The sequence below is a fragment of the Myotis daubentonii genome, chromosome 1 (assembly GCF_963259705.1).
Source record: "Myotis daubentonii chromosome 1, mMyoDau2.1, whole genome shotgun sequence".
Taxonomy (NCBI): Eukaryota; Metazoa; Chordata; class Mammalia; order Chiroptera; family Vespertilionidae; genus Myotis; species Myotis daubentonii.
Window position 1 is genome coordinate 165,214,110 of NC_081840.1, and position 144,179 is coordinate 165,358,288.

Genomic DNA, 144,179 nt, shown 5'->3' on the forward strand with positions numbered 1-144,179 from the left:
CACATTATGTGCCCATCATCCAAAATCAAATCTTCTTCCATCACCATATATTTGACCCCCTGTACCCTTTACTATAACCTATCCCTTAACCCCTTCCCTTTTTTGCTTGTTTGTTCATTTGGTGCTTTTAGTTTTGTGTCCCACATATGAGTGAAATCATATGGTTCTTAACTTTTTCTGTCTGACTTAGCATGATATTCTCAAGATCCATCAAACTAAAAAGTTTCTGCACAGCAAAAGAAACCGCCAACAAAACAGAGAGGCAGCCAACCGAATGGGGGAAGATATTTGCAAGCAACAGTTCTGACAAGAGGTTAATATGCAATATATATAAGTAATATATACAACTCAACACCAAACAAATAATGCAATTAAGAATGGGCAAAGGACCGGAACAGACACTTTTTCCAAGAAGACATAAAAATGATCTGACATATTTTAACAGGATCCTTCTGTCTGTTGGCTGAGAATGGAGAGCACATGGGAGTGTAAGAAATGAATTAGGAAACTTAAAACACATGAGAGTTGGAGACTGTGACAATTCTGATGCCAATTTTGTGGAAACTCTGAGAGAGGAGAAACAAATGTTAATTGGAATCTTCAAAGAGAAGCAGCTGGAGGGGTTGTGAAGAAACAGGGAGCTCTAGCTCTGTAGAAAGGAAAGGGAGGAGAGATGAGGAGCCAGCAGAGAGGAGGGCAGCACAAGTACTACTTCGACAGGTTGTGACAATCTCTGCCACACAAGAAGTACCTGCTTTGTGACAGGCCCTCTGCTCAGCACTTTGCACTCATAATCTTTAATAGCCCACAAGGTATTATTAACATTTCAAAAATGAGTGAATTCAGACTCAGTATGGTTAGCTAGTTATTGGAAAAAATACAAAATAGAAGGACCTATTCAGTTCCCTTATAGCTAGGAAATCATTATAATGCTTTATGAAAAAAATTTAAACCTATAATAAATTAAAATTGCATAATATTTTGCTTATTTCTAGATGCATATTCATTTGAAACAGCAGGAGGCCTCACAGGACATGGTCTTTGCTAGACCCCAAAGGCAGTGCTGGGATGTTTTGCTGTCTTTGCAACTTCTCGGCTTGGTCAGAGTGAAGAAATCGTTGATGAAATTGGGCCATTTACTCTGGACAGGAAGAGATTGGGATGAAAGTGAGGAGATAGTTTACTCTCTGAAGAAGGGCAGGCACATGGAAAAAAGATCAGACCCATTTTCTAGGGGCTCTGCGGCAGGAGTGAGAGAGAGGCAGTTCAGCTGGACTGATGAGCAACTTCCCTAGGCTGGCTGGCGAGCAGTGGAACACACTTGGGTAGCCTTGGGCTGCAGATTGTATAATTCCAGCGGAAATTAAATCACAGTCAAGAGAGAAGTTCAACACCAGATGGGAGGGGTGGTCCCAGGAGTTGACTTCTACAGCTTTTCCAATTGGCATTTAGAACCTTCTGGCTGTTGGTGGAGGCACATAGTTCCCTGACCTTTTCACCGCAAGCAGCAGAGAACAGATCCTTCTGTTCTAAAGCTCAATAATGGAAACACCAGCTGCTGGAAAGGAGGTCTCCTACGGAAAGGAGAAGAAGAAACAGCACTAGGAAGGAAGAGCTCGTGGTTCCTCTCTCTGTTCCTATTTTTGAATCAACCAGCTGTGCATCTTTATTCTCCACACTCCTCACCTATAAAATCAGGAGGTTCAATTTGAAGAAATTTAAGGCCATTTCTAGCTTTCACGACCTATCGTTCTCTCATGTTTGTTTTTTTTTTAAGTAGCTGCCTTCTGCTCACTATATAGTATCACTTCAGCTTTCCTTCTCATAAAAAAACTGTGCATTCCAGTGTTGCGGGGTTTGGTTTATTGTCTGTTGGTTGGGTAATCCCTCAGCCTTTGTATGTAAAAACCGAAGAGCTCCATGTTTTGCATGCAAAAGATGCCACAGAGGAGGCTTGGGATTAGTGGGATGTGATTTGGGAGTGTCAGGGGACATAGTAATGAGAGAATAAGAGTGACAGATTTTTTAAAAACATAAATGAAGTTCACAAAGAGACTTTCATGTGCACAGCAATAGTGAGAACTGACTACGTGCAGACATGCAGTCCTGTCAGGATCGATTTCTGTTTTTCCTCTCACACAGCACCTGGGAAGGCTTTGATTAAGCTCACAGGTGAAAGGGCGAGGACTACGCCCTCCATCTTACCCTGGGTTCTCCATTTTTGGGCAGAGCCATGTGCTCGGCAAGGATTCTTCCCGGAAGAAGCCTCTGCTAGCCACACCCAGGATTTCTCTGGACTAACCAATGATAATCAAGGGAAGTACACACCATCAATATGACCACATCCTGTGTAATGAGACACCGACTTGCGCCTGGCCAATCGGCGGGGCCCACAGTCCCCTCTCCTGCCCTTACTCCACCCCCCTATAAAACTCCTCGTCCCATCGGGCTAAGCCTCTCTCTGCCACCTGCTGCTGTGTCAGTAAGGAGGGTAGGGGAGCCAGACTCGAGTTTGAAATAAAGGACTCTTTGCTTTTGTATCGGACATGGCTGGCTCCCTCGCGTGGTCTGTTGGGGATCTTGAAATCTGGGCATAACAACAGGATGTGCATGAGAACAATTTTACTACTGGTGACTCAACCTGGAGTCGAGCCTGGAGTTCAAACCACAATTTTATTCAAGAGGCTATGAAACCACACGCTGTGTAGGTGAAGAGCTAAAGATGAAAGTACCTTCTGTGGTTGGCAGTTAGACAGACATGAACAAAGCAATGACCATAGGCCAGGTGCAGAAGGTCACCAGGGTGAATGCCCTGGGTGCCTAGCAACGAAAACAGGCAAAACTGGGAAAACAAGGACCTTGCCCCCAAGGTAACCTTTTCTCCCCTAGTATCTTGTGGCCCCTGATCTTTCATATCACTGCTCATGAGGTTCGGACCTTCCCCTTACCTTTCCTCCCCTGGAATGTCTCTAGTCATGCGATAGACACCCTTCACGGAGGAACAAGGGGCCAAAGAGTGGCCTCATGAGACTTCTATTTGGCCCTTTGCCTGACCACTCCCTTAAGCATTAATCCTTAGGGATAACATCTAGGCCTCAGTTGCATTTCAACTCTAGTCCCAGAAAAGCAGCAAAGCCAGACCAGCGATGCAATGGCTGACATCAGGACCAACCAACCGCATTGACTAATGACCCTCTGCCCAGTGGAGACCATGACTCTGAAAGGACACACCTGGAAATCTGATGACTATTCTATTGAGATCCTCCCCTGGGACCTCTCCTAAGATCCTTGCCCTTAAAAGCCCTGAGGAGGAAGGACTCAGCATACTCTTCCTTTGGGAGTTATGTTTGTGCATTTTCTCATCCCTCATTTCTTCCCACCCTAGGCTTGTTACCTTTATCATTCTCTCTCCTAAGCTCCAAGGGCCCTTCTTTTGCCTCTGTAACTTGTTTTCTGAGCCCATGTGTTTTACCACTCACTTCTTCTACCTCAGTGACTTTCTAAATAAACTTTCTTTTATAGTTTGAGTCTTGGCTCTGAATTCTTTCCTATCCAGAACTCAAGTACTGACATTGCTGAACCAAGATGCAATCTGACCCCACTGGTCTAACACCTCCATCCTACCCTCCTCCTTCTCAGAGCTCCTCATGATGTCTCTGTGGTTCTCTTTAGTCTCGTGGTGGAACCACTGTCTGACTCCGACCATAAGGATCCAGAGTCCACTGATGCCTGATTGTCCTCTCTAACTTTATTGTGTCCCACCATCATCCTGGCAGAGAGATGGGACATCGGGTTATGCCCATTTTATAAACAGGACACTTATTGTCACCCTTAAGGAAAATGATCACTTGGACCTTTCCTCTTTTCTTTTTGGACCCTTCAAAGGGTAGGCACAAGTGGGTTTCTAGTGTCCTTTCTGATCCATCCATCCCCCCAAATTCTGTGCACAGAAACCTCAGTGTTGCTAATGACAGAAGCTCAAATCTAGGCTGATGGGATTTCAGACAAGACTACACTCCAGACCACACTTATGAAATAACCCCAGGCAAATCCTGAGGACTCTTACTGGCAGGTGAAATGAGAACTGTACTAACCTGCCAGGCCAGCTTCTCATTCTGGTGTTCCCAGGCCTTTTGTCAGGTAGCCTCTAGGATCACAAGTGAGGGGATAATGGGTCACCCCATGGGCCTGGCAGCCAAGAGCAAGGTATTATGAGGACTCCTTGTACAAATTTTTATGATTTGGAAGATTCTAAATCCCTCTACTTCATGACTCCAGGGAGAAACTTGTGGGGGTGGGAGGAGATGACCTGTCATATCTAAAAACCTTTTCCCCTTGCTGTATATTCTCCAGCCATATAGTGTGACATGTGTGGGATGGGACAAGGAATAACTCACAGATGACTAGGGCAGAGACACTTTGAAATGTTTATTCACCCAAAAAGGTTTCTTTAGGGCTGTGTACTGCATGGGTTATATCCCAAGCGTAAAAATAAACAAGACAGCCATGTGACCTCTAGGACTTGACCTACCATTACTGTTAGTGCAACTGGACATCTGGTAGGCAGTGAATGGGTAAAATAAGCTGGAGTGATGAATATATTGCACCAGGCTCATGCGCTAAAATGAGGAATCACTCTCATTTAACTCCCTAGAGATTGAAAGCCCCATGTTCTCCCACCTTCCCCTGCATCAATTCCCAGGGCTGCATAGGTCAACACTCACTTCATTCACTTGACATTGCAGAAATACTGAGACACTCTCCAGCACACACCCCCAGTAGGTAGTCATCCTCTTTCCCCATTGTTACACAAGGACATCAAAGTCAGAGCACCAAAAACTCAAAGGACAATAGAAAGGGTCCTTCTCCCTGACAGGAAGTTGTATGCATATTGCATGCCAACCCCTCTGTTTTCAGAAGGACCTACCCACAATCACACCCAATCACCACCTTATCCCCAAGAAACTCCTTACTTAGCCAAGCCCATGTTCCCAGCTAGGAAAAAGAGATCAGCTCTTTCATTTTACACAAGTCCATACAAAAAAGAAAAACCAAAAGGTCCAATTTAGATTTCTATCATCCCCTTTTTGCCATGTGGTCGGTGCTGATGCCAGAAAGGGCCTGAGGCACCTACATTCAGGTACAATGAGCAGGTACTGCTTTCCCACCGTGACCAAGACAAAGGCACCTCTCTGGCTCTCCTGAAACCAGTGCCAAGTCCACTACAGCCACTTTGAGATACTCCTTTCACTACCCCCTATATTCAGCATGACTCCTGTTCTGCACAAGGTTTTCTTAAATTACTGCCCAGCCCACACTCAGCCTCAGGGAAGGCCTTTCTTCCAAAGGATCTCCAGTGGCAGGCTTTGTTCCTCGCTTGGGGAATGCTTGTTAAAATTGAACAACGTGTGATTTCAAGATTTCTACCATATTTCTGAACTTTGAGTCAATGGAAGCTGAGCTAATTATACACAGATTGACCACTAATAGTATGAGGCTAGTAATGAAAATACTTATGTTCTTAATTCTCCCTAAAACTGGATTGTTGATGCAAAGTTCAACAGAAAAACCAGCCAATAGTAGATCTGAAACAGATTATAAACTCAATATGTCACCTAACATTGAACCTGTAATAGCTGCAGCACTCTGATAACTGAATGTGGTTTTTACATCTTCCCAGGATCTGAAAAGTGCCTTCCATAAAAGAGTTATCCTGAAGCAGGTACTCAAAGTATTGCCATGAGCACATAAAATTCCAACCTTTGTTTTTTAACGAGCAAGGTTTTTTCATTCTCATCTCTCAGAGAGAAAAATTTGCATGAAACGAGAAGACAGATCCAGCTATCTAACCAAAAGTGGGTGACTTGAGAAGTTGGGTATCCAGATGTTTAGAGGCCCATGTGTTTTCAGAGATTAGTGGGTCACTATGATAGAGAAAATGGATCTTCTTGTCCCAGGACAAAACACCAATCTCCTTTGAAGCAGTGCATTATTTTATAGATCTGAAAAAATCAATTTATATGTGAATACATAGCACATTCATATAAAAGGAGACCTGGTGGTCACAAGCCAATTATAAGTTTCATATTGGTTTTAACTCTGCTACAGAATATCGGTCTATCAAATTTCAAGACGTGCTCCACTGGTTCTTGATCCCAGAGGTCCTGAAGCTCTGAAAAGTAAGTAACAAAGAAAAAGACAGAGTTGGATAGCAAACAAGCATGAGTCTTTTTCTTGATAAGACTGCAGAGGAGAGTTAAATGGTCAAATTACTTTTTCTTTTGATTGGGCTATATACAAATTCCATGTGGTAACCACAGAATTTTATGCTGTCATCAGAAGCTGGGTGACAATGTGTGAATTTGATTAATAATAATTTATTTGAAAATATGTTTGGTAGACACATTTTCTCAAAACCTGAAGTCCATGTCAGGGTTGTAATAATGAAAGGGGAATTGGTAAAGATACATAGGTAATAAAAAGGAGACTTATGGTCAACCAGTCTTTGGTTAGTGAATACTTTTAAGGACAATTCTGAGTCACTTTTGGATTAGCCTGTTATCTCTAAACTAGAGGCCTGTTGCATGAAAAGATTCGTGCAATAGGCCTTCCCTTCTCCTGGCTGCCTGCACCAGTTTTCCTTCGGCACCAGGGACCCAGGCCTTCACTCCGGCCAGAGCCACCTTCAAAGCCTTCGCTGCTCTGGCCGGAGCCGCCCTCAGTCTTCACTCTGCCGCTTCGGCCTACATCTGCAAATTAACCGCCATCTTTGTTGGCGGTTAATTTGCATATCTTGCTGATTAGCCTATGGGAAGCGTAGCGAAGGTATAGTCAATTACTCTGTTAGTCTATTATTAGATAGGATAGAGTTGATCCTGCTTTGTCCATTCCTGTATTGATGGAGACTTAGATTACTTCCATATCTTGGCTATGATGAATAATGCTGCGATGAACCTAGTGGGCATATGTCTTGAATGTGTCAGGGGTGAGGAGTGATGACATTTTGCACAAAAGAAAATTCAAATATAACTACAGTCGGCCCGCAGCATACAGGAATTCACAAAGGTGGAGTGACTCTTAAAGAATGAAGTTTCACCTGCTTAAGTAAATTCAAGAAATGTGTGTGTATGTGGACCTGTGTAGTTCAGACTAGTGTTGGGCTGTATTTCAAAGGGAAACTTTTGTTTACTAATATTATGGAAAGCCAGGCAAAAGCACTGTGCTAGGTACTGGGGAGAATGAGGCAGGTCCTGTGCTTGTGACACTCTGCCTGCCCTCAGACCCATTCTCTGCCCTGCTCTTGCCCTCGGGGGCTGATTCCCCAGCAAACACTTGGCCTCCATGGTTTCTGGATTCTGACTCGGGGGAGTCAATGAGTCACCAACAGAAGGTCAGAGGGCAGCAGAAGAGAGAGGTCAGGGTGTTTCTCCCGTCTTCCTCATCGCCTGCCCTGATGTGGCAGTCACTGTTTCTTCTGCCCGTGGCCACGGCTCCTGTCAGGCAGCCCCTCTGCTATGGCTCCAGCTCCTGCTACATTCTGGTAACTCTCTCTTGCCCTTGACCTTGAGACCTAGGGGCAATCACAGTTTCCCACTGCAGTGAGACCTCAGATACTTTCTCACTGCATGTTGGAGTGACTAACTGCTGACACCTCTAAAAAGCCCTTAATTAAACTTTCCTCAACTAAACTCTTGTTTGACGAAGTCTACTGTTCTCTCCTAGGATCCTGCCTCATGTAGGTCCTGCCCTCATTTTGTTCACCAGGCAAGTCAAGAAGCTGTGAGCACTCGGGGTGAGATGAACTGTGATGAAAATCCTAGGTTCTGGCCTACTGGGTTAGAAGTTCACCAACATAAGGAACAATGGGAAGAATATAAAGTGGAAGTTATAACAACCACCAAAGCAAACACTTAGGGGTCACTGAACCAAACCATTCTTTCGGCTTACGTTTATTTATTTAGAACTATTACAGGTAAAGACTGGTGTAGGGGAATTGGAGAATTTAACCTGGGAGAATGAGATCAATTCAGTGGGATTGAAAACTAATAAAAGTAAATTAAGAATTAGCAGGAGTCAGTGTAGGGTTGTAAATACTCTCCAATAATCCCTCAGTCCATGAAGTGGGTTGTCAGCTAGAGGCTGATTTACATACTGAGTAACAGAGCATTTTCTTTCCTTCCTAAAGCATTTCTGGGTTGAGCAGGACAAAAGTGGGGGGGGGGGGGTGCGCCCTGAGTAGGGTGCACAGCTGGCTCCGCACTGCAGGGTTAGGTGTCTCCTTCAACCACAAAACTTTCAGCGGTGGCTTCATTTTCCTCAACTCTACTGGGAACAGGAAACAAACAAGGCAGCAGGAAAAGTGCCCCAAGGCGCATGCTGCAGGGAGCAGGTATTACTGACTCTCCTGCTGCCTTAACTATGAACTGGCTCATGACACTTTGGCCTAGCTAGATACTGCCACCTGCCGTCCTTTCTAAGTCCTGAAGAGGAACCCAGTCCTCCTGGATCAAGAGCCTTTCATTTATGCATTTACTTCAGAAACACTATTGGACATCTACTCTTGGTAGCCTCTCTGCCAGCAGCTGGAGATAGAGGACCTGACTCATGAAGGAACAATCATGTATGCAGAATACTACAGTGTACCCTGCCCCACACAATGGCAGCATGATGCCAGGGTACTGAGAGAGCAGAGGGCACTGAGGTCAGATGAGTAATCTTCTGGGGAGTAAGACTAAAGTAAATCCTAATGGATAGGCAGGGATTTGCTAAGACAAGGGGACATGACAGGAGAATATTCTAGGAAGAGGAATAACAAAAGAGAAAGCAAGGAAGAGAATGAGACCCCAGAATGGTGGGTGCAGGGAGAAGGCAAAACAATAGTGTTACCTGGCCAGTGTGCCTTTGAATGGTTTTTCAGTAGATTGGCATGGTCAGTTTTGCTTTCAAGATGCCTCAGCTGCCGGTCTGTGATGGGGTAAGTTTGAGGGGAATAGAACAAGAGTGGGGGACATGGAATTTCCCAAAATTCTCTTGCAATTTCCTTGGATGAAGTTAATAGGATAACAAAACTTCTCTTTAAGTACTGGAAATTTTCCCCCAAAAGAAGAGAAAACAAAGTTAGTCACACATACTGTTTTTGGTGAGTAAACTTAAATTTAAAAACTCAGGCCCCTGGTTGATTTGCTCAGTGGTTAGGGCCTCGGCCTGAAGACCAAAAGGGCACGGGTTTGATTCCTGGCCAAGGGCACATATCCTGGTTTCAGGTGCAATTCCTGGCCCTGGTTAGAGCGTGTGCCAGAAGTAACCAGTTGATGTTTCTTCTCTCTCTCTCTCTCTCTCTCTCTCTCTCTCTCTCTCTCTCTCTCTCTCTTCCACTCTCCCTAAAAATCAATGGAAAAAAATATCCTTGGGTGAGGATTAAAATTTTTTTTTCACTTAGCAAATCTAAATAAGAAGAATGTCATGAGCCTCAAAGTGTTACGAAGCTTGTCTCCAATGAATGTTGAAGTAGTTAAGTTCATGGTATTTAGTTCCTGAATCCTGTCTGGGTTTTCAGGGCAAACAAGGCAGTGAAAGACAAATCCCCTTCTTCTGAAGAGAAAGGGGACAATAAGGAAGATTCTTGCTCTGATGGAAAGGAGGAGACCGCAGCAACAAGCCTGACCCCTGAGCACAGAGTGCACCTGTGCTTGGCAGGAATCCATCCTTTCAGGGGGGGGCCATGTCTCTCACTCCCACATGAGCAGGGGCCCAGGCAGAGCTGGTCCACAGTGCACAGGGCATGCCCTGTCCACACTACACACCCTGTCCATGCTGGCATAGTGAGTTGTCCGGCTCTGAGGCCTGAGGTGAGAGAATGGGATACCAGGAAGTTGGTGCTGCTTTCTACTTTGCTCTCAAAGGGCTTTACTGCATTTTAAATAACAGAAATAAAGAGCAGTGAATTGGGGCATTCTTGTGGATGGGCTTTGAGGATTTGGATGAGCCAGTCCAAGACATGCTACAATAGGCAGGGACATGTACTAGATGGTTTTCGCAGAATTGGGGCAGGAGAAGGGGGAACAGGCCAGGGGAGAACATGCTAGCAGGGAAGAGGGAGAGGGAATTGACCGATTCATATTTAGGAGGGAAAACCAAGAGGCCTTGATGACTCACTAGATGTGGAGGTTGGTGCAGAGGAAGGAATCCAGTGTGATGCTCAGCTTTCCAGTTTGAGTAGATGGTGAGGCCACAAACTAAAATGGAGAACCCAGGAGGCAGACCAGCTCTGGAGGCAATGAAGGGTTCAGTTCGGTCATGTTAGTGTGAGTCACCTATGGAGCCTCCAAGGGTTATATTCCCAGTAGTTGGAGAGTTCACCTGTATGTGTAAGGTCAAAATGCCGAACTATTCTTAGGGCAAAGTAGTAGAGCAGGACTTTGGTGGAAATTTTGAAAATGCAAAAATGTGCTTGGTTGAAGATAGACTTCACATTAGCAGTCTCCTGAGAAGGTGAGGAGATATCAGGCAATGATTAGCTGTTTCCCTTTTAGGGACTATTTCTACAAGCATTGCCTGACCTCCTCCATGCATGTCCTCAGTCTGGTAGCCATGGGCTAACTGAGCCTCTGATATAAACCTAGGAAGTTGCCCAGTTTCCCCATTTTACCCTTTCTACAATTAGAGGCAATAATTTGGGTAAAATGTGAGGTTTCCCATGGTTTAATCACTTAATAAAGCAACTGTAGGAAATAGGTGAGAATATTCTTTTCAGAATATGGAATATTTGACCTTTTTTAAAATCACAGATGTTATAATGGTATGTATGGGGTTTGGGGGTTTTTTTTAGATTTCAGACTGACAACAGTGCAAATTAGATTAGAATTCCACCATATCAAGCATTCTAGAAGCAGCTAAGGCAGGGTTGAGGTCCTAAAACCCAGGCCTCTCTCTCTTTTTCTCTCTTTCTCTCTTATTTGGTCCTCAATCAAGCTGACTCATGTGAGAGTTTCTCTTGATTTCAGCCAACCACTTCCTCGGACCTCGGTGGCTTCCTCTTGAGAGTATATTTCTATGATTCTCATTTGCCAGAATGAAAACTCTAGCAAAGGTCTCCAATTTTGCAAAACTAAGCACCTTTTATTCCTATGGAGACACTCCTCAGTTTTCTTTCCCAAAGTAAAGAGAAACCAAGCTTATGAATATCTCAAGATCCTCCATTCTAATTAGAACCTTTGAAAGTTAGAGCTAGCTGGGACCTCAGGAAATAGGTACTGAGAGTTTTAAACAGAAGCTTGCCAAATCAGGGCACCACATCATGCTTTTGACTAAAGTTGTAATCCATAATCAGAACCCAATGTTTGCACTTTATGGGGGATTTTTTGTAGAAAACGTTGTTTAACAAAAGGCTTTGTTGAATGAATAGTACTACATTTGGGGCATGCCAAGTACTTATGTAAGCAAGTGATTCTTTGCCAAAACTTGCACTGAAATTGATAAAATGCTAGCAAAGTTAGAACACTGTTTTTTTCCACATGTGCAATTGCAAACTCAAGTAAACATTATTTCTGATTAAAATGTTGACTAGAATTTTAAGTGACAGTATTATTCATTCACAGTAGAAAAATTAAATCTGAAATTAAATGTTGGACTAGCAAGAAGAGCAGTTTCCAAGAACATGTCATGCTGCATCAGTCAATCCTTTGGCTAACATGATGATGTATCTCATGTGCTGGACACCTAACATAGCCAGGAATGTTCAATCCTCTTAATTCAATTATGAAATCAACCAAGAATACATTCATCGTGTCCATTGGGCACACTGTGTTCTACTTGGTACTGTTTTTAAGAGAGAACTTGGAGCAGAGTCCCTATCTTCTGAAACGTCACATGTAGAATGGGTTGAACTCTCTGGGAAGCATCGGTCACTTCTCTGTAGCCTGTGGGGCGACTGACAATGTCAGAGAGAAGCAAAAAGAACCATGGAACCTAGGCTGGTTGCCTGAGGTAACAGGGATTTTCACTTTCCTCCATGAAGGGAATCCAACTCTATGAGGAACAAAAAGATGGACAAGTATATGTGCACAAAGGAGGTAAATTCTATAAACAAGTCTATGAGGCCGCAGTTAGCTAGTTGTTATCAAGGAGTACACAGAATCTTAGTAAAGAGGAGTGAGAAACAAGAAAGGAAATGCTGGTGGAAGGAACTTCTGCAGACTGGAGTTGAGGTCGCAGGGAAGGAGCCTTCCTGGGAAAACTCTACAGTGTTTTTCTTCCTCTGGGTGGCAATCATCTCATATCGGTCTTGGTGATAACCAAGCATGTTCTTTTCTGGACGAGTGTCTGAGCATTGAGCTGACCATTGAGAGAAATAAACATACAAAAATGTCCATAAGAAAGTAGCACTCTTCAGTTTCATGAAACTAAACAATTGTATTAGCATTTTGAGGCAAATATGCTGGCCTTTTTACAATTCCCAGTAGGAGATGGTCAGCTTTTCCAAATTACTGGCCTTTGGGCATGTGGTTCCTTCAACTGGGAGGATCTTGCCCCTCTCTTCACGGGTCTGCTCCAGCTCACGCTTCCGACGTGAGCTTGAATTGACCTCCGCATGGCCTTCCAAGGCACCTTAGAGAAAGATGAAACTCCTTCCCTTTCTTCTTTCTTCTCTGACAATATTAGGACCCTGGGCCTTTCCCCATATAACACATCACACATTTAAGTGATATATATTTATTTACTTTCTTATAAATGGCTCTCTTACAACATGGTGTGCTGCATTAAGGCAGAGACCACGTCAGTTTGATTCACTGTGAGCTACGTGTTTACCTAACTCAGAGCCTGGTACAAGGTAGAAGCGGGGAGAGAATGTGGAATGAATAACCTTCAAACATCATTTAAGAGATTAAATTCTAGATTATTTTTCAACGAGGTGAATATTTCATTTAACATTCCTCTAGCTTTTTCTTGCTCATTTATCCTTTGACTTAACATCCAAAAACTCAGTTTGGCATTGCTTCATGGCTTCATTGACTAGGAATGAAAAATACACAAAAAGCATCAATTTCTTGATCTTTCCTTAGAATTAGTGTTTGCAGATGATTTGAAAAACTGTTTGTAGGCAGGTTTCCCTGGCAAGATGCGTGAAGTTCTTTCTGTTCACTATTTGACCATGACAAGCTCAGAGATGAGAAATGATTCCACAAAGTTTCACAATAAATATTAAATATATAAAATTGTGACATGTGTAACATTTATAAAAACAAGATTTATAGGAAGCTCTAGAATTAAAGTGAAGTTCATTTCAAAAACTGTGATCTCAGAATATTAATGATAATTCCTTCTTAGATTTGTTTCTTTTCATGTAATTTTATGTAATGCTATCTAATGAAAGGCTAATATGCAAATTGTCCCCTCGACCGGGAGTTCCACCGGAGGAGTTCAACCAGGGGGCGGGGCCAGCTGGCCAACCACCTGCAGCCCCTCCCCTCGGTCAGCTTCACCCCCAATCAGCCACCCCACCCTGATTGGCGGCGGGGCAAGCCTGCCAATCCCCCATGTCCCCTCCCCCAGCCAGCCTGGACCAATTGGCCATGATTGGGGCAGGCCGGCCAGACCCCATCGGTGCACAAATTCATGCACCAGGCCTCTAGTATTTATATATAGCTTTAGTTATCCTTAATATTTTTTGAAATTTGAGATAAAAAAGTAAACATTAAGCCGAAAACCGGTTTGGCTCAGTGGATAGAGCGTCGGCCTGCGGACTGAAGGGTCCCAGGTTCGATTCCGGTCAAGGGCATGTACCTGGGTTGCGGGCATATCCCCAGTGGGAGATGTGCAGGAGGCAGCTGATCGATGTTTCTCTCTCATCGATGTTTCTAACTCTCTATCTCTCTCCCTTCCTCTCTGTAAAATCAATAAAATATATTTTTTAAAAAAAAGTAAACATTAAATTGTCTTTCACATTTTTCCAGTTAAAAATGCTTTGGATGGGAGGATGGGGAAGGCACAGTTTTTTCCTTCATTAATTAGTTCCTAGGCTCCTTCAATAGACATTGCTAATGAATGAGAGAAATGTCTTGAAATGGTTCTGAGGTAAAGATTGTATATATGTTATATATTTTATATATATACTAGAGGTCTGGTATATGAAATTCGTGCACTGGAGAGGGGGGGGTCCCTCAGCCAGGCCTGGGCCCTCTCACAGTCTGGGAGCCCCATGATGGATTGCCCCACAGAGGGAAGTCCTGCCCACCCGCTGCAGCCTGCGAGTCGGTGGCCTGAGCCTCCCTCTTTGAGGTGATCCTGGGGCAATGGCTGGGCCCCCAACCAATCACATCACATCTGCTTTGGCTGGCCTGGCACCATTGGATGACCATGCTTGACCTGTCATTCCACTGTTTGGTCATTCAGTCAATTTGCATATTATTCTTTTATTATTATAGATAATGCCATACATTTTTATAAACTGTGACTATAAGTGCTTTGAAGGTTACCATAGTTAAACTTAGCTGATGATAAAGTTATTTCATAAAGGAATTCCATATACTTTCCAAGTATTTCAGCTTCTTTTCTTTCTTTTCTCCTCCCCCAAACCTAGATCAAGCCTAGATCAACAAGCTGATGAAAGGAAAACTTTTACCCCTGGGTTCAAGCCACCTTTCATTGGGAAATATTTATTGTGCAAAATGGCTCACAATTACCTGGATATTTTGCAATCTACCCAGGCAGGACTGCCCACGCTATATTGCATCCTTATATTGAAACCCCGTTTCTGCTATGCTTAGCTTGCTTGTTTTTCTTATAAAGTATTTTATTTTTTCAGGTACTTAAATACTTTATCCATGGCCAATAAACGTTCAATAACAAAATGAAATTGACTCTTCAAACAAAAGATATCGCCACAAAACATTTTGTAAAATATTCAAACTTCATTAAGAATTTTTAGTATATTATATATAGATAAAGATAGATAGTAATGCTAGTGCCGTTGTAGCAAATTAAAAACATTTTTTTGTTAAAGGAAGTCATTATTAAGTAAACAGGGACTTAAAGACTTACAATTCTACTTTATTGAACTGAACATTAGGATACATATTGCAATGTGATTCTAGCTGCAATTTATATGTATCTTTAAGTAGTATTATTATAAGGCATCTTTTCTGCAGTATTAATATGCTGGGCAATAGCCTCCTGCACCCTGATAGTGTGTTGCTCCAGGTCCACCTAATTATATAATGATGATTCTAAAAGTTAATCATTGGAATGGGCCCTTCAAGTTCCCCTCTTTCCTAATCTAATCAGCCTGCACATGCAATTAGCCAATTTTTAAACCGAATTCAAGTTAATTTATAACAAGGATTTTAAAAAAATATTTACAATTAAATCCAAAAAAGAATGTTTACAAAGTGCTAAAGACCATTCTCAATTCATGTTACTGAATGTATAATATTCAGTAAAGTGAATATTTCTTTAGGAAATACACATGGCATCTTTCCATGCTAAATCTGCTCTGAGAGGTAGCAGCTGGTTAAAATTCTTTTTTAAAAATCTCTATTCCAACTTAAAAATACAAGCATGTTTTTTTCAAAATATATCATTACAGCCTTGGAAAATGTAAATTTTAAATGTTAATATTGTTGACCCCTCCCCCTGCTAATTCCCATGTGCTCATCAGACGCTTAATATGTATTTCGTAAGGACTGCATGTCTTCACCAAGTCCTCGGCTGCTTGTCTGTCTGCAGCAGACCCACGACTCACAGAGGAGAGAGTAGAAGGGAAGCAGGTCTCCATCACACAGCACAGACTCCCGCCACTTAGAACGTCAGGACAGTTCAGATGCTGAAATGTAACATGATCATCTTTTAGTGATTTGTGCCCATACCTTCCAAACAAGAACAGTTTAAGCAATTACCCTTCCTATCTGTTATAGGAAACGTAGGTAAACTCTGTTGTTGGAAATCCTTCCACACTAGTGAATTTCCTCTGAAATCAACTCTGTGTAGAAAAACCAAGGCCCAGATGATTTTTAAAAATTGGTTAATATAAACAATGATATACTAAGTCTATGAAGAAGAAATCAGTTATATCAATCTTGCTAGGTTAATTACAGTCATGCACTGCAAAAAATGATGTTTTGGTCAATGAGAGACCACATAGCCACAGTGGTCCCATAAAATTGTAATGGACCTGAATTTTCTGAAGAAATGAAAGAGTGTGGTTCCGGAGGAATTTTTTGCTTCTCTGACAGGAGCAATGTCTGTGGGACTTGGCAATGGGTTCTCTCTCACTCACAGCACCTCAATTTTTTAAATTTATTGATTTGAGAGAGAGATCAATTTGCTGTTCCACTTATTTATGCATTCATTGGTTGATTCTCATATGTGTGGGGATCGAGCCCACAACCTTGGCATATCAGGATGACACTCTAACCAACTGAGCTACCTGGTGAGGGCACAGTACCTCAATTCTGAGTGCACAAATGAAATCCGAATGAGCCACTGACCTGTTTCAGCACAGAGGAGCCTGCCTCTCTAGCGCTATGTATTCAGATCTCGCCTGATGGTCGTCAGGATACACTGCTGTAGATTCTTTGTTGAGGACCTAAGATCCTGTAGAAGGACACAGGTCCATGGAGATACCGTAACAAGAATTAAGTGCCACTTTAGTAAAAGCTTTCTGTGCTAGTGTGGAGCCAACCTGTCCCGGTACTTGGGAAATATTTTCAAGTTGTAATGATGTGAAGCATATATAAATGTCATTTCTTCTATCAATTCAATGCAGAGAGAGCCCTTTGTGGGGTCAATGGAACCAAAAACAAATTTCCAAAGTCAAAATATTGAGTTCTCAGTTGTATACCCCTTCCATGTTAAACAGCCTCTTTTTTAATGAATGCCACAAAGTTCCTTAGTCTGACCACTGCTTCACCATGCAATAGCCAGAATCACATTGCCATGACTCCCTTATGTCCCTTTATCTCTCCATGTCGATTTCTTATTCCACCATTCACCCCCTCCTGACAGGCACTGTTACAGTGACCTACGCCTGACCTAGTTTCTCCTGGGTAATTCCTACCACTCCGGCCCACATCCCTGTGCATGGAGCAGCGTTGACAGCTTCCATGTGCTATTGCTCACCCTGTCAGAGAAGCAGGGGGAGGGCAGTGGGGCAGTGTTTGTAAAGCCCCCAGGAGTAGACAGTGATGCCCTGGGCCTTCACAGTCACTCACCATCACTCACTGATTCACCCAGAGCAACTGCCAGTCCTGCAAGTTACATTCATGATGAGGGCCCTAGGCAGGTGAACCATTTAGTATCCTTTATACTATACTTTTACTGCACCTTTTCTAAGTTTAGATACATAACTACTTACCATTGTGTTACCACAGCCTGCAGTATTCAGGACAGTGACATGCTGTAGAGGTTGGCTATACCATCCAGGTTTGTGTAAGTGCACTCTATAATGTCAGAACAAGGACACATTGTTAAGTAACACATGAGTGTAGTTAGAAATAAATTATGGGGATAATTTGTGACAACAAAAACATGAAAGGGGGAAAGGGAGAGGTCGGAACTGGCAAAGGAAGATCAGACGCACTCAAAAGAAAAAAACTACAGTATATAACGCAACTTCATTTTTTATAAACCTATTGGTAACCACACAGAGAAATCCCCAAACCAGGACATATAACTTTTAAAAAAGAGGAAACAGAGGAAAGGTATGGAATACCACCAAACAAACACAACAGACAGAAACATAAAGGCAAAGAATGAATGGAGGTACAGAGCTACCAGAAAACAAAAGATAAAATGGCTACAGGAAATGCTCAGACATCAGTAATTACCCTCAATGTAAATTGTCTGAATTCACCAATAAAGAGGCACAGAGTAGCAGAGTGGATCAAAAAACAAGACTCAACTATATGCTGCCTACAAGACACACATCTAAGCTGCAAAGACAAAGGTAGATATAAAGTAAAAGGGTAGAAAATGATTCTCCGAGCAAATAACATCCACAGAAAAAGAGGTGTAACCATACTTATATCTGACAACATAGATTTCAAGCTAACAAAGATAACAAGAGACAAAGATGGACATTTGATAATGATAAAGGGAACACTACATCAAGAGAACATAACACTTCTTAATATATATGCGCCCAAACAGGGAGCGCCGAAATACATAAAACGACTACTCACAGAACTAAAGGGAGAAACAGATCAAAACACAATCATAGTTGGGGACTTTAATACTCCACTGGCAGCTCTAGACAGATCAACCAAGCAGAAAATCAATAAGGAACTATCACCTTAAATGAAACACTAGACCAAATAGACATTATTGACATTTACAGAACCTTTCATCCCAGAACATCAGATTATACATTCTCCTCCAGTGCATATGGAATATTCTCAACGATAAGCCATATGTTGGGTCATAACATTAGCATCAACAAATTCAAGAAGATTGAAATTATACCAAGCATATTCTCTAACGACAATGCCTTGAAATTAAAAATCAACTGCAAAAAGGAATTAAAGAAACCTACAACTACATGGAGAATAAACAACATACTACTAGAAAATGACAATGTCAAAGAAGAAATAAAAGATGAGATCAAAAGATATATAGAGCCTGGCTGGCGTGGCTCAGTGGTTGAGTATTGACCTCTGAACCATGAGGTCACTGTTTGATTCCCGGTCAGGGCACATGCACCGGTTACAGGCTTGATCCCCGGTGTGAGGCGTGCAGGAGGCAGCCGATCAATGATTCTCTCTCATCATTGATGTTTCTATCTCTCTCTCCCTCTCCCTTCCTCTCTGAAATGAATAAAAATATGTTTTAAAAGATATAGAGAGACAAATGAGAATGACAATACAACATATTAAAACTTCTAGGGTCGCCCTAACCGGTTTGGCTCAGTGGATAGGGCATTGGCCTGCAGACTGAAGGGTCCCAGGTTCGATTCCGGTCAAGGGCATGTACCTTGGTTGCAGGCACATCCCAAATAGGGAGTGTGCAGGAGGCCGCTGATCAATGTTTCTCTCTCATCAATATTTCTAACTCTCTATCCCTCTCCCTTCCTCTCTGTTAAAAAATCAATAAAATATATATTTTTAAAAAACTTCTAGGGTGCAGCAAAAGTGGTAATAAGAGGGAAATTTACCACTGGGGGTCAGTGGTGAGGATGGTAAAACACTTCCTATACTGCTTGGATCATAATCAGTAGCAAACAGCATTATTATTAACTAAGTTCCCATTGGCAACCAAAGGTTCAGATTTTTAAATATTTAAAATGTAGCCACTTGGGACAAAATGACCTGGAGTCCAGGCTCAAAAATAAACTGTTTTGCAGAAATCAACTATGCAGTCCCAGAACCTCCCCTAAACGCTTGGGGCTAAGACTCCCCTGCCCTGCAGGTGCCTCCAGAAATTCAGGTGGAGCCAAGGGGCACAGTATGATCCACCCGTGTGTTTGCCCGGGACCAAGGGGGTCCCAGGACGCAGGAAGTCGGTGCTTAACCCAGGAGAGTCCCAGGCAATGGGGACTGTCACCCTGTGCACACTCGGCACCACCCCGCGTCTCTGAGTGTGTGCGCTCCACGGGGTCCTGTCCGACTCGGAGCGTCAGCCCTCCTCTCACAGCCCTGACCCTTCACCCTCAGTGACCGCTTCTGTCATGGACCCCGACCAGGACTCTGCTCACCCCCGGCCCAGAGGACAGCAGGGAGGACAGGGTCACTGCAGCCAGGAGAACTGGGTGAAATATCTGCTCCAGCCGCGACTGCTAAGTGCCGTGGCAACACACTCAATGCTCTGAGCGTCCGGGGCGAGGAAACCACACCTGCTCCGAGGCCTGTGGAGCCTCAGTGCGGCCCTGTGTGTGGAAGCGCTCATCACGCCGTCAGACACTCAGAAATGACAATAAGGATAACGCTGGGACCGAGCCAGTAAGAAAAGGGCCTTGGCGTGCACAGGGAAAGGACCCTGGTTTATTGCTGAATCAGCTTAATAGCAGAAACAGCCAAGCAACTGTAACACTGAGCAGCACGCAACGGCTAGCCACCTGGAATCACCATGAGCGCAAACAACGTTTGCTCAGCCAACGCCAAGCATTCAGGGTGCGGCTTCATCCAGGCCTTTGTTCCTCAGGTTTCCCTCCAGCAGGCAGCGCAGGCGGAGGCAGGCTGGGGCCCGCTTTGACCCTTGACTCTGCCAAGCCCTGTGAGGGGCCTGGCTGGAAAGAGGGGCGGGTGGGGTTCCCGCAGCTCTGCCCTCCCAGGAGAGGATTTGGCTAATCCTTCCAGGACGCTATGCCAGCTCGCAGAACTGCTGTGTGGGATGGTGCTGGGCAGCCTCAGAAAACGCTCTTCTGCGACACCTGCCCGGAAAGATGCACAGATTTCATAAGGGGGGGCTCCGCCTCTGCTCCCCTGAACTCCCATCCGCTCAGCTCTCCCACTGAGTGCGGCTGGGGCGCTCCCATCAAGGAGACCAGGAATCCTGGGCAAATATGAACCCCAGTTGTCAGTTCCCCTCATGACCTCCTCCCTTAAAAAGAAGCCCACGGAGGAATCCGTGTGCCAGGAATCTGGCTGAGAATGAGAGGAAAACGGGTCAGGACACCAGGGCCCGGCCACTCTTCACCACAGGGAGGGGCAGGGGCTGGTCCTGGCAGAGAAGCTCAGCCACAGACATCCCAGCAGCCGGAGGGCAGCCTGGCAAGAGCTGGAGGCAGAGGCCTGGGAGGCAGGCAGGCTCCGGAGGGCACTGCGTGCGCAGCTAGTTCAGCGATGTGTCCTCTGTTGGCATCCATTTCCAGGGCTCCCGCAGGCTTCTCCGTAAACATGGAGCAGGACTCCAGAACGCCAGCTCCAGAAGTGGCTGCAGACGAGTCCCCCGCAGAGTCCCCCGCGGAGTCAGCGGGAACCGGGAACCCGCAGAGGTCCCAGGTCTGCAGAGCAGGGACCTGTGAGGGGCAGGGCAGGCCTGTGAGGCAGGCCTGTGAGGGGCCCACCGCCCCCACACCATCCCAGCTCCCGGGGCCTGGCCGCCACCTGTTCTGTATAAGCCTCTGGGAAGAAGGGCCCCTGTGGGAGGGGGAACTGCCGTGTGTTTTCCACAGAAGTAGAAATATGAGTGAACTCTTAAGGCTATTTGGTCTCAGTCTAAAGAAGAATTTTCCAGTGTTAAATGGGTTAACTTACAAAGTTTTTGAGCTGCTTATCACTAAAAGGGCAGAACCACCCGCAGGTAAGAGTGCAGGGCGAACTCCTGCCTTGCTGGGGAGGTGAGAACAGCCTTAGCATCATCTCAGACGGGAGCATGAGAACTGATCATGGGAAATGTGGGCGCCAGCAAAGACAGCACATGCCTGGGCTTGAGCCCGGGGAGGGCACTGTGAATGCCTTCCTTTGCTCCATGCACTGCTGTGTCTGCTCTAAAATGGGAAGCCAAGCTGGGCCCACATATCTCAGCAGGTAAAGTGCAGAGTCCTTGGGCCTGTCTTCTAGAACAATCATGTAACGTTAACCTTGAAACGTAGGCATGTTTGCAAGGAGAGGCGAGGAAAGTGAAAGAGGGGAAGATGAGAAAGAAACAAACTTCACTGTATAAGAACCACAACACTAACTTCCCAGCCGTTTCTTCCACCTTCCTGAGCCTTGAAAGCGTCTCCGGGTGCAATGGGAATGCTGCTGTCACAGTGAGTCAGCTGTTTCTGTGGGTGCTGCCCCACCAGCGCTCCTGGTGTGTTACATTACCTTGAGGTGGGTAGGGAGCAGATCCAGGAGAACGCTGAGTCCCAGCTACATGGGATTCTGAAATATGATGAGGTGTCTTGGGTCTAGAAATGTCTCTGCTTTGCAAGTTCAAGAACTTAATTTTATGAGTATGCCCAAGTTTGCATGGATCCTGAAGGCTGATTCACGTGAATAACACTCATGAAAATATGATAAACTAGATACCAATTTATTAATTTAAAATTTATTAATTTTTAATGTCTGGCACTATAACTGAACAGATTCTACACAGGGAACATGATGTACAGATGTACTATTCAAAATATTTACCAGCCTGAAAGTCATGGGCACCAGCTGATGAGATGGACCCACAATCCATTACAACAGATGCCAGCTGATTCACCATTTCAGGTCCTGTTAGGAGGATGTTAGCCCTGGAAAGGGGAGCAAGAGTTAATATTTGAGTAACCCCACTACCTTCCAGACACTAACATAGTATTCTAAAACTAACTGTAGTGAATGTTCAAAAAAAAAAATTGAATTACCATTCAATTTAAATGGGTGACTTGCACAGTAGGTGAATTATACCACAATAAAGCTGTTTTAAAAAAGACAGAGATTGGCAGAGTGTATTTAAAAGCCTGACTCAGTGTATGTTGTCTTTGAGAAATTCACTGTATATATAGGCAAGTTGAAAGAAAAGAGATGAAAAATATATCATACAAACATTAGTCAAAAGAAAGCAGGAGTGGCTATATTACAGAAAAAAAGTGTACTGCAGAGAAAATAAAGTTATCAGAGACAAAGGGGAACATTATACAGGGTGGGGCAATGGTAGGTTTATAGTCGTGAGTATGCAAAACACAGAGCTTATTCTTGTATTATTACTTATTAATTGTATTATTTTCCATATGAACAACTGTAAACCTACTTTTGCACTACCCTGTATAATGTTAAAAGGGCAATCTACCTAAAAGAGATGACAATCCTAAATGTGTATGCACCAGGGCTGCAAACTTCTGGGGAAAAATCTGATGGGACTAAAAGAAAAAAATAGGCAAATGCACAGTTTTAGTTAAAGGCTTTAATATTCCTTTTGAAAAATCGAAAGAGGAATTAGAAAGAAAGAAGGTCAAAGAATAGAAGAACTCACAACACTGTCAACCAAAGGGACCTAAGGGATATTTCTGAGCACTCCACCCAAAGGCAGCAGAATACACATTCATTTCCAGCACCCACGATACATATCCCAAGATATCCTGAGCCATGAAACAAATCTCAGCATCTGTGAAAGAACCTAAATCATACAGAGTGTCATCTGACCACAACGGAATCGAACAAGAAATCAATAACAGAAATTGAACTAGAAATCAGTAACAAAAGGAAAAGCTCTAAACACTTGGAAAATGAACAACACACAAATCATCTATAGTTCAAAGAAGAAGACTCAAGAAAAATTTTTAAAAATACGTTGAACTGAATGAAAGTGAAAAAAACATCTTGACATTTGTGTGACGCAGCTTAAAGCTGCACTGAATCCAGTATTTGTAGCACTAGACGTTTACATCAGGATAGAGGGAAAGTTGCAAATCAATAAACCATGCTCAAACTGCATGATCTCAGAAATAAGAGTCAAAAGAACCAGAAGGAAGAAAAGAAAATAATAGCAGAAATCAAAGGAATTAAAAAGAGAGAAAAAAATCAATGAAATAGAACTGGTTCTTTGAAAAGATCAATAAGATTAACAAATCTCTGGCAAAACAAAGAAAAACAGAAAGAAGAGAAAAATCACCACTATCAGGAGTAAAACAGGGAGTAGCACTACTACACTGCAGACATAAAAGAATAATAAGGGAATACTATTAACATCCCTACACACATAAGTGTGGCAACAGGGATGAAATGGACTAATTCCTCAAAACTCACAAACTACCACAACTTACCAAATGAGAATTGATCATTTATATAGCCCTATAAATATTAAGATAATAGATTCATATTTTAAAACATCCCCCACCCCCAAAAAAAGAAAACCTGTAGATCCAGATGGTTTTACTGGAGAATTTAAAGAATTAACACCAATTCTGCACCATATCTTCCAGAAAATAGAAGACGAGGGACCAATTTTATGAAATTAGTATAAATGTGACACCAAAATCAAAGACAGTGCAAAGAACGAAAAATAACACCAACAACTCTCAAGAATACAGACACAGAAATCATTAGCTAAACATTAGCCAAATGAATCTGGCAAAATATAAAAGGAACTATACACCAAGTGGGATTTGTTCCAGGTGTGTAAGGCTGGTTTAACATTTGGAAATTAATCAGTATGAATCACCATATCAACACCCTAAGAAGAAAAATCATATGACCCAGAAAAAGCAGTTGACCCAGAAAGAGCATTTATTCTTCTCTTTCCTTTTAGCTAAAACCTGCCCACTGGTGTTGCCTTTCGTTGGAAATATATTTCCTTGTCCTCATTGTTCACCGGGATCCGGTCTTGGTCAGGACTCTCTTAGTTCATTCACACAAAGAGATTTTCTCAAATCCCAATCCTGATTGTGAGGCTCCTTAAGCAAACCGGTTTCACTTTATCTGAGTAACCAGCTGGGCATAAGACATGAGGAGCTTATGCTAAACTACTAGATAAAATGGTCTAGTAGCATCCTACTTCCTCAGCAATGGGACACACATTTGGAAAAAGAAAGAATTACTCAAGGTTAGAGACACAAATGGTCATATCCATGTTTGAGAAATAAGATAAAAATAAGATATACACTCTATTAGAAATTTTAAACTTGTACATTTAAAAGACCAAATTTAAAACTCAACAGAGTACATATTAACACTAATGATTATTAGAAGGTTTAGTCCAAATTTTTTTTAAAAATCATTGCTTAAATATATGTTGTATGAAGCCTCTCAAACCCCAACCCAATTATTCTTGTATTATCAGTCTTTGTGTTCAAATTAGTTTTGCAATACTAATTATATATTATTGAAAGAGAAAATACTTTGCACAATTCCACTTTTCACTTTCACTGAGCTAAGCCTGTTTCTGATAAGAACTAGGACAATCTGAGTTTCAGGCATATCAATGACAAGATTATACAAAAAACGCAGGACCCAGCCTCTTGATCAACCAGTGACCTGTGTACTCTTGGACTTTCCACAGCGGAAGTTGTAACCAGAATCTCCCTTTCCCAATATACTCATTTGTGGCAAGAAGACCACGAAGAAGATCAGCATGAGCACTACAGGGAAAGTAAGTACAGCTTTCTTTATGTCATGTCACAATTGCGTCCATTTGTGTGCTTGTCTATTTAACACCTCATCCCCCAACTAGTCTCTGTACTCCTACAGGTGAGACACTGTCTTAATCTTAGTTCCTCTCCTCCTTTCCCTTTGCTTTCACTCCCTGTATGTGTTTTGCCTTTCCTTGGTGTTTTCAGTCCTTCCATAAGCAATATATCAAGCCCCATATGAACTTTCCAGAGTTGAAGACACATCCCCTCCTTCAAAGATCTCATGGAGAGACAGAGTATTATAAAAGAATAATTATAAGAGTGCACAAGTGTTTTCTACAGCAACACCCTGGAGAACTTGTTGCTGGTGCCTCACCTTCCCCTCCGCGCCCCCCCCCCCCGCCCCCGGTCCCTACCCCTGGCGCCCCCGCCCCAGAGTAACTCAGTCAGTAAGTTTGGGGGTAGGACCCAATAATTTGCAAATATTGCTGCTGCTGGTCTGGGACTACACCTTCAGTACCACTACCTTACAATAATACCCTGCTTTGTTAAAACAGCAGGGGGAGACAGGTAAAAAACTTATCCTCTAAAAATGAACTGCCTTATACTACTAAAAACAAACAGAGTGTGCAAGGGTAGCAAAAGAGAGATAGGAAGTGCTCCTAAGCTGGCTAGACTTTCCACAGGAGGGGACACTTAGCATCAAAGTGAAACATAGGAGAAAGAAAAATAACCCCTTTGAGAATCTCCAAAATATTTTTTGTGCCAGGAGGGTAACGTCAGAGGCAGGAAGTGACCAGAAATAAGGCAGGAGCGATGGATAGGGAGAAGCTCATGGAGAGTCTGACAGACCATGTCAACAGATCCTGATAAACTATTGGCAGCCATGACATTTTTAGGTAGGGGATTAGCATGGTCAGGATTATATTTCAAATGGCAATGATATAAAGGGTGGATTTGAAGGTGATGAACCCAAGTCAGGTAAAAGGCAAAGTAAAGACCTGGACCACACAGTATCAGGAGAAATGGAAAAGAGCTGACAGATTCCAGAAAGTTTCAGATTTAGATAAAAATTAAGGCTACTTCCCAGGTTTCTTTCTTGGGTGAGTGAATAGGTTACATGGCCACACATTGGAATAGAGAGTGCCGAGGGAGGAGCAGATTATGGGTAATGTCCGCCACTGGCAGCAAGGGGTGGGGACAAGAGAAAGAAATAATGATGTGTTCATATTTTAACATGTTGAGTTTAAGATACCTGAGGACATTCAAATAGCAGATGAATAAATGAGTCTGGAGCTTAAAGATGTCTGTCCATAAATACAAGCTGTCAAAGTGGTCTACATAAAGGTGGTGGTAGAATCTACAAAAATAGATGAGACCACATAGGGAGAGAATTTATAGTGAGAACAGTGGTGAGCTGAAATCAGAAAAAGAACTACCTTGCCACCAACAACCTCTCCAACCTCAATTTGCCTGTGACCATCACCATTTGATGAAGTGCCACAACTAGATGTTCTCCGTTCCCTGCTCCATAACGCACCCCTCCACCCCAAAACTGTCTCTCCCACACCTAGGATCACAAATAGCTCCCACACTGCATGCCATTCCCACCCTGAGATAGCCACTGGGCAGCTTCAAGATCAAAAGTATGGCATCTATCCTCTTGATTGTGCAGCACTGTATAAATATAGTTAGTATTGCAAAACTAATTTGGATGAAGAGGCTGATAGTACAAGAAAAGTTGAACTGAGGTCCAAGAGGCTACACACAGAATATATTTAAGCAATGACTTTTTTTTTTTACTTGAGTGTGGAAGACCTAAGTGTATTAAACCTTCTAATAATCATTACTATAGAGTCCATCTCCCAAGCCTAAAGCGTTTCCCTTTCTACCCCATGTTCCCTTCCCCAGGTGATCAAGTGCAGAGCAGCCGTACTCTGGAAGGCTGGTGCACCATTTTCCATTGAGGAGGTAGAAGTGGCCCCACCAAAGGCAAAGGAAGTTCGCATAAAGGTAAAAAGAAAAAATACACATTTCCACACCAAAAATCAGACCTATTCACTGCAAGTTATACATTATTTTCACAATGTTAAATTCAGAAAGAAAACTACAAAATCTTCTATTTCTTTTTCATTAAACATTTCCATCTGTCTTTAAGTCCAGCCAGAGAAAAGGTTAGGGAGGTATGGCATAGGCTAACTGCCCAAAGGATATTTATTCACAGCTGCAGTACTAAATACTACTTAAAAGAAGTTTCTACCACTGACCATATTTTAATCTGTACTTTCATATTTGTTTATGACATTCTTCATGATATTTAAGTTATCTTGAAATCTGATATATGAAAAAATGTGTTTGATTATAGATAAATCAAGTCTAAACCCTGGGAGGTCAGGTTAGGAATACCTGTTATTTTATAGATGAAAAGATTTTAATCCACTGAGGTGTAATGACTGGTTACAGAGCTGAGTAGAGTAAAAACACAGATGTCAACAACTTTCCTCAACATTGGTTACACATTTGGAAGCACTTGGGAGCTTTGAAAAATGCTGATAACTGGGTCCCACCCCCGGACATTCAGATTTTGTGATTTAATCAGTTTGGGGTGCAGTCTGGTCATGAGAGTCTTTACATTTCCACCAGGAGCCACCAGACCAGAACATTGTCCACCTGACTTCATTGTTATTATTTAACTTTAATTTGATGAAGAAGTACTGTTTGTAATGGACTACAAAGAGGCAGTCCTTTTCTTTGTCACCTGTGCAATCCATGCCCCTTCTCAGAGTCTTCTCAGGCCTGCGTCTATGCAGAGTGCACAGGAGGCCACATGGCCCACTCACTCCTACCCACAGGGTCACCACTTACACAGCCAGATTTAGACCCGGACTCAAAGGTATACAACCATTATTTGACAAGCTACAAATATGAATCTCTCACCCATGAATTTGAACAAGATACAGAGACTGAGTAAAGCAGGAGATAGTAGGCACTGAAGAGGCTAGAAGGACTCAGGACTGATTGCCCTCTTTTACCATATACATAAGCGTGAGAAATAAGAAATAAGAAAAAGCCTGTCTTCAGGAAGTAGTATGCCCATGTTGAATCAGAGTGTAGATCTGAAGACAAAGTCTGCTTGATGGATTCTAGATCCGTGAGGCCTAACTGCACTTCCACAGTTGGATTGTAAGCAATTTTACAGTATTCTTCCAGTAATCGCCCTTTTACATGAGCAAATTTCAATAGATTTCAATTCTTGATGAGTGTGTGTGTGTGTGTGTGTGTGTGTGTGCATGTAACCAACCTCACACCAATTTAAAGGTGAAGAAACTAACACTCATTAAGAATAATTTATCCCAGGTCACACAGCTAAGAAGGGCATAGCCAGGATTTCAGCCTTTCTGGACCACTGCTCCGGAGTGCCTCCATTTTAAACTGTCTGGCTGATTTAAACCAAGAAAGTGGGATTATGACTTGTACCAATAACACAACTATAATAGAAGATAGTATCTTTTTCCTTCCTGTGTTCCAATTCCTTCATTTTGATCATTGCTCTTTTTCCTCCACACTCGCACCCCGACACTCCAATGAAGGACAAAGTAAGATATTTGATGTCACACTGTGGTTTTACAACTGTCTCTTACTGAACCCACACTGACCTCCCCAGTAAGTTTTAAAAACATCATTTTGATTCTGAAATTACCTAATAAAAAATATTGCATTGCTTTAAACGAATTAACACAATAAAATTATTAGAAATAAAACTAAGAAATATGCAGCATATCAACCTAGAAAAAAAAGATTTAAAACATTAACAAGTCTAAAACACCTTTATCTGAGACAGAAAAAATTATATTACTCTTTGCCTTCCATACAGATCACGGCCACAGGGCTCTGTGGTACAGAGATTAAAATGTTGGAGAATCAAATGCAGTATCCCATCATTTTGGGCCATGAAGGGGCTGGAATCGTTGAGAGTGTGGGAGAAGGAGTGAGCACTGTGAAAACAGGTATGAACTGGCTTGGTACCTGGAGTTAGGAAATAGCAGCAACTTGGAACTTACATCAGGGAAATATGAGATCAAGTGACATAAAAGGAGAAATGTTGACCATCTGTTAGAAAAATAATAATTATGTTATAGAAAAATACTAAATGTATATATCCTTTGCATTTATATTTTGATACTAATAAGGACAAGAACTAAAATGCACTGAAACAGAACCTGAAAGTATAAATTAGACAAAATTGTACAAAAAGAAGTGAAGTGTTAAGTAATTTATTCAACTGAAGCATATGATAAATAGTCAAACAGTGGAACCAAATAGAGAAAGAACTCAGAACTGGATCAAATATATACATAGGAGTAAAATGCGGAATTAGGTCTGGCTTTTAAATTTAAGGAGGAAAACATGATTATTCAATAAATGACATTGAAACAACTTGATAGTCTTCGGGGGAGGCAGAAAATTGCATTGCTATTGCATTTTTATATTAAAAAAATAATGCTATATGAATCCTAGAATTAAATGTGGGAAAAAAAACTAAAAGAACATTGTATTATTTCAGAGAAGAGGAGGAAAGTTTAATTAGGAAAAAAAACAGATGATGTAAATAATATATAAAGTTGACAACATAAAAAGCTTTTTAAATTCCATTTATAAAAATTACTCTCCCAGCCCTGGCTGGGTGGCTCAGTTGGTTGGAACATCATCCCATACATCAAAAGGTTTCAGGTTCAGTTTCCAGTTAGGGCACATACCTAGGTTTCAGGTTCAATCCCTGGTCAAGGTGTGTGCAGGAAGAAACCGATCAATGTTTTTCTCCCATATCCATGTTTCACTCTCTCTTCCTCCCTCTCTCTCTAAAAATCAATAAAAACATATCCACTGGTAAGGATTAAAAAATAAAAATACCCTCGCCAAATCAGTAAACAAATTTAAAAATGGGCAAATTTCTTTATTATATAAAGAATTATTTTAGAGCAGGGGTCCTCAAACTTTTTAAACAGGGGGCCAGTTCACTGGCCCTCAGACCGTTGGAGGGCCGGACTATAGTTTAAAAAAAAAACTATGAACAAATTCAGCAACAGGCAGCGGCGGCAAAAACACCTGGCGGGCCGGATAAATGTTTTCAGTGGGCCGCATGTGGCCCCCGGGCCATAGTTTGAGGACCCCTGTATTTAGAGGAAGAACCAAGATGGTGGCATAGGTTAACACCTATACTTGCTGCCTCTCACGACCACATCAAAATTATAACTAAAAGGCAGAACAACTACCACCCAGAACCACAGGAAGGCTGGCTGAGTGGAAGTTCCACAACTAGAGAGGTGAAGAAGGAGCATTGAGACTGGTAGGAGGTGCCGAGGTGTAGAAAGTGCTGGCACCTGGATGTGCTGCTCTTTTAATTGGGAGGGAGATACAAGCTCCCACTTGCTCTGAACTCCAGTTCCGGATGAGACTCTGGGGACCCAGACACATACGGGGAGAAACTGGACTGTCTGGCATCGGGACAGGAACGAGAGGGTGGCTTTCTCTCAGAGGAGCTTGCAGCGATCATTGTTCCTGCACGAGGGGCACAGGATGTGGAGACCCAGGGACCTCTCCAGTGCAGGCTGACTGGCAGCCATTGCTGTTTGCTCTGCCCTGGTGAATCCCAGAGACCCTGCCCCACCCAAGCTGAGCACTTCAGCTTTTGCATATGAATGGCCTGTCTTTTCTCAGCCTAAAACTGTCAAACTGCAGCTGGATCAGAGAGCCCCAGAGCTTCCAAAAGAAGGCCCAAGACCCGACAGCAGCAGCCTGCCTTGCTTCACAGCTGGGCCTCATCTGGGCACTTCCAAACCCAAAACAAAGAGGAGAAATCTGCAGATGTCTCTGTAGCTTCTGCTGGGTGGCCCCAGACAGTGGCTGACCTTGCACTTCCTTGGAGATCCAAGAGCCAGTGTACCCAGTGGTCAGAGTGAGACCATCCCAGATTACAACTCTTCACATCCATAAGAGACATACTCAAGTGGCAGACTCAGTGAGCACCAAAGCCCCACTGAAGCAAGTCCTGCCCCATAAGGGAGTCTTCTGCACAATAGATCTTCCAGTGTAGACACAGCTGGTCATCACAGCCAATTGGCCTGGAGGTCAATTCCTCCCACTGATACCAACAGCAATCAAGGGTTAACTATGGCAAGACTGTGCAAACAACCCACAAAGGAGTGCACCAAGAGCATCCACCTCAGGTGACTGGGGAGGCTGAGCCACTGGGCCCTATAGGACACCAACCATACAAGGCCACTCTATCAACTCAAGAAGACTTAGAAGCTACCCAGTACATAGAAACAAACACAGGGAAGCAGCGGAGACAAAGAAATAAATCACAAATGAAAGAAATGGATGAAAGCAAACTACTGGATATAGAGTTCAAAACCATGGTTATAAGATTACTCAAGAATCTTCTAGAAACCTCCGAGAAATTTAGTGAGACCCTCAAGGATATGAAAAAGGACCAATCAGAAATTAAGCATACACTGACTGAAATAAAGAATAATATACAGAGATCCAACAGCAGACTAGAGGATCCCAAGAATCAAGTCAAAGATTTGAAATACAAAGAAACAAAAAACACCCAACTGGAAAAGCAAAAAGAAAAAAGAATCCAAAAATATGAAGATAGTGTAAGGAGCCTCTCGGACAACTTCAAGCATACCAACATCCGAATTATGGGGGTGTCAGAAGAAGAGAGAGAGCAAGATACTGAAAACCTATTTGAAGAAATAATGACAGAAAACTTCCCCTACCTGGTGAAAGAAATAGACTTCCAAGTCCAGGAAGTGCAGAGAACCCCAAACAAGAGGAATCTAAAGAGGGCCACACCAAGACACATCATAATTAAAATGCCAAGAGCAAAAGACAAAGAGAGAATCTTAAAAGCAGCAAGAGAAAAACAGTTAGTTAACCTACAAGGGAGTACCCATATGACTATCAGCTGATTTCTCAACAGAAACTATGCAGGCCAGAGGGAGTGGCAAGAAATATTCAAAGTGATGAATAGCAAGAACCTACAACCAAGATTACTTTACCCAGCAAAGCTATCATTTAGAATTGAAGGTCAGATAAAGAGCTTTACAAATAAGAAAAAGCTAAAGGAGTTCATCACCACCAAACCAGTATTATATGAAATGCTGAAGGGTATTCTCCAAGAAGAGGAAGAAGAAAAAGATAAAGATAAAAAATTATGAACAACAAAGTGACAACAAATACATATCTATCAACAAGTGAGCCTAAAAATCAAATGAATAAAAAACCTGCCGAAACCGGTTTGGCTCAGTGGATAGAGCGTCGGCCTGCGGACTGAAAGGTCCCAGGTTCGATTCCGGTCAAGGGCATGTACCTTGGTTGCGGGCACATCCCCAGTGGGAGATGTGCAGGAGGCAGCTGATCGATGTTTCTCTCTCACCAATGTTTCTAACTATCTCTCTCCCTTCCTCTCTGTAAAAAATCAATAAAATATATTTAAAAAAAAAAAAACCTGATGAACAGAACAGTCTAAGAATGTAATAGAATCAGGGGCGTGGAAAGGGAGCAGACTGACAATCCTCGGGGGGAAGGGGTTGTGGGGGGTGCGGGAAGAGTTTGGACAAAGAGCTTATACCTATGAACAAGGTCAGTGGCGGGGGGTAGGTGGTGGGGGAGGAAGGCCTGGAGTGGGGTGGGAACCGGGTGGAGAGGAGCTATGGGGGGAAAAAAGAGGAACATCTGTAATAATCTGAACAATAAAGATTTTAAAAAATAAAATAAAATAAAATGCAAATTAATTTAACCTGGTGAGCCACTTTATTAATAAGGAGGACATATGAAAAATTTACTCATTTAATCCAATTTTCACATGGTGTTAAAAATTAAAAAAAAAAATCCAATTGTAAGTTAGAAAACTCTGATTAGCAGCCACTCCTGGCTAAGTCTTCAAAGACATTTTCTCTTGTGCCTTGTTGGTTTAGTTTATAGATCTCATGGCAGATGTATGGTTAGGAAAGGTATTTCTGGCAGAAACTTAGTGAAGTCTCACAATGAAAATAGAAAGCCATCAACATTTTTTTAAAAAAACTAGCAACATGACCAGAGCTACCAATAGCAATAGATGAGAGGGTATGGAAAGAGAGGAGGTTAGAAACAAGACCCCTTAGGAGTTCAATATAATTGTCCAGACAAAAAATAGTGACAGCCTCCATAAAGAAATGATTTCCTGCTATGGTTTTCATCTGACCCACTCAAAGCACCAATCATAAAAGGGAAAGCAGATATCAAACACTAAACAGTCAACATTTATAAAGTTCTTTATTTATCAAACCCTTAGCATTTATTAAGAAGCAGATGCTGTTCCAAGCACTTTGCAAATATTAGCTCATGTAGTTCTCATCACAAATATATGAAGTAAGTACTATTAACCTCCCCTATTGTACAGATGGAGGTACAGAGGCAAAGGGAGGAAAAAAAAAAAAGAATTCTTTTAAAGCAATTAAAAAAAAAAAAAAAAAAAAAGCACAGCCCAGCAGTATAATGGGCAAAGGAAATACACGATCTAGTATGGAGGGGAAAATATATACATATTAAATAAATATAATTTTTAAATACAATGGTAAAACATTGTTTACCTAACAGATTAGGAAAGATTTAAAAGTTTGATAATATGTAAGGTTGACAAGAGTGTAGGCAACCAACTTCTTTGTAGCTTATTATTTGAAAAGTAATTTTACACAACTTTAAATTTGGCAATATGTAACATCATTTATATCAGCATTTCTCAACCTGTGGGTCGCCAACCTGTGGGTCGTGACCCCTTTGGGGGTCGAATGACCCTTTCACAGGGGTCGCCTAAGACCATCGGAAAACACATATATAATTGCATATTGTTTTTGTGATTAATCACTATGCTTTAATTATGTTCAGTTTGTAACAATGAAAATACATCCTGCATATCAGATATTTACATTACGTTTCATAACAGTAGCAAAATTACAGTTATGAAGTAGCAAGGAAAATAATTTTATGGTTGGGGGTCACCACAACATGAGGAACTGTATTAAAGGGTCGCAGCATTAGGAAGGTTGAGAACCACTGATTTATATGCACCTAATTTGGACCCAATACTTCCAATTCTAGAAAGTTGTTCCATAGATATATACCCATGTCGTAGCTTTCTATTGCTGATGTAAAAAAAAAAATCGCTGCAAAGTTAGCAGCTTAAAACAAAACAAATTTACCATCTTCGTTTCTGTATGTCAGAAGTCTGAGTTCTCTGCTTAGGGTCTCACAAGGTAGAAATCAAGATTTTGGCCAGCGGGGTTCTTGTCTGGAGACTCTGGAGAATCCAGTTCCTTGAAGTTGTAGGATTGACAGATCACCCTCGGCTTTTGAAGCTGCTCACATTCCTTCCTATGTGGCCCCTTCACCCACTTGCCTCAAAGCAACAATAGCACATTGAATCCTTCCGGTGCTTTGGATTGCTTTGTCTTTCTCTCCTGCTTTCCTCTGGCGTCCTTTAAAGGGCTCATATGATCACAGGGTCTGCCTAAAGATTCCAGGGTACTCCCCATTTTCCTGTCAATAGATTAGTACCCTTAAATACATCTGCAAAGCTGCTCTTTCTATACAACATATTCACAGTCACGGTAACAACGCGTTCAGTTTCGGGGGATTAGGACAGGATGTCTTTGGAGGACCATTTTAGAAATTCTGCCTACCATTGCCCAGATGTGCACAAAATATTTATTGCATTGCTTTTTATCATGTCGGGAAAACACGAAACAAAACAAAAATTTTAAGGCAGGAAATAACCTAAATGTCCAGGAGACCAGTTAAATCAATTAAGATATATCTATACAACAAAGTTCCATGTAACTATTAAACAAAATGATAGAGTGCTATATGTACTAAAATGAGAAATCTCCAAGTTATATTGTTAAGTAAAAGACCAAGACCTAGCCCTGGCTGGTGTTGCTCAGTATTAGGGCATCAGCCTGTGCACCAAAAGACTGAGGGTTCGATTCCTGGTCAAGGGCACATACCTGGGTTGCACATTTCCTGGCCCTGGTTGGGAATGTGCAGGAGGCAACCAATCAATGGGTCTCTCTCACATCAATGTCTCCCCCCCCCCCCACCGCTCCCCCCCTCCCCGCCCCCAGCTCGCTTGCTCCCTTCCATTCTCTCTATAAATCAATGGAAAAAATATCCTCAGATGAAAATTAACAAAGAAATACAAAAACCAAGGCCTACCACAGGGTAAATAATATGCTAGACTTTGCATTTTTAAAAGGGTTATATCTCTAAAAATACCATGGGCCCTGAGAAGAGTACTTGTCTCTAGGGTGGGGGAAAGAGAACTGGAGACTGGGGCTAATCTTCACATTTGTGCAGTTTAAATTCTTACCATATGTATGTCTGTGTTACTTTTTAAAAACTAAAAAATAAATAAAAGAACCTACATCCTACATCCTATAACTAAAAATACGAAATAACTTACTCTAGTTTACAGTGATATACACTGGGGCAGTCAGAAAGTCCATCTTAGGCAAGTTATTCTGATCTTCTCCTTACTAGTATATGTTGAATATAACTCAATAAATCTACTTACCTTTGTTTCCATGCCCAAGAAGAAAGAAGAAAGAACCGATGTAAAATATATAACACAGCATATAGGCAATTTTTTTTTTTCCTGGGTCCAGAAGCTTATATTGTGAACATGAGGTATCCATGTTTACACACCCAATTCCTGACACCAGAAGTTAGTGTGGAAAATTAAAGATAAGATTTGGCTTAATGGCTATCATTTGAAGCTTCAGAATAAATTACAAAGGAGGCAAATCTGGGCTCAGCTCCTAGGGATTTAGCACTGAGCCCAGGAAGACCCAGATGCCAACGACATCCCTTCTTTCTGTAAGTACTTCATAGTCTCCACAGTATCAACACAGTTGAATGTGGAAATTGCTCTCAGGAGTCATATTTTTCCTGGGTGCCTTGCTGTTTACATTTTGAGAAACAGCTACCTCTTTACTTTAAAAGATAACATCGTATTAAATGATTTTGTTCTCTTAGGTGATAAAGTTATCACACTCTTTCTACCACAGTGTGGAGAGTGTGCCTCATGCCTTAATTCTGAAGACAACTATTGTCTACAACTCAAGTAAGTTTTCACTAAATATTTTCTTTTTGAAAAATTAATTGAATGTCCTTGGAAGGAATATAAGCTTGCTAATTCAAACTTAAAAAAACTTTTTGTTTGTTTTTTGGTCTATAAAAGACAGTCATATACCAGCCTGATGACTGATGGTACCAGTAGATTTACCTGCAAGGGAAAACCAATATATCACTTTGCCAATACGAGCACCTTCTCTGAATACACAGTGATAAGAGAAATCTCAGTTGCCAAGATCGATGCAGTGGCTCCTCTGGAGAAAGTATGCCTCATTAGCTGTGGTTTTTCCACTGGGTACGGTGCTGCAATCAATACTGCCAAGGTGAGAAGCGTTTATACCCATTGTGATTGGAACTCTTGGTACATGGTGTTGATAGGCCTCATGCATAGGCCATATCTGATCATTCAACCTGAGGAAGAATCACAAACCTGCCTTGAAACATCCCTGAGTTCTTTACAATCTAGTCATCCCATACCCTCGTCATCCCATACCCTCATCCACATCTGTCCCATTCCCTCTTAGTCAGTAGTAAATGCCAAATTATGTCTGGATGCCATTCACAAGTGGAGACATGAGGAATTATTGGAGTTAAACATAACACAGTCACAAAATGGCTATGTGTCTTCCATATTCCAGTTCATTCTTTTTTTTTCATTCAACAAATATTTATGGAGTCATTCACTGTTGCAGGTGTAGGGATTTAGCAGCTATCAAAACTCATCAAGCTTCTATTCTGTTGTATAATACATCAGGTGGTGATCCATGCTTATGAAAAGAAAAGGAGAATAGAAAGATCAACTCATGAAAGGGGTGTTGCTATATAAAACAGATTGGTCAGGCAACCCCACTCTGACTGAGTGGGTTACTGTTATACTTCTGTTTTGGAACATCACCCAATCCTGCCCGGCTCCACTGTTTAATTGGCTGTTGAATTTTAGTTCTCCCCCCCCCCCCAATTTTCATTAGTCCCAATACCATACAAAGCGATAGGATAGAAGGGATTCAATTTAAATTAGTCTCATTTGGGACCCAATAAGAAATAAGCCTTTGCCTTCGTAAGGCATTGACAATGTAAGTAATGGAAAGATTACAGATATTCCCAAGGAAAGAGAAAGGAAGGGTTGCAGGAATTTGGAGATTGTTTTTAAAGAACTCAAAATATCCTAAATTAAGTAAATACTGAGCCAAATAAGTCTTAAGGTTCAAAGAAAGGGTCATTAAACTGCTCCTACCCATGCTAATTCCTCGGTTGAAATGTTCTATTTGCAGGTAATTTTTTTGCTCCTCTGGCAAAAAAGTATTCCACGTTTAGAAATACCTTGAGAAATTACAACTTTAGTTATAATATGTTTTAATTGAAAATATCCTTTGCTTACATCTCAAAAAAGTATATACAGACTTGGTCTTTCCAACTGAGTGAATGTGCGTGTTCTCTTTGCTTTGTTTTGTTTTATGCTTTTATGGGCTCAGGTGACGCCAGGCTCCACCTGTGCGGTGTTTGGCCTTGGAGGGGTCGGCCTGTCGGTTGTCATGGGCTGTAAAGCGGCTGGAGCGGCCAGGATCATTGGGGTGGACATCAACAAAGACAAATTTGAGAAGGCAAAGCAAGTGGGCGCCACCGAGTGCATCAGCCCACAGGACTTCAAGAAACCCATCCAAGATGTTTTAGTTGAAATGACAGGCGCTGGTGTGGAATTTTGCTTTGAGGTCATTGGAAATCCAGAAATGGTGGTATGTAATCCTCTGGAATGAAAATTACCAAATTTCTACCAATCATCACTTTAGATTTTACTTGAATAAAAATTGTAAAACTTCTTCCACATTCCTCTATTTGATTTTCCTGTGCTCATGACATCCCACCTGATATCCTCTGTCCACTCCTACAAATCTATTCATTCCCCTAGAACTCCCATACTGTGTTTTTCTTCTCTCTCCCCTCAGTGACATAAGGGAATCATGCCAGTCCCTTCAAATAAGCAGACAACATCCAAGAAGCAGGACAGAAAGGCCTTGTTAAGAATTATCAACAGATTATTTCGTAACAAGCAGAAGCCCAGTAACTTAATTTCTAAGCCAGAAGATTTAGGCAGGATAAGGACAATATTGGATGAATGATCCTATAAAGCAATGTGAGCTTTGCACTCACAGCAGTCTTTCAGGTTGGATCTGAGAGAAGCTTCCAAGGAAAATATTTACCAATCTTAACTAAATAGACTCATTTCAAAAGAAAGAAGAAAGATGTTGTTTTTCTGGCTAAATGTGGTTGATGTAAGAGACTATGAATGGAGAAGAAATTATTTTGCAGCTTGATACTTGCTTTCCTGGGAAATTTGTAGAAGCAATGTAAAGATCAGGTTGTACGGCTCCACCAGAAGAATGGACACACAAGAACTGCTTCCTCCAGCCGAGGTCCTTTCTTCAGCTTACAAAATCGTTTCACTCCTCACTACCCACAAATCTCCTCTTCTGCTAAAAGATACAGGAAAACCTTTCTCACAATCTTTCCCACAGACAGTCAGGCTCTGAGAAATAGCCTTTCAAAATAACTAATGCGAACATTAGTTGATCGCTTTGCTAATACATGATGTAAGGCAAATATCCAATTGTACTCTTTTATGTTGAAAAGATGTCAACTCTAACCATCAGTATCAGTAACGGTTCTTATTAAAATTAGTAGTAGCAGTAGTGATAGTAGTATTACTACCATAGATATTAGTATTTTAATTATTAAATTTCTGTTTAATCTAAAATGCCAAATACTATACATACTTGGCAGTACACAATATCTTATTTCAGCATATCCTTGTAAGAAAAATGTTATTTCAAATGAGGACAGAGAGAGCCATAAACAAAGGTCACAGACCACTCAGCAGTCAAGCTGAGGTTTAGACTAAGGCCCTACCTCTGAGGCACATCTTTTAACCCCTGCATTGTCTTGCATTGCTTTCCAACAGGCAGCTGCCCTCGCCTCCTGCCATGAGAGCCATGGAGTCTGCGTGATTGTTGGGCTCTTGGATTATGGTGTCCAGCTCAACATCAATGGCTACTTGTTCTTCTCGGGACGTTCTTTGAAGGGATCTGTTTTTGGAGGTATGGATGAAGCAAGGAAGAGTGGAAATGTGTGGGGGTTTGGAGATGGCATAATAGATAAACGTATCATAAATGCTTGAGAAGGCACATAAAACAAGAGCTTTAGACTACAGTTTTTGTTTCAACACAAATATCCAATACAGGGAGATGGGTATTGGATAGCTACAGTTGCCTCTTGGTAAGCTTTTTCTCTCAAAGAGAGAGAAGAGACTTTAAAAAATTGATTGGGGAAGAAGCCAATGTCCAAAGTTTAATGCAAATTCTAAATTGAAAAGGAAAGGCAATTTTGTGATCAATAACTATACTTCAATTGAGTTATATACCTGCCAACTGGCATTCTTTGGAGAATATATTGAACCATTAGTGGTCATTGTTCAACAATGTAAATCTTAACATGAAACAACTGTGTTGTCATTATACCAACTTAAATTATATAAAACATAATAGATTTGTGACTAAAAAGAAATACTACTGATAACAAGCAAATGAGATTTATTTTTTTTGAGAAAGAAAAAAATCATAAAGTACTTTGATTTTTACATTATTTTAAAATTTTATATATTTTAGAAGTCTTTTATGAAAAAGAATAAAGAAGCTAAATTAAATAAATCTGTTTAGGATCCTGTGCTTATAAACAAGTAATCTAATATTTAAGCAAAAATATATTTAGCCAGAGATTTTTGGGCAATCTGAATTCTTGGGCAAAAAAGATGAGAATTAGGAGCCATCTGCATTATTTGGACTAGTGAGCTAGCTGTGGCCTCCAAATTAGCTATGGTAGGGTTTTCTTACAGGTATTTTACAAAAAGTAGATAAATGACAGAGCCAGGGAAAAAGGCAAAAATCCAGTTTAGACTGCACTTCCAGTTCCTCCATTTGGGATCATTGGACAAACACACTGTTGTTCCCCTCTATTGTGTTTACAGACAATAACTGCTGATTACAAATACATATACTCAGCTAACTCTTGTAAAATAAGGTCACCAATATTTTAAATAATCCTCATATAGAAACTGTGTCACTGGCCACTTAAACATTCACATAATGATCATGAAGTTAATTCCTTTCTCTGGTTCAATAGTTTTTGATTAAAGGTAGCATTAAATGGGTGTTGAACAGGCCTGCTAAACTTCCTGCAATATACACTAGGAAGACTTTTCCCACCCAAAAGCCATTAATGCTATTGTTAAGAAGCACTGCCTGGCCTAGTCTGTGTTCCTGGGGCCTTCCTTTTTGGATTGTTTGGTTGAAAGAAGAAACAAAAAAAAAAACAAAAAAACAAGTGAAAGTGTTCCTTATATAGATATGAAAATGCTTTATCATATCACCAAGCAAAACATAAAAACAAAGACAGTAGATCTTAAAAACTGTCATCACAAGAAAAAAAATTGTAACTATGTGTGGTGATGAGTGTTAACTAAACTTAGTTTAATAGTAATCATTTCACAATATATGCATACATCAAGTCATTATAGTGTACGCTGAAAACTAATACAATGTTATATGTCAGTGATATCTCAATTTTTGAAAAAAACATTAAGACAAATAGAAAAATACACTAGCCCTTCATGCCATGACATATAGCACATTAGAATTCTTGATTATATATATCAGAGACAAACTTACATGCAAAATACATTCCTTGGAATAGTTTTAGGTAATTTTGGGAATAGGTGGGAAGACTGAAGAACGTGGCCCAGGCTGGAACCAAGAAAAGCACATAACTGCCAAGATCCCGTCAAAGGATGAGCTGCTTAGGACACTTGCCTCCTTGCACAGTTACACCACACTCACCCCTTCCAGAAACAAGCAGACCACCACTTCTGTGTGGTGACTTGCTGGCATGTCTCTTAGCACAGTCCTAAATGTAAAAATGGTATTTCTTAAAAATTATGAAAACAGAGAAAATACAACGCTAAGTTTCTGTTCCCTTGGCTGACCCCACCTTTCCCTGTGCAATTCTTGCTTCCAGAAAAAAAAAAACATTTTATTCTTATCTTGCTGTGTACACATTCTTTTTTCCAAAAACTGTCACTGAGATCACTGCCATGCAGAAATCTTCTCTTCCCTTAAGATTTTTGGCTCGTTCATGAAACTGCAGACCAAAACAATACACAAAATGTCCTGTTCCTGACCTTTGAATTGCTTTCTTTCATAGTTCCCAAGACTTTGGCCTTGTTTTTTTGTTTTTGTTGTGTTTTGTTTGTTTGTTTTTTTGTATAGGATATCCTCCAAAAAAATGTATTCACACACTCTGAATAATTATAAAGGCAGTGTTTATTAAAATACATTTCCTTTTCAAAATCGAGCTATCAGCTCTTAAAGTGTGAATACACTTTTTGGGGACACCCTGTACATTAGAGGTGGGCTCCCAGCTCCCAGGCAGTGCAACCTGACACCAAAACATCTGAGATAAGGTCCACAGTCCACTTGCTTTCAGTAAATTCTCTATAGTACCAGAGGTCTCAAGACTTTCAGGAGAACAGCCTTCTACACAGGGTATATGTTTGGGACAGGCATTCTCCTGATGACAGAGACAAGTTAATGGGAAATCCTTAGATTTCCTCAGTCAAAGCCAACACCTCCAGCAGTTCACCTGGTCCTTCGTGTAGAGTGAGTCTCATGAATAAAATCTCTTGTTAATCTGTTGTATTTCCAGGCTGGAAAAGCAGAGAGAGCGTCTCTAGACTGGTTTCAGATTATATGGCAAAGAAGTTTAATCTAGATCCACTGATTACCCATACTATGAAGCTTGATAAAGTCAATGAAGCCGTTGAATTCATGAAAACCGGAAAATGGCAAGTTCTTCCGCTAACCTTTATGTCTGAGTGTTTGGGGCAAGGGAAAGGGGTGTGGGAGTCGGAGGCAGGGAAGGGAAGTCGTGGCTGGTGAACCACATGCAGACAACAAAGAAGGTTTCAGGAGTCTGTAAAGCATCTCCTCCCCCTCTTTAATTTATTCCCAGCCTATCAATGTAATCTTTAAAATATTTAAGTGCTCATCTACCCTTACCATTCGTATTTTATTTCCAAGTTGGCATTTTTTATTTGACACATTAACCAATGAGTTTAGCTCGCAAAATTTTAGATCAAGTTTGAGTTCATAGGTTATGAAGAGGCCATAGTTGTTCTATTTTCAAGGGGGGAATTATCCCTAGAATTCTAAATTCTGACACCTATCTTTGGCCCACAAACAGAACTCCAGCCATCAACTGGACACTGGCCTTCCCCACAGGGTACAGACCTGCTTACATGTTCCTCACCTTTGGTGTCATTTTGAAAAAAAATCTCACACTGATTTAATCTCTCCATTTTTCACATAACATGAACAGAAGGAATCTAACTTACTTACTGGTCTACAAAGTGAAAATGTGAAATCCCAAACACAAATGTTGCTTTGGAAATGTTTCAACTTATTTTTTTCTTTCTTTTTTTTTCTTTTTCAGTATTCGCTGTGTCCTATTACTTTAAGTACAATGTAATGAACGCAAGACCTGCGGCATATTTCACCAACTAAATTGCATCCTGTATAACTTCCATGACTTAGAATTATCCACACAGCGCTGTTTCTATGTTCTTGCCTCTGATTCATTCAGTATTGGGCTCATATCTGACTTCAGCTCTCAACACCTCATCAAAATTGGTCTTATGTCACCCAGTCCCACCCAGGAACGTCTCCCTGTTAGAGCTAGTTTAGGGTTGATTTGAATCACCCAATTCCAAACCCTTCAAACCAACAGTCACCCCAAGATACTCCCATTTTCATAGTTGCCCCTACCTCTGGGCCCCTGTTTCTTTGCACACTATGTCTCTCATCCCCATGAAACTCCACTCATTTCACACCAAAGAAACAAAACTCACCACTTATGAGTTTATTGAACATTCAGGTTAAAGCAAGCTGATGGGGGAAGAGGACTTTATTACATCAACTTAAATAAATCCTAGTTAAACACTAAGTACTTCATTCTCAGTAGTACTCACCCCAGAGAAACTCCTACTGGTGTTTCATCTTATATAACCCAGCCTCAAACAATCACTTAAAATACTTCTATGGCACTCACCTCTTCTCTCGTGGATTGCCAAAGGAACTTTAAGTTCTTCTTTAATTGGCCAGGACAGTTTAGCTCGCAGCAGTTTGTGTCACGTGGCTTCATAGCCAAGCCATCTAAAAATCAGCAGGAAGAAAAAGGGGCTTGAAAGAAAAGGGGCGTTATTAATTACCAGGATCCATGCGCCCTAGGAGGCCGCTGTGGTATTAAACAATAAAACTGGCTTTTATTCCACTCTCCAAGGAAAGAGGGGATAGTGTGTAGTTACTACTAATGTGTATCATAGTTTCTTTCCTTCAAGAAGTAGATGAGATAAAGACAAGATCCAGCAGTGATTTGTGGCATCCAATCCCTCTCTACCCCTGCCCCCACTTCTCTGCCCTACTCCTTCGTAATGCTCCTAGAACCTGGGTTAAGATTGAGCCCTCGTGGGATATGACTTCTTCCCTATTCCCTAGATAGAGAGTCTCTTTCAAACCCTCTTCTCCAGCACACACACCAGAGCTCCCTTCCTAGTTAAGGTCACTTCTGCTGCAGTTTGGGCTCCCCTAGATCTGAAGCCACTAGATCAGACAGGGTTCCCGTGGGTCAGCAGACCTCAACAGACCTCGGGAAACCAGGAGATGAGATGTCATGTCTTACCTAGTCCAGTCGCTTCCTGATTTCAGATCAGCCAGAAAGGTGAGCTACATCCCTAGCCTATCTCTGCAGTCACGGCTACCACAGGTGTCAAAAGGCTCTCATGAGACTCTGATTCCCACACTGAGAAGAAGCATCATGAGGTGGGCACCCAGCCTTTCCTTCAGGGTACCTGCCTCCTACAAATAGAGGGGATAGGTGCTCTCAAACCTATTCTTTCTCTTCCAAACTGTGTCTCCTTCAGCAGGTTCAGCCCTTAGCCTCCAGCAGAACTCTTCGAGTCCTAATGAGAGAACGGACAACTAAGCAAGGAAAAATGATTAGCTTCAATGCCAACTAGTAATTTGTGTTTGCATCTGACGTGCTGTTTATTCACAACGCTTTGTGCAAGCACAGTTGTGTCTAGGGCCTTTCCCCCTCCCACCTAGGAATACAAAATGGCTTGTATGTTGGTTTTATTCAACCTGCTGTCTGCATTAGAATCAGAGAAGGGCCTGGGTCCCAGTGGACTGACCCCTCTCTGATCATCACAAGGAGTATTTTAACAAAGACAGAGGGTTCAGAATAGGGCATGCCCTACCAGGGATGCCTCTGCCGACAAGGACATGGCACTCTCCTTCTCCATCTCACCAAGTCTGACAGGATGCCCAACTCTGCTCTGCTCTGTGCCTCTATTCCCTGAGGGCAGCTCAGCATTCCCCTGCCCTGCTGTGGGAAGTAACATTACTAACACTGAGAACTTGGAGAAGCCTTCAGGTCTTGGGGGGTCTGAGTCTGCCCAAAAACGTTTTGCTGTCAACAGCACCTACATTCTACCCAATAAAGCCCACTTCTTTAAGCTGCTTCGAATGTTTCTTTAAGTTGTAGCACACTGCAAAACTCCGTATCCAGTCACAAATGCAGACTTTTTCTCCTTTCTATTGATACATGGCTAGAAATATTACACGAGTTCAGGTGACGACCCACATCATTGTATACCCATCCACTGTCGCTGTTGGCCACAAAGGGAAAGAATTCATGAAAATATTAAAAAGGCTAGAAAAATTAAATGTTACAGAGAAATTTTTTTTAAATTATTTGTTACAAATAAAACCACTAACAACTTGCAAAAAAACAGTTTTAATTAAAAGATAGAAATGATGAAAAAAAAAAAAGATAGAAATGAAAAAGAAGTTAAGAAGTGAAACGTGGGAGTGAGAAAGTAGAAGCAAAGAGTATAAATTATACTTCCAAACAGTATACTAGAAAAATTTAATTCTTCTGCAATAAAATATCACGTCAAGTCTGGAAGAGATAGTGGAATACTATGGGATTAAAAAGAAATGGTATAAAGAAAACCACACTGTCAGAGATGGCAAAATACATTGTCAAACTTTTAAAAATACGTACAACAAAGAACACTTGCAAATACTAGTATCAAGCCTCAAAGTATGTAAAGCAAAAAGTAGGAAAAGGCCCTGGCTGGTGTGGCTCCGTGGTTAGAGCTTTGACCAGCACACAAAGGGGTCATGAGTTTGATTCACAGTCAAGGGCACAGACCTCGGTTGCAGGTTTGATCCCTGGACTCAGACAGAGTGAATTAAGGAGGCAACCAATCGATGTGTCTCTCTCACATTGATGTCCCTCCCTTCCTTCTTCCACTCTTTCTAAAAATCAATGGAAAAAATAGCTTCAGTGACTGTAAGAAATGAACAAATTCATAATAATTATTTTTAAATATCTCTCGTAGTTAATAGAACAAGCAGACCAAAAATCAATATGAGCTGGCTCCAGTACACCACTGGTGCTTATTCTCATTAATGATCACAGAACTACAAATTAAAAACAATTACTTATCAATCCACTCCCACAGATTATCAAAAATTATAAAGTCCAGCAATTCCAAGCATAGGCAAGGTTGTGGCCCAGTGAAAACTCTGATACATCCTTGCTGGTAAGGAAAGCCATATTGTAAAAACACTTCAGCCTTCTCTATCAAAGTTGAAGACGCAGTAATTCCACACCTACTCAAAATACTTAACAACCACTATGGGACACTCCATTTCCCACAAACAGCCAAGCAAGTGTGATTCCAGGGGAGCTCTGGCCCACTGCATCGGTGGTCACAGCTCCATAAGGTCAGATGGGGCACCAGGTACTGCCTACAGGCATCCAGGACTACTCTGTACTGAGCACAGACAGAGTCCCAGAGACCCAAAACCATCAGGTTGGCATCACCATAATAGTGTGTACTGTTTGCATATTAGTCCTGAATTTTCCTTAAGGAAACTTTTTTATGCAATCATTAATTCATCACAAGAAAGAAAATGGAAAGGAAAATAAATGATAATGAAAATAAACAGCTACAAGCAATGTGGGGGGTTTCTCAAAAACATGGAATTGAGAGAAGACATGAAAGAATACAAACACTAAGATTTCATTCATATAAAGTTTTTCATAAGTAAAACTAAACAACACTTACAGAGAAGCATAAATCAAAAAGAAATGCAAGGAAATAATTATTAGGGTGGTGAAGGAAAAGGGTGAGTACAGGAAGGATTCTGGAGCAATGGAAATGCCCTTTATAATTTGTGTTAACTCATCTGTACATGTAATAAACTTTTATCTATTATTTTATATTTTGCAATAAAAGGGAAAAAAACAAATAAACAAAATCTCCTCCAAATAATGGCTGGGAGCAAAGGCTGTTTGCAGCTGAAATACGATAGCACAAATGACGTGATAAAATATGGGCTGAGATGTGGATCACAGCAACAAAAAGGGAAAGTGATTGGAGAATTAAAAAGCAGGGATGGTATTTATTCAATGGCAGTTCAATCCAGGTTACAGGGAAAGCATCCTGGACAGAAGTGGAATTTCTTAAATCAGAGAGAAGCTTCCAAGACGAGTTTCCCAAAGAAAAATGGGCACCAAGGGCAAAGTAAGCTAATGTATCGTTTCTTTGTTCAATTCTTCTTTTTTGTATACTAGTACTTTTGCTAAAAAGCTTCCATTTAAGTTAACCTCTGAATGCATTCATTTAAAGTTGATCAAAAGCACCCCGTCATGCTAGAAAATTATGCTAATAAAATTACTGTAGACTGGCCATAAAGCTTACAACAGGCTGTCAAATTAAATATTTTTATTTGTCAAAAGAAGAGAGAGATTTGGGTAACTATAACCATAAGATTGAATTTGCATTTGTTAAAAGTAGTGTTTAAGAAGAATATGGAAAACATTCATAGTATATTAATAAGTAGAAAAAGTAGATTAAAAATATCACATACAATAAGATCCCATTTGGGGATAATTCAAAGGATTTACCTCACAAAATTACAGGTGGATTTTATTCCTTTTCTTCTTGTTTGTATTTTGAAACTTTCCATAATTAACATCTATTGCACCTGTAAATAACATTAATTATATTTTAAAAAATAATTCAAAATTACATAACTGTCAAAAATAACTGTCATGTTGTCAAAGACTAGGAAAATCACATCAAAAGCAAAAATACTGTAGTAGTATTAGAATGGAGAATTATAGATTTGTTTCTTTCTACTTTCTTTCAATGTTACTTATATTTAAAACTAAAAATACAATATTAAGAGGCAAGCCCAGCTGGTGTGGCTCACTGGTTGAGTGTTGACCTATGAACCAAGACGTCACAGTTCCATTCCTGGTCAGGTCACATGCCCAGTAGCAGGCTCAGTCCCCAGTAGGAGGAGTGCAGGAGGCATCCAATTAATTGTTCTCTCTCATCATTGATGTTTCTATGTCTCTCTACGCTCCTATCCTCTCTGAAATCAACAAAAATATTTTAAGAGGCTAAATAAAATTTTAATTATAGAATCCTGCTTAATTTATAAAATACGTTTATATAATACTATTTAATTTCTTTTATACATTTTTACCCAAAATTCTTTCAGTGACCAAATTTTTATTTAATTTTTATTTATTCTACTGATAAATTTACTAATTATTTAAGCCTCACTTCTCAAACTTTTATGTGCATATGAATCACCTGGATCTTGTTGAAATGCAGATTTTGATTCAGGGGATTGGGACAGGTCTTGTTGTTCTAACAAGTTCCCTGGTATTGTCAATAACTTCTGGTCCAAGAGCGGATCATACAATGAGTAGCAAACATGTAAAATCACATCTATGTTCTAGCAATAAGAACTCAGGTAATTCAGAGCTGATAACAAATTGTTCAGTCAACAAATACTTACTGGCCAAACCCTATGAATTTATCCCCTCTGCTACTGAAGGGGGGGAAGATCAAGGCATTATATTAAGGTAAACTTTAATGCACCTGTTTTTCTCAAAAATTAAAAGGGTGTCCAGGCCAGTGTGGCTCAGGGGCTTGAGCATTATCCCTTCCTCCAAAGGGTTGCCTGTTCAATTCCTGAAGAAAGGCCTGTGGGAGGCAGTTGATCACTCTCAGATCGATGGTTCTCTCCCTTCCTCTCTCTAAATAATCAATAAACTAGTCTTTTAAAAGGAATACAAGTGCAATGACTATAATGTAGATCACGATTTCTTATTTTCAATAATCTACTTTTCTACAAAATAACATAATTATATAAAACATCCAGCCACAAGTTATGGTGTATTATGCTTTTTATTTTTCCCCCCATAATATTCTCTATTACCTTCTCCCTCCCAATCCTCCACCTCAACTTCTCCCTCTCTTCCCTCCCTCCCTATGTCCCTCTCTCTCTCCCAGGTTATTAAATGCAAAGCAGCCATCGCCTGGGAAGCAAACAAGCCCCTTTGCATAGAAGAGGTTGAGGTAGCTCCCCCCAAGGCACATGAAGTTCGAATTCAGGTGAGTGGGGACTCGCCCTGGGCAGGACAAACTAGGCACTAACTAGGGGCAGACTTGGCTCTGTCAGCTCACGCCTATGTGATGTGACTGGGAAGCCCTGCAGTTCTCAGTGTGGGCGATTGTATCTTTAGGTTCAATTACAAACAGGCCTTATCGCCAGGAGGAGTAAATCATTAGTTATTTATCAGTAGTCCTTGATAATAGGCTTAAAATTTAACTAAAGCACCTTAACAGTAATCATTAACCTTAAGAATCATATTAAGGAATTCGCATTGGATTACAATTAGTTATATCTTCTTTTAGTTTTCCACTTGCCAATTATTAAAAGGGAGATAGAGAATTTGGTTCAAAACAAGGAAAAAAAAAACAAGGGAGAGTGCTGGGGTCCAACCCCAGCAGGTCCAGGGGTCCCCATAGGTGTGGACAGAGTTGGCAAAGAAGGAATGACACGGAGATAGCGTTCAGTTGATCAGGATCTCTAGCCAGGATCTCCAGCCAAGTTCTGGTCTAGATCTCCAGCGAAGTTCTGGTTAGGATCTCCAGCCAGGTTCTGTCCAGGTTCTCCAGCCAGGTTCTGTCCAGGTTCTCCAGCCAGGTTCAGTCACCAGGTTCTAGTCAGGTTCTCTTGCCATGTTCTATCCAGGTTCTGTAGCCAGGTTCTGTCTCTAGGTTCTTTCTCCAGTTTCTGTCCAGGATCTTTTGCCATGTTCTCTCCAGCGAAGTTCTTCTGTCTCTAGGTTCTGTGTAGGTTCTATGTCTAGGTTCTGTGTAGGTTCTGTCTTCTGTTGTCTTGTTACATCTGTATTTATACCAGTTGATTCCAATCCTATCAATCTCTATTCCAAAGGTTAGGGCGTTTCTTATCTCCATTCCAGGGAGTAAAGATTATGTAGCTTAAGCATGATTGTTCGTAGTTAAAGTGATTAATTACCCGCCTGGCACTTAGTTAAGGGGTTTTATTCCCTCCCTAACTTCAGGGGAAAATCCCTACCTGGGGAAACAACCTTTCTCAGAGAGGTGACCTTGGTTAAAACACATAGTGCCAAGAAGGTGAGCAAACATATTAAGGACAGTATGCCATATATGCCAGGTCCCTTGAAACAACAAGGATGGACTGGCTCCCGGCAGGAGAGGAAAACCTGAAGAGCTGCCGTAGGCAGCACAGAGTCTTGGGTGCAGATGAAGGGAAGGCAGTGAGTGAGCAGGGAGAAGAGCCCAGGCTGAGTGGGCAGATCATCAACGGCAAGTTGGGGTCATGTCTCCATTTCCCCAGAGCTGGCTGCCCAGGCTATGTTTTCCCGCCAACCACCACAGGAAGGGCTTATACATGAGGATGAATGGGATACCCTTATGAGCAGAATCTTGAAAAAGAATATAGAGATACAGCAGTAATTAATTTAGACAATCTTTTACTTGATCTCTCACTTTTAACTATAAAATTTTTATTACCTATATTTCACATCATTTCAACAAAATTTGAACAAGGCCTAGAAACCTGTGTTCTCTCCATTCCCCTGTCTGTTAGACTTGGTTTAAATTTTCCCTATAGCCTTTGATTTCTTCTCTCCTGGAGACAGTAACTGCCAATTTTATCTCTTTTTATGATTTTCCAATGACAGTAAAAGGCAGAAAAGTAAGGTATAAAAGGAAAAGAATATATGCTAATATATCTTAATTTGTGTGTGTGTGTTTTTAAGTATTATGTTTTTATTGAGCTCTAAGAGTGTTGTAAAGTCTCAGGGTGAAAATGAAATTATCCTAAAATTACCCACTTAACAACCCCAATAATGTAATTACAGAAATAACTCCAGTATGCGGTTGCTTTGTAGATAATCGCCACTGCCTTGTGCCATTCCGATGCCCATATTCTCCATCCTAAATTTACGGAGGCTCTGTTCCCAGTGATCCTTGGCCATGAGGGAGCAGGAATTGTGGAAAGTGTTGGGCCAGGAGTGACCAACTGCAAACCAGGTATTTTATTTTCTCATTCCAATAAGTGGGAATGTCAGGATATTTCAGGGATAATCCTGACAGATTCCTGGCTTTGCATGCTATATTGATCTCTGTTTACATAAGGGACCATCTTTTCCAAAGCAAAAGTGAGAAACACAATCTATCACAGTCTAACAATGAGAGAGAATACTTGAATCAGAAATGTGTGGTAAAATCTGAGGGAGATGGTCACTTTATTTACCTACTAGTAGAGCACTGAGAAACTGTGCTATGAAGCTAAGCTACAAAGTCAGATTAAACTGAAGCTTCCATGGACACATAAATGACAACTTATAACAACCTCCTCTAAATAAACCAAAAAACTAATTTAATATTATAAAGAATTTAAAGAATGAGGTACCTCATTCTGTAAGTAGCTTAAGTGAGAAATATTACACATATGCCAATGTTAGCCTAAGTTAGTCTTTCTGGAAGTTTGAAAAAATAAAAACGACATGTAAATGAAACATGCCAATGACTGAAATTATTTACTGCATATTTCATAACAGATCCACCAAATACTGGAATAAGGGCTCTGTAATCCTCACTTGTCAGACAGGATGACCATTTCACTCTTCCTTCCTTTAATAAGGATGCTACAAACCTTGAGGTATATGTAATTAGTATCTTTCCATTCCAAACAAGATCATAAAAACCAACTGCTCCTCAAAGTTTTGCATCCATGAAGGAGTCTGATCAATGTAGTCCCAGCTCTGCCACCTACTGGCTCTGTGACCTTAGCCAGTTAAGTCACTCTTCTGTGACTCAGATTTCTGTTTCTAAAGTGGGGACAATAATACTACCCTTCTCAGAGGGTTGTTCTGAGATTAGCTGAGACAATATAAGTAAGCAGTTAGAATGGTGTCCGGCACCTACTAAATGTTAGTTATTATTGGACCTTGGTCATCAGAGGATAGAAGCCATTTTTAAATCAAAATTGAATAAAAAGTAGAAGATGTGGAACTTGACATTAAAACAAATGGTGAAACACAGTGGTGATGGTTTAACGTATACTCTCCATATCTAGTCTGTCACTGTCCACCTCTCCTGTTATATGAGGATGTCCTATTCCACCTGGGGGTTTAGAAATATAATAAATAATAGTTATGATGTAGAGAGCTTCAAGGACAGCAGAGTCTCAGGTAGGACTCTTCACCTGATGGTATCAATACAGATTTGTTGCTTGAGTGCCCAGCAAGGGGGGAGGAAGGGAGAATATAGGTAATACTTGGGGAAGTCAGCAATCTTTTAGAGTAACAAAATGTTTTGCCACTTATACTCTGCTGAACATAAAATGTATGCCATAAGGAATGATGTTTTCCACTGATTCATCTGGTAGAAATTATTTATAGGTAACATTTACAAGTAACGTTTATAGGCACCAACCAACATATGGCCTTTCTTTCTAGGTGACAAAGTGATTCCTCTCTACATGCCTCAATGTAAAAAATGCAAGTTCTGTTTGAGTCCACTCACAAATTTCTGTGCAAAGCTCAGGTAAGCTCTACACACTGTTAGTGAGAGTATACATTGGTACCAATATTTTGGGCAGAACATTGGCAAAACATAAATGGAGTTGAAGGTGTGCATATTTCTACCCACCAATTCTACTCAGGTGAGTCCAAGGAACTGTTGCAAAATCACTTAGGGAGAAATGTGCTAGAATGTTCACTGCAACATTGTTTATTACAGCAAACTATTGAAAAGAGCACAAATGTCCTTCGATAAGAGAATAGGTTAACACAGCGATTTTCAACCTTTTTCATCTCATGGCAATAATCAAAAAACTCCCAGCAAGCAAAAGCCCTGGCCCAGATGACCTCACAGGGAAATTTTACCAAATATTCAAGGAAGAACTAATGTCTATCCTCCTCAAATTATCAAAGAGGAATGAACACTTTCAAGCTCTCTTCACAAGGCCAGCATTATCCTAATTTCAAAAACAGATACAAAGAAAGAGAATTATAGGCCAATATCTCTGATGAACATAGATGCTAAAATCTTCAACAAAATAATAGCAAATAGGATCCAGCAATATATTAAAAAGATATACATCGTGACCAATTGGGATTTTTTCAAACATGCAAAGCTGGTAAAATATTCACAAATCAATAAATGTGATGCCTCACATAAACAAATTGAAAGACAAAAAAAATCACATGATTTATCAATAATTGCAGAAAAAGCAGTCAACAAAATTCAACCTCCATTTTTTATAAAAATTCTCAGCAAAAGGGAATAGAGCAGCCGTGGGCAAACTACGGCCCGTGGGCTGGATTCGGCCCATTTGAAATGAATAAAACTAAAAAAAAAAAAAGACCGTACCCTTTTATGTAATGATGTTTACTTTGAATTTATATTAGTTCACACAAACACTCCATCCATGCTTTTGTTCTGGCCCTCCGGTCCAGTTTAAGAACCCATTGTGGCCCTCGAGTCAAAAAGTTTGCCCACCCTTAGAATAGAGGGATCATATCTCAACATAATAGAGGCCATATATAACAAACCTACAGCAAACATCATACTCAATCTGCAAAAATTAAAAGCATTTTTCCCAAAACAGGAACAAGACAGAAACATTCTTATTCAACACAGTACTGGAAGTCCAAGAAGGAAAAATAAAAGGCATCCAAATAAAAAGAAGTAAAACTATCATTATTTGCAGACTAGAGGCCCAGTGCACAAAATTTGTACACTGGAGGTGGGGGGGAGTAGGGGGTTCCCTCAGCCTGGCCTGCACGCAACCTCTCCCAATCCGGGAGCCCTCGGGGGATGTCCGACTAAAGGCTTAGGCCTGCTTCCCGGTGAGCTGGCCTAAACTGTCAGTTGGATATCCTTAGCACTACCACGGAGGCAGGAGAGACTCACACCAGCACAGCTGTGCTTGCCAGCTGTGAGCCCGGCTTTTGGCTGAGCACACTGACCACATGGGGGGTGGGGGTGGGGGCAGCTTCTGCATTGAGCATCTGCCCCCTAGTGGTCAGCGCCATTTGGTTGATTTGCATATTAGCCTTTTATCATATAGGATGACATGAGGTTGTACATAGACAACCCTAAAGACTCCACTATGAAATTACTAGATTTTATAAATGAATTCAGCAATGTAGCAGGATACAAAATTAACACCCAGAAATCAATGGTATTTTTATACACAAATAATGAACTCTCAGGAAAAGAAACTAAAAAAAAATCCCATTTACTTTTGCAACAAAAAAATTAAGATACTTAGGTGTAAACTTAACCAAGGAGGTAAAAGATCTGTACTCAAAAAACTACAGGATGTTGACGGAAGATATAAACAAGTGGAAGTACATACCATGTTCATCAATTGGTAGAACTGACATCATTAAAATGCCCATAGTACCCAAAGTAACCTATAAATTCAATGCAATCCTTATTAAAATACCATTGGCATATTTCACAGATCTAAAAAAAAATAATTCAAAAATTTATATGGAACCAAAAAGGACCCCGAGTAGCCACAGCAATCTCGAGAAAGAAAAACAAAGTTGGAGGGATCACAATACCAGCTATCAACTTATACTACAAAGCCATCGTAATAAAAACAACCTGGTTCTGGCACAAGAACATACAGATCAATGGAACAGAATGGAAAACCCAGAAATTGACCCAAGCTATCATGTTCAATTAATGTTTGACAAAGGAGGCAAGAGCATACAATGCAGTAAAGACAGTCTCTTTAATAAATGGTGTTAGGAAAACTGGACAGGTACATGCAAAGAAATGAAACTAGACCACCAACTTACACCACACACAAAAATAAACTCAAAATGGATAAAGGACTTAAATGTAAGACGGGAAGCCATAAAAATCTTAGAAGAAAACATAGGCAGCAAAATCTCAGACATCTCATGGAGCAGGATTTTCACTGGTACATTGCCAAGGGCCAGAGAAACAAAGGAAAAAATAAACAAATGGGACTATATCAAACTAAAAAGCTTCTGCACAGCAGAAGAAATGAGATTCAAAATGCAAAGGGAACCCACTGTATGGGAGAACATATTTGCCAATGACACATCGGATAGGGGTTGCTTCCCGAAATATATAATGTGCTCCTTCCTATAACTCAACAAAACACAAGCAGTCCAACTAAAAAATGGGCAGAGGATCCAAATAGACACTTCTCCAAACAGGGCATACAAATGGCCAAAAGACATCTGAAAAAATGCTCAGCATCACTAATCTTAGAGAGATGCAAATTAAAACGACAATGAGGTAGAACCTCACACCTGCCAGAATGGCTATCATCAACAAATCAACAAATAAGTGCTGTCGAGGATGCGGAGAAAAGGAAGCCCTCATGCACTGCTGGTGGGAATGCAGACTGGTGCAGCCACTGTGGAGAACAGTGTGGAGTTTCCTCAAAAAATTAAAAATAGAATTGCCATTTGACCCAGGGATCCCACTTCTAGGAATATATCCTAAGAAACTAGAAACACCTATCAGAGAGGATATAGGCACCCCTATATTCATAGCAGCATTATTTACAATAGCTAAGTTCTGGAAATAGCCCAAGTGCCCATCAGTAGATGAGTGGATAAAAAAGCTGTGGTACATTTACAAAATGAAATACTATGCAGAAGAGAAAAAAAAAGGATCTCTTACCCTTTGAGACAGCATCCAGGAACCTGGAGAGTATTATGCTAAGTGAAATAAGCCAGACAGAGAAAAGCAAGTATCACAGCATCTCACTTACATGTGGAATCTAATGAACACAATAAACTGGTGAATAAAATAGAACCAGAGGCATGGAAACAGAACAGATTGATGAATCTCAGAGGGAATGGGGTTGGGGGGAGATAAGAAATTAATCAAAGAATTTATATGCATATATGCATTGTCCATGAACCCAGATAATAGTGTGGTAAAAGCCTGGAGGTGGGTTGGGAACCCAGTGGTAGGGGGCAAAGGGGATAAAAGGGCGGACATTTGTAATACTCTCAACAATAAAGATTAAAAAATAAATAAAATTTTTAAGTTTATTGTTATCATTACTATCTTTAGATGACCCCTGACTATTATATCATATTATATTATGTATTATAATATACATATTATTTATATTATATTTGATATATTATTTACACTCAGTGGCTAGATTATTATTACCACCTGAAGTTTGTAGGCAAATTAGCTATAATTTCCCGCTGAAGTTGCTAGAGGGCCAGATCATTATAAATGTCTGAATAGCACAACATACCTAAGTATCATTGCTGATCAACTTCATCCTATCATGTTGATGGCGTATCCCAATGGAGATGGCTTCTTCCAACAAGACAATGTGCATGCCACGGTGCTCGTATTGTGCAGGAGTGGTTTCAAGAACATGAGAGAGACTTTACCTTGCTTAGGTGGCCCCCACAATCACCAGATCTCAATCCAATTGAGCATTTGTGGGACAAAGTTAAAAGAGCCATCATGCCCTAGCCGGTTTGGCTCACTGGATAGAGCGTCAGCCTGCGGACTGGTCAAGGGCTTGGTTGTGGGCACATCCCCAGTAAGGGGTGTGCAGGAGGCAGCTGGTGGATGTTTCTCTCTCACTGATGTTTCTAAGTCTCTATCCCTCTCCTTTCCTCTCTGTAAAATATCAATAAAATAAATATTTTTTTAAAAAAATAAAAGAGCCATCAGGCAGCTGGTTCTACAACCATCAGATCTCACAGAACTGGACAGTGCTATTCATCAGGCATGGTGTCAGATTCCTCACATCACCTTTCAACATCTCGTGGAGTCAATGCCAAGAAGAATCACCGCAGTATTGAAGGCAAAAGGTGGCCCAACGAAGTACTGATGGGGTGGTCATAATAATCTGGCCACTCAGTGTATATTATATATTTACTGTATATCATCATATATTATATACAATAAATAAATTATGTTTTTAAATGATATATAATGACAAAACTTATTACATATATTCAATATATACTACATATTGAATATACAGGGTATCCCCAAAAAATGTATACACACTTTGAATGGTGATAAAGTCAGTGTTTATTAATGTACAGTTCATTTTCAAAATTTAAAAGAATATACAGAGATGAATAATTTTTTGACAATGCCTGTTTTCAAACTGATGACCATACTGGTCCAGATACTGCTGATAATGCAAAGCAATGGAATCGCAAACATCCAGAATCATTTTGTCGGTATTTGTATGCCCTCAATTCATTTACTGTTGCTGGTTTTGTACCCTAAACTTTATCTTTTATATATCCCCATTAAAAAAGTCTAGTGGCACTTTAGAATAAGTTTTCTTTGCTCAAAGCTTAGTCTGGCTTCACCCATTATTTCAAATTAGTTAAACCTGAAAAGGAGTGAAAAATTAAGCGAGTTATCAATTGTTAAAGTGTGTAAACATTTTTGGGGACTATATATATATATGTATATATATATACACATATACACATATATATGTAAAATATATATATGTATGTATATATATACATATGTGTGTGTGTGTATGCAAAAAGTCCCAAGTAATTTTCTCAATTTTTTCATATCTTAAAATTGTCATAACTAATACATAATGCCTAACTTTTTTTTTTAGGAAAGTAATCAGTGACCCATTTACTTTATCTTTTTTGTATCTTTTTTAAAATTCTCTAGTCAATTCAAAGATCCTATTATTCAGCAAGAAGTAATGGAAGACAAAACCAGCAGGTTTACCTGCAAAGGAAAACCAGTTTACCATTTCATGGGGACCAGTACCTTCTCTCAGTACACTGTCGTATCAGATACTAATCTGGCCAAAATAGATGATGATGCAAATTTAGAGAGAGTCTGTCTGCTTGGATGTGGGTTTTCAACTGGCTATGGAGCTGCAATCAACACTGCCAAGGTAAAATGGTTAATCACCACGTTCTATAAAACAGAAGTTATTAGGAGTCAGCGTGATAAAGCAGCTAGGATTATCTTCAAACCCTGGTTCTGTATTTATCATCTCTGTGATTTTAGGCAAGTTATCTAACCTCTTCTACTTCTGTATAATAATATCTATTACAAATTACTGTGGGAAAACTAAATCATATTGCATATGTAAGACATGTGGCCCGGTGGGTGACATATAGTTGGCACCCAATTCATGTCAATTTCTTCTCCTTTACCAGTACGTTATATTATAGGTCAGCCCTAATTTAAATAACAGCCTGCTCAAATATGTCCTCTAAGTATGAATCCTCATCCTGAGACAGCAGACCCAGTCAGGAAAGGATACAAACTGCAGAGACCCCACCTACCTCCACATGGCCACACCTACTTTCTCCCTGAGGGTACAGATTCCTCCCTAAACTGTAGTAATTCATCTCGGCTTCTCTCCCTATCCTTTTGTGGCTCCAGTGCAGGGACTCAGATGGCAGCCCTAATGGTGGAAAGGTATGTCCCTGAGTCCCATGTTAGAATTTATAAGCTTTTCAAAGCTGTTTAACTCAGAGACTAGAGAGATGTCTGTATCCCTCAAATAATCTCCCTATTTAAATCTCCTTAACATCAGTCTTCATCCCTTGACTCCAAATTGCAACTAAAATTGGCCTTTCTAAACAACACATATGACTATTTCACCCCCTTCCATTATTCCTCTTTTCCTTAAGGATGCTTCGGTGGTTCTCCCTACTTTTCCCTGTCCAGCCTTGCCTCCAGTCACTACGGCCTCTGGGCTTTGCACACCTTGCTCCCATCAACATTGCCTGGAGAGCTCCCCGACTGCTTCTGGCTGGCTTTTCGTATTTTCCACTTCCTGTTGGAAAACTGCTCCAGTCCTTTGGGCATGAATTAGGTGCCCCTCGTAGTTTTCCCCAAAGTACCCATGTTTATTCTTGTCTACCTTATCACACTATGGAGGAATTTCCCATTTCTCCTTCCTATGAAACTGTTTGCTCCTTGAAGGCAAGAACTCTCTCTTATTCATTGTGGTGTTTCTGGAGCCTAAGCCTGTGCCTGTCACATAGTAGGGATGTGACAATCTTTCAGTGAATGAATGAACAAAACTAGGTTCATATGCAACCCTTAAAACATCTTGGTGAAGTTCCACCCTCAGTTTTAGAACAAAAATTTCTTTTTGTCAGATTGCCTAGAGTTGTTGGGTTTCAAGGAAGCAAAGTCATCCTCATGAAAACAAGAAGCTGATTTAGTAACCGGAATATCAAAGGTCTGACTTTTCATTGAGAATTATATTGGCCAAGCACACAGGGATGCGAATCTTGGCCATCAGCGTATTACCCCCCTCTAAAATATCATTTGTTCATTCATTCATTCACTTATTCACTCATTAATAAAAATTAAAAGTTGTATGGGAAGGGTCCTGGAGGAAGTGTGTTAGTTGGGTAAAGTTAACAGCTTGGCAATCAAAGCATATTCTCCTGTAGATGGCACTGACCTCTCAGGGAGGAATTATTGCTCTTGGGGTTAGACACGTCCCCTTTTCTGGACTCCATGCAGATGCTCACCTTCTACTACTGTAATCTTTTTTCAGGAATATTAACACTAGAGATTCAGCTACAGTTTACTTTTAAATCTAGTCAAAGCTTATCTAAATTCCCATGTTGTTCCCATTGTTGAGGAACAATAAACCACCTCAGGAGATGCTCAAAGAAGAAAAATAAATCTGATATAGGACCAAGTAAAGGAAAGGGAAGTATCTGTAATCCTATATAATAAAAGGCTAATATGCAAATTGATCAAACAGCAGAATGACCAGTCACTATGATGCACACTGACCACTAAGGGGCAGACACTCAACACAGGAGCTGCCCCCTGGTGGTCAGTGCACACCCACAGGAGGAGCACCGCTCTGCCAGAAGCCAGGCTCACAGCTGGCGAGTGCAGCAGCAGTGGTGGGAGCTTCTCCTTCCTCTGCGGCAGCTCTAGGGATGTCTGACTGACGGCTTTGGGGAGCGGGCCTAAGCCATCAGTCAGACATCCCCCAAGGGCTCCCAGACTGCAAGAGGATACAGGTCGGGCTGAGAGACCACCACCCCACCCTCCCCCACCGCCCTGCCGAGTGCACAAATTTCATACACTGGGTCTCTAGTCTATCCTATATAATAAAAGGCTAATATGCAAATTGACTGAATGGCAGAATGACCAGTTGCGATGACACACACTGACTACCAGGGGGCAGTTCCTGGTAGTCAGTGTGCTCCCACAGGGGGAGTGCAACCCAGACAGAAGCCGGGCTCATGGCTGTCAGTCAGACATCCCCCGAGGGCTCCTGGACTGCGAGAGGGTGCATGCCGGGCTGAGGGATGGGCCCCTCCGAGTGCACGAATTTCGTGCACTGGGCCTCTAGTATATATATAAAAGGCTAAGTGTCATCCTTCCCTCCGATCGGTAGTTATGACACGCACTGACCACCAGGAGACAGACACTCGATGCAGGAGCAGCCATGATGTGCACTGGCCATTTAAAAATAAACAGCACCATGGACCTGGTACCAACAAACCAATACTCGGCTTCCCCCAGGGGAACACAGGCCCTGCCACAAACCCAGAGCGACACCCACCAAATCACAACCAGTGATGCCACTTCTCCTAGTAATTTTGTTCCCAATACGTCTCATGGACAGATTTTGTTTATGCTTTAATTTTAAAACTTTCCCATCATCATGAGAAAACAGTAATAGTAAGCATCTCTCTATGCAGTTTTGTTGTTTTTGCCACTACCTCACTCTCCAGAGTAACATATTCCAGTTGGTACTACTTTCTGATTGAATTATAAAGAAAAGATTTGTGGGGAGGGTGTTACCTTAAGCCAAAAACATAGGTTACTACTTTCATTATAGAAAATAAGGTGAAAAGTACAGCAGGCTGAAGGAACAGCATGAACAAAGACATGAGGAAAAGAAAGTGAGACAGTTTGTTGAAGCCGCAGTACTGAGAATATCATGGAGATAAAAATGAAAGGAAATAGGGGTCAGATAATAAAAATCCTCCAATTCCATGCAAGGAAATTTGGATCTATTCAAATTAAATAAATTGATCATTGAGATCACTGAGTTATTTCACCTTTAGAGAAATATTAGAGGTCATCGAAACTATAACATTATGCCAAACCGGCATGGCTCAGTGGTTGAGCCTCAACTTATAAACTAGGAGGTCATGGTTTGATTCCTGATCAGGGCACTGGCCAAGGTGAGGGCTCAATCCCCAGTGTGGGGCATGCAGGCGGCAGCCAATCAGTGATTCTCTCTCATCATTGATGTTTCCATCTCTCTCTTCATCTCAATAAAAATATACGTTTTTAAAAAATATAACATTAACACAACCAAATAAGGCCTATTAGAAATATAGACATCAAATTACTTGTGATCCACTTAAAAAGGCAAACAATAAACCCTTTACAGTGTGTGAGCTTTCAGATTTTGTTCTGATACCACTAATTGGGAAATGAAAACAAGGAAATGGTTTCCTTATAAACTGATGATCTGAATGGCCCTCAAATGATTCTCCAAGTTTAGTCAGTGATTCATTCATTTTTACATTGGTAAATTTCCCCAAGTGGCTAAATCCCTTAGTCTTATGACAGGCAGTCCTTTATATGTTCCTGCCCCCACCTCACTCTGTACCTTTAAAAAGGGGGGACCAGCTAATTTAACTTATGATTTTCCTGCCTGCAGGTTACCCCAGGTTCTACTTGTGCCATCTTTGGCCTGGGAGGTGTCGGCCTTTCTGCTTTAATCGGTTGTAAAGTAGCAGGAGCTTCCAGAATCATAGCTGTTGATATCAACAGTGAGAAGTTTGCAAAGGCCAAAGCCCTTGGAGCCACTGACTGCCTCAATCCTAGAGACCTACAGAAACCTGTCCAGGAGGTCATCATTGAAATGACCGGTGGGGGTGTGGATTTTGCACTTGACTGTGCAGGTGGATCTGAAGCCATGGTATGTATGTTTTTTATATTGGTACATAGTAAGTAATATTTATCAACATTAATAAACATTGACAGTATGTATATGTTAATATATTTATTCACTTCATAGTCAATATTAACGTATTTGTATATACATTAATTATGTTTATATAATAAGAAATGTTTATTAATAATGTATTGGATATTATATAGTGTTTTATAATTGATATTTATCTATTAATAAATATTACAGATGACTACTTAATATTAATGTTATTATTACTTGTTTATTCTTCCACATGAAATTCAGAGAAAATTTAGAAGTAAAAATTTTTAAGGAATTGTGCCTGCAAGAAATGAGCAAAACAATGAGAACAGAAAAGGCAGACTTAAAGAAGGAGGAAGAGAATGTGGCTGGAGTCACCTTAACAGCCCAAGGTACCCACTCCCATCAAAAAGCAAAGCAGGGAGAGGCCAGCAACCTACACACAATCCATTCTGCCTGCCAGACCTCATAAGGGGCTGCAAAATTAGGTCCAAAGTACATATTGACATTTTTAATATATTAAATACACACATGCTGCAAAATTAAAAGTAAATATTTTCTTCGCAAACACTACCATTTTGTATCATTCAGGTTTCCTCTCCTCTCAGGTCAGCTCCCTGACTTGCAGGGCCTGAGAAGCTACCTCTGTCTAGTCTATTCTTTTTAGAGTGGGCAGAGCCACCCCCACAGGCAACAGATGGACCAGTTGACTTGCCAGAGAGCCCAGCATCTTGTTAAACCTTCACTCAGCCTGGCCCCTAACACCCTCCTCTAGGGAAGGTTTCATAATAAAAGTCTATGCCTCCACCAGGAGCTGGCTTTGCAGGCTCTTCCCCCTGGTGCTCACCTGACTGGTGAGTGCCCCAGAAGCGTGGAGACCAGCAAGAGCTGCTGAGAGGAGCAGGCTGCCCCTCCCAGAATAGTTCCATTGTATAACAACTGTGTGAAAGAGGATCTGGGAGGTAAATGTTAGCTCTTCCTGAAAACTCACTCAGCAGCAGCTCCTTGTCCTGCAGTGCTTCTGTGCCAGGCCCTGCTTTTCACATTGTCCTTCCCACCTGCAGTTTGCAATGTGCCTCACCCATTCATTCCTACTCTTTCCACAGCTCAACCTTTTTACAAACATTGAAATTCCGCCTCTTTACCTTATTTCCAGAGTACAGATATTCTCAACACTCGCTACCTTATAAGTGCCTGGGGCGTTGTTGTTTGTTAATACCAGTTGGGGGCTTATGTACCAATATTTTTTACAAGTTTCTCAAGCTGAGAAACACTGACCTGCAACTTGCAGGTTCTTTTATTAACTGATTTATTATACCAAGACATGTATTTTAAATTATGGAATAGAATTACACTAAAGAACCTAAATTTTAAAAGATGCCATTTTTTTTTTTAATCACAAAAAGATGAGCTAGCTACCTACCCTTTCACCAAAAGTTTCCATAAGTAGGGAAAGTTAATTTTCTAGGCTGTAAAGGAGATTCCACTAATGGCTATGAAACTGATTTCAATGATTTCTCATGTTCTAGGGCAGCCTAAAGAACCGAACAGAACAATTAGAAAGTTACAATAATTGACAATTATATAAGATATTGAGAATTCAAAATAATTCTGATCAAAAGTTATCAAAGGATACTAAATAAAACCCTGAACTTGCACATAATACCCATTGAACTAAGTCATCATTATGGAGGTTAAATCCTTGCTTGGAGCAAAGCTCAGAAATGTAGAAAAAGCAATAGGAAAAACATAAAAATAAAAAACAGAAATCATTGTAAGCAGCTACCTCAAGGTGACCAGTAGTACCTGTGCTCTTTTCCCCTCAACATGGATCTATGTTGTAGATAAAAACAATAATAATTCTGCCATATAAAAATTGCAAAAAGCAGAAGTTTCTATTTAGAAATGTTACAAATTCTCAAAACAATAAGCAAGCATATAGTCAAATAAAAATTTGAAAACATATTCCTAAAGTTCTAGGTCATTGTGTCTTCTGTCACTAGTAAGACACAGATGGAGAGAGAGAGAAGATGGAGAGAATTTACTATACTTCAAATTCCTTTTTTCATATAATGATCAGGGATGAAAAGGAACTGTTCCTCCTATTGGAACTTCTGTAAAAGTAAAAACTGCTCCAACAGGTTAAAATCAAGTTGCCCCCTGACTATGGCAAGGGATATGGCAAAAAGTTTACATTTATCTTCTACTAGAGGCCTGGTACACGAAATTCATGCACTCAGGGTGGAGAGGGCCCTCAGCCTGGATTGTGAGAGGGCGCAGGCCAGGCCAAGGGACCCCACCAGGATCAGGGCCAGGGTGGGACTGCAGGAGGGCTTCAGGGCATGTCCAGTCCATCTTGTTCAGTCCTGATCGGCCAGACCCCATCAGCAAGCTAACCTACCGGTCGGAGCATCTGTCCACTGGTGGTCAGTGTACACCATAGCGACTGTCTGCCCCCTAATGGTCAGGGCACATCATAGCAAGTGCTTGAGAAGCCTTAGCATGTCATTAGCATATTACTCTTTCATTGGCCAACCAGACGACTGGACACTTAGCATATTAGGCTTTTATTATATAGAATAATACTTGTCTCAAAACATTTTAGCTGTTTATCTATTTACCATTGAGCTTCTAAGTGGAATGGCCATCCACAGTTTATATCTTTCTTAAACTTAGTTACATTATTAATCCTTGGGAATTTAATCTTCATCCCAAACTTGCAGTAGGCTAAAATAACAATGTTCTCTCTTTCTCTCATGCAAACGTCAATGCAACTCCCCTCCACCCCCGCTGCCACTGTTTCCTATGTTGTGAGTCACCCGTCAAGGAAGTTCAAATCTGTGGCTTCACAATCTCAACATGGGGTCCTTTTGGTTGTTACAGCGGAGAAGAGACAGCTGGCAGGCTGCACACTGGCTTTTCTGTTCAGGCCAAGAAAGGACACATCACTTCTGCCCAAAGCCCACTGGCCAGAACTGGTCACATAAGTCCTGCAGAGAGCTTTAAAAAATGTAGGGAAGCAAATGAAATGTTTCATGAGCAGCAGCCAGCGTCATTTTAACTGTTTTGCCCTCTATTTTAAATGGTTTTTCTTTTCATTTATCCTACATAGCGATCCACTAACTTTACAGTATATGCCTCATCCCAGGCTCTAGTGAATAATCACCCTCATCTTGTGACTTTAAAGATTTTTATTCTATGCCCCCGAAATTGCAAGCTTTTTACAATACACACCTGGTAAATAGTCAAAAACTTGTTGATTTGAGTTTACGATATCTTCTATAGATCTTTCCTAACTTTATGTGTGTGTATTTTTTATGTACAATGATATACATTCTAGGTTCAGCATAATTATGATATTAAACAAGATGAAATAATATATTGTTTCTTTCTACTGCCTTTTTTTATGAAGCTCAACCTTTTATTGAATGTTCTATCTGAAACAAATCCTCCAGCGTCGGGCTACAACACAATGACCTCATATGCTTGACTCCCTTTATTTCATATTAGAGGCCCGGTGCACGAAATTCCTGCACTCGGGGGAGGGGTCCCTCAGCCCAGCCTGCACCCTCTCGCAGTCCAGGAGCCCTCAGGGATGTCCGACTGATGGCTTAGGCCTGCTCCCCTGTAAGCCGTCAGTCGGACATCCTTAGTGCTGCCGCAAAAGTGAGAGAGGCTACTGCCACCGCCGCTACACTCACCAGCTGTGAGTCCAGCTTCTGGCTAAGCGGCACTCCCCCTATGGAAGTGCACTGACCACCAGGAGACAGCTCCTGCATTGACCCCCTTGTGGTCAATGTGCATCATAGCAACAGGCTGTTCCACCGTCTGGCCAAAAGCGGCTCTCCGACATCCCCCAAGGGGTCCGGGATTGCAAGAGGGCGCAGGCCAGGCCGAGGGACCCCACTGGTGCACAATCGGGGATGGGGAGGGACACAGGAGGTTGGCCAGCTGGGGAGGGGCCATGGAGGGCTCCAGGCCATGTTCGGTCCATCTCACTCAGTCCCGATCGGCCGGATCCCAGCAGCAAGCTAACTTCCTGGTTAGAGCATCATCCCCTTGGTGGTCAGTGCACGACATAGCGAGCAGTTGAGTAGCCTTAGCATTTCATTAGCATATTATGCATTGATTGGTTGAATGGCCGACTGGACACTTAGCATATTAGGCTTTTAGTGTATAGGATGCAGAATGTATAAATTTTCCCTGAAATCTAGTACAGAGGCACACTGAAGACATGGTCTACCTTTCTACCTACTCAACTGATCTTTTTTATTTAACCTTCCAGAAAGCAGCCCTGGACTGCACAACAGTAGGTTGGGGATCATGTACGCTCATTGGAGTGGCCATTGGTGACAAAGGATTGACTGTTTCTCCAATAGAGATACTAATGGGCCGTACTATCAATGGAACATTATTTGGAGGTCAGTGTTGTCATTTTTTTCTGCTAATTTTCTCCATATTAGGACTCAAATTGTTACAGTGAAAATTATTAAAAGGGAAGGAAAATAACTTGTTTAAATATTGAGTGCCTAGAAAACATCTAAAGACTACATAAAAGCTATTCTATTAATTACTTCAAAGTAAACAGTTTGTATAGTAAGAATACTACAACTTGCAAATAGAAGTTCAATTTGCATTAAAATAAACCAACAAAAACAAAAGTCAAACTTGGACCAAACAAAGATCATTTCTTAGGCAGAAATAAAAATAATCTTGAATTTCTCCTATGAAGAAAAATTTAAGGTAAATAAAAGTATAGGAAAATTAAATATGGGGGTTAATCTATTTGGAGGAAGCCAATCTGACAAAATAATTTCATTCACTCAATGGACAATGATGAAACTACTTCTTCATGTCAAGTACCACATCTTTATTAGGACTTTTGGCCAAATTACAGGTTGCAAAGGTAGAGATTCAATCCCAAAGCTGGTTACTGATTACAAGAATAAGAAATTCAACCTGGATGCACTGGTGACCCATACCCTGCCTTTTGACAAAATCAATGAGGCATTTGACCTAATGCACCAAGGAAAAAGGTAAATTACCAAACAGATGGGTACATGGTTTGAAAAACCTTTATGATGACTCTATTTTTATTTGATGGTTAAATCTAATCAGTTTCTTTCCTGACATTTTTCACATCATCAGACACACTAGAGGTGCTTAAAAGATGAAATAGTGGCCATTTGGGGGGGGGACCCCAACATTACCTACCTTCCTACTCTGTTTCCATAATGCACACTGCCATACACTGTTCCAACATAGAGGGTGGCATAAATTGACATACTTTCTTTCACAGACAATCATTAACTTAGTTGGGGCTGCTCCCTACGAGAGAGGTTTCTATCCTATAACATCAGGTCCCTCTGGTACAACATAGCCCGGCTCTGGAATCACTATGTTTGACAGAGTGCACCCTGCAGGCCCTTCCTTATCAGAATCAGGTGAAAATCACAGAGATGTGAGCAGGGAGTGGCAGGTATCAGATACTTAAAGGATGTCCCAACTCTCTCATCCTCTTGCTTTGTCAGAGGTCTCCTGTAAGAGACATCCGACCTACAATTTTAGCTGTAGTTGCTCCCTTGCCATCAACCCTGAGAGCCGATTTATAGAACTGTCCCAACTGGGGGATCCCTAGCAATGGGGAGTGGATAAGACTGGGATCAGTGACTTTTGTTAAAATGATCAAGCATAGCCCTGATCAATAGCAACAAAGGAACAATGTTGCACAGAGGAGACACATGACAAAAAAGCAAAGAAAAGAGAACACATTACAAAAGGGGGGTGGGGGACCTAGAGTTAGTTGGCAGGGGTTTGACGCAGAGAAGCAATGTCACAAAAGAAGAAAATAGGTCCATGGTGTGAGGACACAGAATACTTCACAGGATAGAAACCTGAGAAAATGTGCTTACTGCTTGACATGAACTCCCTAATTTGAAACATGTTAGCTACAACATATCAAAAAGGAGTTCAACAAAAATCAAAGAAATAGCCCTTGCAGTTTGGCTCAGTGGATAGAGCATCAGCCTGAGGACTGAAGGTCCTCGGTTCAATTCTGATCAGAGCATATGCCTGGGTTGAGGGCTCGATCCCCAGTAGGGGGCATGCAGGAGGCAGCCTATCAATGATTCTCTCTCATCATTGATGTTTCTATCTCTCTCTCCCTCCTTTTAAATATAAAAATATATTTTTTAAATAAATAAATAAAAGAAATAAACACTATTTTTTAAACTATGCTAAATAACTTAGTGTAAAAGCCCTGAAATATCTTGCACAGTGTCTAAATCTCTGTACTCCTCAAATGAGGAATTGGTTGGGTTTGGGGCCTTAGAACCTGGTGCTCATAACTCCTCCACCACTACCCCTTTGTCCCTGGGTTCTCAGTCATAGAATATACCCAACCAGCAATGCTAACTGGCAGCCAAATGCAAAATGTTGCATTGCTTTAGTAATAACTGGTCAAGTCTCCCATATTCTAAAAACAGGCCTGGTAATCACTGGTAGAATGGAGGGCTACGGGAAACACCTACATGAGGCCTCCTACTCCCTCTTGCCCACTGAGAAGACCACCTGACTGCCCACACAGATGGAAAGGTGGCAGCAGAGCAGGCAGGGGATGGGCCCTCCCAGGTGTGCTTACCACATGGGTACAGGGAACACAATGGAGGACAGGCCCTGTTGGCATGCTAACTGCATAGAAGCAAGGAAGTGGGGGAGAGGAGATGGGACACGCCAATTGGCCTGTTAAGGTGCAGTGACCCCGACTCCTGGTGAGGAGAGGACACAGAGCCTCTCCCCCCACAGGGAGGTGGCTCTTCCAGGCCCCGAGTGAAGAAAGCATTTATGCATGGCAGCCAACAGCTCCAGCAGTGAGATCCAAGATAAGGAATTCTCTGTCCTTAAGGCTTACCCCCCATCTTGCTAGTACATATGGAAGGACTTATTCAAGAATTGGAATATTTTGATTCTCAGAAAGTAGCATCCCAACACACCAACCACCTCCTTTTGATGCCCAATTTGCCCTCGGCTGCAGGAGAGCCAAGAGCAAGGGCTGTTCCAAGACGAAAACATCACTACAGCATGTCATGCTCTACTTCTCACAGCACCACGAGGCAGCCAAGTCCTCACCCAGGGCAAGCGAGGTCCCCAATGCTCTCCCAGCTTATTGGCATCATATATAAAGTTTTATTAGTGCCAGGAATAAAGGAGGATAACAAGATAAAAGAAATTAGGCTTACCAAATTGTGTGTCTATAAAGAAAGATTAAATCAAATCCCAAAAGGATAAAACAAAAATTACTTGTGAGTTTTTGTTAAATTTATCATAAAAGTTGTACTGATTTTTTAATATAATTATCAACAGCATTCGAACAGTCTTGACCTTCTGAAGAAGCCAGGAACAATTTGGAAGACTATCTGCCTGAATCTGAACCTGATAATCTGGTTAATTTATAATCTGATATGATGAACCAAAGATCACCATGAATTTAAACAAATATTTACAGTTAACATCTCAACATCAAATAGCTATAAAGATTACAGTATTTCTACTAAAACACATTAATATTTCCAGTGTTAAATAACTATGATAACTAAGGTGTTTATGAATAAAATCATACAATGTTTGGGAATTATTTAAAACTAAATAATTTTAGAGAAGTGGGAATGAGGAATAAAGGGGTAATAAAAAAACTAAATTGGTTATATGTCCACAATATTTAGTTTGGGTAATAGATATATGGGGTTTAAATACACTGCTCTACTTTAATATATGCTTAAAATTTTCCATAATAAAAAATTTTACTAGAGCCCTAGCTGGTTTGGCTCAGTGGATAGAGTGTCCAGCCTGTGGACAAAAGGGTCCCGGGTTCAATTCTGGTCAAGGGCACATGCCCAGGTTGCAGGCTTGCTCCCCAGTGGGGGGCATTCAGCAGACAAGCAATCAATGATTCTCTTTCCTCATTGATGTTTCTATCTCCTTCTCCCTTCCTCTTTATTTTACTAGAAATAAAGCACATACATATGTACAAAAGATAAATATATCTTTAAAATATACATATGTAGTGCTATTATATAATTTCTGAGTTCCAATAAACTACAAGCTACACTTCTTTAATAAGCTGCTGAAAACTTCCTTTTTAGCATCTGTTCATTTCTTTTCATTCAGCCCCACTTTACCTCTGTGAACTATAATCGCAAGTAGTAGGCTATCAGAAGCTATATAAGTAAATAATGTGATATTGAAGATAAAATAAAAACACACCTATACTCTCAAATTTCCATCTTTATTAGATAGTAGCCCTTTCCATCTTTGATAATTATTACAACTTATAATGTTTAGATTACAAAGTTGAATGATCTATAATTTGCACTAAGTAATCTATTCTCTGTAGTCAACTAAAAGTGAAAAAAAGCAATGTACTTACAATAAAGTAATGTAACCAAATTTTTTATAGCTGCAAGATTTAACAGACACTAAGACTCATATGAAAAACAAAATGAGAGCTTTCAAACTATGACACTCAGAGATGAGGCATGAACAGTTTAAGGATAAGACAGATAATAATTTGGATCAGAGTAACAAAGACTAGTACTTAGCATAATTTCTGAAACCCATCACTTTAAAAAAAAAATGTTTACCATATATTGACCCCTGAGAGAATATAAACTTCCCTGAAGCTTTGGCTGAGGAGGGAGGTGATACACCAGGCAGCTAGAAGAACATGAGCAGAGCAGAATAGGCCAAGTATCTGTCACCAGGGCAGATAGCCCCAGTTGCCTAGCAATGGGTAAAACTGGGTTGGGACCTCCCCCCATGTTGACCTTTCCTCTCCTAGCACATCCCTGGTCTTGTGGCTAGATCCCCTGACCTTTCATATCACTGGACATTCGGTTCAGATCCTCCCCTGACCTTTCCTCTCCTTACCTTTCATATCACTGGTCATGTGGTTCAGATCCTCCCCTGATCTTTCCTCCCCTGACATATCACTAGTCATGTAGTAGACTCCCTTAGAAGAACAGGGGAGCCCTGGCCGGTTTGGCTCAGTGGATAGAGCGTCGGCCTGTGGACTCAAGGGTCCCAGGTTCGATTCCAGTCAAGGGCATGTACCTTGGTTGCGGGCACATCCCCAGTGGGGAGTGTGCAGGAGGCGGCTGATCGATGTTTCTCTCTCATCGATGTTTCTAACTCTCTATCCCTCTCCCTTCCTCTCTGTAAAAAATCAATAAAATATATTTTTTAAAAAAAAGAACAGGGTAGAGAATAGCCTCATAGGACTTCCATACAAGCCCTTACAAAACCACTGCCTTAAGCATTAAGCCCTAAGGACAATCAGGTTCTGGCCCACATCAAATAACCTTAGAAACAAAGCCTCCAGCCTGTTGATCACAGAGACAGAGAGTTGGTCCAACTAGAGATAAAATCTAGGCCTCAGCTGTGTTTCAGCTCTAGGCCCAGAAAAGCAGCAAGGCCAGGCAGGGCTAAGCATTGACTAATGACCTCCTGCCCTGACACCACCAATCAGTGGAGAACAGGACCTGAGAGGAATGCCTGGAAAGCTGATGAATATTCTAATGAATCCTCCCCTGAAGCCTCCAGAAAAAAGCCCTTCAGAGGAAGGACCTGCATGGTTCTCTCACTCTGGAGCACACCCATGCCTTTCTGACTCCCTTCTTTGATAGTTTTCTCTCTCTCTCTCTTTCTCTCTCTCTCTCTCTCTCTCTCTCTCTCTCTCTCTCTCTCTCTCGTCATTATTCTCAGATGGCATGATATTATACCTAGACAACCTTAAAAATTCCACCAAAAAATTACTAGAGTTATTAAATTAATTCAGCAAAATAGCAGAATACAAATTTGATATCCAGAAATCAATGACATTTTTATACACTAATAATGATCTGAGAGAGAAACTAAAAACAATCCCATTTACCATTGTAACAAAAAAATTTAAGATACTTAGGAATAAACTTAACCAAAGAGGTAAAAGACCTGTACTCAGAAAACTAGGGGACATTGGAAAAATGTAGTACTATTATGTAATTTCTGAGTTCCAATAAACTCAAACAAAAAAATGGAAGACACAAACAAATGGAAGCATATTCCATGTTTATGGATTGGAAGAATTAATATTATTAAAATGTCTATAGTAGCCAAAGCAATCTACAGATTAAATGCAATCTGTATTGAAATACCATTGGTATATTTCACAGATCTAGAAAAAATAATCCAAAAATGTATATGGAACCAAAAAGACCCCGAGTCACAATACCAGCTGTCAAGTTATACTACAAAGCCACTATATGCAAAACAGCCCGGTACTGGCACAAGAACAGGTATAGGTAGATCAGTGGAACAGAACAGAGAACCCAGAAATCAACCCAATCCATGATGCTCAATTAATATTTGACAGAGACAAGAGCATGCTATGGAATCAAGACAGTCTCTTCAATCAATGGTGTTGGGAAAATTGGACGGGTACCCGGAAAAAAAAAATGAAATTATACCACCAACTTACACTGTACATAAGAATAAACTCAAAATGGATAAAACACTTAATTGTAAATCATGAAACCATAAAAGTCTTAGACGAAAACATAGGCAGCAAAATCTTAGATATCTCTCATAGTAGAATTTTCACAGATACATTGACTAGAACAAGAGAAACAAAGGAAAAAATAAACAAATGGAACCACATCAAACTAAAAAGCTTCTGCACAGCAAAAGAAACCAGATTTAAAAAGCAAATGAAACCAACTGCATCAGGTAAGAGGTTAGTTCCCAAAATGTATAAAGAACTCATACAACTCAACAAAAGGAAGACAAGTAACCTTATTTAAAAATGGGCAAAGTGGTGGGAATGCAGACTGGTGCAGCCACTATGGAAGACAGTATGGAGTTTCCTTAAAAAACTGAAAATGGAACTCCCATTTGACCCTGTGATCCCACTTCTAGGAATATATCCCAAGAAACCAGAAACACCAATCAGAAAGGATATATGCACCCCTATGTTCATAGCAGCACAATTCACCATAGCTAAGATCTGGAAACAGCCTAAGTGCCCATCAGTAGATGAATGGATTAGAAAACGGTGGTACATCTACACGATGGAATACTATGCTGCTCTAAAAAGGAAGGAACTCTTACCATTTGCAACGTCATGGATGGGACTGGAGAGCATTATGCTAAGTGAAATAAGCCAGTCAATAAAGGAAAAATACCACATGATCTCACTCATTCATGGACAATAGAGACCATTATAAACTTTTGAACAATAATAGATACAGAGGCAGAGCTGCCTCAAACAGATTGTCAAACTGCAGCGGGAAGGCCGGGGAGGGTTGGGGGGCAGGAGGTAGGGGGGTAAGAGATCAACTAAAGGACTTGTATGCATGCATATAAGCATAACCAATGGACATAAGACACGGGGTGATAGGGGAGGCTAGGGGACTGTCTAGGGCGGGGGGATAAAATGGATACATATGTAATACCCTTTGTAATACTTTAAGCAAGAAAAAAAAAAAAAATTGAACTGCTATTTGACTCAATGACCCCACTTATAGGAATATATTCTAAGAATCCCAAAACACCAACCAGAGAGAATATCTGCACCCCTATGTTTATAGCAGTGTTATTTACAATAGCTAAGCTCTGGAAACAGCCCAACTGCCCATCAGTAGGTTAAGGGATAAAAAAAGAACTATGGTACATTACACAATGAAATACTATGCAATTGTAAAAAAGGAGGCTATCTTACCCTTTGAGACAGCATAAAGGGCCTGGAGAGTATTAGGCCAAGCCAAATAAGCCAGTCAAATATCTCATGAGCTCACTTATATGTAGAATCTAATGAACAAATAAAATAGGCCCAGAGGCATGGAAGCATGGCACAGACTGAATAATATCAGAGGGAAGGGTAGAAGGGGGAGGGTAGGCAGAGACTAGCCAAAAAACTTATATGCATACTAGAGGCCCAGTGCACTCAGGGGGGTCTCTCAGCTGCACACCTGCCATAGCATTGCGGGTCAGTGACCTGGGCCTCCCTCTTTCTTTCTTTCTTTTTTTTTTTTTAAGTAAGAGTAATGTTTACTGAGCAATACAGAACTGAGTACTATGAAGGGTTTACCAAAATGGAAATGCACTGCACCTCACCCCTGCCACCCCCAACACCACAAGACTACAGTACTTAGAAGTTACACGCAACAGCCATAACTGCTGAATATTTGTTCATAACAAATAAACCATAGCATATTTATACTGTATCACATTGAGTAATTATAGAAATCCCCTTATATATTGCTTGTATAAAATCTTTTTTTTTTGTAAAAAATGTTTTTTAAAAAAGTATAAAAAACATGTGCAGTTGAAAGCCCTGCCAGGACAGCCAGTCTGTAGACATTCAGTGAGTATGTGCTTTGAAAGGGCGCCCGCGCCTCGTGCCCTCAGCAACTCCAGCAGGACCAGCGAGGGTGTGCCCTGGCTGGCACTCCAGGCAGGACTGAGCTGGACCATGGTGGTTGGGTACAGCAGGGCCTGGCACTGTGCCCTTCTCCAGCCTTGCACCAGGATCAGGATCAGGGTCAGGATCAGGGTCAGGGTCAGAGCTCGGGGCAGGCAGATTGCAGTTTCACTCTGAGTCCCAAACTCAGCCTAATTTTGGTTGCAACTCATGGCTTTTCCTGGCTGCTCGGAGGTCCTTTGGGTGGGTGCCTGGCGGAGAGGCCTGGGAAGCGCCCATAGCTGCCTGGTTGGGTGTCTCTCCGGCCCAGAGCCTCTGTCCTGCCTCCCGCAAGCCTGGCCCCAGGCAGAACAGGCCCCCCTCAGGACTACTTTGGTCTCAGCTCTTGGTCCTGGGTTTCTTCCCCTGGTGTGGCTGATCTGAGTTTCACAAAATAGCCTGGCGGATGCTGGCTGTGCTGAGCCTCATTGAAGAGTTTTTCATGCAGCAAGAAAGCGCCCTCTGGGACCCTCCTCCTCCTCCTTCTCCTCATCTCCTCCTCATCATCATCTCCTCCTCCTCCTCCTCCTCGCAGCCCATGGCCACTTCTTCTCCAGCTGCTCCAGCAGTGGGTTGCCTTCTAAGTCAGGGGTCTTAACGCTGTCGGTCCTAACGATGCAGGTGGGGCGATGCCGGCTGAGCATCAGGATGAGCTGCTGCTGCTGCCACTCCTGCTTCAGCTCCTCCATCCGGGTTTTCAGCTCCGCATTCATGTGCTCCAGCCACTCAGGTTCCCGCTGCAGAAGCTCCTTCCGCTCCTTCTTCTTGTTTTGGCACGGGGCTGCCGCCACTTTGTTCTTTTCCCGGCCCCTTTTCCACCGCACTATTTGTAAAATGCCAATCACATAAAATTTTCATGATGATTCAATGTTATAGCAAATATATATCCAGGGATTTAAGTCTTTATATTTAGTGCCCATCCACTCCTTCTCAGCTCATTATAATATGATTTTAATTCTCTATTCATTAAAGAAAACTATAATTACCATTCAATATATGCAAAGCTTTTTTAAAATTGATTTTTAGATAGCAGAAAGAAGAAAGAAAGTGAAACATTGATTTGCTGTTCCACTTATTTATACATTCATTGGTTCCCCGGAGCCTGCAGGCTGGGGGAAAAGACCCAGAGGCCTGCGGGCCAGGAGGAGGAACTCAGAGACCAGTCTGACGGTGGCATGGCTCCGGTTCCCCAGAGCCTGCGGCGGGGGGGCACCGAGAGGTGCTCCATGCATCTCATGGTGACCAGTCATTTGGTCATTTTGGTTGTGACACCTCTGGCCTTTTATTATTATGATACCCCGGACACAGGTAATAGAAGGCCTAGGGTGGGGTGGGAATTGGGTAGAGGGTGCAAAGGAGGGGAATGAGTGACATATGTAATAACCTCAACAATAAACAGAAATATTTTTTTAAAGTTATATGAAAGAAAAGTACCACAAGGGTCCCTAACCCCATCTAAGAGACTTAGAGAGGGCTACCTTGAATCAGAGATGTCTACACTAAAATCTAAAAATTAAGAGTTATATATGCCTAGTGTCCCAATGTTAAAATAATTATACATTATTATGAATTATCTTAAACACTCATGTAAAGATGAAAAATTATTTTTTCTATCTAACACTTAGAGTAGCAATTCCATGTAGTACCTATTACCTTTACATCAATAAAAAGAAAATTAACAGTATCCTAGAAGTCAAATTCAGTTTACATGTAATGGTAAGAGAAGGGAAGCTACAAAGCCCAAATTTTATCAAACAACCTAAAATGTTTCAGACCAACAGCTGAACTGGAAAAAACATGAATTTATAATCAAACAAACTTCCAATTACATCCCTGCTCCCCTAACTAAGAAGTGAATAATATCAAATAAGGCAGCTCTATACCTTATCTGTTAATAGGAAACATGATATCTACCTCATGGGTTGTAGTGAGGACTGAGCCAATAAGTGTACAAAGTCCCTGATATTCACTAGGCACTCCATATGGGTTAGTTTCTTCCTACTAAATGGGGAAACCAGTTTTATCTTAATCCTATATAACAAAGAGCTAATATGCAAATGGTCATCATGCCCTCATTCCCTTGTGCCAGGGCCGGGGGCCTGAGGCAGCGCCCCCCGCATGGTGTATGATCTTTCTAATGTAATGGTGGATCCAATTTGCTAGAATTTTGTTAGGATTTTAGCATCTATGCTCATCAGGGATATTGGCCTGTAATTCTCTTTCATTATGTTGTCTTTATTGGCTTTGGAATTAGGGTAATGCTGGCTTCATAGAAAGAGCTTGGAAGTGTGCCTTCCTCTTGAATTTTTTGGAATAGTCTGAGAAGGATAGGTTTATTTCTTCTTTTGAATGTTTGGTAAAACTCCCCTATGAAGCCGTCTGGCCCCGGGCTTTTGTTTCCTGGAAGTTTTTTGATGACTGCTTCAATTTCCTCCTTAGTTATTGGCTTGTTGAGATTTTTTTATTCTTCTTGGTTGAGTTTTGGAAAGTCATATTCTTCTAGGAATATGTCCATTTCCTCTAGTTTGTTGTCTAATTTGTTGCAGTAGAGTTGTTCATAGTATTTTTTAACAATCCTTTGTATTTCTGTGGGGTCTGTTGTTATTTCACCTCTTTCATTTCTGATTTTGTTTATTTGGGTCCTCTCTCTTTGCTTCTTGGTGAGCCTGGCGAGAGGTTCATCAATCTTGTCTATCCCTTCAAAGAACCAGCTCTTGGTTTCATTGATCTTTTGTATTGTTTTTTGTGGTTGTTTTTTGTTTGTTTGTTTGGGTGTTTTTGTTTGTTTGTTTGTTTGTTTGTTTGGTCTCTATGTCATTTATTTCTGCCCTGATCTTTATTATCTCCTTCCTTCTGCTCACTCTGGGCTTTTCTTGTTTCTCTCTTTCTAATTCTTTAAGTTCTAGAGTTAGATAATTTATTACTATTTTTCTTGTTTTTTGAGGTGGCCTGTAGAGCTATCAACTTTCCTTTCAGGACGGTTTCCACTGTGTCCCATAGGTTTTGGATTGTTGTGTTTTCATTGTCATTCATTTCCAGGATGTTTTTAATTTCTTCTTTGATCTCTTTGGTAACCCAATCATTGTTTAATAACATGCTACTGAGCCTCCAAGTGTTTGAATGTTTTTGATTGTTTTTATTGTAGTTTATTTCTAATATTATGCCATTGTGGTTTGAGAAGATGCTTGATATGATTTGATTCTTCTTGAATTTGGAGAGACTTTACCTGTGCTCCAATATGTGGTCTATCTTTGAAAATGTCCCATGTGCACTTCAGAAGAATGTATATTCTGTAGATTTGGGGTGAAATGTTCTGAAGGTATCGATTAAGTCTGTCTGATCTAGTGAGTCATTTAGGATTGCTGTTTCTTTGATGATTATTTTGTCTAGAGGATTTATCCAGTGGTGTCAGTGGGGTATTAAAGTCCCCTACTATGGTTATATTGCTGTCGATCTCTCCCTTGATTTCTTCTAGTTTTTTTTATGTATTTTCGTGCTCCTGAATTGGGTGCATAAATATTTACAAGAGTTACATCCTCTTGTTGTATCGATCCCTTTAGTATTATGAAGTGGCCTTCCTTATCTCTTGTTATGGCCTTCACTTATATTTTATCAGATATAAGTATTGCTACCCCAGCATATTTTTTTATTATTTCTGTCTGTCTGAAAGATATTTTTCTAGCCCTTCACTTTCAGTCTGTGTGAGTCTCTTGTTCTGAGGTGGGTCTCTTGCATATATAGGATCATGTTTTCTTATCCATTAAGCCACTCGATGTCTTTTGTTTGGAGCATTTAGTCCATTTACATTTAAAGTTATTATTGATAGGTAATTGTTTGTAGCCATTTTTATTTTTTGTGCCTGTGTTCCTTCTTCCCCCTTTTGTTTTCCTTCTTTTTACAACAGTCCCTTTAGCATTTCTTGCATTGCTGGCTTGGTATTGATAAATTCCCTTAGCCGTTTTTTGCCTGTGAAGTTCCTGATTTCCCCTTCAATTTTGAATGATGGCCTTGCTGGATAGAGTATTCTTGGATTCAGTTCCTTGCTTTGCATTATTTTGTATATTTCATTCCATTCCCTTCTGACCTGAAGTGTTTCTGTTGAGAAATCATTTGATAATCTAATGGGAGATCCTTTGTAGGTAACTCTCTGTCTCTCTCTTGCAGCCCTTAAGATTCTTTGTCATAAACGTTTGCCATTGTAATTACGACATATCTTGGGGTGGGTCTTTTGGGATTCAACTTATTTGGGACTCTCTGTGCTTGTGTCACTTTTTTCTTCCCCATATCAGGGAAGTTTTCTGTCGTTACTTCTTCAAATAGGTTCTCTAATCCTTGCTGCTCTTCTTGTCCTTTTGGCACCCCAGTTACAAGTATATTACTTTGTTTCATGTTGTCCCAAAGCTCCTTTGGGCTCTCCTCCTGCTTTCTAATTTTTTTCTCCACTTGCTGTTCAGATTTGGCTTGTTTCTCTACCCTATCTTCTAGCTCACTAATTCAGTCCTTTGCTTCTCTTACTCTACCGTTGAAACCTTCCATCATGTGTTTTATTGTAGCTGTATCACTTTTGATTTCCTGATTCTTACATAGGTTGTTGATTTTCTTGTCCATCTAGTTTATGAACTGTATGACCATTATTCTGAATTCTTTTTCTGACATATTGCATGCCTCTGTTTCATTTAGTTCCTTTGGGAGGGGGATTCCTCCTTTTCTTTCCTTTGGGGGTTGCTTTTTGTCTCCCCATTTTTGCTGCCCCTGAAGGGTCCAGTAGCTAAGTTGCATGACACCTGAGCTGTGGGGCAGGCTTGGTGGGAGTGTAGCGCACCCTTACAGTCAAGGGCAGGCTCAGGGTATTGGGAGACCTGGCGGCACAGGTCAGCAGAAACCCCGTGAGCACTGCGAGTCAGGGGCCAGCTCAGGTGTCCAGGAGACATGGCCACTGATAGTTAGGGGCCAGCTGGGGTGTTTGTGACATGTGGCCAGTGGGAGCCATGGATGCCAATAGTCTGGGCCAGCTCGGGTGCCTGGGAGGTGCAGCCAGCGAGAGCCATGGACAGGCATGTGCGCAGAAACTCAGTGCTGGCTCCGGTGTCCGGGAGGTGCGGCTGGTGGTACAAAGAAAATTTTTATTGATTTTTAGAGAGAGAAAGGGAGGGAGGAAAGCATTGATGTGAGAAAGAAACATCAATTGGTTGCCTCACACACATGGCCAGGATAGGGATAAAACCTACAACCTGGATATGTGTCTTGACTGGGAATTGAGCCCACCAACTTTTGGTGTACTGGATGACACGCCAACCAACTGAGCCACATGGGCCAGGGCTACAAAGGAATTTCAAAGGGTCATTTTTCTTAACACATTGTATGCGGGAAATGTATTTATACGTTTTACATTGACTGGTAGTAGAGCGCTGGACACGTATTAATACGTTTTTTATAGACTAGCAGTAGAATGCAGGTAACGTATAAATACATAAACTAAAGTTATCATAATTTTACTGAACGTTGCCTTTTGCGCAAAAAAAATAGCAAAAATGGCCCGCGCCACCTGTTAGCACGCGATAAAAACTACCTGCAAACAATGTGTTAAATGAGGCCACTAACAACTTTCAAGAAAACAGTTTTAATTAAAAGATAGAGTTGAAAATGAGTAAGAATGTGAGAGTGAGAAAGTGGAAGCAGAGTATAACTATACTTCCAAAAAGTATAATAAAACAACTTAATTATTCTACAATGAAATATTACTTAAAGTCTGGAAGATATAGTAGAATACTATAGGGCCATTAAAAGAAATGATAAAAAGAAAACATGCTGACAGAAAAAGATGCCAAATACACTTTTAAGCGTTTTTTTAAAAACATACAACAAAGAACACTTGCATGCACTAATATCAAGCCTCAAAGTATGTAAAGCAAAAAGTAAGAAAAGAACTATAAGAAATGAATAAATTTATAATAATGATTAAGCATATCTTCCAGACTTTCACTAATATTTTATTGTAGAATATTTAATAAATTTCCTGGGACACTCCATTTCCCACAAACAGCCAAGCAAGTGTGATTCCAGAGGACCTCTGGCCCACAGCACCAGTGGTCACAGCCACATAAGGTCATATGGGGCACCAGGTACTTGCCTACCAGCATCCAAGGACTACTCTACTGAGCACAGCCAGAGACCCAGAGACCCAGAGATCCAGAACCATCAGGAGGTGGATGATGAGCTCACACATCCAGAGAGTCATAAGAGTAGCTCCTCAACAGTGATGAAAAGGGCTCCCCAGGCTGCAACACAGTTGAAAGGGACTGGCTTTTTTCCAAAAGGAATAAAAGTATTTCTATTTTAACTGTTGGCTTCACCTTAATAGTGGGTACTGGTTGCATATTAGTCCTGAATTTTCCTTAAGGAAACTTTTCAATGCCACAATTGATTCATCACAAGGAAAAAAAAAAACAGAAAGGAAAATAAATGATAGTGAAAATAAACAGCTACAAGCAATGTGAGTGAGAAAAACATATAGTTGAGAGAAAAGTCATGAAAGAATACATACACTAAGATTTCATTCATATAAAGTTTTTAAGTAAAACTATACAATACTTATAGAGGAGCATAAGTCATAAAAATGCAAAGAAATAATTATTAGGGTTGTGAAGGAAAAGGATGGGCACAGGAAGGATTCTAAAGCAGTGGGAATGTCCTTTATAATTTTGTGTTAACTCATATGTAAATGTAATAAACTTTTACCTATCAAATTATATCCTATACTAGGGGCCTGGTGCACGAAATTCGTGCACTGGGTGTGTGGGGGGGGGGGAGTGTCCCTCAGCCCAGCGTGCCCCCTCTCACATACTGGGAGCCCTCAGGCGTTGACCCCCATCACCCTCCAATCTCAGGATCGGCCCCTTGCCCAGGCCTGACGCCTCCGCCAGAGGTGTCAGGCTTGGACAGGGGACCCCCATCTCCCCACGATCACTGGCTCTGGCCCCCACCCAGGCCTGAGGCCTCTGGCCCAGGAATCATGCCTGGGCAGGGGACCCCCATCTCCCTCTGATCGCTGGCTCCACCCCCCGCCCAAGCCTGACGCCTCTGACCCAGGCTTCAGGCCTGGGCAAGGGGACCATCATATCCCCCCAATCCCTGGCTCCGCCCCCCACCCAGGCCTGATGTCTCGGCCAGAGGAGTTGACCCTCATCACCCTCCGATCACCAATCACCGGATCGGCCCCTTGACCAGGCCTGAGGCCTCTGGCAGGGGTGTCAGGCCTGGGCAGGGGACCCCCAGCTCCCCGTGGTTGCATCCGGCCCGGGCAGTGGGGACCCGCAGCGGCAGCAGCCCCGCGATCGTGGGCTTCGCTTTAGGCCCAGGCAAGGGACCCCTAGCTCCCGGGACTGCCAGCTTCGACCGTGCCCAGCTCCCATCGCTGGCTCCACCCCTACTTCCTGCTATCACTGGCCAGGGCGGAAAAGGCGCCTGATTCTCCGATCATGGCTGGGGGGCAGGGCAAAGGTGGCCCCAGGGCCGCCTTTGCCCTGCCCCCCAGCTCTTAGCTCCCCCCTGGGTTTCCGATCACTGTCAGTGGCAGGGGGCTTCTTCCTGCTTTCCCTTTCGCCTCCCTGCATTGTGCCTACATATGCAAATTAACCGCCATCTTGTTGGCAGTTAACTGCCAATTTTAGTTGGCAGTTAATTTGCATATAGCCCTGATTAGCCAATGAAAAGGGTATCGTCGTACGCCAATTACCATTTTTTCTTTTATTAGATAGGATAACAAAAGCCTAATATGCTAAGTGTCCAGTCATCCAATTGGCTGTTCAACCAATCAAAGCATAATATGCTAAGGCCACTCAACTACTCGCTATGATGTGCACTGACCACCAGGGGGCAGATGCTCCAACTGGTAGGTTAGCTTGCTGCTGGGGTCCGGCTGATCGGGACTGAGCAAGATGGGCCAGACAAACCCTGGAGCCCTCCTGTGGTCCCTTCCTGGCTGGACAATCTCCTGTGTCCTTTCCCTGAACTGATTGTGCACCAGTGGGGTACCTCAGCCTGGCCTGCATCTTCTTGCAATCCCGGACCTTTCGGGGGATGTGAGAGAGCCGATTTCGGCCCGACAGTGGAACGATGGGTCGCTATGATGCACACTACCACCAGGGGGCAGACGCTCAATGCAGGAGCTCCACAGGGAGAGCATCACTCAGCCAGAAGCCAGGCTCATGGCTGGCGAGTGCAGCGGCGGTGGCGAGAGCCTCTCCCACCCCCATGGCAGTGCTAAGGATGTCCGACTGACAGCTGAGGACTGTTCCCCCCACAGACCTAAGCCGTCAGTTGGGCATCCCCCATGCCTCCTGGACTGCGAGCGGGTACAGGCCAGGCTGAGGGGACCCCGCTGCCCCAAATGCAGGAATTTCATGCACCAGGCCTTTAATTTTCCAGTAAAAGGAAAAAAGTAAACAAAGATCTCCTCCAAATAATGGCTGGGAGCAAAGGCTGTTTACAACTGAAATACGATAGCACAAATGACATGATGAAATATCACAGAGATGCATACCAACAAAAAAGGAAAGTGATTGGAGAATAAAAGAGCAGGGATAGTATTTATTCAATGGCAGCTCAATCCCAGATACAGAGAAAGCATCCTGGACAGAAGTGAAAGAACTTCTTAAATCAGAGACAAGCTTCCAAGGCGAGTTTCCTAAAGAAAAATGGGCACCAAGGGCAAAGTAAGCAAATGTACTGTTTCTTTGTTCAATTCTTCTCTATTTGTATATTTTTGCTAAAAAGCTTCCATTTAAGCTAATCTCAGAAAGGAATCCATTTAAAGTTCATCAAAAGCACCCCCTTCATGCTAGAAATTTACTCTAAGAAAATGATTGTGGATTTGCCATAATGCTTACTACAAGGGTGTTAAATTAAATATTATTTATAATGGCTAAAAAAGAGAGAGAGATTTGGTTAACTATGCTCTAACCATAAAATAGCATTTGCACTTGTTAAAAGTAGTGTTAGAGGACAATATGTAAAATATTCATAGTATATTAATAAGTAGATTAAAAATATCATATCCCATAAGGTCCCATTTGGGGTTCACTCAATGGATTTACCTCATAAAATTACAAGTGGATTTTATTTCTTTTCTTCTTATTTGTATTTTGAAACTTCCCATAGTTACTATATATTGCATCTGTAAATAAGATTAATGATATTTTAAAATATAATTCAAAATTACATAATGGTAAAAAATATATGTATTCATGTTGTCAGAGACTGGGAAAATCACATCAAAAGCAGAAATTAAAATACTACTTAATTTATTTTTATACATTTTTGCCCAAACTCTTGCAGAGAGACCAATTTTTTATTTAATTTATATTCTACTGATAATTTTGCTAATTATTTAAACCTCTCTTCTCAAACTTTTATGTGCATATGAGTCACCTAGATCTTGTTCAAATGATGATTCTGGGGTGGAGGATGGGAGGAAGGGAGACAGAAAGAGAATATTAATTAGGGGATTTGGGACAGGGCTTGTAGGTCTAACAAGTTCCCTGGTGATATCAATAACTTCTGATCCAAGGGAGGATCATACTATGAGTAGCAAACATGTAAAACCACATTTATGTTCTAGCAATGAGGACTCAGGTAATTCAGAGCTGATAACAAATCATTCAGTCAATAAATACTTATTGGCCAAACCCTATGAATTTATCCTCTCTTTTACTGAAGGGGGAAAAGATCAAAGCACTATATTAAGGTAAGCTTTAATGCTAAAGATTCTTTTCAAAAATTAAAAGGGCACCCAGGCCAGTGTGGCTCAGGTGGTTGGGCGTCACCCGTGCACAAAGGGTTGCCTGTTCGATTCCTGAAGAGGGGCCTGCGGAAGGCAGCCAATCACTCTCAGATCATGATTCTCTCCCTTCCTCTTTCTGAAAATCAATAAACTACTCTTTTTTAAGAAAAGTGCAATGACTATAATGTAGATCATGATCTCTTATTTTCAATGAACATTCCTTTTCTTTAATTTAATGTAATTATATAAAACATCCAACCACAAGTTATGGTATCAACATGCTTTTTAATTTTTCCCCATAATATTCTCTTTCTGTCTCCCTTCCTCCCATCCTCCACCCCAACCTCTCCCTTCTCTCTCCACTTCTCTCACTCTGTCCCTCTCTCTCTCCCAGGTTATTAAATGCAAAGCAGCCATCGCCTGGGAAGCAAACAAGCCCCTTTGCATAGAAGAGGTTGAGGTAGCTCCCCCCAAGGCACATGAAGTTCGAATTCAGGTGAGTGGGGACTCTCTCTGGGCAGGACACACTAGGCCATGGGTGGGCAACCTTTTGTGAGTGCCTGCCAAAATCTCTGACTCAAAATTCTTCTGCGTGCCAACCCTAATTTTTTGAGAACATGTTATGCCTACTTGATATCTCTTAAGGTGTAAGTATGTGAAGAACCTTGAAGAAATAATAAAATTCATTCGAGCGACAAAAACACAGTATATGATGATGAAAAATACATTTATTTTTTAATGTATACATGTGCACTGATAGTCCGACAGAAAACTTTATGACTCCGTTTGGTATTATCAGTGGGACTTTTGCTGCTGCATCACTGATGACAGAGATTTTACATCAGGTTTATATTTCGTGGCCTTCAGAAATATGCACAAGCTGTTACTTTCATCCGTCAGGCTACTCCTATTATGAGACTTAACAAAATTCATCACTGAGAACAAAGATTCACAAGCGTATGTGGATGAAACCAAAACACTGGTCGGATCTAGGAAGGCAGGGAGAGTTAAGGCAGAGGCATAGAAATTGCTCTTCCCCTCTCTCATCAATCCATGTCTATGGTCTTTAAGATAACTTGTTATGTAAAATTATTTATTTATCTAAGATGCACCTACACTGAATTTATCTGAAAAATTAAAAAATCGATATTAAGAAAAAAATTGTAAATGGAAGATTATAAGAGATGGTTTCTCGTGCCAGCAAAAGTTACTGGCGTGCCATGTTTGGCACGCATGCCAGGGGTTGCCCACCCCTGCACTAGGCACTAACTAGATGCAGACTTGGCTCTGTCAGATCATGTCTATGTGATGTGACTGGGAAGCCCTGCAGTTCTCAGTGTGGGCGATTGTATCTTTAGGTTCAGATACAAACAGGCCTTATCTCCAGAGGGGTAACTCATTAGTTATTTATCAGTAGTCCTTGATAATGGGCTTAAAATTTAACTAAAGCACCTTAACATTAATCATTAACCTTAAAAAATCAGATTAAGGAATTTCCATTGGATTACAATTAGTTATGTTTTCTTTTTGTTTTCCTCTTGCCAGTTATTGGAAAGTGTTATTAAAAGGAAGATAGAGAATTTGGTTCAAAATAATGGAAAAGAAAAACTGAAGAGCTGTCCTAGGCAGCACAGGGTCTTGGGTGCAGATGAAGGAAAGGCAGTGGGTGAGCAGGGAGAAGAGCCCACGCAGAGTGGGCAGATCATCAACGGCAAGTTGGGGTCATGTCTCCATTTTCCCCAGAGCTGGCTGCCCAGGCTGTTTTCCCTCCAACCACCACAGGAAGGGCTTATACGTGAGGATGAATGGGATACCCTCATGAGCAGAATCTTGAAGAATATAGAGATTCAGCAGTAATTAATTTAGACCATCTTTTATTTGATTTTTAACTATAAAATTTTTATTACCTCTATTTCATTTCATCTCATTTCAACAAAATTTGAACAAGGCCTAGAAACCTGTGTTCTCTCCATTCCTCTGCCTGTTAGACTTTGTTTAAATTTTCCCTATTGCCTTTGATTTCCCCTCTCCTGGAGACAGTAACTGCCAATTTTATCTCTTTTTATAATTTTCTAATAAAAGTAAAAGGCAGAAAAGTGAGGTATAAAAGGAAAAGAATACATCCTAATATATATTATTGATTTCAGAGAGAGAAAGGGAGAGGGAGAGAGATAGAAACATCAATGATGAGAGAGAATCATGGATTGGCTGCCTCCTGCACGCCCCCTATTGGGGAACTCCAGCCTGCAACCAGGGCACGCACCCTCACTGGGAGCTGAACCTGACCTCCTGGTTTGCAGATTGCCACTCAACCACTGAGCCACAGTGGACGGGCTACCCTAATATGTTTTTGTTTGATTTTTTTTTTCCAAAGTGTTATTTCTTTTTTGAGCTCTAAGAGTGTTGTAAAGTCTCTTGGTGACATTAAAATTGGCCTAAAATTATCCACTTTACAACTCCAATGATATAATTACAGAAATAACTCCAGCATGCGGTTGCTTTGTAGATAATCGCCACTGCCTTGTGCCATACCGAAGCCCATATTCTCCATCCTAAATTTACGGAGGCTCTGTTCCCAGTGATCCTTGGCCATGAGGGAGCAGGAATTGTGGAAAGTGTTGGACCAGGAGTGACCAACTGCAAACCAGGTATTTTATTTTCTCATTCCAACAAGTGGGAATGTCAGGATATTTCAGGGATAATCCTGATAGATTCCTGGCTTTGCATACTATATTGATCTCTGTTTACATAAGGGACTGACCATCTTTTCCAAAGCAAAAGTGAGAAACACAATCTATCACAGTCTAACAATGAGACAGAATACTTGAATTGGAATTGTCTGGTAAAATCTGGGGGAGATGGTCACTTTATTTACATACTAGAGGCCCAATGCACGAAATTCATGCAAGAGTAGGCCTTCCTTCCCCCAGCTGCCAGCACCAGCTTCCCTCTGGCACCCAGGACCTGAGCTTCCTTCCAGCTGCCGGCAGGTACTTGGGCTTCCCTTGCAGCCCCGGCTTCGTCCATAAGGTAGTCCGGAAGGACCTCTGGTCTAATTAGCATATTATGCTTTTATTATTATAGATTATTATAGACTAGAGGCCCAGTGCACAAAATTTGTGCGGGGGGGGGCGGGGTCCCCTCAGCCCAGCCTGCAACCTCTCCAATCTGGGACCCCTCAGGGAATGTCCGACTGCCTCTCGAAATCCAGGACCTCTGGCTCTTAACCACTCGCCTACCTGCTTGCCTGATTGCCCCTAACCACCTCTGCCTGCCTGCCTGATTGCCCCTAACAGCTCCCCTGCTGGCCTGATTGCCCCTAACTGCTCCCCTGCTGACCTGATCGCCCCTAACTGCCTCTGCCTCACCCAGCACCCGGGACCCAGGATTCCCTCCCTCTAGCCAGCTGCAGGCACCCAGGACCGGGCCAGCTTCGCCCAGGCCAACCACAGCTGCAGGGGACTGTGGCAGGTGGCTTCACACAGGCCACAGCCACAGGTGCCCAGGACCATGGGGCAGGCAGCTTGTCCCTCTCCCAGCCACAGGTGCAGGCACTGGCACCCGGGACCATGGGGTGGGCAGCTTGTTCCTCTCCTAGGCTGCAGGCGCGGCTGTTGGCACCTGGGACCGTGGGGCAGGCGGCTTGTCCCTCTCCTGGGTCACAGCCTGGCTGGTCCCCATTCCTCTCTCGAGAGCTCATTTGTGCCTGGCTGGTCCCCATTCCACTCTCCCAAGTGTTGAGTGTCTGAGCAGTTACGCCGTGATGGCATGAGGGCATGACGATGTGAGTGTGTGATGACCATTTGCATATTAGCTCTTTATTATATAGGATGGCACTGAGAAACTGTGCTATGAAGCTAAGCTACAAAGTTAGATTAAGCTGACCCTTCCATGGACACACAAATGTCAATTTATAACAACCTCCTCTAAATAAACCAAAAAACTAATTTAATATTATAAAGAATTTAAAGAATGAGGTACCTCATTCTGTAAGTAGCTTAAGTGAGAAATATTACACATATGCCAATGTTAGCCTAAGTTAGTCTTTCTGGAAGTTTGAAAGATAAAAATGACATGTAAATGAAACATGCCAATGACTGAAATTATTTACTGCATATTTCATAACAGATCCACCAAATACTGGAATAAGGGCTCTGTAATCCTCACTTGTCAGACAGGATGACCATTTCACTCTTTCTTCCTTTAATAAGGAGGCTACAAACCTTGAGGTATACGTATTAGTATCTTTCCATTCCAAACAAGATCATAAAAACCAACTGCTCCTCAAAGTTTTGCATCCATGAAGGAGTCTCATTAATGTAGTCTCAGCTCTGCCACCTACTGGCTCTGTGACCTTAGCCAGTTAAGTCACTCTTCTGTGACTCAGATTTCTGTTTCTAAAGTGGGGACAATAATACTACCCTTCTCAAAGGGTTGTTCTGAGATTAGCTGAGACAATATAAGTAAGCAGTTAGAATGGTGTCCGGCACCTACTAAATGTTAGTTATTATTGGATCTTGGTCATCAAAGGATAGAAGCCATTTTTAAATTAAAATTGAATAAAAAGTAGAAGATGTGGAACTTGAGTTCTTTATAATATTAGTTTTCTGCTTTATTTGGAGTAAAACAAATAGTGAAACATGATGATTGTGTGACGTTGACTCTCTATGTCTGACCTATCACTGTCCACCTCTCCTTTTATATGAGGATGTCCTATTCCTCATATAAAATGTAATAAATAATAGATAGTCATGATGTAGAGAGCTACAAGGAGCAGTCTTAGGTAGGACTCTTCACCTGATGGTATCAGTACAGACTTGTTGCTTGACTGCCCAGCAGGGAAAAATGAAAAAGTATAGGTAATACAAGGGGAAGTCAGCAATCTTACAGAGTAATAAAATGTTTTGCCACCTATACTCTGCTGAACATAAAATGTATACCCTAAGGCAGTGGTCGGCAAACTCATTAGTCAACAAAGCCAAATATCAACAGTACAACGATTGAAATTTCTTTTGAGAGCCAAATTTTTTAAACTTAAACTATATAGGTAGGTACATTGTTATTAACTTAATTAGGGTACTCCTAAGGCTTAGGAAGAGCCACACTCAAGGGGCCAAAGAGCCGCATGTGGCTCGCGAGCTGCAGTTTGCCGACCACGGCCCTAAGGTATGGTGTTTTCCACTGATTCATCTGGTAGAAATTATTTATAGGTAACATTTACAAGTAACGTTTATAGGCATCCAACATATGACCTTTCTTTCTAGGTGACAAAGTAATTCCTCTCTACATGCCTCAATGTAAAAAATGCAAGTTCTGTTTGAGTCCACTCACAAATTTCTGTGCAAAGCTCAGGTAAGCTCTCACTGTTAGTGAGAGTATACATTGGTACCAATATTTTGGGCAGTACATTGGCAAAACATAAATGGAGTTGAAGGTGTGCATATTTCTACCCACCAATTCTACTCAGGTGAGTGCAAGGAACTGTTGCAAAATCACCCAGGGAGATGTGTGCTAGAATGTTCATTGCAACATTGTTTATTACAGCAAACTATTGAAAAGAGCACAAATGTCCTTCGATAAGAGAATAGGTTAACACAGCGATTTTCAACCTTTTCTATCTCATGGCACACATAAACTAATAACAAATTCTGCGGCACACCAAAAATATATATTTGTGCCAACCTGACAAAAAAATGTATAGGTATACTTTTCAGCGTGGGGGGGAACATATGTAATACTTTCAATAATAAAGAATTATTATATTATAAGTATATATAATTTTGATTCAGTCGCACCAGTCAGCTATTGTTGTACTGGCTGTTGCCATTTATTTATTCAACAATCTAAGGGAAAAAAGGTCAGTGCCCCTGACTAAATAGTCAGGTGTTGCAGGTTTTAAAAACTTTTGCAGCACACCAATGTACCGCAGCATAATGGTTTAAAATCACTGGATTAACAAATTGCTATGTAATAACACAATAGAACTCTATTTAACTACACAAACGGCTAAACTTGATCTATATGTATCAGCATAGAATACAGTATTCCCCCTTACCTATGGTCTCATTTTCCAAGGTTTCTGTTTCCCATGGTAAACTGTGATCTGAAAATATTAAATGGAAGAATCCCAAAATAAACAATTCATAGTTTTAAAGTGTATGCCATTCTCAGTAGTGGGATTTCATCCCACCCCATCCCATCCCTAAAGTGAATCATCTCTTTGTCCACCTTATATGCCCCCAGCTCATTAGTCACTTAGTAATCATTTTGGTTATTAGGTCCACCACCATAATATCTCTGTGCCTCTGTTCAGGTAACCCTTATTTTACTTAATAATGGCCCCAAAGTATAACAGTAGTAATGCTGGTGATTCATATATGCCAAAGGGATTTGGTGAAGTACTTCCTTTAACTGAAAAGGTATGTACATTTGGGGGTGAAACTATATATATAGGGTTCAGTACTATCCAGGGTTTCAGGCATCCACTGGAGGTCTTGGAACATATCCCACAGGGATAAGGGGAGACCACTGTGATCTCACACAAATAACGTTGAGAGAAAGAAGCAAGTCGCTGACAGATATATTTAGTAAGGTATCACACACAAAAACAATATCATATGTTGTTTATGGTTACATGTGTATTAGTAAAGCTATAAATACATCACTGGAATGATAAATGCCAGATTCAATATAGCAGCTACCACTATGGAAGAGGAGAGAGGAATCCTGGTTCTATCCAGGATCTCCAGCCAGGTTCTGTGTTTATTGTCTTGTTACATCTGTATTTATACCAGTTGATTTTAATCCTATAAATTCTATTCCAAAGGTTAGGGTGTTTCTTATTTCCATTCCACAGTTACTCTATTGTTCTATTAAGCTACAAGGAAGTAACTGAAGGAGATTATCCTAAGTAAAGCTCATGTAGCTTCAGTGTGATTGTTCGTAGTTAAAATGATTAATTACCCGCCTGGCACTTAGTTAAGGGGTTTCATTCCCTCCCTAACTCCAGGGGAAAATCCCCACCTGGGGAAACAACCTTTCTCAGAGAGGTGACCTTGGTTAAAACACATAGCGCTAAGAAAGGGAGCAAACATATTAAGAACAGTATGCCATATACGCCAGGTCCCTTGAAACATATGCTGTGCAGATGATTCTTCCCTGCAGTGACTGTGTCAAGCAGCAAGGATGGACCGGCTTCCGGCAATGAACAAGAATAGATCCAGAGACAAATGGCAGGGGGGTCTGGGGGATAGAGAGCAACCAAAGGACTTGTACACATGCGTATTAGCATAATCAATGGACACAGACACTGGGGCGGTGGGGGTTTGCCCAGGGTGAGAATGGCTGGGGGGAGAGGGTCAATTGGGGAAAAAAGAGACTTATGTAAAACTTTAGCCAATAAAAAAATTTTTAAAAGAATCAATATATGGTGCTCGCTTCAGCAGCACATATACTAAAATTGGAACAATACAGAGAAGATTAGCATGGCCCCTGCGCAAGGATGACACACAAATTCATGAAGCGTTCCATATTTAAAATTTTTTTAAAAATAAATAAAAAAGAATCAATACATGTAAAGCTCTTAAAAGAGTTTCTGGCACATGAAAAAGTATTCAATAAAGAGTTTACTGGAGAACCAAGATGGCGGCATAGGTTAACGCCGGAGTTTGCTGCTTTGAACAACTACTTCAAAAGTGAAACCAAAAAACGGAAGGGACATCACCCAGAACCACAGGAACGCTGGCTGAGTGGAAGTCCTACAACTAGGAGGAAAGAGAAACGCACACGGACACTCAGAGGAGGCGCAGTGCTGAAGTCAAATTCTGAGGTGCGGAGTGCGAGGAGCGGGCTGGTGGCGGAGGGTGCGGTTGTTGTTTTCAATCGGGAGGGAGTCGCAGACTCTGAGCACCAGATCCAGGCGAGTCTTTAGGGACCCAGACTCAAACGGGAGAAGCGGGACTGTCTGGCTTCGGTCAGAGCGAGTGCAGCTTTCTCTCCGAGCTTTGCAGCGGGTGCTGGGACTCAGAGAGGCAGAGCCCCTGGGGACAGGACTGAGAGCCGCCATAACTGCTCTCTCCCGCCCACCCTGTTGATCCTGTGCGACCCGCCCCGCCCAAGCCCTGCACACAGGCATTTGCCGGATAGCCTCAGGCAAAGGCTAGATTAGCACCTCCCTAGAGGACAGAAGTTCTCTCACTGCTGACACAGCTGATCCTCATAGCCACTTGGCCTGGAGGTCAAACCCTCCCTGGAATTAGCTACAACAATCGAGATTTATCTATAAGACTGCGAACAAAGACCACTAGGGGGTGCACCAAGGAAGCATAACAAAATGCGGAGACAAAGAAACAGGACAAAATTGTCAATGGAAGATATAGAGTTCAGAACCACACTTTTAAGGTCTCTCAAGAACTGTTTAGAAGCTGCCGATAAACTTAATGAGATCTACACGAAAACTAATAAGACCCTCGATCTTATATTGGGGAACCAACTAGAAATTAAGCATACACGGACTGAAATAACGAATATTATACAGACGCCCGACAGCAGACCAGAGGAGCGCAAGAATCAAGTCAATGATTTGAAATGCGAGGAAGCAAAAAACATCCAACCGGAAAAGCAAAATGAAAAAAGAATCCAAAAATGCGAGGATAGTGTAAGGAGCCTCTGGGACAGCTTCAAGCGTACCAACATCAGAATTATAGGGGTGCCAGAAGATGAGAGAGAGCAAGATATTGAAAACCTATTTGAAGAAATAATGACAGAAAACTTCCCCCACCTGGTGAAAGAAATGGACTTACAGGTCCAAGAAGCGCGGAGAACCCCAAACAAAAGGAATCCAAAGAGGACCACACCAAGACACATCATCATTAAAATGCCAAGAGCAAAAGATAAAGAGAGAATCTTAAAAACAGCAAGAGAAAGAAACTCAGTTACCTACAAGGGAGTACCCATACGACTGTCAGCTGATTTCTCAACAGAAACTTTGCAGGCCAGAAGGGAGTGGCAAGAAATATTCAAAGTGATGAATACCAAGAACCTACAACCAAGATTACTTTATCCAGCAAAGCTATCATTCAGAATTGAAGGTCAGATAAAGAGCTTCACAGATAAGGAAAAGCTAAAGGAGTTCATCACCACCAAACCAGGATTATATGAAATGCTGAAAGGTATCCTTTAAGAAGAGGAAGAGGAAGAAAAAGGTAAAGATACAAATTATGAACAACAAATATGCATCTATCAACAAGTGAATCTAAGAATCAAGTGAATAAATAATCTGATGAACAGAATGAACTGGTGATTATAATAGAATCAGGGACATAGAAAGGGAATGGACTGACTATTCTTGGGGGGGAAAGGGGTGTGGGAGATGTGGGAAGAGACTGGACAAAAATCGTGCACCTATGGATGAGGACAGTGGGTGGGGAGTGAGGGCGGAGGGTGGGGCGGGAACTGGGAGGAGGGGAGTTATGGGGGGAAAAAAAAGAGGAACAAATGTAATAATCTGAACAATAAAGATTTAATTTAAAAAAAAATAAATTAATTAAAAAAAAGAGTTTACTGTTACATTGTTATTATCTTTAGATGACTCCTATTATGTCTATTTTATTATATCCTATATTATAGATGTTATTTATGTAATAGTTTATATATCATTTATATTATATATTTACTATGTATTATGGTATATTATGTATAATAAGTATATAAAAATTATGTGTTACTTACATGATATATAAATACAAAATTTATTTTATATTTAAGCAAAATGTCCAAGTCATTTTCTCAATTTCTTCATATCATAAAAGTATGTCATAACTAATACACAATGTCTAACTTTAATTTCAGGAGAGTAATCAGAGATACATTTATTTTCTCTTTTTCATATTTTTTTTAAAATTCTCTAGTCCATCCAAAAGTCCTCTTGTTCAGCAAGAAGTAATGGAAGATAAAACCAGCAGGTTTACCTGCAAAGGAAAACCAGTTTACCATTTCATGGGGACCAGTACCTTCTCTCAGTACACTGTCGTATCAGATACTAATCTGGCCAAAATAGATGATGATGCAAATTTAGAGAGAGTCTGTCTGCTTGGATGTGGGTTTTCAACTGGCTATGGAGCTGCAATCAACACTGCCAAGGTAAAATGGTTAATCACCACGTTCTATAAAACAGAAGTTATTAGGAGTCAGCGTGATAAAGCAGCTAGGATTATCTTCAAACCCTGGTTCTGTATTTATCATCTCTGTGATTTTAGGCAAGTTATCTAAACTCTTTACTTCTACTTCTGTATAATAATATCTATTACAAATTACTGTGGGAAAACTAAATCGTATTGCATATGTAAGACATCTGGCCCTGTGGGTGACATATTGTTGGCACCAAATTCATGTCCATTTCTTTTCCTATACTAGTACGTTTTATTATAAGTCAGCCCTAATTAAATAACAGCCTGCTCAAATATGTCCTCTAAATATGAATCCTCATCCTGAGACAGCAGACCCAGTCAGGAGATGAAACAAACTACAGAGACCCCACCCACCTCCACATGGCCACGCCTACTTTCTCCCTGATGCACACAGGGATGCTACTCTTGGCCTCCCTCTGAAACATCACTTTTTCATTCATTCACTCACTCATTAAAAAAAAATTAAAAGTTGTATGGGAAGCCAAACTATAATATGCAAGCTCCTGGAGGAGAAAGGTGATAGTTGGGTGGAGTTAACAGCCCAGGTGACCTTGGCAGTCAAGGCATATTCTCCTATAGATGGCATTGGATTCTCAGAAGGAATTATTGCTCTTTGGGCTACACACATCCCCTTTTCTTGACACCATGCAGACTCTCACCTTCTACTAATGTAATCTTTCTTCAGGAATATTAACACTAGAGATTCAGCTCCAGTTTACTTTTTTATATATTTATATATTTCTTTATTGATTTCAGAGAGGAAGGAAGAGGGAGAGGAGATAGAAACATCAATGATAAGAGAGAAGTATTGATCAGCTGCCTCCTGCACGCCCCCTACTGGGGATTGAGCCCGCAACCCAGGTACAGTGGGGCCTTGACTTACGAGTTTAATTCGTTCCGTGATGGAGCTCGTAACTCAAATGACTCGTATGTCAAATCTTAAAGTGAACGAGTGAGACACGTGATGCTGGGCTGATGTTGTGGCATTCACTGTGACATTCGCTGTGCCAACTAGCGGTGGGTATCTGAAGCTGGCTCGTAACCCAAATTTTAGCTTGCAACTCAAAGCAAAAAATCGGCCGAGAGATGGCTCGTATCTCGAAAAAATCGTTACTCGGGACACTCGTAAGTCAAGGCCCCACTGTATGTGCTATTGGCTGGAATCGAACCCGAGACCCTTCAGTTCGCAGGCCAACACTCTATCCACTGAGCCAAGCAGGCCAGGGCTACAGTTTACTTGTAAGTGTAGTCAAAGTTGATCTAAATTCCCATGACATGTTCTTCCTGCTGTTGAGGAACAGCTAAACCACCTCAGGATGTGCTCAAAGAAGGAAAATAACTCATAGGACCACATAAAGGGACGTGAAATATCAGTATTTCTAGATGAAAAGCAAGACCCTTACTAAGGCTTAATTTACTTCTGGGAAGAAAAGTGATGCAACTGCTCTGTGTAATTATTGGGGATCTTCCACAGCATGACCAGACCCTGATTTGTTTGAATGTGCTTGTATCATTTACAGCCAAATTAATTAAATTTCATGGATGTCTTTGGAAGTGTGAAAGTGCCCTGTAACAGTGTTGCCTGGAGATAGAAAATCAAAAGGGGAGAGAGTATTTTATAGTGACCGCCCCAGTACTGCAATCAAAAGCACTTTTACTCTCAGGGGTCTGGTTATATAACACAATCAGTGCAGTGTATTCAATTTATGCACTATTGTGGGCTGGCCCGAGAATCCAACTACTTAGTACAACATTGTGCAATGGGAAAAATGCTTTTCTACTCTCCATGAGACTTACAGGTGAGCTTTTTTAACACAGTCTCTGGAGAAATATGCTTGGAAATAAACTAAACATATGCCACAATATTATAGTATATAGTACAGAATGTATATAAAACATTATTCTGAATATTTACCGATGTATTTTTATTTCCCCTGAAAAGCAAAGGCTATTCTATACAGACCCAATATCATGCATAAAGTGAGAGATGCCACTTCTCTTAGTAATTTTGTTCCCAATACGTCTCATAGGCAGGTTTTCTTCTTTCCCTTTTGCTTATGCTTTAATTTTAAAAGTTTCCCGTCATCATGAGAAAATAGTAATAGTAAGCATCTCTCTGTGCAGGTTCTTTAGGGGATTTTTTGCCACTATCTCACTCCACAGAGTAACATACTCCAGTTGGCATTGCCTTCTGATTAAAGAATAAAAAAATATTTTGTGGGGAGAGTGTTATTTAAGTCAGGCCAAAAATATAAGGTGAAAAGTACAGCAGGCTGAAGAAACAGCATGAACTAAGACATGAGGAAAAGAAAGTGAGACAGTGTGTTGTGGCCATAGTACTGAGAATATCATGGAGATGAAATCAGAAGGCAACAGGTGTCAGATAATAAAAATCCTCCAATGCCATGTAAGGAAATTTGGATCTCATTCCATTTAAATAATTTAATAATTGGGATGACTGAGTTAACTCACATTTAGAGCAATATCAGTGGTCATCAAAACTGTAACATTAACACAACCAAATAAGGCCTATTAGAAATATAGACATCAAATTACTTGTGATCCACTTAAAAAGGCAAACAATAAACCCTTTACAGTGTGTGAGCTTTCAGATTTTGTTCTGATACCACTAATTGGGAAATGAAAACAAGGAAATGATTTCCTTATAAATTGATGATCTGAATGGCCCTCAAATGATTCTCCAAGTTTAGTCAGTGATTCATTCATTTTTACATTGGTGAATTTCCCCAAGTGGCTAAATCCCTTAGTCTTATGACAGGCAGTCCTTTATATGTTCCTGCCCCCACCTCACTCTGTACCTTTAAAAAAGGGGGACCAGCTAATTTAACTTATGATTTTCCTGCCTGCAGGTTACCCCAGGTTCTACTTGTGCCATCTTTGGCCTGGGAGGTGTCGGCCTTTCTGCTTTAATTGGTTGTAAAGTAGCAGGAGCTTCCAGAATCATAGCTGTTGATATCAACAGTGAGAAGTTTGCAAAGGCCAAAGCCCTTGGAGCCACTGACTGCCTCAATCCTAGAGATCTACAGAAACCTGTCCAGGAGGTCATCATTGAAATGACCGGTGGGGGTGTGGATTTTGCACTTGACTGTGCAGGTGGATCTGAAGCCATGGTATGTATGTTTTTTATATTGGTACATAGTAAGTAATATTTATTAACATTAATAAACATTGACAGTATGTATCCTATCTAATAAAGTGGGAATATGCTAATTGACCCTCAACCGTCGCAAAAATGGTGGTGCCCACAGCCACAAGATTGCGGCCACCAGTCCCCTCAGCCCCGCCATGCACCTGCCTCCAGAGTCCCCCAGTCCCCTCAGCACCCCCGCCACCCAGGGCCAGCCAGAGGAGCAGGTAACCAGTACCAGCCGAGGCTTGCATGCCGGCAGGGCAGCAGCAGAGGTCTGATGGGGGCGTCACCTTCCCCTGATTGCCAGGTCACCTCCCACCCCTGAGAGCTCCCAGACTGTGAGAGGGGGCAGGCTGGGCTCTCAGCATGAATTTTCATGCACCAGGCCTCTAGTATATTAATATATTTATTCACTTTATAGTCAATATTAACATATTTGTATATACATAAATTATGTTTATATAATAATGTTTATTAATAATATATTGGATATTACGTAGTGTGTTATAATTGATATTTAATCTATTAATAAATATTACAAATTACTACTTAATATTAATGCTATTATTACTTGTTTATTCTTCCACATGAAATTCAGAGAAAATTTAGAAGTGAAAATTTTTAAGGAATTGTGCCTGCAAGGAGTGAGCAAAACAATGAGAGCAGGAAAGGCAGACTTAAAGGAGGAGCAAGAGAATGTGGCTGGAGTTACCTTAACAGCCTGAGGTACCCACTCCCATCAAAAAGCAAAGCAGGGAAAGGCCAGCAACCTACACACAATCCATTCTGCCTGCCAGACCTCATAAAGGGGCTGCAAAATTAGGTCCAAAGTACATATTGACATTTTTAACATATTAAATACACACATGCTGCAAAATTAAAAGTAAATATTTTCTTCGCAAACACTACCATTTTGTATCATTCAGGTTTCCTCTCCTCTCAGGTCGGCTCCCTGACTTGCAGGGCCTGAGAAGCTACCTCTGTCTAGTCTATTCTTTTTAGAGTGGGCAGAGCCACCCCCACAGGCAACAGATGGACCAGTTGACTTGCCAGAGAGCCCAGCATCTTGTTAAACCTTCACTCAGCCTGGCCCCTAACACCCTCCTCTAGGGAAGGTTTCATAATAAAAGTCTATGCCTCCACCAGGAGCTGGCTTTGCAAGCTCTTCCCCCTGGTGCTCACCTGACTGGTGAGTGCCCCAGAAGCGTGGAGACCAGCAAGAGCTGCTGAGAGGAGCAGGCTGCCCCTCCCAGAATAGTTCCATTGTAGTAACAACTGTGTGAAAGAGGATCTGGGAGGTAAATGTTAGCTCTTCCTGAAAACTCACTCAGCAGCAGCTCCTTGTCCTGCAGTGCTTCTGTGCCAGGCCCTGCTTTTCACATTGTCCTTCCCACCTGCAGTTTGCAATGTGCCGCACCCATTCATTCCTACTCTTTCCACAGCTCAACCTTTTTACAAACATTGAAATTCCGCCTCTTTACCTTATTTCCAGAGTACAGATATTCTCAACACTCGCTACCTTATAAGTGCCTGGGGCGTTGTTGTTTGTTAGTACCAGTGAAATGACCACACCTTAGACATTCTCATGAGTTGGGGGCCCAGGTACCAATGTATTTTACAAGTTTCTCAAGCTGAGAACCACTGTCGTGAGACTTGGCAGGTTCTTTTATTAACTGATTATACCAAGAAATTCATTTTAAATTATGGAATAAAATTACACTAGAGAGCCCAAATTTTAAAAGATATCATTTATTTAATCGCAAAAAGATGAGCTAGCTACCTATCCTTTCACCAAAAGTTTCTGTAACTGGGGCAAGTTAAATTTCTGAGTTATAGAGGAGATTTCAGTAATGGCTATGAACTAGATTTCAATGACCTCCCATGTTCTTAAGCAGCCAACAGAACTGAACAGAACAATTAGAAAGCTGCAATAATTGACAATTTATAAGATTTTGAGAATTCAAAATAATTCTGATCAAAAGTTATCAGAGGATACTAAATAAAACCCTGAACTTGCATATAATGCCCATTGAACTAAGTCATCATTATAGAGGTTAATTCTTTTCTTGGAGCAAACTTCAGAAATGTAGAAAAAGCAATAAGAAAAACATTTTTTTTAAAACAGAAATCCATGTAAGCAGCTACTTTAAGGTGACCAGGAGTACCTAGTGTTCTTTTCCCCTCAACATGAATCTATGTCATATATATAAACAAAAATAGTTTTACCATGTAAAAATTGTAAAAAGGAGAAAGAAAAGTTTATATTCAGAAATGTTACAAATTTTCAAAACAATAAATAAGCACATAATCAAATGAAAATTTCAAAGCATATTCTTAAGGTTATAGACGGTTATATCTTCTGTCACTAGTAAGACACACAGAGAGAGAGAAGATGGAGAGAATTTACTGCTCTTCAAATTCCTTCTTTCATATAATAATCAGGGATGAAAAAGAACTGTACTTCCTGTTGGAACTGCCCCAACAGATCAGAATCAAGTTGCCCCCTGACTATGGCAATGGGATATGACACAAAGTTTACATTTCTCTTCTATAATACTAGTCTCCAAACATTTTAAATGTTTCTCTAGTTACCATTGGGCATCTAAGCAGAATGGCCAGCCACAGTTTATGTCTTTCTTAAACTTTCTTAAACTTTTCATTTACATTTTCAATCCTTGGGAGTTTTATCCTCATCCCAAACTTGCAGTAGGCTAAGGTAACAATGTTCTCTCTGTCCCTCATACAAACATCAATACAACTCCTCCAAGCCACTGTTTCCTATGTTGTGAGTCACCCGTCAAGGAAGTTCAAATCTGTGGCTTCACAATCTCAACATGGGGTCCTCTTGGTTGTTGTAGCGGGAAAAGGGACATCGGGCAGGCTGCACACTGGCTTTTCTGTTTAGGCCAAGAAAGGACACATCACTTCTGCCCAAAGCCCATTGGCCAGAACTGGTCACATAAGTCCTGCAGAGAGCTTTAAAAAATGTAGGGAAGCAAATGAAATGTTTCATGAGCAGCAGCCAGCGTCATTTTAACTGTTTTGCCCTCTATTTTAAATGGCTTTTCTTTTCATTTATCCTACATAGCGATCCACTAACTTTACAGTATATGCCTCATCCCAGGCTCTAGTGAATAATCACCCTCATCTCGTGACTTTAAAGATTTTTATTCTATGCCCCCGAAATTGCAAGCTTTTTACAATACACCTTTGGTAAATAGTCAAAAGTATGTTCATTTGAGTTTAGAATATCTTCTATAGACGATTCTTAATTTCATGGTGGTGAATTTTTCTTAGTATACAATGATATATGTCATAGATTCAGTATAATTATGACGTTGAACAAGATGAAATAATATATTCTGTTTCTTTCTAATATTCTTTTTTTATTTTTTAAATGTATTTGTATTGATTTCAGAGAGGAAGGGAGCAGGAGAGAGAGATAGAAACATCAGTGATGAAAGAGAGAATCATTGATCAGCTGCCTCCTACAACCTGGGCATGTGCCCTGACTGGAAATCGAACCCTGACCTCCTGGTTCATAAGTCGATGCTCAACCACTGAGCCATGCAAGCTGGGTCTAATATCCCTTTTGAAAAAGCTCAAAATTTTATTGAATGTTCTATTCGAAGCAAAGCCTCCAGCGTCGGTCTACAGCACTATGACCTCATGTGGTTGACTCCCTTTATTTCATATGCAGAGTGTATAAATTGTCCCGGAAACACAGTACAGAGTCACACTTTCTACTTACTCAGCTGGTCTTTTTTTTTTTTTTTTTTTTTTAAATACATTTTATTGATTTTTTACAGAGTGGAAGGGAGAGGGATAGAGAGTCAGAAACATTGATGAGAGAGAAACATCTGATCATGTGTCCGCAACCAAGATACTTGCCCTTGACCGGAATCGAACCTGGGACCCTTCAGTCCGCAGGTTGACGCTCTATTCACTGAGCCAAACCAGTCAGGGCAGCTGGTCTTTTTTGTTTGACCTTCCAGAGAGCAGCCCTGGACTGCACAACAGTAGGTTGGGGATCGTGTACTCTCATTGGAGTGGCCATTGGTGACAAAGGATTGACTGTTTCTCCAGGAGAGATAATAATGGGCCGTACTATCAATGGAACATCATTTGGTGGTCAGTTATGCTTTTTCTGTTCATTTTCTCCATAATAGTACTCAAATTGAAATGAAAATAATTTGTTTAAATACTGAGTACCTAAAATACATCTAAAAACTATAGGAAAGCTATTCTAATAATTACTTGAAAGTAAACAGTTTGTATAGTAGAAATACTACAACTTGCAAACAGAAGTTCAATTTGCATTAAAATAAACCAATGGAGAGAAACAAAAGTCAAACTTGGACTAAACACAGATAATTTCTTATGCAGAAATATAAATAATCTTGAACTTTTCCTATGAATAAAAAATTTAAGAGAGATAAAAATAAAGAAAAAATAAATATGAGAGGGAGTTTGATCTATTTGGAGGAAACCAAATCTGACCAAATAATTTCATTCATTCAACAATATTAATCTACTTGCTCATCATTCAACAATGATTCTTTATTTGGACTTTTGGCCAAATTACAGGTTTCAAGGGTAGAGATTCAATCCCAAAGCTGGTTACTGATTACAAGAATAAGAAATTCAACCTGGATGCACTGGTGACCCATACCCTGCCTTTTGACAAAATCAATGAGGCATTTGACCTAATGCACCAAGGAAAAAGGTAAATTACCAAACAGATGGGTACATGGTTTGAAAAACCTTTATGATGACTCTATTTTTATTTGATGTTTAAATCTAATCAGTTTCTTTCCTGACATTTTTCACATCATCAGACACACTAGAGGTGCTTAAAAGATGAAATAGTGGCCATTTGCGGGGGGAACCCCAACATCATCTACCTTCCTACTCTGTTTCCATAATGTACACTGCCATACACTGTTCCAACATAGAGGGTGGCATAAATTGACATACTTTCTTTCACAGACAATCATTAACTTAGTTGGGGCTGCTCCCTACGAGAGAGGTTTCTATCCTATAACATCAGATCCCTCTGGTACAACATAGCCCGGCTCTGGAATCACTATGTTTGACAGAGTGCACCCTGCAGGCCCTTCCTTATCAGAATCAGGTGAAAACCACAGAGATGTGAGCAGGGAGTGGCAGGTATCAGATACTTAAAGGATGTCCCAACTCTCTCATCCTCTTGCTTTGTCAGAGGTCTCCTGTAAGAGACATCCGACCTACAATTTTAGTGTAGTGTGCTCCCTTGCCATCAACCCTGAGAGCCGATTTATAGAACTGTCCCAACTGGGGGATCCCCAGCAATGGGGAGTGGATAAGACTGGGATCAGTGACTTTTGTTAAAATGGTCAAGCATAGCCCTGATCAATAGCAACAAAGGGCAGGACACCAGGAACAATGTTGCACAGAGGAGACGCAGGACAAGAGAGCAAAGAAAAGAGAACACATTACAAAAGGGGGGTGGGGGACCTAGAGTTAGTTGGCAGGGGTTTGACACAGAGAAGCAATGTCACAAAAGAAGAAAATAGGTCCATGGTGTGAGGACACAGAATACTTCACAGGATAGAAACCTGAGAAAATGTGCCTACTGCTTGACATGAACTCCCTAATTTGAAACATGTTAGCTACAACATATCAAAAAGGAGTTCAACAAAAATCAAAGAAATAGCCCTTGCAGTTTGGCTCAGTGGATAGAGCATCAGCCTGAGGACTGAAGGGTCCCCGGTTCAATTCTGATCAGAGCATATGCCTGGGTTGAGGGCTCGATCCCCAGTAGGGGGCATGCAGGAGGCAGCCTATCAATGATTCTCTCTCATCATTGATGTTTCTATCTCTCTCTCCCTCCTTTTAAATATAAAAATATATTTTTTAAATAAATAAATAAAAGAAATAAACACTATTTTTTAAACTATGCTAAATAACTTAGTGTAAAAGCCCTGAAATATCTTGCACAGTGTCTAAATCTCTGTACTCCTCAAATGAGGAATTGGTTGGGTTTGGGGCCTTAGAACCTGGTGCTCATAACTCCTCCACCACTACCCCTTTGTCCCTGGGTTCTCAGTCATAGAATATACCCAACCAGCAATGCTAACTGGCAGCCAAATGCAAAATGTTGCATTGCTTTAGTAATAACTGGTCAAGTCTCCCATATTCTAAAAACAGGCCTGGTAATCACTGGTAGAATGGAGGGCTACGGGAAACACCTACATGAGGCCTCCTACTCCCTCTTGCCCACTGAGAAGACCACCTGACTGCCCACACAGATGGAAAGGTGGCAGCAGAGCAGGCAGGGGATGGGCCCTCCCAGGTGTGCTTACCACATGGGTACAGGGAACACAATGGAGGACAGGCCCTGTTGGCATGCTAACTGCATAGAAGCAAGGAAGTGGGGGAGAGGAGATGGGACACGCCAATTGGCCTGTTAAGGTGCAGTGACCCCGACTCCTGGTGAGGAGAGGACACAGAGCCTCTCCCCCCACAGGGAGGTGGCTCTTCCAGGCCCCGAGTGAAGAAAGCATTTATGCATGGCAGCCAACAGCTCCAGCAGTGAGATCCAAGATAAGGAATTCTCTGTCCTTAAGGCTTACCCCCCATCTTGCTAGTACATATGGAAGGACTTATTCAAGAATTGGAATATTTTGATTCTCAGAAAGTAGCATCCCAACACACCAACCACCTCCTTTTGATGCCCAATTTGCCCTCGGCTGCAGGAGAGCCAAGAGCAGGGGCTGTTCCAAGACAAAAACATCACTACAGCATGTCATGCTCTACTTCTCACAGCACCACGAGGCAGCCAAGTCCTCACCCAGGGCAAGCGAGGTCCCCAATGCTCTCCCAGCTTATTGGCATCATATATAAAGTTTTATTAGTGCCAGGAATAACGGAGGATAACAAGATAAAAGGAATTAGGCTTACCAAATTGTGTGTCTATAAAGAAAGATTAAATCAAATCCCAAAAGGATAAAACAAAAATTACTTGTGAGTTTTTGTTAAATTTATCATAAAAGTTGTACTGATTTTTTTAATATAATTATTAACAGTATTCGAACAGTCCTGACCTTCTGAAGTAGCCAGGAACAATTTGGAAGACTATCTGCCTGAATCTGAACCTGATAATCTGGTTAATTTATAATCTGATATGATGAACCAAAGATCACCATGAATTTAAACAAATATTTACAGTTAACATCTCAACATCAAATAGCTATAAAGATTATAGCATTTGTAGTAAAATACAGTAATAGTTCCTGTAAATAACTATGATAACTGGTGTGTTTATTAATAAAATTGTTTAAAACTAGTTCTGGAGAAATGGTAATAAAGAATAAAGAGGTAATAAGAAAACTAGATTAGCTACACATTCACAATATTTTAGGTTGGGTGATACATATACGGGGTCTCAGTACACTGCTCTACTTTTGAATATGTTGCACATTTTCCATAATAAAAAATTTTACTAGAAAAAAAATCATATACATATATATATATATATATACACAAAAGGTACATATATCTTTAAAGTATATATCACATGTATGTAATGCTGTTATGTAATTTCAGAGTTCCAATAAACTATGAGCTACTCTTCTTTAATAAACTGCTAAATAATTTCCTTTTTAGCATCTGTTCATTTATTTTTATTAGCCCCACTTTACCTCTGTGAATTATAATCACAAGTAGTAGGATATCAGAAGCTATACAAATAAAAAACATGATGTTGAAGATTTTTTAAAAGTAAAAACACATGTAACTCTCAAATTTCCACCTTTACTAGATAATTGCTTTTTTCATCTTTGATAATTATTATAACACTAGAGGCCCATCTGTGCGCCAGTGGGGTCCCTCAGCCTGGGCTGCAGGGATCGGGCTGAAACCAGCTCTCCGACATCTGCCGAGGGATCCCGTATTGCAAGAGGGCACAGGCCGAGGAACCCCGCTGGTGCACAAATCTGTGCACTGGGCCTCTAGTATGCATATAAGATCTTTGATTAATCTCTTCCCACCCTCCCCCCTCCCCCCGGCCCTCTGAGATTCATCAGTCTGTTCCATATTTCCATGCCTGTGGTTTCTGCTCCTGCGTTGAGTAACCGCCCCCTGGTGGTCAGTGTGTGTCATAGCGACTGGCCGATTGGCCAGTCGGCCGGTCACTTAGCCTTTTATATATCTACTAGAGGCCCGATGCATGAAATTTGTGCATGGGTAGGGTCCCTAGGCCTGGCCGGCAATCAGGGCCGATCTGCGAGGTGACCAGCACGGCGATTGGGGTCCCCGCTGGCACCCACCTTGGCTGGCCTGGGGCCTGTGGGCTGGGGGCAGCTCCTGTGTTGAGCGTCTGCCCCCTGGTGGTCAGTGTGCATCATAGTGACTGGTTGTTCCACCAGTTGTTCCACTGGTCATTAGCCCTTTCAGTCAGTTTGCCTATTAGGCTTTTATTATATAGGATATATATGAAAGGCTAATATGCTAAGTGTCCCTCCTACTGTCCAACTGGTCACTATGATGTACACTGACAACCAGGGACAGATGCTCAATGCTGGAGCTGCCAAGCTGCAGTGACTTGGCAACGGCTGTTCTCAGGTGATGCACCCTGAAACCAGAGAGGAGGGAGCCCAATTCCTCAAGGGGCTGCATGATTCCACCTTTGGCCGTGGGTTATGTTGTTGCTGAGGCACTGGTGGCCCTAAATCTGGCTTACTGCACCTGTGCATTTGTGTTCCACACCCTGTATGACAGCCACTTTGCAGAGTGCCCTCTTGCACTCCAGGACCCCTTGGGGGATGTAGGAGAGACGTTTTGGCCTGATCCCCGCAGGCCAGGCCAAGGGACCCCATCTGCTGGAAGGACCCCACTCACTCCACAGACGCTGGGGAGGGACCGCGGGAGGTTGGCTCCAGGGTGTGTCTGGCCCGTCTCGCCCAGTCCCATCCCGCCAGCCACCTTCTAATTAATTTCCTTTCAATGTACACAAATCCGTGCACCAGGTCACTAGTATAGATATAATGTTTAGAGCTTTACGAAGTTTAATGATCTGTAATTTGCACTAAGTAGTCTATTTTCTGTAGTCAACTAAAAGTGAAAAAAAGCAATGTACTTACAATAAGCTAATTAAGCAGAATATTTATAGCTACAAGATTTATCAGATAGTAAGATTTATATGAAAAACAAAATGAGAGTTTTCAAATGATTACATTCATTGATGCCACATAAACAGTTTAAGGATAAGACATAATAATTTGAATCAAGTAACAAAGACTAGTCCTCAGCTTAGCATAATTTATGAAACCTGCCAGTTTTTAAAAAAAATATGTACCACTTATTAACTTCAGAGAGAAGATAAACTTCCCTGAAGCTTTGCTGGGGAGGGTGGTAATATACTAGGCAGTTAGACAAACAGGAGCAGAGTAGAAACAACAGGCCAGGTACAGAAGGTCATCAGGGTGCAAAGTCCTGGGTGCCTAGCAACAGGCAAAACTGGGCTGGGACCTCCCCCACCCCACCCCCCACCCCCTCTTGACCTTTCCTCCCCTAGCATATCCCTGGTCTTGTGGCTTAGATCTCCTGACCTTTCATATCACTGGACATTTGGTTCAGATCCTCCCCTGACCTTTCATTTGCTGGTCATGTGGTTCAGATCCTCCCCTGATCTTTCCTCCCCTGGAATGTCACTAGTCATGTAGTAGACTCCCTTAGAAGAACAGGGGAGAGAATAGCCTCATAGGACTTCCATTCAAGCCCTTATACAACCACTGCCTTAAGCATTAAGCCCTAAGGACAATCAGGTTCTGGCCCACATCAAATAACCTTAGAAACAAAGCCTCCAGCCTGTTGACCACAGAGACAGAGTTGGTCCAACTAGAGATAAAATCTAGGCCTCAGCTGTGTTTCAGCTTTAGGCCCAGAAAAGCGGCAAGGCCAGGCAGGGCTAAGCATTGATTAATGACCTCCTGCCCTGACACCACCAATCAGTGGAGAACGGGACCTGAGGGGAACACTCTGAAAGCTGATGAATATTCTATTGAGATCCTCCCCTGAAGCCTCCAGGAAAAAACCCTTCAGAGGAAGGACCCAGCATGACTCCCTCTCTCTGGAGCATGCCCATGCCTTTCCCCCTCTTCTTTCCCAGTGTTTCTCTCTCTCTCTCTCTCTCTCTCTCTCTCTCTCTCTCTCTCTCTCTCTCTCTCTCTCTCTCTCCCCCTCTCCCTCTCCCTCTCCCTCTCCCTCTCTTTCTCTCAAGAATGCCCATGCCTCCTTTCCTCCCCCATTTTTTCCTCAAGAAATGTATACCTTTGCTTTCTTTCTTCTAAACTAAAAGTGCCCTTCTTTTGCCTCTGTCACAACTCACTTCTTCTGCCTCTTTAAATTTCTAAATAAACTTTTGTTTGTATTTGAGTCTTGGCTCTAAATTCTTTTTTAGAGGTCTAACATCTGGTACTGTTTAATGTTAACAGGTAAGTAATATCTTATAGTAGAAATTCACATTCCTGCTCATTTAAGATCCTCTTTCATTAGGAATGGAAGCAGTTAATCCATTTGTAAATGCTTCCTTTGTTAACGTTATGGTGAATGGAACCCATCCCAAAGATGGCTGGCCTTTCTCATGCTATTCCCTACATCAGTTATGTTCTTCCCCCTCATCCCTTTGCCTTCCCACCCCCCTTCCCACCCCTACCCCACCCCCACCCCCGCCCCCGCCCCCCACCCCGGCTTCCTCCATCCTCCCCAGGTCTACCTTAAGACCCACCTCCTTTTCAGATCCTGGCAGCTACAAAGCTGTTTTCCCTCCCTGATCTCCTTTGGCTCTGAGTATCTTTAAGGCTCTTTTAACACATGGTGTGTTCACAGAACTGGAATGAGACTTGACCCCTCCCAAGGGGGAAAAAAATGTTACTTTAAAGGGTTGGTTTCTCTAACAAAATATGTAGGTCTTTCTTTTTTTTATTCTTTATTTGGTCTGACATCATTACACATCTTTAAGAATGCCAGTTACTAGGGTGGACAATACTTGACTTTAGAAGACAATACAATCACAATATATTCTTCTAAGAAGAAAACATATGCAGCTATAAGATATATTAACTGTCTCTTCAAACATCTTAGACCAAGCATATCAAACTTGGGGCCCACAGGCTGCATGTGGCCCACAACGAATAATTTTGTGACCTAGCCAATATAATGGTATGTAAGAAACATTTTAACAAAAATTTTGTCACTTAATTTTTACAATATCCTGTTATATATAACTAGGGGCCCGGTGCACGAAATTCGTGCACTGGGTGTGTGTGGCGGGGGAGTGTCCCTCAGCCCAGCCTGACCCCTCTCACATACTGGGAGCCCTCAGGCGTTGACCCCCATCACCCTCCAATCGCAGGATCGGCCCCTTGCCCAGGCCTGACGCCTCTGACAGAGGTGTCAGGCCTGGGCAGAGGACCCTCATTTCCCCCCATCACTGGTTCTGCCCCCAGCCCAGGCCTGATGCCTCTGGCCCAGGCATCAGGCCTGGGCAGGGGACCCCCAGACCCCTCCGATTGCTGGCTCTGCCCCTTGCCCAGGCCTGATGCCTCGGCCAGAGGCGTAGACCCCCATCACCCTCCGATCGCCTGATCGGCCCCTTGCCCAGGCCTGACGCCTCCGCCAGAGGTGTCAGGCTTGGACAGGGGACCCCCATCTCCCCCCGATCACTGGCTCTGGCCCCCGCCCAGGCCTGAGGCCACTGGCCCAGGAATCATGCCTGGGCAGGGGACCCCCATCTCCCTCTGATCGCTTGCTCCACCCCCCGCCCAAGCCTGACGCCTCTGACCCAGGCTTCAGGCCTGGGCAAGGGGACCATCATATCCCCCCAATCCCCGGCTCTGCTCCCCACCCAGGCCTGATGCCTCGGCCAGAGGAGTTGACCCTCATCACCCTCTGATCACCAATCACCGGATCGGCCCCTTGACCAGGCCTGAGGCCTCCGGCAGAGGTGTCAGGCCTGGGCAGGGGACCCCCAGCTCCCTGCGGTTGCAGGCTCCGCCCCTGCCCAGGCCTAACGCCTCTGGCCTAGGCGTCTGGCCCGGGCAGCGGGGACCCGCAGCTGCAGCGGCCCCGCGATCGTGGGCTTCGCTTTAGGCCCAGGCAAGGGACCCCTAGCTCCCAGGACTGCCAGCTTCGACCGTGCCCAGCTCCCATCGCTGGCTCCACCCCTACTTCCTGCTATCACTGGCCAAGGCGGCAAAGGCGCCTGATTCTCCGATCATGGCTGGGGGGCAGGGCAAAGGCGGCCCCAGGGCCGCCTTTGCCCTGCCCCCCAGCTCTTTGCTCCCCCCTGGGTTTCCGATCACTGTCAGTGGCAGGGGGCTTCTTCCTGCTTTCCCTTTCGCCTCCCTGCATTGTGCCTACATATGCAAATTAACTGCCATCTTGTTGGCAGTTAACTGCCAATCTTAGTTGGCAGTTAACTGCCAATCTTAGTTGGCAGTTAATTTGCATATAGCCCTGATTAGCCAATGAAAAGGGTATCGCCGTATGCCAATTACCATTTTTCTCTTTTATTAGTGTTGATTATTAATCACAAACTATAACGTTCGCTAATGACTGATTGCTATAATCATGTTGCATTCATTTCCCTTACATACCTTATGCGCAGATGCACCATATCTCTCCACTAATACTAGCAGGGAATATTTTAGCAGCCGATTGCCACGTCTTTAGTCTTGTACTGACTTGTTTGGTACTTGTTTGCGCAACAGGAAATATTTCGCTTTTGGAGAACAATAAAAATAGGTTTATTTGTGTTACGCTTATTAATTTGTGCAGTTATTCAGTGTCTGGTAAGTCAATGTTCAAGAAAAAATATTAATTTTTATTAAAATGTTCTATTATTTTATGTTAACGATTACTCATTTATTTCAGCCCTTTGTATTCAGCATGTCTCTATTGAAATAAACCTATGTTTCTATGAAAATTGAAGCTTTTGTTTTTTTGCAGCCCACATAAACTCAAACCTTGTTTATTTGGCCTGTGTTAGCCTTTGAGTTTGACAGACTTAGACTGTCATTGTTTTCTAAATGCTACTATAGCGCCCTCTGGTGATATTTTTATTTAACATTTTTCCATCTCTTAGATCATATTTTCTTTGAAAAAAGGAATGCAGGGAGAAAGTAACAACTTTTATTAACATCACTAGGCCTGGTGCACGACATTCGTGCCCTCTCGGAGTCCAGAAGCCCTCGGGGGATGTCTGACTGATGGCTTAGGACCACTCCCCGTGGCAGGGAGAGGCTCCTGCCATGCCCACTGTGCTCACCAGCAATGAGCCTGGCTCCGGTCTTCTGGCTGAGAGGCACTCCCTCTGTGGGAGCGCACTGACCACCAGGGCAGCTCCTGCGTTGAGCATCTGCCCCCTGGTGGTTAGTGCACATCATAGCGACCAGTCATTCCGGCGTTTAGTCTATTTGCATATTAGCCCTTTATTATATAGGATAGTTGACGTTTTAAAAAGTACTTTAGCCGAAACCGGTTTGGCTCAGTGGATAGAGCATCGGCCTACGGACTGAAAGGTCCCAGGTTCGATTCCGGTCAAGGGCATGTACCTGGGTTGCGGGCACATCCCCAGTGGGAGATGTGCAGGAGGCAGCTGATCGATGTTTCTCTCTCATCGATGTCTCTAACTCTCTATCTCTCTCCCTTCCTCTCTGTAAAAAATCAATAAAATATTTTTTTTAAAAAGTACTTTATGTGCATTATTTTGTCTGATTTTCCAAATTTTTCACTTGGCCTCACTTCTTGAGGGCAAGGCCATTTTTTATAGTCTTTGGGTCCCCTGAAGACAGCAGGCCTCCCAACAATGAGCCTATGAGGTAGGCAGGGCCAAATTCATTAATCTCAGTGAATGAATCCTGTTACAGGAAAAACAGACACTTTTATGATATTTTTCATAAGCAAGTCAGAAAAATCTTGAAGATTTCATAGAATTAATATTATCTTAATGATGTATAGTAACAGTTAGGAAATGTCCCTGTTCTTAGGAGATACTTGCTGAAGAAATTAAGGATGAATTTTATGAAATTTTAAACTTCCTTTCATATAGCTCATCAAAAGTGTGTGTGTATGTGTGTGTGTGTGTGTGTGAGAGAGAGAGAGAGAGAGAGAAAGAGCGAGAGAAAGTAAATGTGACCAAAAAATTTTAATTGATACATATGGTGAAGAGAGGTAGGTGTTCATTGTCCTGATTTTTCAAAGTTTGAAATTTGAAACTTTTTAAAATAAAATGTTGTGTTAACAAAGATGGATGGTTTCCAATCCAAAATTCAATAAATAAATCACTTTTTAAAATAGGACAGGTAATCGGTCAACCATGGGTTAAACACCTTCATAGGTCAATTTTTCCTTATGGCTAAAGTTAAAGGGTTCCTCCCTCATTTGCTGTCTGGAGCATCACAGAGTGAGCACAATCCCTCTGATTGGTGAGGACAGCTGGCAGGTCCCCTTCTCCCCACCACCTGTCTTGTTTATTCCTAATATTTCTTTTTTTTTTAAATTACATCTTTATTGTTCAGATTATTACATTTGTTCCTCTTTTTTCCCCCCCATATCTCCCCTCCTCCCAGTTCCCGCCCCACCCTCCACCCTTACTCCCCACCCACTGTCCTCATCCATAGGTGCACGATTTTTGTCCAGTCTCTTCCCACATCTCCCACACCCCTTTCCCCCCCAAGAATAATCAGTCCATTCCCTTTCTATGTCCCTGATTCTATTATAATCACCAGTTCATTCTGTTCATCAGATTATTTATTCACTTGATTCTTAGATTCACTTGTTGATAGATGCATATTTGTTGTTCATAATTTGTATCTTTACCTTTTTCTTCCTCTTCCTCTTCTTAAAGGATACCTTTCAGCATTTCATATAATCCTGGTTTGGTGGTAATGAACTCCTTTAGCTTTTCCTTATCAGTGAAACTCTTTATCTGACCTTCAATTCTGAATGATAGCTTTGCTGGATAAAGTAATCTTGGTTGTAGGTTCTTGGTATTCATCACTTTGAATATTTCTTGCCACTCCCTTCTGGCCTGCAAAGTTTCTGTTGAGAAATCAGCTGACAGTCGTATGGGTATTCCCTTGTAGGTAACTGAGTTTCTTTCTCTTGCTGTTTTTAAGATTCTCTCTTTATCTTTTGCTCTTGGCATTTTAATTATGATGTGTCTTGGTGTGGTCCTCTTTGGATTCCTTTTGTTTGGGGTTCTCTGCGCTTCTTTGACCTGTAAGCCCATTTCTTTCACGAGGTGGGAGAAGTTTTCTGTCATTATTTCTTCAAATAGGTTTTCAATATCTTGCTCTCTCTCATCTTCTGGCACCCCTATAATTCTGATGTTGGTACGCTTGAAGCTGTCCCAGAGGCTCCTTACACTATCCTCCCATTTTTGGATTCTTTTTTCATTTTGCTTTTCCGGTTGGGTGTTTTTTGCTTCCTCGCATTTCAAATCATTGACTTGATTCTTGCGCTCCTCTGGTCTGCTGTCGGGAGTCTGTATAATATTCGTTATTTCAGTCCGTGTGTGCTTAATTTCTAGTTGGTTCCCCAATATAACATCGAGGGTCTCATTAGTTTTCTTGTAGATCTCATTAAGTTTATCGGCGGCTTCTAAACAGTTCTTGAGAGACCTTAAAAGTGTGGTTCTGAACTCTATTTCTTCCATTGACAATTTTGTCCTGTTTCTTTGTCTCCGCATTTTGTTATGCTTCCTTGGTGCACCCCCTAGTGGTCTTTGTTCGCAGTCTTATAGTTAAACCTTGATTGCAGCAGTGAGAGAACTTCTGTCCTCTAGGGAAGTGCTAATCTAGCCTTTGCCTGAGGCTATCCGGCAAATGCCTGTGTGCAGGGCTTGGGCGGGGCAGGTTGCACAGGATCAATAGGGTGGGCCGGAGAGAGCAGTTATGGCGGCTCTCAGTCCTGTCCCCAGGGGCTCTGCCTCTCTGAGTCCCAGCAACCGCTGCAAAACTCGGAGAGAAAGCTGCACTCGCTCTGACCGAAGCCAGACAGTCCCGCTTCTCCCGTTTGAGTCTGGGTCCCTAAAGACTCGCCTGTATCTGGAGCTCAGAGTCTGCGACTCCCTCCTGATTGAAAACGTCAACCGCGCCCTCCGCCGCCAGCCTGCTCCGCGCACTCCGCACCTCAGAATTTGACTTCAGCACTGCGCTTCCTCTGAGTGTCCGTATGCGTTTCTCTTTCCTCCTAGTTGTAGGACTTCCACTCAGCCAGCGTTCCTGTGGTTTTGGGTGATGTCCGTTCCGTCTTTTAGTTTCACTTTTGAAGTAGTTGTTCAAAGCAGCAAACTCCGGCGTTAACCTATGCCGCCATCTTGGTTCCCTTCCCTAATATTTCTAAGTACACTTAAACTCAATATCCCATATGCAGTCTGAGAAATACACCTATTCAGAATTATAGCCCAGAGAATGTAGGCTATATTTATATATTCTTTAGTCAGCCAACTTCATTGTTGACAAATATTGAGATGTATAAGATGCCTAAATATTTCCTGTCTGGTATGCCATTAATCCAGAATGTTCCTATTCTACCACTTTAAACCAAGGATAAACCATTGGTCTTCTCTGAAATTTCAAGATCTTTTGAGATGGAAATTATAAGAAAACTAGAGGCTCCGTGCACGAAATTCATGCAAAGGGTTCAGCCTTGCAGCTGTTGTGGCTTACCTTGGCCCTCACAGCCCTGGCTTCATCCAGAAGGTAGTCCGGAAGGACTCCCGGAAAGTCATGGGGCTGTCTGGTCTAATTAGCATATTATGCTTTTATTATTATAGATAAGGCATTTAATAATATGGAAGAAAAATTATATCCTCCTTACTTTATTGCTATTAAACAACACTTTTATCCCTTTCTCCATTTCTGCCAATAAAATTTTGTTCTAGAGGCCTGCTTATATTACAGCTAATGAACTGTGAAACCTGACCTTAAAAATGAAAGTCTTAATAATTAACTGAAAGAGTCTGAGACAGAGATAAAAGACATGTACCTTCTTGCAGCTATAAAAAGAGAAATAAAATTCTATATCATAAGCTACTTTTAAAAACCTGATTTGATTAGGTACTAAATTAAGAATGTTCCCACCAAGCCAACATAGCTCAGTGGTTGAGTGTCAACCTATGAACCAGGAGGTCACAGTTCAATTCCCAGTCAGGGCACATGCCTGGGTTGTGGGTTCAATCCTCAGTAAGGGGCATGCAGGAGAGAGCCAATCAATAATTCTCTCTCATCATTGGTGTTTCCATCTCCCTCTCCCTTCCTCTCTGAAATCAATAAAAATATTTTTTAAAAAAAGAATGTTCCCAAGAATATCATTTGTTCTCCTTAGCATTATGGAGACATGTGCTAGTTACTAGAATGTCTTCTATTTATTGCAGGAAACCACCCATTGTCTTCACTAGCAGAGAAGTGCCAAAAAGGATCCCGGAACACTGGTGAACCTTGAACCCATGGCAAGGGCCAGAGTTACGCACCGACTGTCTAGTCCAGACAATGGGGGCTCAAGCTATTTCCTGATCAGAGAGTCTCAGAGTAAATCCTTCTAATATTTACTGACCTTTAGGATAGTCTGTCTGTTACTGCAATTGCCTGCCTAAGAGCTAGATGTGTATCTAAAATTGAATAAAAGGTTGGCAAGGCCTGGGCACCAGTGGGAGTCCTTTCTCTTGCATTGGGCTTGCCCACCCGGCCCCCAATATTTCCAAATTATTATTTCTTGTCTCCTCTCTTTCATTTGTGTGTGACCCCTCTTCCAGATCCTGAACCCTGAACCACGCGGGACATGGGGGAACATTCACAACTTATTATTCAAAGGAAATCCATTCTCTGTTAATATGTTTTTTTAATGTATCTTTATTGTTGAAAGTATTACAGATGTCTCCCTTTTCCCCTCCTATTAACCCTCACCCCCCCCCCCTGCCCCCCAGGCCTTGACCACACTGTTGTTTGTGTCCATGGATTATGATTATCCTATACAATAAAAGGCTAATATGCAAATAGACCGAACGACGGAACAACCAAACAACCAGTCACTGTGACGTGCGCTGACCACCAGGGGACGTGTGCAGGACATGGTGGGCGTTGGCCAGGCAGAATGGTGGGGCAGGTGAGCAGGGCACTGGTTGCTGTCATCAGAATGAGCCTCTGGTGGTTACTGAAAATTCTTCGCTCCCGCGTACCGTGGTCCTAGCCAGCGCTCACACCTGCTACCAGCACTGGCCCTGCTCACACCTGCTGCCGGAGCCGCCACTCACACCCACTGCCAGCACCGGCCCTGCTCGCACCCTGCAGCTGGCGCCAAAGCCGCCACTTGCACCCGCTGCAGGTGCCTAGAGCCGATCCCAATCACTCGGCACCATCAGTGGGTGCAAGTGGCAGCTGCCGGCCCTGATCACCCCTGAGGTCTTCTCCACCTCCCCCTGCTCCTGAGGGACAATAGGGGCAGCAGCCACCGCTTCCACCTGCTGACAGCACTGGCCCTGTTCACACCTGCTGCTGGTGTCAGCCCCAATCACTCTGTGCCATCAGCGGGTGTGAGCAGGGCCGGCACCATTAGTGCGTGGGAGCGGCGGCGGGAGCAGGGCTGCCAGCAGACAGAGGACCGGGGCCGTGGAGGGAGGGGCCAGGCAGGGGTGCAGAGGATGGGCTGAGACCCTCCCCTGGGCCTACCACAGCCTCGCTGCCCACACTTCCTTTCAAGGGGCATGAATTTGTGCACTGGGCCCCTAGTCCATAATCATAAAAGCGTAATATGCAAATTGACCAAACCACCGTCTGAATGACCTTCCGGATGAAGCTGGGGCTGCAGCTGTGGGTTGAGGCAGCCACAGCGGCTGCAAGGAAGGGACCAAGGCAGCCTCCAAGGCTGCAAGGGATTGAGGCAGCCGCCATGGCTGTGAAGGCCTATCTTGCACAAATTTCATGCATCGGGCCTCTAGTATGCATATAAATTCTTTGGTTAATCTCTTCTCAGCCCTCCTCCTTCCCTCTGAGATTCATCAGTCTGTGCCATGCTTCCATGTCTCTGGACCTATTTTGTTCGTCAGTTTATTTTGTTTTTTAAACCAAAAGGTCTTTTAAGGCTCCAAATGCTTTAGGAATTGTTGCCTGTCCTGTGAAAATAACCACCAAGAGGAATCTGCAATTCTGGTTGCCTTATTAAGAAGGTTTGACCTGATAATAATATTGTAAATGACATCTCTATATTCCTAAGCAGTCTTCTAATTGTTCTGACAAATTATAAAAGAATCATCAGCACTTTCCCTCTCTCCAATGTTCACCATGTGGAATTATTAACTGTTCCATAATAATGGGATAATTAAAAGCCCATGCCTTTGCTATAATTACTTTTTTAAATCTGAGCATCTGAATCTGTGTTTCATTTCTATTAATAAATCCATGGGTGATGGTACAAGTGGAAGCATGACAGGGAAAACAATTCTAGACCCAGCGTAAGAATTCACCCCAGGGAGAATAATGAGGGGGACCCACATAATCAGTCAGAGAGCTGCCCTCTGGTCCCCTTTAGGTCCTGAACCATATTGAGGACCCAATCTGGGTGTTCAGCATGGCAGAGCCAGGACAGCCTTGGTAAGGAACGCCTGTGCTCTTGGGCCCAACCTCACCTCTATGGCCACTACATTATTAGCCCACGAAGCAAGCACTTGGGGTGCTGCTGAGCAAAGTCCTGGGACAGTCACCTTGTTCACCTGATTGACACTCTCTTCCAGAATCAGACCTTTTGGTGAGATTCACATGGAACGTACGTTTCCTCACCCAGTGCCTATTATTGAAAGTTCCATCCCATGATCTTTTCTCGTCTTCCTTATTACAAATCTTACAACCTCATTCCTTTGAAGACCCTGATCACCTAACCGAATCGTTAATTACTACCTCTTAATCAATGTAGGTCCATACTTCAGAGTGTTTCATTCCTGTCAAAGAGATGTAATACTTAACGTTCTGTACCCCGGCAGGATTTTCCAAGTCTACCCCTACCAACTGCCAGAATATTGTTTTTAATATGTTTTTATTGATTTTTAGAGACCAAGGGGGAGGCATAGAGAGATAGAAATATTGATGAGAGAGAAACAGTTGCCTCCTGAACACCCCCTACTGGGGATCAAGCCCACAACCCAGGCACGTGCAGTGACCAGGAATCGAACTATAACCTCTTGGTTCATAGGTTGATGCTCAATCATTGAGCCACAGCAGCCAGGCACACCTGCTAGAATATTATGTAGAGCACCGTAAACCAAACTGAAATTCTCTGCCTCCTCCACAAATTGATCACAGGAAATGTCTCTGAGGGGTGGAAGTGCAGTAGGAGTGTGAGTCAATTGCTCAAGCAACTTACGGTGCCTTCAGAATCTTCTTGACAATGTTATCCTCCTGGGCATGTCCAGCCTTATAATTCTGTTTATCCAATAATACCCAGTCACGGTGAGAAACTCCAATAGCATAATTACCTAGTATGTCATCCCCAGGCATTTTTTAAAAATATGTTTATATGTTTTTATTGAGAGAGAGAGAGAGAGAAACACCAATGTGAGAGAGAAAATCAATCAGTTGCCTCCCATAGGCACCCTGACCAGGAACTGAAGCCACAACCTGGGCATGTGCCCTGACTTGGAATTGAACCAGTGACTTTTTGGTGCATGGGACGACACTCAACCAACTGAGCCTGGCATACCCAGGCATTTTTAATCAAAACCAAGAATAAAGCGAGCATGGCCTGCTCTTAAACTTGAGCTTTTCCATGATTCTAGTATTGGAGCTTGCAACAGGCTCCATACAACATTCTTTCAGTCGCTTAAAAACCATTCAGTCCATAAAAGGAAAGTATCAGAGTAGTTCTCACAGCAATCGAGACCAGGCAGACTTCTCTTGCTCTAGGTTCTATTCAAAGCTGGTTTTTTAGGTCACACTATAAACCGGTGAAAGCTGCCCAAAGATGGTGTTGCCCACGCTGGTTTCCTACTCATTAGCTGGTCCTCACTTCTCCCTTACACACAGACCCTGATTTTATCCAAGAGACACTCAATAATGAGCTCAGGGTAGGTGGTACTCTCCCTCGGCTCCAGAAGTTACACTATGATTGGTCTAATCCCATTCCCCTTTGCTAGGGACTGATTCGGGATTGACATATGACTCCATCCTGGTGAGTGAGACATTAGGGGAGATCTGCCTGAGGAAGAGGGGGTGAGGGAGTGATTTCCCTCTTGGTTTAAAAAAAAAAAAAAGCGTGGGGGAGGATAATGAGAAGACCCCTTCCTTCCTGCCTCTGGATGTTGTCATGTAAGGACATGACGGGCTGGAGCTGCAGGTGCCCTTTTGCAACCATGATGAGAAAGACAGGAGGGTGGCAGAGCAGCTGAACGAGAGCCCTGGCATCATTGAGCTGCAGAAGTCACCATTCTTTCATCAAACTGTCCAGCCCTTTTAGAAGCTAACAAATATCCCCACAGGCTTTGGATGAATGCACTTTATACTCTTCTGTGGTCCCCAAGGCTTTGCCTTCAGCACTTTTCATTCCAGGAAATCAGAGTTGGCTTTTTATTAACTGCTCCACCCCTGCATGCCTAGAGATACTCTACTCAGTCAACTGGATGTTCGCTGCCTTCAGCCTCAACCAGGTCAGATCATTAATTCCAGATGGACCCATTCGCCTGGTAGTCACAGAAATCAATTCTTGATCATTTAAAATAATAAAGAATGTATTAAGAGGAAATTGGGAAGCTCATAGAATTACCAAGAGGACTAGAAAATACTTTCAGAAATATACAGCTTGATAATATGTCCAAACCTTGCACACAGACCTTGCAGCAAATGATTGGTCACCATTTTGCTGGCCCTCGAGCCTCAGATGCTGCAGACTGAACCACCAATCCCACCCCTGGACATAGGACACCACCACTGGCTTGGCTGCCATTGCTGCCCCGGGAAATTAAATCGGAAGGAAGGAGGGAAGGAAGGAGGGAAGGAAGGAAGGGAAGAAGGAAGGAAGGAAGGAGGGAAGGAGGGAAGGAAGGAGGGAAGGAGGGAAGGGAAGGAAGGGAAGGAAGGGAAGGAAGGGAAGGAAGGGAAGGAGGGAAGGAAGGAAGGAAGGAAGGAAGGAAGGAAGGAAGGAAGGAAGGAAGGAAGGGAGGAAGGGAGGAAGGCTTTGCTTATTCTCCCTCCCATGCTCCATCACTCCCACTATTTGCCGGCTACTGCTTCACACTTCTTCCATTGTCCAGCCTAGAAGGGAAGGGAAATTTAGAGGAAAAGACTACACTTTACATGACCGGTACTGCTGCAATCAGATACTGATGTTCTTTGGGTGTAGCATCTTTGAAATACTGGAGTTCTTCCTGATTGGGGAACTTCTGTGAGTTTCACATAGAACCCCCTGCCCCATTCAGAATCTCCTACCTCCAATTTCTGTATCGGGATGATTCTTTCCACAACAGGCCAACTAAGGCTCTGCCTTCAGCCCTGGGCTTTCACCAGTCGCCTTACCTCTCCAGGTGGATCTCTTGGTAAAGTTCCTTTTAAGATGATCTAAACTTTATCCCTTTGCAGGGCGCACATTTGGTTCATGGAAAACACACTTGTGTCCTTGTCCCCACTAAACCCTGCTCTACTTCACTCTGTTACCAGACAGGCTGTTCTACATGCCTCTGGCCATACATTTACTTTCTTTGTTTCAAATACCAGACCTTGAGTCCTCCAGCTTCCAGAGAAAACATCTGAACCTTATTGAGTGGTTTTCTTCTCTTGGCTTCAGATAAGGGGGGAGTGCTTCCCTCATCCTCACCAGGAGGTAGAAAGGGCACATCCAGCACATGGACAGCTCTGTCCAGAGAGACCTTCCCTCCTGACCATTTCTGCCCTTCCCCACGAATTCTTTGCCCTCTCTTACAAACAGATGAGCTGATACCAGCAGTTGAAAGGTGCTGTGTCTTAGGGTGTCCTACATTAAGTAGTCGAGTGCCTGGCCTTAGAGTGTGGGGGTAATTTGGGTACCCATATTGCTTGGCCTTGGAATGTTTAGCCAAAACCGAGACAGTATGAAAAGTTGTCTTTGAATTTCCTGTTACATTTAATCATGGAATTATACCTTGCTCTTCTCCAGCCTGTCAGGTTTGCCAGAGGCTCCGGAGTTCCTGTCAGGAGAAGGTATGCTTAGGTTATTTACAAGAATGGATAACTCACAATATATTATTGCCTGCAAAAAAATACAAGGAAAATTCACTTCTTCAGCATCACAGAACCACCTTGAGGGAGTCTCTGACTCCCAATTCCATAATATGCGTTTATCTTGAAAAGTAACAAGGAAAACTGCACAACACAAACTGCATTCAGTTTGGAGCTGCAGCTGCAAATTAGACGGCCACCTTCTCTGTATGCCATGCCTATGAAGGAGAAAGGACTTGATGGGTGGCTTTGTAACCTCGGTATTGAACAGCATTAGTATCAACCACTTCTGGCTCCCTCTTGTTCAACCCATCAGGGCTTTCTTCAGTTCAGACAGTTTTCTGTTCCAATTCATGGCGGCTCCAGCAAGGGCTGTCTTTGCCTCTCTAATGAAGTATGTACTCAAACAATGCCTACAAGAGCTGGGGCGGGGGGGGGGGGGAGTTCCCCTCAAAAGGTAGCAGACATTTATGGCTTCATGAATGCCTCCCTTCAATTCGCTCAGTATTTATCTTCCTTGTGAGCACTAAGAAATCTGCTTCAACTTGTTTGAAATCTGCTCGACTATGACGACTGTACACTTCCTTGCCTGTTAGAAAGTCCAAAATGACAGGTCATTTTCACCTAGTAAATCTGTCAGTTCAAAATAAACTGAGCTATTTTCTTAGGAGGCAGAATTACATACAAGTTAGAACTGTCCCTCATTGCTTCCCGTCTTCTGCTGGCTGAAATGGGGAAAAGTAGGTCAAGAATTTAACAGTCTGCTTCCAAGTGATACCTGGCGTTTGAGGCTCTACAGCACTTCTGCACGTTGCTGCTACACTCATTGTATGATCTGTATTTGGAAAAATACCTGTCTCCTACCTGGTCAGCTTATTTCCAATGCAGTGCACACTCGCAAATTCTCTAAAGGGGCTGAGGGCCTCTAATTTCACCTTATAACAAGTTTACCCTTCTCACAGAAAGTAGATGGGATTTACAAATCTACTTGTCATTCCTGCCTATGGTTTTTTTAAATATACTTTATGACAGGGGCAGCTGGAATAGGAGCCGAGGACATTTCCCGAATGGGTCCCCCGTCCTTTGCGTCCTTTGCTCATTCTCACGCTCAGCTTCCTCTCGATGGAGAATCTTGAAGGGCTTTCTCTTACTCATCTTGCATCCTCAAGACGTAGCAGTGCACACAAAGTTCCGGGGAGCACGAAGCCCAGGCAGTCCTCCCGGTTCTCACGTGCTCCCGGTGGAATTCCTGGTCCCTCGCCTCCCACATCGCCCCCTGGAAAGGCTTACCTACGCTGCCTCGGCTACAGGAAACCCTGTCCTGGCACACACGGTGGGCGGCCAGGCGTGCGGACAGCCAGGAAGCCGCCGCTACCCCGCCTCGCCCACACCCCGCTAGCCTCCGGACCAGACCTCGCGCGACCGCTAGACCTCGCAGCCTCCCGCCCATCCCTCCCGACCCTCGCAAACCCCGCCCCACGTCCCGCCCCGCCCCCCGGCGCCGGAGGAGGCGGGGCCACGCCGAGCGCAAGCCCCACCCACGCTGCGCCTGCGCCACGCCCCCTGCGTCGGGCACACGCCCCGCCCACGTCCCGACGGTGCGCCCGCCCCGGATGCGCGCCCGTGCTGGTCCGCGCTGACCCGCGCAGAAGGCATGGCGAACCAGGTACCGTAGGCCCTACCGCGGGCCCGAGTCCGAGGATGCGGGGCGGGGAAGCATAGCCTGAACCCGGGCCGCTGGGAACCGGAGCCGAACGGGGCCTCGGAGGAGGGGTTCGCGGGAAGGAAGCTGTGTTCCGCCTCCTTCCTGGGGAGGGCTCTGCGCTCTGGGCAGCTGGAGCGGAGCGGGAGACCGGGGGCGGGGGCCAGGGTGGTCGGTGCGTGTTCCGGTGAAATGGCCCGAGGCCGCGCTTGGCCTGTGCAGAGAGCACGGCAGGCCCTTCTGTTCAAGGTGATTTCGTTCATAAAGGGGATGAGAGGCCGTAGGAGCTGCACCCCCGCTGGTATTGATTGGCATCTGGTAAGATGAGATGCCTAGTCCGTCGTTTTGCGCGAAGTCGCAGAACCGATCCAGGTCTTACTGTGACTTGCCCAGGGTCATACTTGCGGGTGCAGAATTGTAATTCCTGTTATAGATGTGGAAGTGGGGCAGTTGCCATAGTGGGGGGCTGGAGAATAAACCACATATGGATGGACTATTCCTGTTGCTCCAGATCTCAGGTGTGCGATATGACTTCGTTGTTGATATTCTTCATTGGACCTTTGAGGTTTACGGGACGTTGAGGTGAAAAGGATTCCAGTGCAGAGTCTGAATTTTCTGTACCATCAGATTTAATATCTACGTTTCAACTTTAAAAGCAGAATTTCGCCCTAGCCGACTTGGCTCAGTGGATAGAGCGTCAGCCTGCGGACTGGGGGGGGGGGGGGGGGGGGGGAGGTCCTGGGTTGATTCGGACCAAGGGCACATGCCTGGGTTGCGGGCTTGGTCCCTGGTAGGGGGCGTGCAGGAGGCAGCTGATGAGTGATTCTCTCTCATCTTTGATATTTCCATCTCTCCTTCTCCCTTCCTCTCTGAAATCAATAAAGAAATATATATTTTTTTTAAAAAGCAGAATTTCTCCCCTCGCCAACTTACACAAGCCACTCATCCTATATAATCCTCTGTAATAAAGAGCTAATATGTTAATTAGACCAGATGGCAGGACGACCTTCCTGAGGACTTTCCTGACCGACCAGTGGGCTGGGGGCGGGGCCAAGAGGCAGCCGGGGCTGCTGGGAGGGCCAAGCCCCTTGCACGAATTTTGTGCATCGGGCCTCTAGTCTCTCTATATAGTTTAACTCTCCTTTCCCCTCCACTCTTTGTTTCACTGCTACTAATAAGTACTAACTTATTTTTGCAAAGCTACCCTGTGCCAAAGAGAATGAGTATTAGGGGCTTCATATTCATTCTCATTCACCCTTCACAATTACACTGTATGTAGGTGTTTTATCACCATTTGTAACTCTTCTTCTCCTTCAGTATCCCAGCTAAACACGATGCTTTCTCAAACTCACTACCAAAGTTACACTCTTTCTCCACTTTTCGAATTCTGTAGCACTTTGTGCCTCTCCCTTTAAATCACACTTTCTGTAATTATTGACTTTCCAGTCTGTCTCCTATAAACCCAGTGGCTTTCAACCTTTATTCTACCAACTTGTTTCATAACCATTATGTAAACTGTTGGAAATCTTCCCTGTTACATTTGATTCTCCGGGAATGGAGGGGTGTACTAGAATCTTTAAGGCAACATTATGCTATAGAAATATAATACAATTCACATATGTAATCTTAACTTTTCTATTAGTCATATTAAAAAGCATTAAAATTGTGTTAAAATTTAATCCAACATATTGAAAATACTATCTCAACATGTAATCAATATTTTAAAATATTATTGAAGTATTCTTACCTTTTTTTGTACTAAGTCTTCAAAATCTTACAGCTTAACTCAGTTCAGACTGGCCATTTTTCAAGTACTCAGTAGCCACAGGTGGCAAGTGAATACTGTATTGGATGGCACAGTTAAAAAGGATAGGAATAGCCTGGCCTGCTGGTGTTGCTCAGTGGTGGAACAACCTGGGTATGTGCCCTGATGGAGAATCGAACCTGCCACCTTTTGGTGTACGGGACAGTGCTCCAACCAGCTGAGCCACACCAGGGTGATAGGTATGGTTTTTTAAAGTTCCCCCATTCTGGTACTCCTTACATTCCTTCCCATCCTGTGGTTTTGTACTACACCAGTGTTACTTACACCAACCTGAACAAAAGAATTTTACAGGGTACGTGTTAAGCATTCAGATTCCTTGGGCCCTATGCCAGACCTACTGAATCAGATTCTCTTAGACCTGTATTCTTTACCTGCTCCTGTAGAATGTCATTAAGTATTCCATGAATAAAACTTTTCAACCGGAAGAGGCTTTTATATCTGACCAAAGGTCATCTAAGTTAAATACTTTAATGAATATTACTTATACAAAATCTAAGAAACAGGCAAAACAATTCTCCATATCACTTAGAGGTACATGTTTCCTTTTTTTTTCTTTTATTAATATATATATTTTTTTATTCCAGAGAGGAAGGGAGAGGGAGGGAGAGAGAGATAGAAACATGAATGTTGACAGATAGTCATTGATCAGCTGCCTCCTGCACACCCCCTACCAGGACTCAAGCCCACAACCCAGGCATGTGCCTTGATCAGGAATCGAACCCTGGACCCTTGAGTTCAAAGGCTCTATCCACTGAGCCAAATCGGCTAGGGCAGTACATGTTTCTTTGTGAATCTTTAATATGCTTCCTAAGATTCGCATTCATCAGTATCTAAATTAACTAACAAGCTGTTCATTATTCGTTCAGGTGAATAAACAACTTGCTCTTTTTCCCCCCCGTTTCAGGTGATCAAGTGCAAGGCAGCGGTTGCCTGGGAGGCTGGAAAGCCTCTCTCCATCGAGGAGGTAGAGGTGGCACCCCCAAAGGCTCATGAAGTTCGAATTAAGGTAACGTTACATCTAAGGCAATGGAAAAAGAAGACTTAACAATTAGGTCTCTGGATAGATTAATACTCTTGAGTTCTGCAGAGGATAAATCCCAAAGGAGAGTGTCGAGAACAAGGTATTGAAAGTCCTCCAAGCACAGAATCACAACATCCTCCTCTTATTTTATCCCTCTCTCCTCTGCAGCACTCCTCCCATCTTTTAGCTTTGATGTTGGGCTGAGCAGCCTTCCCCAGGGATCACTGCAGTTTATTTCCGTAGCCTAGGTTTAAGGTGACTTTGACAGATGTGTCCCCTTTCTGCTGATCCCATAACTTAAAATGTATGGTGACACATTAGGAACAAAAGAAAAAGAGATGGTGTTTAGTTTTGTTAGGTGAGACTTCAAATAAGATTTGGGAAGAGGCTCCTGATCAACTGGAGCAACAACCCAGTAAAGTCATCTTGACTAGAGAGCTTTAAATACTGACCCTTGCAGACAGGGCCCGAGTTCCAGGGATGCATTCATTATCCCAGTGCTGCTTAAAGAAGCTATCCTAGGAGAGAGGCATAGTTCACAAGGCCACCAGCTCGGTGTTTTTAGCTTTCTTCTCTGTTTTGATGTAAAATTAATGGTTTAAAGTAGTGACCTTTGCCCTGGCCCGTGTGGCTCAGTTGGTTGGGCATCATCCCATGCACCAGGAGGTCACCGGTTCAATTCCCAGTCAGGGCACATGCCCAGGTTTCTGGCTTGATCCCCAGTAGCAGGTGTGGCCGATATTAGGCGCTCACATTGATGTTTCTCTCTTCCTGTCCCTTCCTCTCTAAAAAATCAATAAAAATATTTTTTAAAATAAACTAGTGACTTCTATTTTTTTTTTATTATTTTTTAAAATATATTTTATTGATTTTTTACAGAGAGAGGAAGGGAGAGAGATAGAGAGCTAGAAACATCGATGAGAGAGAAACATCGATCAGCTGCCTCCTGCACATCTCCCACTGGGGATGTGCCCGCAACCCAGGTACATGCCCTTGACCGGAATCGAACCCGGGACCCCTCAGTCCGCAGGCCGACGCTCTATCCACTGAGCCAAACCGGTTTCGGCAAAAATAAACTAGTGACTTTTAAATAAAATTAACATCCTAGAAAAATCAGCTCTTTTTTTGCTATAAATTGGAGTAAACGTCCCCGGTCCTACCTCCAAACACACAGCACATAAATACGTACTGACTCATGCTCCCAGGGACCACACATATCAGGTCAAGAAGCACAAATAACTTTTCAAGGTCCTTTTCAACCCAGACCCAGAAATCTGAAATATTTTAATAGTTAAGTTCAGAAACTAACCTGGTTGTGATTTTGCCACTGAAAAAGAAAATGTCCTGGCTGTATTGTTCCGGGCACACTGAGTTCAGCTGTCTTTCCTGGCATTGCCAACAAATAGCAAAGAATGTTACATTGTAAGTGGGTATGTCAGTGAGAAGCAGAGAAGTATAAATACACTCTAAGACTTTTTCTTTGTGCTTTTTTAGTGGTTTGGAAAGACAACATACTTAAAAGAGATAGGGATAAAGGGCTTATTTAAGCAAAATTTGTGTGTGTGCTAAAAGGGAGTTGGTTCCACTAAAAGCTCTGAGTTTTAGTGCAGACCAAGCAGACTGGCATATTTCAGAAATAATCCATAGGTTTTTAGAAATACCATTTCCCAACAGTCATGAAGAGCCCAGCAGTGAAATGGCTTTGCACACAGGTGCTCTTCCTCTTCACCTTGTTTGCTTTGTCTTGCTAATATGCACTGAAAAGGAGAATAGATGTGCCATCTTTCACTGAATATAAATACTCTAGCCCTTTAATGTACTACTAAGAAAAGGCTACCAATTCTAGTTGTTAAGATGTCATCTATTTGTAAGCATATACTGATTTAGAGAGGTTAAAGTATGAAAGAAAAGTATCTTGGAATCAATGGAATATATTAAAATAAAAGGGCCTTTCCTTTGACCAATGCCTCACTGAGTCGCATGCACACACACTGAAATGCTCTTTATTTGAATATCCTGATAGATTATTGCCACTGCAGTGTGCCACACTGATGCCTACACCCTGAGTGGGGCTGATCCTGAAGGGAGTTTCCCAGTGATCTTGGGACACGAGGGTGCTGGAATTGTGGAAAGTGTTGGCGTAGGAGTTACTAAGCTAAAAGCAGGTAAGAGGGTATTTGAACCACTTATTTTATACCCCCATAGGGATATAACATTTCTGATCAGCTACACATTGTTTATTTATGAACAAATTATCACCTAAGAAAGTTGTGAAGATTGATTTTATTCCTCACCCAGGAAGCATAAATACAGGGTGGGCAAAAGTAGACTGCAGTTGTTTGTCTGGAAAATAATACAATAACTAATAAATAATACAAGAATAAACTGTGTTTCCCATAGTCACAACTGTAAAACTACTTTTGCCCCCCCCCCGCCCCCCCATATTTGATGGGGTTTTTTTCCCTGATTTTGCAGACTGTTGTTCATCTGAAACTGTTAAAAACATTTCCGAAGTCAGTTTCTAAGCAAGAATTTTTATATATGCATCAGTGAGTCAGTAGTTTGAGGCACATGACTCCTTGTACTCCAGTTATTAAAAGTTTCCTTTAGTCAAAATTCTGAAACTTTTATTTTTGCAGAGTCAGGCATTGTCTGAATGATGTTATGTAGGTGAAGTTCTAAGCCTTGAAGAGGTTAACTTTCAAAGACGAATGAGCTGACAGGAATAGGAATTTGCAAGGGCTGATACATTCATTAGAAATAGATGCTATGCATCGAGGATAATGTCTTTGTATTTATTTTCCAGGTGATACTGTCATCCCGCTTTACATCCCTCAATGTGGAGAATGCAAATTTTGTCTAAATCCTAAAACAAACCTTTGCCAGAAAATAAGGTCAGTATCTTTTTATTTTATTTTTAAAACAAGATTCGTTTTTTAAATGATAATAATAAGTGTGTGGCAATTTATACAGACCATTCTACATGAATTATTTCAATCCATCTTTATGGCAACCTCACTGTCATCATTAGTATCCCAGTTTTCATAGATGAGAAAGTTAAGACTCAGAAATTAAGTGGTTTTCCAAGTATCATCAGCTATTAAGAGAGAAAACTGAATTTTCTGAACTCAGTCTCTTTCCATAACACTAGGCTAAGTTTTCTAACATCATATATAATAAGGAGGGACATGCTTATGAAATTAAATGAAATCATTTGTATGCCATTTTATTATCCATGAAATCGAAATCAAAGTAATAAAACTTACTTCAGCACACGCCCCCCACCCCCACCCGCACCCCACGTGGCTCAGTAGTTGAACATCAACCTATGAACCCGAAGGTCACAGTTTGATTCCTGGTCAGGGCATATGCCCAGGTTGTGGGCTTGAGCCCAGTGTGGGGCATGCAGGAGGCAGCTGATCAATGATTCTTTCTCATCATTGATGTTTCTGTTTGTCTCTCCTTCTCCCTTCCCCTGAAAATATATGTTTTTAAAAAAAAATTTCATAAGGTTACTGGGAAGACTACAAGAGATAACATGACCCCTTAACACGGGAAAGGTAGTCACTTTATTGTAGTAGGGTAACAGGTCTTAAAGAACTACTTCTTTAAGGCAGTTTATGATCTTTTTGTATTTGTATCCATTTTTGTTTTCTTTTTATTGAGGTAGAACAGACATAATAAAGTATTTAAAGTATACAGATCTCAAGTGTACAGCTCAATCTATTTTTATGTATGTACATACCTAATGGTTATAACCATCACCCAGATCAAGAAAGAGAACCCTTCCAGCACCCCACAGAGTCCTCCATGTCCCTTCCAAGTCACCACCTGCCTCCTTCAACGGTAACCTCTATTCTGATTTCTTTCTCTATAGAACTTCATATGCATTATGTGCTCTTCCGTCTGGTTTCTTTCATTCACAATGTCTGGGAGATGTATCCAGTTTGCTCAGTCATATTCCATTCCCAGTATCACTACCTTCTCTTTGGTGTTATGCAAAGTGCTGAGATCTCAGAAAACCTCTGCATATTGTTCTTGGATTCCCAAAGAAATAATCCAGAGGACTGGCTATGAAAGACATGAGTTTATTAGGACTTACACGCACACCAATGGCGCTGACACCAGTGAAGTTGAATCACTAAGTCACTTCCGGCCTACAGACAGGCCACTCCAGAGGCGGGCTGCCGGCCAGTGCTATTATCTCACCACCACCTAGACTTTCCCAACACAAGGTTTTATAGAGTCAGAAAACAGAGAAAAATAGAACATGCAGAAGGAGGGGGATGGGCCTGGAGAGATCAAAACACTTCTTGCCTGAGGAGCTGACCAGGCTTCCAAGGTCTCACAGTCAGCTTACTAATGGACTTCATTGTCTTCCCACATGGTGTGTGTGAGGAGGGTGTGGGGGGGGGGGGGGGACGTTAGACCATGGAGAGGGGCCCTTGTTCCCATTTACCCCACAGGTATTTCCTAGAGCTGGAATGCTAGTCATAGGGTACACTCCCACCAGCTTTATACGGGAGATCCCTTTGTCCTTGCATTTGTTTTCTAATGCCATTGACAAAATTAGTTCATATTTTTGGAAAACAAGAGTCCATCCTATCTAATAATAGACAAACATGGTAATTAACCATACCTCCCCTACGCTTCCCATTGGCTAATCAGGGCGATGTGCAAATTAACTGCCAACAAAGATGGCGGCGGGCAGCTGGAGCGAACATGAGGCTTGATTGCTCCAGTGATGGAGGAAGCGAAGGTTCCCCGCCTGCCGTGGCCCAGCTCTGAGCTCCGGATGCAACAATGTTGCAATTATAGAAGCTAAACAAACCCAGATACCTGCTTTCAGCCAGCCACGGCCTCAGAGCTGGAGCCGGCTCTCAACTCCAGTGACAGCTATAGAAGGTAAATAAATCCCAGAATAAAAGAAAAAAGAAAAGAGGCTGGGAGCTTCAGTCGCCCGCCAGCCTGAAAACGGCCCTCAGCCCCTCACCCAGACTGGCCAGGCACCCCAGTGGGGACCCCCACCCTGAAGGGGGTGTGACCAGCTGCAAACAGCCATCAGCCCCTCACCCAGGCTGGCCAGGCACCCCAGTGGGGACCCCCACCCTGAAGGGGGTGTGACCAGCTGCAAACAGCCATCAGCCGTCATCCAGGCTGGCCAGGCACCCCAGTGGGGACCCCCACTCTGAAGGGGGTGTGATCAGCTTGCAAACAGCCATCAGCCCCTCACCCAGGCTGGCCAGGCACCCAAGCGGGACCCCCACCCTGATCCGGGACACCCTTCAGAGCAAACCAGCCGGCCCCCTCCCGTGCCCCAGGCCTCTATCCTATATAGTAAAAGGGTAATATGCAAACTGACCCTAACAGCAGAAAGACTGGGAATGACTGGTCACTATGATACATACTGACCACCAGGGGGCAGACGCTCAATGCAGGAGCTGCCCCCTGGTGGTCAGGGCGCTCTCGCATGGGAGGAGCTCTGCTCAGCCACAAGCCAGGCTGATGGCTCCCAGTACAGCAGTGGTGGTGGGAGCCTCTCCAGCCTCCTCAGCAGCGCTAAGGATGTCTGACTGCAGCTTAGGTCTGCTCCCCGCTGACAAGTGGACTTCCCCCGAGGGCTGCCGGGCTGCCAGAGGGATGTCTGATTGCCATCTTAGGCCCAATCCCCCGGGGAGCAGGCCTAAGTGAGCAAGTGGTCACCCCCGAGGGGTCCCAGACTGCGAAAGGGCACAGGCCAGGCTGAGGGACCCCCTAACCCCCGAGTGCACAAATTTTTGTGCACCGGGCCTCTAGTGTGTTTTATAACATAAATCCAATTACTTTGGGCAAAGCTAGAACAAAAAGAAATTATTTTCAAAGGGAATTTCAAGCAGCCTGGAAAATTTTGTGACACCTCAAATATAATGATGGTAGTGGGCTTTCTATGGCTTTCTGGTACCATGTAGAGCAGGGGTCCTCAAACTTCGGCCCGCGGGCCACATGCAAATACAAATATTGTATTTGTTCCCGTTTTGTTTTTTAACTTAGAAATAAGTTATGTGCAGTGTGCATAGGAATTTGTTCATAGTTTTTTTTAAAACTATAGTCCGGCCCTCCAATGGTCTGAGGGACAGTGAACTGGCCCCCTGTTTAAAAAGTTTGAGGACCCCTGATGTAGAGGGACGAGTCCTTCCAAAGATTACATGCATCCTACATCACTTCTTGTGTGTGCGCTCCTCTGGGGAAAAGTGATTACATATTCAGGAGGGCTAAGCAAGCAAGTAGCTCTCGTGAAGATATGACATTTATAGTGGAGCTTTGTCACCTATTGCTCTTTGTTTCTGGTCATATTTCTGTTTTTCTCTCAAAGAACTTGTATTTACTCTTGAATCCAGAGGCAATACATTTCTCTTCATTTGTGTATTTATTTATTCATATATATTCCAAAGGATTTGTCTAAGAGTGTACCTCAAATTGTTACCTGGTGGGGTCTGGGCCCAGAGTGGGTCTGCAGGTCTGCCTTGAGCTGGCTGGTAGCATGTGAGTTCTTGACTTCATGCAGGAAAGATTTCCTAACAGGAGTCCAGGTGATTTTGAGAGTACATTAATTAAAACTGGTGACAGTGAAACGAAGGAAGAGTTAAAGGTAGAAGCAGCAACAGGAAAGAGATTAGGCAGAGCTGCTTTGGCTCACTGAGAAATAGAAATCACAGTCAAAGAAGTGAGCCAGGGAGGGGCTGCTGTTAGTTAGCTCACTGGAAAGTCAGAGAAAAGGGGGCCTTGGAGACAGGTTCAGGGGGTGAGCCCAAGATGAGATGCCGCTGCCCGCTGCTCCCTTGGTGGCAACTCTTGTAGGTCCCTTAGAGTTTAGAAAAAGAGCAGAGATGCAAGGCACAGGCATGCTATAGTGAGGGCACTGTTGCTCCTTTGTTTTGAGGTGTTTTATCTTTAGCCAGTGGAAATCCAAGTGGAGGTCTCAGAGGGGGTCTTAACAGGATATTCACTAGCTTTCCAGGTGTGTCCTTCAATATGTTGATCCATCAAAATGTGTATATGGAGGGGTCAGGGTTCTTTTCTGGTTAGTTTCATTTTAAAACTAATTCATCGGAGAGGGACTGGGATGAGGCCACGCTTCCCCAAGACGGTCTGGAGTGTGTAAACCATTTGCTCCTAAGTGCCCTTGGTTAGGGAAGGTAAAACCTTGTGATTCATTAGCTGGCTGTAAATTGCTCAAATTGTTTTGCCTTGTTTAATTATTTTTGTCTCAGTTTCCCATATTCTGCTTCCCTAGCTTCTTACTACTATGCTTTAAAATTATAGTGTTTGTTTTTATTAACATTAAAAAATATTTATTAAGCACTCTGTGCCAGGCTCAGTGCTAATGCTTTACATAACATCTCATTTGATTTTTATTTTATTTTATTTTAGCAATCTATGAGAAAGAATTGTTCTCTGCATTTTCTAGGGAGGAAACTGAAAGTCCAGTTTCACACAGGATTTGAGCCCAAGTGTGTCTGACTTTAGGGCTCATCCTCCTAGACAAGACACTATATCACCTATATGTTTAGATTATCAAAAGTAAATTTTGCTAACATATATCGTATTGGTTGCCTTTGTGAGTTTGCTCTCCCACCTCCATCCCTGTTACTGTAACCAACTACACAGGCAAAAAACTAAGTGAACAGAGAAAGTAACTTGAATCCTTGAGGATTGCTACACTTTTGAAAAGGCCTGCTGAAAGATCTAAATTAGCCAGTTTGGCCATCTGTTTTCCTTAGCCAAATGGATCATTGCATGTGGTCTCTGCTTGTGTAGATGCTGGGTTTAGCTTGATGCTTTATGAAGTTACATTTGCTCACAGAGTGTTATGATGGAATTTTAAAATAATTTTATCTGATCCATAAGTTGTGCCTGTTAAAATCATTTCAATACTCTGACAGTAAGATCCAGAAGAATATTGAATGTTGGAAAAGATGTGAGGTTATAAATCTTTCACAAGTTTCCCTATTGTTGAAAGAGATAACTGATTAATACATACATTAGAAATTGGACTTTTGGCCTTAGCACACTTTCTAATTATTTATATTAGTTGTTATTTTTAAAAGTAATTCTTTTTCTTATGGGTTTTAGGGAACCTAATTCTATCCTGCCTTTTTCCTTCTCTTGTTTTCTTCAGAGTCACTCAGGGGAAAGGTTTAATGCCAGACGGCACTAGCAGATTTACTTGCAAAGGAAAGAAGATTTTACATTACATGGGAACCAGCACGTTCTCTGAATACACAGTTGTGGCTGACATCTCTGTTGCTAAAATTGATCCTTTAGCACCTTTGGATAAAGTCTGCCTCCTGGGTTGTGGCATTTCCACTGGCTATGGTGCTGCTGTGAACACTGCCAAGGTAAGTGTTGGCCTGGCTTTTAGCTCCCACCTTCTAATTTGATACAACAAAACTTTGCTGAAATAATTAAATTGGTCCGATCTGTAAGAAACCTAGTGATTTTCTTGACTCTTATGGAAGCAGTACCTCATAGACTGTCTTACTATTAGGTGGAGCCTGGCTCTACTTGTGCCGTCTTTGGCCTCGGAGGAGTTGGATTGGCGGTTATCATGGGCTGTAAGGTGGCGGGTGCATCCCGGATCATTGGTGTGGATATCAATAAAGATAAATTTGCAAGGGCCAAGGAGTTTGGAGCCTGTGAATGTATCAGCCCCCAGGACTTCAGTAAACCCATCCAGGAAGTGCTCGTTGAGATGACCGATGGGGGAGTAGACTACTCCTTTGAGTGTATTGGTAACGTGAAAGTCATGGTAAGTATGCTTGGTTGGCTTCATTCCTTTCTCTCTCTCTCTCTCTCTCTCTCTCTCTCTCTCTCTCTCAGTAACCCTTTTTTTCTAATATATTTTTATTTATTTCAGAGAGGAAGGGAAAGGGAGAGATAAAAACATCAATGATGAGAGAGAATCATTGATCAGCTGCCTGCTGCACACCCCCTACTGGGCATGTGCCCCACTCTGGAATGAAACCATGACCTCCTGGTTCATAGGTCAGTGCTCAACCACTGAGCCTCGCCCTACTGGGTTGTAACTGCTTTTTTAATGTAATTTTCTTAAGATTTAAAGTTTTATTTTTGTAAAGGAGAAGTCTCTTGATAAGAATTATTCTAATAGAAGAAAGGAAAAATAATGATTTGAACTACAAATGGGAAATGACATGAGTGGCTCAGGGAAGGATGAAGAAAAATGTTTCTTTGCCTTCCATGCATGCTGGATCTTAGAGAATGTCTGCTTCAGTGGAGGCAGAGTGATGCAGTTGTAGAGAGCATGCGCTTTGAAGGTGGATAAACATCCACATGCTCAGTCAGTGACCCTGAACAATGACTTCTCTAAATCTCAGTTTCCTCATATGTAAAATACAGACAGTAAAGCCCCTACTTGATACAAAGTAGACATTCAGCAAAAGTGTCAGTATTACTTCTTTGCCTACTTCTTTTATTAAAGTCTTTAGAATTTTGAGCTGGTATTTACTTTTAAAAATGGACAGCAAGTAAAAGCTTTAAATCCTTTCCATTGGTGTCACTATATAGCCAAGTTAATAAATTTCTTTTATTTTTTTCTTTCTTTTTTCTTTTTTTTTTTTTAAGGGGAGAATGATAATTTTTATTTTTTTAAATATATTTAATTGATTTTTTTACAGAGAGGAAGGGAGAGGGATAGAGAGTTAGAAACATCGATCAGCCCTAACTGGTTTGGCTCAGTGGATAGAGCATGGGCCTGCAGACTGAAAGGTCCCAGGTTCAATTCCGGTCAAGGGCATGTACCTTCGTTTGCGGGCACATCCCCAGTAGGAGGTGTGCAGGAGGCAGCTGATCAATGTTTCTCTCTCATTGATGTTTCTGACTCTCTATCCTTCTCCCTTCCTCTCTGTAAAAAAATCAGTAAAACATATTTAAAAAAAAAAAAAAGAAACATCAATCAGCTGCCTCCTGCACACTCCCTACTGGGGATGTGCCCACGACCAAGGTACGTGCCCTTGACCGGAATCAAACCTGGGACCCTTGAGTCCGCAGCTGACACTCTATCCACTGAGCCAAACCGGTTAGGGCAATAAATTTCTTAAAGAAAGTAAAATTGTTCAATGAAAGTAAATGCAGTAAGCATTCTACTTGATCATTTTCCTGCCGTTTTTTTAGAAAGCTTTGTGAAGCCACTCTCTCTTTACCCCTCTCCCCCAGAGTTTCTGGGGAAGCAGATATCCTCGGCAAAATGCACTGACTTCTGTGATTTGGTTCATCTCTGCCTGCAGAGAGCCGCGCTGGAGGCCTGCCACAAAGGCTGGGGCGTCAGCGTGGTGGTAGGAGTCGCTGCTGCCGGTGAAGAGATCGCCACTCGGCCCTTCCAGCTCGTCACAGGACGCACATGGAAAGGCACCGCCTTCGGAGGTGATTGTTGGATGGGATGGCACATTTTCTCACTCATTTCTATTTGCAGAGTTTTAATTGCAGGCCAGTTTTCTTGGTTTAACAACAATTTTCACGGGCTGCTTCTCATACTGAGTTGTTGTATACAAAGTTATTTTAATAGAAGAGTTTCACACTCAATCAGTATTTTCTCATGAAGCTCAAAGCCACATTTTACTCGGTAAAAGAAGAAAATTAATATTCTATAAATGAGGCCATCGCTGGGGGTAGGGCAGGTATGAGAACTTGTTTGCAGGCTAGGCAAACAACAGTCATCCACACTGTGTCATGTTGTGGAGTTAAATAGGTTACAGGCATTTTTTACTCATTTTTCTGAAGGGTGCAGTAGTCAATCATACCTCTGAAGAGTACTGATTTCAGCGTAACTAATATTAAATCAAACTGAAAACGTTAAATTAGACAAAACCTTATAACAAAATTAAAAAGCTGCCAGACTGATTATTTTTCCCTGGTATGATCCTAAAAAGTGCATGGTTGTTAACCTTTCGTGCGCCATAAGCCTCTAGATGCAAGGATGGTTTCCATTTTGGACACATGGCAGTTAACTGGTTAGGGTTGCCTACATTTTAATAGGTTTTTAAAAAAATATATTCTCATTATCCTCTTAGGAATAAGATCATATAGCATGAGCTTTGCATGATCTGTGTATCTGTTAACATCCACTACCTTATGTTATGCCTGCTTTTTTGAAAGTCAGAAGAAAAGATTCAGGAAATATGCTAAATTGAAGAATTTGGCCAAAGTTTTCCTTCTTTATACTAGAGAATTTGCTGTAGAAATGCCACGCTGACTAAACCCTCCCATCCTGGAAGTATGCTGAACTTGAGAATCTTAAAACAGACCTTTAAAGCCACACATGCAACTCAGAGGCATCCTCTCAGGATCCAGAGCTGAATTTGAAGGGCCTTCTAAGCCTGGGTGACTGAGCCAGGCCGGGTGGTAGGAACCTCTGACTGAAGCCTCGTCCTAGCTCAGTACTGTTTGGGAACTCAGCAGGAGCATTTGGGGCCCCGTGGTGTTCCTAAAACAGCGGTCGCCAACCTTCCGGGCCTCATGGACCACCAGTTGGTGACCACTGTCCTAAAATATGACCCACAGATGTAAATAGATGTTTTGGTCTAGAGTTGTAGATGTCTCAGTTTTAATAGGAGTTTTGAAAGAGAAAGAAAAAGCTCTCAGTTTGTAGGGGAAAAAATAATTAGTAGAGGATATAATGAGGGAGGTTTGGAAAAAGCTCAAAAGAGATTTGAAATCTGGTCCAAAGCATCCCGGCTTTAAAAAGTAGGAAGGCTAATTTGTTGTTTTATTGCTTCTTTCAATTACAAGTGAAAAATTAAAGCATCTGATTTTCTACTTTGCTTTCAGTTTCACAGTTTTCCTTTCTGAGTTGCTATCCCTATTCATTGTTGATTTAACACCAAAGAAAGAGTCACGTAGCACATCAATATTTTTCTTCCTTACATTTCATTATAATGGAAATCTCTGCTATTATGGACCTAAAAAATAAGCTTCTAAGACTTACAGAGTTCTATTCTGGGTAGTCAAAAGTCTCAATTGAAACTTAATGACATTTTAGTAAATCAATATAGAAAGAGGAAAGTACTAAAAAGTCATTTACTTTTTTCTTAACTAATATTCATTAAATTCTTTCTCATCTCTATGCTGATTTTGACGTTTTTCATTCCTATGTAATGAAAACATTTATTCTCTTAAATGTCTTTGTTTAACCCACAAAGTAATAAACATACTGTAGAAACTTGCTGGAAAAAAAAATTAATGAATAGATGTATGATTTCTTTTAGGATGGAAGAGTGTAGAAAGTGTCCCAAAGTTGGTGTCTGAATATATGTCCAAAAAGATAAAAGTTGATGAATTTGTGACCCACAATCTGTCTTTTGATGAAATTAACAAAGCCTTTGAACTGCTGCATGCAGGGAAGAGGTAAGCTGTACCTTAGGTTGTATATTATAGAATAAGTTTATGGAGGAAAAAGGATAAACATATCAATTTAATGTTCCTAAAAGAAAAGATATCATTCAAAACCTACATGTATTGTTTCTTTCTCTTACAGCATCCGGACTGTTGTGAAGTTTTAAATTCAAAAAAAAGAAAATATGTCCATCCTTATAACTGAATCATGTGAGCTGATTGGAGCAGCCAGACAAGCTGGGAGAAGCTCTTACAAGTTCACAGCCTCTTAGATGTTCAGTAACCTACTCTAGGGAATAATGTTTTCTGTATAATTAATATCTCTAATCAAGGGGAAGGCTAATACAGTCATAAATCTGTTTTCTAGACTCTCCTTATGAATAATTGTTAGCTCATTAAGGAATTTTTTAACAAAATTAAAGTAATTTCTGCATAAATGTTTATCTCTGTTTTATGCTAAATTTATACTCACGGTTTTTTCCCCACTATCTTTATTCTTTAAAGGAAAGATGGAAGCAGGCCAATAATGAGTTTATGAACCTTGTCTGCTACTGGCTAGGTAACTTTGGCTTAACTTTTAAGAATCTCAGGCCCATTTACTGAAGAACAGATACCCTTAGCCATCAGTGACAAAGTTAATGAGAACCCAAGAAGGCCTCTGTGACGTTATCTTGAGGGCAGGCAGGTACTGTGCCTTGTTCAAATTTACATATCCCCAGTTCCTAGCATGATATCTAGCCCACAGTGAGCACTAAAATTCATCATTGAAACAACCTTCTGTACTTAAGTAGGTGTGTGTGTGTGTGTGTTCTTAGCTCTATAAACTATTTCAAGATTATAAAAATTACAGTTATTTATGTACTGAATGTCCAAGTTCCGGGCACTTACTTTGATCAGATCTTCACATGTTACCATTGGCCAGACAGACACATTGCACTTCCAGGGGAAGCAGCGTCCAGAAATCGATGTCTAGCACTCTCATGCCTGTTGTTATGCGTTTTACTGCCCGGGCATACAGTAAGTCCTTGCTTACTGTCGATAGGCTCTTGGCAATTGCAACTTTAAGCAAAAGGACACCTCACCAAACCAATTTTCCCATAGGCTAACTGATAGAAACAACAGTTAAGTTCCTACCGCATATTTCTGGTCACAAAAACATCACCAAACTAAAGATTCAACATTGAAATAAATGGGAGCTATACATACATTGAAGAAAGATTAATAAAAACAAGTCAGATAATGATGTTCCTCCAGCCCACTGATTCCAGTTCAGGGTTGCGGGTAGCTAGAGCATCTCTGCAGCTCAGGGCGAAGGAGGGACCCCCATCCTGGACGGAAGCCTTCCCATCACAGGGCACACTCACACCACATGCACTCAGACTGGGGCAATGTGGACACGCCATTCACCTCACATGCATACCCATGCAGACATGGGGAGAATGTACCAACTCCACAAAGACAGTGGCCCCAACTGGGAATTTTTTCTCATCAACATTACAACGAAATCAAGTTGAAGAAAACCAGGTTATTCAAGGACCTGCTATACTCACTTTATTGTGCTTCTCAGATATGGGTTCCGTTTTTCTTATAAACAGGTTTGTGTGGCAACCGTGTGTCAAGCAAGTCTATCAGCACCATTTGCAACAGCATTTGCTCACTTCAGGTCACATTTTGGTAATTCTCGCAATATTTCAGATAGTGGTTCCTCTAATGGATCTGGGCAAAGTACATTGAAAACCTAGAAAGGATTCACCATTCTAGATGCCATTAAGATCATCCGTGACTCATGTGAAAGGTCAAAATACCGACATAAAGAGTTCGGAAGAAGTTGGTTTGAACCCTCATGGATGACTTTGAGGGTTCAAGATAGTGGAGGAAATAACTGCAGATGTGGTGGAAATAGCAAGAGAACTAGAAGATGTGACAATTCTTGCAATCTCACATGATAAAACTAACAGATAAGTTACTTCCTAGGGATGAACAAAGAAAGTGGTCTCAAGATGGCATCTACTCCTGGCAAAGATGCTATGAAGATTGTTGAAATGTTCACAATTGACTTAGAATATTTCCTAAACCTACTTGATAAAGCAGCAGCAGGATTTGAGAGGATTGGCTCCAATTTTGAAAGAAGTTTTATAGGTAAAATGCCATCAAACAGCATCCAGTACTACAGAGAATTGTTTGTGAAAGGAACACTCAATGTGGCAGGATTCACAGTCCTTAAGAAATTGCCACAGCCACCCCAACCTTCAGCACCACCACCCTGATCAGTCAGTGGTCATCAAAGAGGCAAGACCCTCCACCAGCAAAATGATTACAACTCACTGAAGGCTCAGATGGTGGCTATTTTTCAGCAGTATTTTTAATTATGTACATTGTGTTTTTTCAGACATAGCGCTATTGCACTTAATAGATTACAGTATAATATAAACATAACTCTTATATGCAACTTGGGAACCAAAAAAAATTGTGATTTTATTGCCTTGATCTAACACTGATCTTATACCTCAGAGGTAACCTGGACATATCCATAAACCCTCTAGTATTGTTGTGCATGTTTTAAACCTGATACTGTCTCATTCTTCAGCTTTCACTTTTCATTCATTGTATGCTTAATCTGTTATTTTGTGCTTAATCTCTGTTGTATGTGAAGTTCTCATTCATTAATTTTAATACCATGCAACAATACTTAATTATATGTAGTACCATAATTTATCCGTTCTCCAGTTGATGGCATGAAGTTGTTTCCAAAGCTGTTCCTGTATTGCTAACAACATTGTGTAGGAACATTCTCGTGCATTGTGCTCAATGTGTTAGTTACTTAGGATAACCACATATTTACTAGAAATTGACAAATTGCTCTTCAAAGTTGTTGGACATTTTTGCAAATCACATGGGTGTGAAGTGGTATTTCATTATGACTTTAGTTTGCATTTCTGTAACTTAAGTCCTTCATTGGCCATTTGTATTTCCTTTTCTGGGAAATATTTTTCATATCCTTTGCCCATTTTCTATTGGATTAACTCTTTTTCTGAGTAACTTTTACAGGGTCTTTTTTTATTTTTTATTTTTCTGGGGTCTTTATTTTAGATGCCAATCTTTTGTCAGTTTTATATTTTATTGTATTTGATGTTATTTTTATTTTTAAACCTGATAGTCTCATTCTGCAACTTTTACTTTTTATTCATTGTATGCTTAATCTGTTATTTTGTGCTTAATCTCTGTTGTATGTGAAACTCAAATTATCAGTCTTCCTGGTGCTGTTAAGGAACACTTAGAGTTTTTTATTGTATTTATTTTTATTTTTTATAATCTATTCCATTGATTTTCCACAAAAAGGAAGGGAGAGGGGCCAAGAGTTATAAACATCGATCAGCTGCCTCCTCCACACCCCCCACCGGAGACGTGCCCACAACCAAGGTATATGCTCTTGACCGGAATCGAACCTGGGACCCTTCAGTCCACAGGCTGACACTCTATCCACTGAACCAAACCGGTCAGGGCAACACTTAGAGTTTTTTTAATCCTGAGCCGTATAAAGAAGCAAAAAACGAATAGTCTTACCATTCAGATAATCCAGTGTCATAAAAATAAACACATGAAAGCAATATATCCATGAGTTAGAAAACTCAAATAGTAGAGAAAGAAAAGCTACACGCTCCTCCCCTCCCCTAAATCAGGTGACCACTGTTAAGTCTATGTATATTCCCAGAAGTATCTATGTATATAATAGTATTTATACACTTCCTTTAAAATTACACAAAGGAGAAGGAACCAAGATGGTGGCATAAGGTACAAACCTGTACGTGCTGCCCCCCACAACATTAAAAATACAACTATAAGACAACAGCTATCATCCAGAACCACGGGAAAGCTGACCGAGTGGAAGTTCTACAACTAGAAGGAAAGAAAAAAGTGCATTGAGACCGAGTAGGAGGTGCAGAGGCGCCAAGAACAGAGGTACGGAGGCGCGCGTGTGCGGGAGGCAGCTGCACCTGGGTGTGTGGTTTTTTTCAATTGGAAGGGGATACAAGCTCCTGAACTTACGGAACTCATTTACGGCGAGACTCTGGGGTCCCAGACTCCTACGGGAAGAAACTGGACTGTCTTGCAGCGGGTAGGAAGGCAAGGGTGACTTTCTCGCAGAGCTGCTCACAGGGATCATTGTTGCTGTGGGGGCACGGGACTCGAGGACGCAGAGACGCGGAGTCTGAGGAGATGGCTGATGACAGCCATTGCTGTTTGCTCCGCCCTGGTGATTCTCTGAGACCCCGCCCCACTCAATTTACATCCCCACCCAAGTGGTGCACAGCGGCGCAAAGCAATCACCTGCGCTTTTGCAGCCTAACAAGCTGCAGCTGGGTCAGAGAGCTCCAAAACTTCCAAACTCCAAACAAAGAGGAGAAATCTGCTGATAGTGCTGTAGCTCCTGCTGGATGGACTCACACAGTGGTTGACTTGGAGATCCAGGAGCCAGGGTACTCCTGGTCAGATACTAGATTTCAACTCCTCACATCCGTAAGGGACACACTCAAGAAGCAGACTCAGTGAGCGACAAAGCCCCACTGAAGCAAGTCCTACCCCATTAAGGTGTCTCCAGCATAGCAGTTCTTCCACTGTAGACACAGTGGGTCTTCGCAGTCAGCCAAAAATGTGGAGACAAAGAAACATGTCAATAATGAAAGAAATGGAGGAAAGCAAACTAATGGAGGACATAGAGTTCAAAACCACAGTTATAAGGTTACTCAAGAATCTTCTATGAACCTCCAAGGAACTTAGTGATACCTTCGAGGATCTTAATGAGACCTTCAAGGATCTTAATGAGAATGCCAATAAAATGGAAAAGGATCAGTCAGAAATTAAACATACACTGACTGAAATTAAAAATAATATACAGAGATCCAACAGCACACTAGAGGATCCCAAGAATCAAGCCAAAGATTTGAAATACGAAGAAGCAAAAACCACCCATCCAAAAAAGCAAAACGAAAAAAGAATCCAAAAATATGAAGATAGTGTAAGGAGCCTCTGGGACAACTTCAAACCAGCATCCGAATTATCGGGGTGCCAGAAGAAGAGAGCAAGATATTGAAAGCATATTAGAAGAAATCATGACAGAAAACTTCCCCTACCTTGTGAAAGAAATAGACTTACAAGTCCAGGAAGTGAAGAGAACCCCAAATAAGAGAAATCCAAAGAGGACCACACCAAGACACATCATAATTAAAATGCCAAGGGCTAAAGACAAAGAGAGAATCTTAAAAGCAGCAAGAGAAAAACAGTCAGTTACCCACAAGGGAGTACCCATATGACTGTCAGCTGATTTCTCAACAGAAATTTTGCAGGCCAGAAGGGAGTGGCAAGAAATATTCAAAGTGATGAATAGCAAGAACCTACAACCAAGATTACTTTACCCAGCAAAGCTATCATGTAGAATTGAAGGTCAGATAAAGAGCTTCACAGACAAGAAAAAACTAAAGGAGTTCATCACCACCAAACCACTATTATATGAAATGCTGAAGGATATTCTTTAAGAAGAGGAAGAAGAAGAAAAGGTAAAGATAAAAATTATGAACAACAAAGTGACAACAAATAAATATCAACAAGTGAACCTAAAAATTAAGTCAGAATAAACTGGTGAATATAATAGAAGCAGGGGCATAGAAAGGGAGTAGACTGACAACTCTTGGGGGGAAGGAGCTGTGGGGGGTGCGGGAAGAGACTGGACAAAAATCTTACACCTATGGATGAGGACAGTGGCAGGTGGTAAGGGCATGGGGGGGGGGGCCAGGTGGAGGGGAACTATGCGGGGGGGAGGGGGGGGAGAGGAACATCTGTGATAATCTGAATAAAGATTAATTTTTAAAAAATTACACAAAGGAATACTATTAACGCTATCTTGTGCTACATGATAGAGTATTTTAGACTGTTTCAGTATCGGCACATCAGATATGCCATGCATAGATATATCCTTTGATTAGATTGAAAATCATGTGCTTTTTTAATACTTTTGATTGATGTGGCTTAATTGCTCCCAAAATGTTGTGTTTCTGATCAAGCAAATTTAGTGGAAAAGTAGAAGTATGGTCTGGGTTCTCCTTTTAAATCTTTGTGCATTTGAAGGGCTAGGCAGTGTAACCTACCTCTCATTTAGCTAGAGGGCTAGAGAGACTGTAGGGGCCCAGGTGACCCTGAACTATTTATTATCCTGAGTGAACACGAAGGGGAAATTAAAACTAGCTTCTACCCCTGCAGTAGAAACTGTGTTTAATCGGGTTTGGTTTAGCCCAACCTTCCAGGAACAAAGCATGTTATTGCCTTGGGCAGCTGCAATAACAAAATGGGCATGTAGGGTACTAGTAATTCTTTTAAAAAGCTTTTATTTCCCGTTTTCTAATATAAGGATTCTTGGATCATGGGACTATAGGTATAAAGTATTCCTTATTAAGATTCCTTTTTTAAAAAAAATATATATATTTTATTGATTTTTTACAGAGAGGAAGGGAGAGGGATAGAGTCAGAAACATCGATGAGAGAGATACATCGATCAGCTGCCTCCTGCACATCCCCCACTGGGGATGTGCCCGCAACCCAGGTACATGCCCTTGACCGGAATCGAACCTGGGACCTTTCAGTCCGCAGACTGACGCTCTATCCACTGAGCCAAACCGGTTTCGGCTAAGATTCCTTTTAATACATCCTCTTGGGTGGCATCTAGAATGTCATGTATATTGCTGAACCAAAGTTTTTGGAGGAAAATATAGATTCAGCACAG

General features: G+C 41.9%; 5 protein-coding genes and 1 non-coding gene across 12 annotated transcripts; 5 read left to right on the forward strand and 1 right to left on the reverse strand.

The window, feature by feature from the left end:
• The first annotated feature begins 24,853 nt into the window (after window positions 1-24,853).
• On the forward strand, window positions 24,854-44,158 carry ADH6 (alcohol dehydrogenase 6 (class V)). The gene is made up of 9 exons (XM_059664968.1): window positions 24,854-24,987; window positions 26,879-26,980; window positions 28,842-28,974; window positions 36,047-36,134; window positions 36,252-36,468; window positions 37,618-37,878; window positions 39,102-39,237; window positions 41,897-42,035; window positions 42,683-44,158. Exons 1-9 carry the CDS (start codon window positions 24,970-24,972, stop codon window positions 42,705-42,707), a joined length of 1,119 nt encoding a protein of 372 aa, XP_059520951.1. The 5' UTR covers window positions 24,854-24,969; the 3' UTR covers window positions 42,708-44,158.
• Window positions 44,159-46,691: 2,533 nt separating this feature from the next.
• Window positions 46,692-69,442, forward strand: LOC132215959 (all-trans-retinol dehydrogenase [NAD(+)] ADH4-like). Of its 2 annotated transcripts, XM_059664965.1 has the most exons (9): window positions 46,692-46,844; window positions 48,630-48,731; window positions 50,561-50,702; window positions 52,133-52,220; window positions 57,357-57,588; window positions 61,360-61,620; window positions 65,921-66,056; window positions 66,533-66,671; window positions 68,998-69,442. In XM_059664965.1, exons 1-9 carry the CDS (start codon window positions 46,827-46,829, stop codon window positions 69,020-69,022), a joined length of 1,143 nt encoding a protein of 380 aa, XP_059520948.1. In that variant the 5' UTR covers window positions 46,692-46,826; the 3' UTR covers window positions 69,023-69,442. The 2 variants fall into 2 exon arrangements, with proteins under 2 accessions (XP_059520948.1, XP_059520947.1); XM_059664964.1 differs by lacking the exon at window positions 46,692-46,844 and having other exon boundaries at window positions 48,594-48,731.
• A 5,189-nt stretch (window positions 69,443-74,631) lies between these two features.
• Window positions 74,632-79,059, reverse strand: LOC132238027 (jun dimerization protein 2-like). Its single transcript, XM_059702562.1, has 2 exons — window positions 78,957-79,059; window positions 74,632-74,951 (listed from the first exon to the last, which is right to left on the reverse strand). Exons 1-2 carry the CDS (start codon window positions 79,057-79,059, stop codon window positions 74,635-74,637), a joined length of 420 nt encoding a protein of 139 aa, XP_059558545.1. The 3' UTR covers window positions 74,632-74,634.
• Window positions 79,060-82,703: 3,644 nt separating this feature from the next.
• Window positions 82,704-104,893, forward strand: LOC132215912 (all-trans-retinol dehydrogenase [NAD(+)] ADH4). Its single transcript, XM_059664896.1, has 9 exons — window positions 82,704-82,842; window positions 84,304-84,405; window positions 86,416-86,557; window positions 89,174-89,261; window positions 93,818-94,049; window positions 96,967-97,227; window positions 101,243-101,378; window positions 101,835-101,973; window positions 104,315-104,893. The coding sequence occupies exons 1-9, from the start codon at window positions 82,825-82,827 to the stop codon at window positions 104,337-104,339; spliced, it is 1,143 nt and encodes a 380-aa protein (XP_059520879.1). The 5' UTR covers window positions 82,704-82,824; the 3' UTR covers window positions 104,340-104,893.
• On the forward strand, window positions 91,339-91,445 carry LOC132223523 (U6 spliceosomal RNA). Its single transcript, XR_009450486.1, has one exon. It is a non-coding gene; the product is annotated as a U6 spliceosomal RNA (small nuclear RNA).
• A 17,137-nt stretch (window positions 104,894-122,030) lies between the features above and the next one.
• Window positions 122,031-137,847, forward strand: LOC132215913 (alcohol dehydrogenase class-3). Of its 6 annotated transcripts, none has more exons than XM_059664930.1 (9): window positions 122,031-122,135; window positions 124,901-125,002; window positions 127,041-127,182; window positions 127,824-127,911; window positions 133,176-133,395; window positions 133,545-133,805; window positions 135,301-135,436; window positions 137,278-137,416; window positions 137,547-137,847. In XM_059664930.1, exons 1-9 carry the CDS (start codon window positions 122,124-122,126, stop codon window positions 137,569-137,571), a joined length of 1,125 nt encoding a protein of 374 aa, XP_059520913.1. In that variant the 5' UTR covers window positions 122,031-122,123; the 3' UTR covers window positions 137,572-137,847. The 6 variants fall into 6 exon arrangements, 4 of the variants coding, with proteins under 4 accessions (XP_059520913.1, XP_059520923.1, XP_059520895.1 ...); XM_059664912.1 differs by lacking the exon at window positions 122,031-122,135 and adding an exon at window positions 122,182-122,489; XM_059664921.1 differs by lacking the exon at window positions 122,031-122,135 and adding an exon at window positions 122,184-122,420.
• The last annotated feature ends 6,332 nt before the right edge of the window (window positions 137,848-144,179 follow it).

Bases quoted from the DNA above. Each gene is read 5' to 3' on its own strand.
- ADH6 (XM_059664968.1), top strand. The intron at 36,135-36,251 runs GTAAGTTTTCAC...GGTCTATAAAAG, and splicing joins AACTATTGTCTACAACTCAA to ACAGTCATATACCAGCCTGA. The intron at 42,036-42,682 runs GCAAGTTCTTCC...TTTCTTTTTCAG, and splicing joins TTCATGAAAACCGGAAAATG to TATTCGCTGTGTCCTATTAC.
- LOC132215912 (XM_059664896.1), top strand. The intron at 86,558-89,173 runs GTATTTTATTTT...CTTTCTTTCTAG, and splicing joins AGTGACCAACTGCAAACCAG to GTGACAAAGTAATTCCTCTC. The intron at 101,974-104,314 runs GTAAATTACCAA...AATTATTAACAG, and splicing joins CTAATGCACCAAGGAAAAAG to TATTCGAACAGTCCTGACCT.
- LOC132238027 (XM_059702562.1), bottom strand. From the start codon at position 79,059: ATGTCTCCTGGACACCTGAGCTGGCCCCTGACTCGCAGTGCTCACGGG. The intron at 74,952-78,956 runs GTAAGGGTGCGC...TTTTACAAATAG, and splicing joins CCCTGAGCCTGCCCTTGACT to TGCGGTGGAAAAGGGGCCGG.
- LOC132215913 (XM_059664912.1), top strand. From the start codon at position 122,364: ATGGCCCGAGGCCGCGCTTGGCCTGTGCAGAGAGCACGGCAGGCCCTT. The intron at 133,396-133,544 runs GTAAGTGTTGGC...TCTTACTATTAG, and splicing joins CTGCTGTGAACACTGCCAAG to GTGGAGCCTGGCTCTACTTG. The intron at 135,437-137,277 runs GTGATTGTTGGA...GATTTCTTTTAG, and splicing joins GAAAGGCACCGCCTTCGGAG to GATGGAAGAGTGTAGAAAGT.
- LOC132215959 (XM_059664964.1), top strand. From the start codon at position 48,609: ATGTCCCTCTCTCTCTCCCAGGTTATTAAATGCAAAGCAGCCATCGCC. The intron at 50,703-52,132 runs GTATTTTATTTT...CTTTCTTTCTAG, and splicing joins AGTGACCAACTGCAAACCAG to GTGACAAAGTGATTCCTCTC. The intron at 66,672-68,997 runs GTAAATTACCAA...AATTATCAACAG, and splicing joins CTAATGCACCAAGGAAAAAG to CATTCGAACAGTCTTGACCT.